The sequence below is a fragment of the Ascaphus truei genome, unplaced genomic scaffold (assembly GCF_040206685.1).
Source record: "Ascaphus truei isolate aAscTru1 unplaced genomic scaffold, aAscTru1.hap1 HAP1_SCAFFOLD_851, whole genome shotgun sequence".
Lineage (NCBI taxonomy): Eukaryota > Metazoa > Chordata > Amphibia > Anura > Ascaphidae > Ascaphus > Ascaphus truei.
Window position 1 is genome coordinate 57,501 of NW_027457189.1, and position 105,002 is coordinate 162,502.

Sequence of the window (105,002 nt, forward strand, 5' to 3'; positions counted from 1 at the left end):
GGAATGTGTCAGTGTGTGCAGCGCATTGCACTGCCTCTGTGTGTCACAGTGTGTGCAGCGCATTGCACTGCCTCTGTGTGCCAGTGTGTGTGCAGCGCATTGCACTGCCTCTGTGTGTCACTGTGTGTGCAGCGCATTGCACTGCCTCTGTGTGTCAGTGTGTGTGCAGCGCATTGCACTGCCTCTGTGTGTCAGTGTGTGCAGCGCATTGCACTGCCTCTGTGTGTCACTGTGTGTGCAGCGCATTGCACTGCCTCTGTGTGTCACTGTGTGTGCAGCGCATTGCACTGCCTGTGTGTGTCACTGTGTGTGCAGCGCATTGCACTGCCTCTGTGTGTCAGTGTGTGCAGCGCATTGCACTGCCTCTGTGTGTCACTCTGTGTGCAGCGCATTGCACTGCCTCTGTGTTTACAGGTGGGAGGGGAGTATATATATATATGCACACAGGGGGAGGGGAGTGTGTATATATATATATATATATATATATATATATATATATATATATATGCACACAGGGGGAGGGGAGTATATATATGCACACAGGGGGAGGGGAGTATATATATGCACACAGGGGGAGGGGAGTATATATATGCACACAGGGGGAGGGGAGTATATATATGCACACAGGGGAAGGGGAGTATATATATATATATATGCACACAGGGGAAGGGGAGTATATATATGCACACAGGGGGAGGGGAGTATATATATGCACACAGGGGGAGGGGAGTATATATATGCACACATGGGGAGGGGAGTATATATATGCACACAGGGGGAGGGGAGTGTATATATATATGCACACAGGGGGAGGGGAGTGTATATATATGCACACAGGGGGAGGGGAGTATATATATATATATATATATACACACGGGGAGGGGAGTGTATATATATATATATATGCACACAGGGGGAGGGGAGTGTATATATGCACACATAGGGAGGGGAGTATATATATGCACACAGGGGGAGGGGAGTGTATATATATGCACACATGGGGAGGGGAGTATATATATATATACACAGGGGGAGGGGAGTGTATATATATGCACACAGGGTTACTGCAGAACAGATTTAGGTCAAATAAAAAGTATTTATCACACAAATCTCCACACTTACACACAGCACAGCCGGCGCCTGCGTGTCAGGGAATCCCAGCTACCGCGTTACACACAGCACAGCCGGCGCTTGCGTGTCAGGGAATCCCAGCTACCGCGTTACACACAGCACAGCCGGCGCTTGCGTGTCAGGGAATCCCAGCTTCCGCGTTATACACGGCACAGCCGGCGCTTGCGTGTCAGGGAATCCCAGCTACCGCGTTACACACAGCACAGCCGGCGCTTGCGTGTCAGGGAATCCCAGCTTCCGCGTTACACACAGCACAGCCGGCGCTTGCGTGTCAGGGAACCCAGCTACCGCGTCGGCGTCAGAGCTGAAACGCAAATTGGATGGATATCTACGGAAGCCTCTTCGGGACAAACCAAAGAGCAACGCGTTTCCCCGTTATTCTGGCTCCGTCAGGGCGAGGAATGTGTCAGTGTGTGCAGCGCATTGCACTGCCTCTGTGTGTCAGTGTGTGCAGCGTATTGCACTGCCTCTGTGTGTCAGTGTGTGCAGCACATTGCACTGCCTCTGTGTGTCAGTGTGTGCAGCGCATTGCACTGCCTCTGTGTGTCAGTGTGTGCAGCGCATTGCACTGCCTCTGTATGTCAGTGTGTGCAGCGCATTGCACTGACTCTGTGTGTCAGTGTGTGCAGCACATTGCACTGCCTCTGTGTGTCAGTGTGTGCAGCACATTGCACTGCCTCTGTGTGTCACAGTGTGTGCAGCGCATTGCACTGCCTCTGTGTGTCAGTGTGTGCAGCGCATTGCACTGCCTCTGTGTGTCAGTGTGTGCAGCGCATTGCACTGCCTCTGTGTGTCACAGTGTGTGCAGTGCATTGCACTGCCTCTGTGTGTCAGTGTGTGTGCAGTGCATTGCACTGCCTCTGTGTTTCACTGTGTGTGCAGCGCATTGCACTGCCTCTGTGTGTCAGTGTGTGTGCAGCGCATTGCACTGCCTCTGTGTGTCACAGTGTGTGCAGCGCATTGCACTGCCTCTGTGTGTCACAGTGTGTGCAGCGCATTGCACTGCCTCTGTGTGCCAGTGTGTGTGCAGCGCATTGCACTGCCTCTGTGTGTCACAGTGTGTGCAGCGCATTGCACTGCCTCTGTGTGTCACAGTGTGTGCAGCGCATTGCACTGCCTCTGTGTGCAGCGCATTGCACTCCCTCTGTGTGTCACTGTGTGTGCAGCGCATTGCACTGCCTCTGTGTGTCACTGTGTGTGCAGCGCATTGCACTGCCTCTGTGTGTCACTGTGTGTGCAGCGCATTGCACTGCCTCTGTGTGTCACTGTGTGTGCAGCGCATTGCACTGCCTCTGTGTGTCAGTGTGTGCAGCGCATTGCACTGCCTCTGTGTGTCACTCTGTGTGCAGCGCATTGCACTGCCTCTGTGTGTCACTGTGTGTGCAGCGCATTGCACTGCCTCTTTGTGTCACTGTGTGTGCAGCGCATTGCACTGCCTCTGTGTGTCACTCTGTGTGCAGCGCATTGCACTGCCTCTGTGTGTCAGTGTGTGCAGCGCATTGCACTGCCTCTGTGTGTCAGTGTGTGCAGCGCATTGCACTGCCTCTGTGTGTCAGTGTGTGCAGCGCATTGCACTGCCTCTGTGTGTCAGTGTGTGCAGCGCATTGCACTGCCTCTGTGTGTCACTCTGTGTGCAGCGCATTGCACTGCCTCTGTGTTTACAGGTGGGAGGGGAGTATATATATATATATGCACACAGGGGGAGGGGAGTGTGTATATATATATATATATATATATATATATATATATATATATATATATGCACACAGGGGGAGGGGAGTATATATATGCACACAGGGGGAGGGGAGTATATATATGCACACAGGGGGAGGGGAGTATATATATGCACACAGGGGGAGGGGAGTATATATATATGCACACAGGGGAAGGGGAGTATATATATATATGCACACAGGGGAAGGGGAGTATATATATGCACACAGGGGGAGGGGAGTGTATATATATATATGCACACAGGGGGAGGGGAGTATATATATGCACACGGGGGGGGGAGTGTATATATATATATATATGCACACAGGGGGAGGGGAGTATATATATATATATATATATATATATATATATATATATATATATATATATATATATATGCACACAGGAGGAGGGGAGTATATATATGCACACAGGGGGAGGGGAGTGTATATATATGCACACAGGGGGAGGGGAGTATATATATATATATATATATATATATATATATATATATATATATATATATATATATGCACACAGGGGGAGGGGAGTATATATATATGCACACAGGGGGAGGGGAATATATATATATATATATATATATATATATATATATATATATATATATATATATATACACACACACACACGGGGAGGGGAGTGTATATATATATATGCACACAGGGGGAGGGGAGTGTATATATATGCACACAGGGGAAGGGGAGTGTATATATGCACACATGGGGAGGGGAGTATATATATGCACACAGGGGGAGGGGAGTGTATATATATATGCACACAGGGTTACTGCAGAACAGATTTAGGTGAAATAAAAAGTATTTATCACACAAATCTCCACACTTACACACAGCACAGCCGGCGCCTGCGTGTCAGGGAATCCCAGCTACCGCGTTACACACAGCACAGCCGGCGCCTGCGTGTCAGGGAATCCCAGCTACCGCGTTACACACAGCACAGCCGGCGCTTGCGTGTCAGGGAATCCCAGCTACCGCGTTACACACGGCACAGCCGGCGCTTGCGTGTCAGGGAATCCCAGCTTCCGCGTTACACACGGCACAGCCGGCGCTTGCGTGTCAGGGAATCCCAGCTTCCGCGTTACACACGGCACAGCCGGCGCTTGCGTGTCAGGGAATCCCAGCTACCGCGTTACACACGGCACAGCCGGCGCTTGCGTGTCAGGGAATCCCAGCTTCCGCGTTACACACGGCACAGCCGGCGCTTGCGTGTCAGGGAATCCCAGCTACCGCGTTACACACGGCACAGCCGGCGCTTGCGTGTCAGGGAATCCCAGCTACCGCGTTACACACGGCACAGCCGGCGCTTGCGTGTCAGGGAATCCCAGCTTCCGCGTTACACACGGCACAGCCGGCGCTTGCGTGTCAGGGAATCCCAGCTTCCGCGTTACACACGGCACAGCCGGCGCTTGCGTGTCAGGGAATCCCAGCTACCGCGTTACACACAGCACAGCCGGCGCTTGCGTGTCAGGGAATCCCAGCTACCGCGTTACACACGGCACAGCCGGCGCTTGCGTGTCAGGGAATCCCAGCTTCCGCGTTACACACAGCACAGCCGGCGCTTGCGTGTCAGGGAATCTCAGCTACCGCGTCGGCGTCAGAGCTGAAACGCAAGTTGGATGGATATCTACGGAAGCCTCTTCGGGACAAACCAAAGAGCAACGCGTTTCCCCGTTATTCTGGCTCCGTCAGGGCGAGGAATGTGTCAGTGTGTGCAGCGCATTGCACTGCCTCTGTGTGTCACAGTGTGTGCAGCGCATTGCACTGCCTCTGTGTGTCACAGTGTGTGCAGCGCATTGCACTGCCTCTGTGTGCCAGTGTGTGTGCAGCGCATTGCACTCCCTCTGTGTGTCACTGTGTGTGCAGCGCATTGCACTGCCTCTGTGTGTCACTGTGTGTGCAGCGCATTGCACTGCCTCTGTGTGTCACTGTGTGTGCAGCGCATTGCACTGCCTCTGTGTGTCACTGTGTGTGCAGCGCATTGCACTGCCTCTGTGTGTCAGTGTGTGCAGCGCATTGCACTGCCTCTGTGTGTCACTCTGTGTGCAGCGCATTGCACTGCCTCTGTGTGTCACTGTGTGTGCAGCGCATTGCACTGCCTCTTTGTGTCACTGTGTGTGCAGCGCATTGCACTGCCTCTGTGTGTCACTCTGTGTGCAGCGCATTGCACTGCCTCTGTGTGTCAGTGTGTGCAGCGCATTGCACTGCCTCTGTGTGTCAGTGTGTGCAGCGCATTGCACTGCCTCTGTGTGTCAGTGTGTGCAGCGCATTGCACTGCCTCTGTGTGTCACTCTGTGTGCAGCGCATTGCACTGCCTCTGTGTTTACAGGTGGGAGGGGAGTATATATATATATATGCACACAGGGGGAGGGGAGTGTGTATATATATATATATATATATATATATATATATATATATATATATATATATATATATATATATATATATATATATATGCACACAGGGGGAGGGGAGTATATATATGCACACAGGGGGAGGGGAGTATATATATGCACACAGGGGGAGGGGAGTATATATATGCACACAGGGGGAGGGGAGTATATATATATGCACACAGGGGAAGGGGAGTATATATATATATATGCACACAGGGGAAGGGGAGTATATATATGCACACAGGGGGAGGGGAGTGTATATATATATATGCACACAGGGGGAGGGGAGTATATATATGCACACGGGGGGGGGGAGTGTATATATATATATATGCACACAGGGGGAGGGGAGGGGAGTATATATATATATATATATATATATATATGCACACAGGGGGAGGGGAGTGTATATATATGCACACAGGGGGAGGGGAGTATATATATATATATATATATATATATATATATATATATATATATATATATATATATATATATATATGCACACAGGGGGAGGGGAGTATATATATATGCACACAGGGGGAGGGGAATATATATATATATATATATATATATATATATATATATATATATATATATATATATATATATATACACACACACACGGGGAGGGGAGTGTATATATATATATGCACACAGGGGGAGGGGAGTGTATATATATGCACACAGGGGGAGGGGAGTGTATATATGCACACATGGGGAGGGGAGTATATATATGCACACAGGGGGAGGGGAGTGTATATATATATGCACACAGGGTTACTGCAGAACAGATTTAGGTGAAATAAAAAGTATTTATCACACAAATCTCCACACTTACACACAGCACAGCCGGCGCCTGCGTGTCAGGGAATCCCAGCTACCGCGTTACACACAGCACAGCCGGCGCTTGCGTGTCAGGGAATCCCAGCTACCGCGTTACACACAGCACAGCCGGCGCTTGCGTGTCAGGGAATCCCAGCTACCGCGTTACACACAGCACAGCCGGCGCTTGCGTGTCAGGGAATCCCAGCTACCGCGTTACACACGGCACAGCCGGCGCTTGCGTGTCAGGGAATCCCAGCTTCCGCGTTACACACGGCACAGCCGGCGCTTGCGTGTCAGGGAATCCCAGCTACCGCGTTACACACGGCACAGCCGGCGCTTGCGTGTCAGGGAATCCCAGCTTCCGCGTTACACACGGCACAGCCGGCGCTTGCGTGTCAGGGAATCCCAGCTACCGCGTTACACACGGCACAGCCGGCGCTTGCGTGTCAGGGAATCCCAGCTTCCGCGTTATACACGGCACAGCCGGCGCTTGCGTGTCAGGGAATCCCAGCTTCCGCGTTACACACGGCACAGCCGGCGCTTGCGTGTCAGGGAATCCCAGCTACCGCGTTACACACAGCACAGCCGGCGCTTGCGTGTCAGGGAATCCCAGCTACCGCGTTACACACGGCACAGCCGGCGCTTGCGTGTCAGGGAATCCCAGCTTCCGCGTTACACACAGCACAGCCGGCGCTTGCGTGTCAGGGAATCTCAGCTACCGCGTCGGCGTCAGAGCTGAAACGCAAGTTGGATGGATATCTACGGAAGCCTCTTCGGGACAAACCAAAGAGCAACGCGTTTCCCCGTTATTCTGGCTCCGTCAGGGCGAGGAATGTGTCAGTGTGTGCAGCGCATTGCACTGCCTCTGTGTGTCACAGTGTGTGCAGCGCATTGCACTGCCTCTGTGTGCCAGTGTGTGTGCAGCGCATTGCACTGCCTCTGTGTGTCACTGTGTGTGCAGCGCATTGCACTGCCTCTGTGTGTCACTGTGTGTGCAGCGCATTGCACTGCCTCTGTGTGTCAGTGTGTGTGCAGCGCATTGCACTGCCTCTGTGTGTCAGTGTGTGCAGCGCATTGCACTGCCTCTGTGTGTCACTGTGTGTGCAGCGCATTGCACTGCCTCTGTGTGTCACTGTGTGTGCAGCGCATTGCACTGCCTCTGTGTGTCAGTGTGTGCAGCGCATTGCACTGCCTCTGTGTGTCACTCTGTGTGCAGCGCATTGCACTGCCTCTGTGTTTACAGGTGGGAGGGGAGTGTGTATATATATATATATATATATATATATATATATATATATATATATATATATATATATATATGCACACAGGGGGAGGGGAGTATATATATGCACACAGGGGGAGGGGAGTATATATATGCACACGGGGAGGGGAGTATATATATGCACACAGGGGGAGGGGAGTATATATATGCACACAGGGGAAGGGGAGTATATATATATATATATGCACACAGGGGAAGGGGAGTATATATATGCACACAGGGGGAGGGGAGTATATATATGCACACAGGGGGAGGGGAGTATATATATGCACACATGGGGAGGGGAGTATATATATGCACACAGGGGGAGGGGAGTATATATATATATGCACACAGGGGGAGGGGAGTGTATATATATGCACACAGGGGGAGGGGAGTATATATATGCACACAGGGGGGGGGAGTATATATATATATACACACGGGGAGGGGAGTGTATATATATATATGCACACAGGGGGAGGGGAGTGTATATATGCACACATAGGGAGGGGAGTATATATATGCACACAGGGGGAGGGGAGTGTATATATATGCACACATGGGGAGGGGAGTATATATATATATACACAGGGGGAGGGGAGTGTATATATATGCACACAGGGTTACTGCAGAACAGATTTAGGTCAAATAAAAAGTATTTATCACACAAATCTCCACACTTACACACAGCACAGCCGGCGCCTGCGTGTCAGGGAATCCCAGCTACCGCATTACACACAGCACAGCCGGCGCTTGCGTGTCAGGGAATCCCAGCTACCGCGTTACACACGGCACAGCCGGCGCCTGCGTGTCAGGGAATCCCAGCTACCGCGTTACACACAGCACAGCCGGCGCTTGCGTGTCAGGGAATCCCAGCTACCGCGTTACACACAGCACAGCCGGCGCTTGCGTGTCAGGGAATCCCAGCTTCCGCGTTATACACGGCACAGCCGGCGCTTGCGTGTCAGGGAATCCCAGCTACCGCGTTACACACAGCACAGCCGGCGCTTGCGTGTCAGGGAATCCCAGCTTCCGCGTTACACACAGCACAGCCGGCGCTTGCGTGTCAGGGAATCCCAGCTACCGCGTCGGCGTCAGAGCTGAAACGCAAATTGGATGGATATCTACGGAAGCCTCTTCGGGACAAACCAAAGAGCAACGCGTTTCCCCGTTATTCTGGCTCCGTCAGGGCGAGGAATGTGTCAGTGTGTGCAGCGCATTGCACTGCCTCTGTGTGTCAGTGTGTGCAGCGTATTGCACTGCCTCTGTGTGTCAGTGTGTGCAGCACATTGCACTGCCTCTGTGTGTCAGTGTGTGCAGCGCATTGCACTGCCTCTGTGTGTCAGTGTGTGCAGCGCATTGCACTGCCTCTGTATGTCAGTGTGTGCAGCGCATTGCACTGACTCTGTGTGTCAGTGTGTGCAGCACATTGCACTGCCTCTGTGTGTCAGTGTGTGCAGCACATTGCACTGCCTCTGTGTGTCACAGTGTGTGCAGCGCATTGCACTGCCTCTGTGTGTCAGTGTGTGCAGCGCATTGCACTGCCTCTGTGTGTCAGTGTGTGCAGCGCATTGCACTGCCTCTGTGTGTCAGTGTGTGCAGCGCATTGCACTGCCTCTGTGTGTCACAGTGTGTGCAGTGCATTGCACTGCCTCTGTGTGTCAGTGTGTGTGCAGTGCATTGCACTGCCTCTGTGTTTCACTGTGTGTGCAGCGCATTGCACTGCCTCTGTGTGTCAGTGTGTGTGCAGCGCATTGCACTGCCTCTGTGTGTCACAGTGTGTGCAGCGCATTGCACTGCCTCTGTGTGTCACAGTGTGTGCAGCGCATTGCACTGCCTCTGTGTGCCAGTGTGTGTGCAGCGCATTGCACTGCCTCTGTGTGTCACAGTGTGTGCAGCGCATTGCACTGCCTCTGTGTGTCACAGTGTGTGCAGCGCATTGCACTGCCTCTGTGTGCCAGTGTGTGTGCAGCGCATTGCACTCCCTCTGTGTGTCACTGTGTGTGCAGCGCATTGCACTGCCTCTGTGTGTCACTGTGTGTGCAGCGCATTGCACTGCCTCTGTGTGTCACTGTGTGTGCAGCGCATTGCACTGCCTCTGTGTGTCACTGTGTGTGCAGCGCATTGCACTGCCTCTGTGTGTCAGTGTGTGCAGCGCATTGCACTGCCTCTGTGTGTCACTCTGTGTGCAGCGCATTGCACTGCCTCTGTGTGTCACTGTGTGTGCAGCGCATTGCACTGCCTCTTTGTGTCACTGTGTGTGCAGCGCATTGCACTGCCTCTGTGTGTCACTCTGTGTGCAGCGCATTGCACTGCCTCTGTGTGTCAGTGTGTGCAGCGCATTGCACTGCCTCTGTGTGTCAGTGTGTGCTGCGCATTGCACTGCCTCTGTGTGTCAGTGTGTGCAGCGCATTGCACTGCCTCTGTGTGTCACTGTGTGTGCAGCGCATTGCACTACCTCTGTGTGTCAGTGTGTGCAGCGCATTACACTGCCTCTGTGTGTCAGTGTGTGTGCAGCGCATTGCACTGCCTTTGTGTGTCAGTGTGTGCAGCGCATTACACTGCCTCTGTGTGTCAGTGTGTGTGCAGCGCATTGCACTGCCTCTGTGTGTCACAGTGTGTGCAGCGCATTGCACTGCCTCTGTGTGTCACTGTGTGTGCAGCACATTGCACTGCCTCTGTGTGTCACTGTGTGTGCAGCACATTGCATTGCCTCTGTGTGTCACTGTGTGTGCAGCGCATTGCACTCCCTCTGTGTGTCACTGTGTGTGCAGCACATTGCACTGCCTCTGTGTGTCACTGTGTGTGTGCAGCGCATTGCACTGCCTCTGTGTGTCAGTGTGTGCAGAGCATTGCACTGCCTCTGTGTGTCACTGTGTAGTGCAGCGCATTGCACTGCCTCTGTGTGTCAGTGTGTGCAGCGCATTGCACTGCCTCTGTGTGTCACTGTGTGTGCAGCGCATTGCACTGCCTCTGTGTGTCACAGTGTGTGCAGCACATTGCACTGCCTCTGTGTGTCACTGTGTGTGCAGCGCATTGCACTGCCTCTGTGTGTCTGTGTGCAGCGCATTGCACTGCCTCTGTGTGTCACTGTGTGTGCAGCACATTGCACTGCCTCTGTGTGTCAGTGTGTGCAGCGCATTGCACTGCCTCTGTGTGTCACTGTGTGTGCAGCGCATTGCACTGCCTCTGTGTGTCAGTGTGTGTGCAGCGCATTGCACTGCCTCTGTGTGTCAGTGTGTGCAGCGCTTTGCACTGCCTCTGTGTGTCAGTGTGTGTGCAGTGCATTGCACTGCCTTTGTGTGTCAGTGTGTGCAGCGCATTGCACTGCCTCTGTGTGTCAGTGTGTGCAGCGCTTTGCACTGCCTCTGTGTGTTAGTGTGTGCAGCACATTGCACTGCCTCTGTGTGTCAGTGTGTGCAGCGCATTGCACTGCCTCTGTGTGTCAGTGTGTGCTGCGCATTGCACTGCCTCTGTGTGTCAGTGTGTGTGCAGCGCATTGCACTGCCTTTGTGTGTCAGTGTGTGCAGCGCATTGCACTGCCTCTGTGTGTCAGTGTGTGTGCAGCGCATTGCACTGCCTCTGTGTGTCACTGTGTGTGCAGCGCATTGCACTGCCTCTGTGTGTCACAGTGTGTGCAGCGCATTGCACTGCCTCTGTGTGTCACTGTGTGTGCAGCACATTGCACTGCCTCTGTGTGTCACTGTGTGTGCAGCACATTGCACTGCCTCTGTGTGTCACTGTGTGTGCAGCGCATTGCACTCCCTCTGTGTGTCACTGTGTGTGCAGCGCATTGCACTGCCTCTGTGTGTCAGTGTGTGCAGCGCATTGCACTGCCTCTGTGTGTCACTGTGTGTGCAGCGCATTGCACTGCCGCTGTGTGTCACTGTGTGTGCAGCGCATTGCACTGCCTCTGTGTGTCAGTGTGTGCAGCGCATTGCACTGCCTCTGTGTGTCAGTGTGTGCAGCGCATTGCACTGCCTCTGTGTGTCAGTGTGTGCAGCGCATTGCACTGCCTATGTGTGTCGCTGTGTGTGCAGCGCATTGCACTGCCTCTGTGTGTCTGTGTGTGCAGCGCATTGCACTGCCTCTGTGTGTCACTGTGTGTGTGCAGCGCATTGCACTGCCTCTGTGTGTCACTGTGTGTACAGCACTTTGCACTGCCTCTGTGTGTCACTGTGTGTGCAGCGCATTGCACTGCCTCTGTGTGTCAGTGTGTGCAGCACATTGCACTGTCTCTGTGTGTCAGTGTGTGCAGCGCATTGCACTGCCTCTATGTGTCACTGTGTGTGCAGCACATTGCACTCCCTCTGTGTGTCACTGTGTGTGCAGCACATTGCACTGCCTCTGTGTGTCAGTGTGTGCAGCGCATTGCACTGCCTCTGTGTGTCACTGTGTGTACAGCGCTTTGCACTGCCTCTGTGTGTCACTGTGTGTGCAGCGCATTGCACTGCCTCTGTGTGTCAGTGTGTGCAGCGCATTGCACTGCCTCTGTGTGTCAGTGTGTGCTGCGCATTGCACTGCCTCTGTGTGTCACAGTGTGTGCAGCACATTGCACTGCCTCTGTGTGTCACAGTGTATGCAGCACATTGCACTGCCTCTGTGTGTCACTGTGTGTGCAGCGCATTGCACTGCCTCTGTGTGTCTGTGTGCAGCGCATTGCACTGCCTCTGTGTGTCACTGTGTGTGCAGCACATTGCACTGCCTCTGTGTGTCAGTGTGTGCAGCGCATTGCACTGCCTCTGTGTGTCACTGTGTGTACAGCGCTTTGCACTGCCTCTGTGTGTCACTGTGTGTGCAGCGCATTGCACTGCCTCTGTGTGTCAGTGGGTGTGCAGCGCATTGCACTGCCTCTGTGTGTCAGTGTGTGCAGCGCTTTGCACTGCCTCTGTGTGTCAGTGTGTGTGCAGTGCATTGCACTGCCTTTGTGTGTCAGTGTGTGCAGCGCATTGCACTGCCTCTGTGGGTCAGTGTGTGCAGCGCTTTGCACTGCCTCTGTGTGTCAGTGTGTGTGCAGCATATTGCACTGCCTCTGTGTGTCAGTGTGTGTGCAGCGCATTGCACTGCCTCTGTGTGTCAGTGTGTGCAGCGCATTGCACTGCCTCTGTGTGCCAGTGTGTGTGCAGCGCATTGCACTGCCTCTGTGTGTCACTGTGTGTGCAGCGCATTGCACTGCCTCTGTGTGTCAGTGTGTGCAGCGCATTGCACTGCCTCTGTGTGTCACTGTGTGTGCAGCGCATTGCACTGCCTCTGTGTGTCAGTGTGTGTGCAGCGCATTGCACTGCCTCTGTGTGTCACTGTGTATGCAGTGCATTGCACTGCCTGTGTGTGTCACTGTGTGTGCAGCACATTGCACTGCCTCTGTGTGTCAGTGTGTGCAGAGCATTGCACTGCCTCTGTGTGTCACAGTGTGTGCACCGCATTGCACTGCCTCTGTGTGTCAGTGTGTGCTGCGCATTGCCCTGCCTCTGTGTGTCACTGTGTGTGCAGCGCATTGCACTGCCTCTGTGTGTCGCTGTGTGTGCAGCGCATTGCACTGCCTCTGTGTGTCACTGTGTGTGCAGCGCATTGCACTGCCTCTGTGTGTCGCTGTGTGTGCAGCGCATTGCACTGCCTCTGTGTGTCACTGTGTGTGCAGCGCATTGCACTGCCTCTGTGTGTCAGTGTGTGTGCAGCGCATTGCACTGCCTCTGTGTGTCAGTGTGTGCAGCGCATTGCCTCTGTGTGTCACTGTGTGTGCAGCGCATTGCACTGCCTCTGTGTGTCACTGTGTGTGCAGCGCATTGCACTGCCTCTGTGTGTCACTGTGTGCAGCGCATTGCACTGCCTCTGTGTGTCAGTGTGTGCAGCGCATTGCACTGCCTCTGTGTGTCACTCTGTGTGCAGCGCATTGCACTGCCTCTGTGTGTATAGGGGGAGGGGAGTATATATATATATATATATATGCACACAAGGGGAGGGGAGTATATACATGCACACAGGGGGAGGGGAGTATATATATATATATATATATATATATATATATATATATATATACACACACACACACACACACACACACACACACGGAGGGGAGTATATATATATATATATATATATATATATATATATATATATATATATATATATATATATATATATATATATATATGCGCACACAGGGGGAGGGGAGTATATATATATATATATATGCACACATGGGGAGGGGAGTATATATATGCACACAGGGGGAGGGGAGTGTATATATATGCAGCAGAGTGGGCACTAGGGATTTCCTGTTCACACAGCATGTGCGACAATGCAACCTTGGCTACTTAGCATAGGTGCACTCCCCTCTGTACCTGGCCCCTCTCAGGCTGGAAGGGGAAACTCAGGGTGTGAGCTAGCACAAATGGTCCACAGGATTTCCTATTTAGCATCCATCTGGCCAATTCACACCCCCTCACTCTGGGTCTTTTGATATGCAACTTCCAGAGAGACTTACAGGCGGGGGCCCAGCCTGCTACCTTTGAAGCTTGCATAGGCAAGTGACCCAGCTCATAGGTGTCAAAACGTTTGGTTCTTGTGTACATTTTAATGACAGGAGGGGGAAAAAACCTCATCCTGTTTAAAACCTGTAGCAAAAATACACTTTATTGATCATACCTGGTCCCCTTATCTCACACTTATATTTTCCACATGTGTGTGCTTGGGATGTACTATACTGCAAGCTCATACAATCCTGCAAAATGGGGACAACAAGGGACAGAGGGAACAATAAGACACGTACAGTGCATGAAAAATGAACCCCTTCATCCCCAATACGAAATAGGGGTAACCAGCTGAGCACACTGCCTTTATTAATGCGCTGATTACGCCCATTTTCGTCACAGGCGTCTTTACATAGAATCTCGAATTGAGTTAAGGGTGGTGGTGGGCTCACACGTTGGGCAAGACCTTTTTTCTGGAGGCATGTAAATATCACAATTTCCCATTTTAATATGCGCATCAATACAATCCACACAATAAGTAATTAGCTACTGTAAGTTGCCGATCGATCCGTTCTCCTGCAATCGAAACCCGAAGATTTGGCTCAGGGGTTCACTAAATGGCTGTCAAGTGCAGCAGAAGAGGACCAAAGATGCAATGTTCTGCGGGGAAGATCATGTGACCGGCAGGCACTAGATACAATTGGTGCACTGCTAGAGAGAGGGCAGGGCTCAAAAAGGGGTGTGCCAGAGCCTGTTTCAGAAGAGGAAGGGGATGTGACTTTGTAAACGGTTGCAATAGAAACAAAAAATGCTTATTACACTATAATACATTAAAAATGTTATTCAGAGTTGTTTAAAAAAAAACAAATGTTTCAAGTATTTTCTCATAGTACAGAACGGATTTATTAAAAATAGCAGATGTGCGATATCGCTTGGTCTGCCGCATTGCAGGGTGTGAAATGCATTCAGGGTGTGACACCTCGGGGCACAGGCACCGTGTGCAGACACACACGGTGCTAAGTCCTATTCCAGTCACTGTGATAATCCGTCCCAGCATCGCTCGGAAAGAATATACTAGTATGTACACTCACAAACGCTCCTTGTGATACCCGATACTGCTCACCCCGCTGCACAAAACTGCGCTCCAAACAGCTTCCGGTCCTCCTGTATCATCTGATGGGAGTGAATGTGGAAACAGCACCCACTCCCCCGGGATTCATACCGGTCCTGTGCACCCCTCTCCCCCGGGATTCATACCGGTCCTGTGCACCCCTCTCCCCCCCTCCCGGATTCATACCGGTCCTGTGCACCCCTCTCCCCCCCTCCCGGATTCATACCGGTCCTGTGCGCCCCTCTCCCCCCCTCCCGGATTCATACCGGTCCTGTGCTCCCCCACCCCCCCAGATTCATACCGGTCCTGTGCGCCCCCCCAGATTCATACTGGTCCTGTGCTCGACATTAAAGACCCAGCTCTCTGAAACTGTCCCTGTGAATGGTGTGGGGTTTGAACAAGTCTTTAATGCTGTCTGCAGGTGTTCCAGCCTCACCTGTGCAGATCGGGACTGTCCCGGGAGACAGGGGAGCTCGGTAACTTCAGGTGACGAATGACGGTTTGGGATAAAATTCTTATTAAAGTCTGTTTGTGTTTTTACTCATATTCCTGATATAGATGAAGCCCGTGGTCTGAATGACTCTGCTGCCCCCTTGTGGTATAAATACATGTTGCCCAGTGACCCAGGCTATATATTTCCTGGTCGGTAGTGTGACTGTCGTGCGCTCCGCTTGGGCGTCTGCTTGGGATAGTAAATAAATAAGTCCGCCTGGAGAAGGGGGGATAGTGCCTTGGAGGTGTATAGGAGTGCAGCGGGGTGTCCTGGAGTGACAACCGGTATAGTATACTCCTTGAGAAAGCGCAAACACTTGCGTGAAACGCGTGGGAGGACTATTTTCTCTACTTTTTGTCACTCTCCTATGCCTTAATAAAGCCTTTTTTATCTTTCCATACCTGGGTACCCAATTTTGCTTTACCCTTCCTGGCTAAGGATTGCCCGACTATTATCTGAGTGCTCTGAATACACTCTATTTTGCTGCTGCTATATATTTCCTGGTCCTGACACCAGGGACGCTAACAGAAATCATGGGGCCCAGGACAAATGAAACCCCTCGAACCCATAGCGCTACCCCCCCGCCCGAACCCATAGCGCACCCCCCCGCCCGAACCCATAGCGCACCCCCCCGCCCGAACCCATAGCGCACCTCCCCCCCCGAACCCATAGCGCACCCCCCCCCCCGAACCCATAGCGCACCTCCCCCCCGAACCCATAGCGCACCTCCCCCCCGAACCCATAGCGCACCCCCCCCGAACCCATAGCGCACCCCCCGAACCCATAGCGCACCCCTCCAAACCCATAGCGCACCCCCCCCGAACCCATAGCGCACCCCCCCGAACCCATAGCATACCCCCCAGCCCGAACCCATAGCGCACCTCCCCCCCGAACCCATAGCGCACCCCCCCGAACCCATAGCGCACCCCCCCGAACCCATAGCTCACCCCCAGAACCCATAGTGCACCCCCCTGAACCCATAGCGCACCCCCCCGAACCCATAGCGCACCCCCCCGAACCCATAGCATAACCCCCTGCCCGAACCCGTAGCGCACCCCCCCGCCCGAACCCATAGCGCACCACCCCGCCCGAACCCATAGCGCACCTCCCCCCGAACCTATAGCGCACCCCCCCGAACCCATAGCGCACCCCCCCCCGAACCCATAGCGCACCCCCCCTCCCGAACCCATAGCGCACCCCCCCGCCCAAACCCATAGCGCACCTACCATGAAAAAATATTTTTTAGCGCAACTTTTACTTAACTGATTTCTTATTGTGATACAGAAAAAAACATTACAATGTAACCTGGTAATTTTTATATTTTCAACAAAAGACAGGTGACTGACTGCCTGGGTGGGTGACTGATTCGGTGGAGGGGTGACTGACTGCCTGGGTGTTGGCATGACCGACTGGGTGGGTGGGTGACTGACTGCCTGGGTGGGTGACTGCCTGGGTGGGTGAGTGACTGACTGACTGCCTGGGTGGGTGACTGACTGCCTGGGTGGGTGACTGACTGCCTGGGTGGGTGACTGAGTAACTGGGTGGATGACTGACTGCCCGGGTGGGTGACTGACTGCCTGGGTGGCATGGTGACTGCCTGGGTGGTTGGGTGACTGCCTGGGTGGGTGACAGCATGGGTGGGTGACTGAGTGACTGGGTGGGTGGGTGACTGACTGCCTGGGTGGGTGACTGACTGCCTGGATGGGTGACTGCTTGGGTGGGTGACTGACTGCTTGGGTGGGTGACTGACTGCCTGGGTGGGTGACTGAGTGACTGGGTGGGTGAGTGACTGGGTGGGTGACTGCTTGGGTGGGCGACTGCCTGGGTGGGCGACTGCCTGGGTGGGCGACTGCCTGGGTGGGTGACTGCCTGGGTGGGTGACTGCCTGGGTGGGTGACTGCCTGGGTGGGTGACTGAGTAACTGGGTGGGTGACTGACTGCCTCGGTGAGTGGGTGACTGACTGACTGTCTGGGTGGGTGACTGCCTGGTTGGGTGACTGCCTGGGTGGTTGGGTGACTGCCTGGGTGGGTGACAGCATGGGTGGGTGATTGAGTGACTGGGTGGGTGGGTGACTGAGTAACTGGGTGGGTGAGTGACTGACTGCCTGGATGGGTGACTGCTTGGGTGGGTGACTGAGTGACTGGGTGGGTGACTGACTGCTTTGGTGGGTTACTGACTGCCTGGGTGGGTGACTGCCTGGGTGGGTGACTGCCTGGCTGGGTGACTGCCTGGGTGGGTGACTGAGTGACTGGGTGACTGCCTCGGTGAGTGGGTGACTGACTGCCTGGGTGGGTGACTGAGTGACTGGGTGGGTGGGTGACTGAGTAACTGGGTGGGTGACTGACTGCCTCGGTGAGTGGGTGACTGACTGCCTGGGTGGGTGACTGCCTGGGTGGGTGACTGCCTGGGTGGGTGACTGAGTGACTGGGTGGGTGGGTGACTGAGTAACTGGGTGGGTGACTGACTGCCTCGGTGAGTGGGTGACTGACTGACTGCCTGGGTGGGTGACTGTCTGGTTGGGTGACTGCCTGGTTGGGTGACAGCCTGGGTGGGTGAATGACTGCCTCGGTGGGTGGGTGGGTGGGTGACTGACTGCCGGGTGGGTGACTGACTGACTGCCTGGGTGGGTGACTGACTGCCTGGGTGGGGGGGTTGGGTGACTGACTGCCTGGGTGGGTGACTGACTGACTGCCGGGTGGGTGACTGACTGACTGCCTGGGTGGGTGACTGACTGCCTGGGTGGGGGGGTTGGGTGACTGACTGACTGCCTGGGTGGGTGACTGACTGCCTGTGTGGGTGACAGACTGGGTGGGTGACAGACTTGTTGGGTGACTGCCTGGGTTGTTGGGTGACTGCCTGGGTTGTTGGGTGACTGCCTGGGTGGGTGACTGCGGGTGACTGCTTGGGTGGGTGACAGCCTGTGTGGGTGACTGCCTGTGTGGGTGACAGACTTGTTGGGTGACTGACTGGGTGGGTGACTGCCTGGGTGGTTGGGTGACTGCCTGGGTGGGTGACTGCTTGGGTGGGTGACAGCCTGGGTGGGTGACTGAGTAACTGGGTGGGTGAATGACTGCCTTGGTGGGTGGGTGACTGCCTGGGTGGGTGACTTACTGACTGCCTTGGTGGGTGACTGACTGACTGCCTTGGTGGATGGGTGGGTGACTGATTGCCTTGGTGGATGGGTGGGTGACTGATTGCCTGACTGATTGCCTGGGCGGGGGGTGGGTGACTGACTGCCTGGGTGACTGACTGCCTGGGTGGGTGACTGCCTGGGTGGGTGACTGCCTGGGTGGGTGACTGCCTGGGTGGGTGACTGCCTGGGTGGGTGACTGCCTGGGTGGGTAACTGAGTAACTGGGTGGGTGAGTTACTGGGTGGGTGAATGACTGCCTGGGTGGGTGACTGCCTGGGTGGGTGACTGCCTGGTTGGGTGACTGCCTGGGTGGGTGACTGCCTGGGTGGGTGACTGCCTGGGTGGGTGACTGCCTGGTTGGGTGACTGCCTGGTATCAGCTTCGGAGACCCCCCGCATCAATCACAGACAGGAAAAAGGCCTGAATTTTTCTAAGTGTCGCCCTTGCCGATGCTTCTCCTCCACCAAGTTGCCAACTTTAGTTGGCGAGCTGGATTCCCGATAAACTCTCCAATCTGGAGTGCCGATCAGCAGCGAAAAGCTGATCGGGGCTACCTGAATTCCACCGAGTTCAAAAAGTGCCGATAAGTGGCTTATCGGCAGCCGGCTGCCGATAATTTTTAATCGGGAAGAAAAGTTGCCGATAATTCCCACTTATCGGCGCTTACTGAATCGGTAGGGCAAAAAATGCCGAAAAAAGCCTTATCGGCGCTTACTGCATAAGGCCCTTTGATATATAATGTTGTTGTGTCATTATATTGTATCTGTTTGTGTGTCTTTCTGACTATATTTTTCAGCCGTTTCTTGTCTATTATCCACCTCTGACTGCCTTAGTATATATATAACTTTATCTTTGAAACATCCATGCTTTGAAGAATATGGTTTGTTTTGGTAATCTGTGGAGAAATGACAGAAAATGAGTTATGTGTCCGCCTTATAGAGTTAGAGATTTATGTCTTTTGAAATTATGATTTATTTTCCTTGTGAAGTATGTGTCTATTGTCTTTAACCCATGCATTGTTTTGTCTTTAACCCATGCATTGTTTAGTTTTTGCTTTCTGTAGTTTTTTTTATATATTTTACATGTATTTTCATTTTGGTTGAGATTATACATTGGCTACAATTGTTGTTTATGTTTATTTTCTCCCAAGATATCTCTCTATTGATATAGACTTTTTAACATTGCACACTTTGTTATGGGTTCTGATCCGGATGTGTCACTGATCCATTTCACCACTGGTACTGTAGCTATTGCTTCCCTCTCTCGTGGGGGATACCAGGGTTGGGTGGTGGACTGACGTCACATCCGGTTTTGGTTTCCATATAAGTTAGCGGTGCAACAAGTGGCATTACTCTTTGATAAAGCCCGAGTGTGGGTGAAACGCGTTAGGTCACTTGTATTGTTATCCCCTTTTTTTAATCTATTTTGCCTATGGCCCATTAAAACTTTTATTCTTCATCACAATCCAGCCTTGATAACTGTTTCCACGCTGTGCACCGCCAAATTCTTTCCCCCACGGGACTTCCCTTCTGGTCTTCGATCTACGGCTGGAGGCTCGCTGATCCGGTGAAGCTCGAAGAGGCTGTAAGTGACTTATTACACATTTCTGCATTATTTACCTCAGGGGGATTAGCTCTTTGTGCGGTGTTCTATAGGGAAGGGGTCCGCAGCCTGTCTTTGGACTTCCGACAGTTATCCCCCCCCTTTGTTTATGCCTATTCCGCTATGCTATCCCCCATTGCATGGGGTCCAAGTAGCCTAACTTGGTTTTGCTACATTAATAAACAGCCCTGCCTCAACCGGAGACAAGAAAAGCGAATCGTACACACATGATATGTGACACTGTGTGTATACCATTAGCTCTGTAGCACTCGTCATTTGGGGTTCATTACCCTAGTTCTTCTAACTTATGAGGAGAGGCTAGCTAAATTAGATTTATTTACATTAAAAAGAGGCGTCTAAGAGGGGATATGATAACTATATACAAATATATTTGGGGACAATACAAGGAGCTTTCAAAAGAACTTTTCATCCCACGGGCAGCACAAAGGACTCGGGCCATCCCTTAAGGTTGGAGGAAAGGAGATTTCACCAGCAACAAAGGAAAGGGTTCTTTACAGTAAGGGCAGTTACAGTGTGGGATTCATCACCCATGGAGACTGTGATGGCAGATACAATAGATTTGTTCAAACAAAGGTTGGACATCTTTTTAGATGAGAAAGGTATACAGGGATATACCAAATAAGTATATATGGGAAGGATGTTGATCCAGGGATTAATCCGATTGCCAATTCTTGGAGTCAGGAAGGAATTAATTTTTCCCCTTATGAGATATCATTAGGTGATATGACACTGGGATTTTTTGTTTGCCTTCCTCTGGATCAATAAGTAAGTATAGATATAGGATAAAATATCTGTTGTCTAAATTTAGCCTGGATGAAATGGATGTACAGTGAAGGTAGAGTTTGTTGTGAGCGCAAGATGGAATACAGAGATATATAGAAGATATAGAAGATATATATATATATATAGAGAGAGAGAGACACACAATTAGTGATAGTATTTGTATTTAAATCCAATTATAAAACGATATGTTTAGAATGGGGAGAGAGAGTAGATATAGTGGCTTTACTCACACGGCCGTGTGTGAGACCCTCACATCAATATAGTTCTTTGTACACAGGTTGTACCCCTCTGGATCAGTCCCTCAGTTGACCGACATCTGAATGGTGGACGACCAGCGTCCCTCCCGCAGTCCCAATAAGGATGACAATCGTAGAGACAGATAAAATGTATGCAGTTTAATAATAAGCGTATACAGTAACTCCCAGACAAACAGCGCTCTCCAGCGCAGGTAGCCGCGTTGAGCCCCCCAGTGCAGTTTCCTCCTGTTTCCGCGTCTGGTCAGCAGGACCGCTATCAGAGCGCTCGTGGAGGCTACGGAGGCTTTCAGTGGACAACAGGCTACACGGACCAACTAGGACCTACGCGTTTCGCAACTTCCTTTGCTTCGTCAGGTTCTGTCGGGGGTGTGTAGCAGGCTAGATACTTGCACCTTGTGTTCATTGCGTACAGGTGTTCGATTCATTACAGCGCTTCTCAGACATCCTTACTCCCTTAAAACATCTCGGTACGGTTCACAGACCGTACACGTGTTTCTGGTACAAATTAAAAATATTATACATCCCTTAAACCATTGAATGCATTGTTTATACTTCAGCTATATATTAAACATGTAATCTAATAGGAGATAGAATCGAGTCCATTATATTAGTTAAGAGGACTCGATCCCAGAGCAGGCAGATATAAAGTGGGTGTGTCTAGATGTTTAATAGCTTATTTTTAGATCACTATACTGATAAAATATGCCAGATCGTAGAGTAGCATATACACTCCTCGAATGTGAGATACAAGCACTCCATCTAGTGGGTAAAGGCATGAATAGCACACTATGGGATGAACAGCTGTGTTAGAATATTACAATGTGTTACGAGGGTTTGGTTACCTCTGGCACATCCCCCAGTACTATGTACATGGCTCAATATTTGGTAACTGCTCTGTAGATCACTCTGCTAACAGAATGTGTCAAACCCCAAAATGACACATACACACCACTAGGTAGGAGTTACAAACACTAACTAGTGGATATAGGAATGAGTGACACACATTTATGAGATAAACAACTAAAAATAGGCCAATATTAGGGCCTGTCATCTAATCACCCCACACTCATTGTGTGATATCTTAATATATAAAATCGAATGGTTAGTGAGGTTAGTGCTATCTGCGGTGAATCTGATTGGTCCGTGACTCTCATTGGCCAAGAGGTACGCCCCACTGTGACATCACCTCCTTCACTCTCACACACTTGCAGTCACACCACACGCCCAGAACCACACACACACACACACACACACACACACACACACACACACACACACACACACACACACACACACACACACACACACACACACACACTCACACACACTCCACACACACTCACACTGACCTGTCATCCCACATCTCAGTCATGCTGTCACCCCTGTGTACACACTGTCATCCCATAGCTGACACTCATGCTTACTCCCCTGTAGCTGACACTCATGCTTACTCCCCTGTAGCTGACACTCATGCTTACTCCCCTGTAGCTGACACTCATGCTTACTCCCCTGTAGCTGACACTCATGCTTACTCCCCTGTAGCCAGAACTGTAGGCACAACGGACGAAGCGCACTCCCTATAGCCGCACACATTCAACCGCGACACTCCCTGTGCACATGGCCGGCCATATGGCCTCCTTCATATGCACATGCCCGGACTAACCGCCGGAACAACCGCACTCCATATAGCCGCGCAGATTCAACCGCCATTCTCCCTCCGCAGTCGCCGGCCGACAGTCCCTGTGCACATGGCCGCCCATATGGCCTCCGCACACACACGACGACACTCCCACGCACCATCAAGACTGCCTTACTAAAAACACATGTATTCAAATATAAATATATATCAAAACAATGGCGTGCATCACTACGCACTTTACATTTTTATTACAACAATGCCTGCCCGTACCTTCACCTACGCACTCTTTATTTACTTTCTAAAATGGCCGCCACACGAACTTACAACATGTACCTTACATTGACATTATACAATGTCCCGCTTTGCCAATGTTACATTATTTCCCTTAATAACATTATTTTATTACTTAACTTTATTAAATAGCCGCAATACTACATTTAATTTACATTATTAAATGTCCGCATTCACAATATGTGTGTTTAACATTAACAAATGACCGGCAGCCTTCACCTACGCACTCTTAATTTAATTTCAAAAATGGCCGCCACACACACTTACAACATCTACATTTCATTTACATTATTTTATTCCAGCCCCCCCCCCCCTCTTACCCGACCACCAAATCACACTTTCCCCCCGCTCCGCTCCTTCCCGCCCGCTCCGCTCCTTCCCGCCCGCTCCGCTCCTTCCCGCCCGCTCCGCTCCTTCCCGCTCCGCTCCTTCCCGCCCGCTACGCAATGGACGACTTCACGGCCACGACACCGCTCCAGCACCACCACTTACTTGCCCAACACTGCTCCGCTACTTACTGGCCGCTACTTACCGCCCTTCACCGCCGCTCCGTTACTTAACGGCAGCATTCACTGCCGACAGCTCCAGCCCCCACACGGCTCTGAGGGGGGTGGGCTCTTGGCCCCCCGCCAAAGCACGCTCCCCATCCCCGAGATCGCTCCTCCGGCTCTCTCCACCTCTCCCTGCAGCCACAGGGAGGGGAGATGCGTGCGCCTCCGCCGCGAGCCCGCTCCCCGGCGCTCTCCCACTTCCCCCCAACCCCCAGAGCACGCTCTCTCAGGATCACCCCCACACACACGCTGCTACCCCCCTTCACACACGCCGCTTACCCGCCTCACCATCCCCGACAACGGACACCGCCGAGGAGCACGAGGTGGAGGAGGAGAGCGTCAGGGAGGTGGTGCCGCGCACTACCTCCTCTATGCCACCGGGAGCCGGAGGAGGCCAGGAGTGGGGAGAGACAGACTGGTAGCCCGAGGAGGAGCGCGCCAGGCTGCCAGGTGAGGAAACGCAGGGGAAGGGATCCCTGCCTTTCATGCAACCTCCCCCCCTGCCTTTCATGCAACCTCCCCCCCCTGCCTTTCATGCAACCTCCCCCCCCTGCCTTTCATGCAACCTCCCCCCCCTGCCTTTCATGCAACCTCCCCCCCCCTGCCTTTCATGCAACCTCCCCCCCCCTGCCTTTCATGCAACCTCCCCCCCCTGCCTTTCATGCAACCTCCCCCCCCCCCTGCCTTTCATGCAACCTCCCCCCCCTGCCTTTCATGCAACCTCCCCCCCCTGCCTTTCATGCAACCTCCCCCCCCCTGCCTTTCATGCAACCTCCCCCCCCCCTGCCTTTCATGCAACCTCCCCCCCCTGCCTTTCATGCAACCTCCCCCCCCTGCCTTTCATGCAACCTCCCCCCCCCTGCCTTTCATGCAACCTCCCCCCCCTGCCTTTCATGCAACCTCCCCCCCTGCCTTTCATGCAACCTCCCCCCCCTGCCTTTCATGCAACCTCCCCCCCTGCCTTTCATGCAACCTCCCCCCCCTGCCTTTCATGCAACCTCCCCCCCCTGCCTTTCATGCAACCTCCCCCCCCTGCCTTTCATGCAACCTCCCCTCCCTGCCTTTCATGCAACCCCCCCCCTGCCTTTCATGCAACCTCCCCCCCCCTGCCTTTCATGCAACCTCCCCCCCCTGCCTTTCATGCAACCTCCCCCCCCTCCCTGCCTTTCATGCAACCTCCCCCCCTCCCTGCCTTTCATGCAACCTCCCCCCCTCCCTGCCTTTCACGCAACCCCCCCCCGCCTTTCACGCACCCCCCCCTGCCTTTCACGCACCCCCCCTGCCTTTCACGCAACCCCCCCTCCGTGCCTTTCACGCAACCCCCCCCCCTCCCTGCCCTTCACGCAACCCCCCTCCCCTCCCTGCCTTTCACGCAACCCCCCCTCCCTGCCTTTCACGCAACCCCCCCCCTCCCTGCCTTTCACGCAACCCCCCCCTCCCTGCCTTTCACGCAACCCCCCCTCCCTGCCTTTCACGCAACCCCCCCCTGCCTTTCACGCAACCCCCCTCCCCTCCCTGCCTTTCACGCAACCCCCCCCTCCCTGCCTTTCACGCAACCCCCCCCACTCCCTGCCTTTCACGCAACCCCCCCCCTCCCTGCCTTTCACGCAACCCCCCCCTCCCTGCCTTTCACGCAACCCCCCTCCCCTCCCTGCCTTTCACGCAACCCCCCCTCCCTGCCTTTCACGCAACCCCCCCCTCCCTGCCTTTCACGCAACCCCCCCTCCCTGACTTTCACGCAACCCCCCCTCCCTGACTTTCACGCAACCCCCCCTCCCTGACTTTCACGCAACCCCCCCCTCCCTGACTTTCACGCAACCCCCCCCTCCCTGACTTTCACGCAACCCCCCCTCCCTGACTTTCACGCAACCCCCCCTCCCTGACTTTCACGCAACACCCCCCCTCCCTGCCTTTCACGCAACACCCCCCCTCCCTGCCTTTCACGCAACACCCCCCCTCCCTGCCTTTCACGCAACACCCCCCCCTCCCAGCCTTTCACGCAACACCCCCTCCCTGCCTTCACGCAACCCCCCCTCCCTGCCTTTCACGCAACCCCCCCTCCCTGCCTTTCACGCAACCCCCCCTCCCTGCCTTTCACGCAACCCCCCCCCCTGCCTTTGACGCCCCCCCCCCTGCCTTTGACGCCCCCCCCCTGCCTTTGACGCCCCCCCCTGCCTTTGACGCCCCCCCCCTGCCTTTGACGCCCCCCCCCTGCCTTTGACGCCCCCCCCCTGCCTTTGACGCCCCCCCCTGCCTTTGATGCCCCCCCCTGCCTTTGACGCCCCCCCTGCCTTTGACGCCCCCCCCCTGCCTTTGACGCCCCCCCCCCCCTGCTTTGACGCCCCCCCCCCTGCCTTTGACGCACCCCCCCTGCCTTTGAGGCCCCCCCCTGCCTCCGGCCAACGCCGGGTATACACACACCACTCTTCTCTCTCCTCCTCCCCCCCCATCACACTCACCTCCCTTCACCGGCATGACCCCCTTCTCCCTCGCGCCATCCAATTGAGAAGATGGCGTCACCCGAAGTAGAGGTAGGTGTCGCGTGTGTGTCGCTCCCCCACCTCACCCCCCTCGCTTCACCCACTCACCCCCCCCCCCAGCACGCTCTCTAAGGCTCAACATCCCGAGGAGCAGGAGGAGGGCGGCAGGGAGTTAATACCTCCTTTGTGCCACTGGGAGTCGGCGGAGGCCACGAGGGGGGAGACAACCAGTGGCAGCCCGAGGAGCGTGGCATGCTGGCAGGTGAGGAAATGCAGGGGGAGGAATCCATGCCTTTGACGCACCCACCTTGCCTTTGACGGCGCCCCCCCCTTGCCTTTGACGCCCCCCCTCCCCCTGCCTTTGAGGCCCCCCCTGCCTCCGGCCAACGCCGGGGTATACACACACTCACCACACACCTCTCTTCACACCCCCCCATCACACTCACCTCCCTCCACACCCCCCCCATCACACTCACCTCCCTCCCCGGCGCTCATTCACCTCCCCTCCCCGGCGCTCACTCCCCCTGCCTTTCACTCCCCCCTCCCTGCCTCCGCGTCCCCCTCCTGTCCACTGTCGTCGTCCCCCCTCCTGTCCACTGTCGTCGTCCCCCTCCTGTCCACTGTCGTCGTCCCCCCTCCTGTCCACTGTCGTCGTCCCCCTCCTGTCCACTGTCGTCGTCCCCGTCCACTGTCGTCGTCCCCGTCCACTGTCGTCGTCCCCGTCCACTGTCGTCGTCCCCGTCCACTCTCCCCCCCCCTCCCGTCCACTCTCCCCCCCCCTCCCGTCCACTCTCCCCCCCCTCCCGTCCACTCTCCCCCCCCCCTCCCCGTCCACTCTCCCCCCCCCCCTCCCGTCCACTCTCCCCCCCCCTCCCGTCCACTCTCCCCCCCCCTCCCGTCCACTCTCCCCCCCCCCTCCCGTCCACTCTCCCCCCCCCTCCCGTCCACTCTCCCCCCCCCCTCCCGTCCACTCTCCCCCCCCCTCCCGTCCACTCTCCCCCCCCCCTCCCGTCCACTCTTCCCCCCCCCTCCCGTCCACTCTCCCCCCCCCTCCCTTCCACTCTCCCCCCCCCCTCCCGTCCACTCTCCCCCCCCCCTCCCGTCCACTCTCCCCCCCCCCTCCCGTCCACTCTCCCCCCCCCCCCCTCCCGTCCACTCTCCCCCCCCCCCCTCCCGTCCACTCTCCCCCCCCCTCCCGTCCACTCTCCCCCCCCCCTCCCGTCCACTCTCCCCCCCCCTCCCGTCCACTCTCCCCCCCCCTCCGTCCACTCTCCCCCCCCTCCCGTCCACTCTCCCCCCCCCTCCCGGTCCACTCTCCCCCCCCCTCCCGTCCACTCTCCCCCCCCCTCCCGTCCACTCTCCCCCCCCCCCTCCCGTCCACTCTCCCCCCCCCCCTCCCGTCCACTCTCCCCCCCCCTCCCCGTCCACTCTCCCCCCCCTCCCGTCCACTCTAGTCCACTCTCCCCCCCCCTCCCGTCCACTCTCCCCCCCCCTCCCGTCCACTCTCCCCCCCCCCCTCCCGTCCACTCTCCCCCCCTCCCGTCCACTCTCCCCCCCCTCCCGTCCACTCTTCCCCCCCCCCTCCCGTCCACTCTCCCCCCCCCTCCCGTCCACTCTCCCCCCCCCCCTCCCGTCCACTCTCCCCCCCCCTCCCGTCCACTCTCCCCCCCCCTCCCGTCCACTCTCCCCCCCCCCTCCCGTCACTTCTCCCCCCCCTCCCGTCCACTCTCCCCCCCCTCCCGTCCACTCTCCCCTCTCCCCCCCCCCCTCCCGTCCACTCTCCCCCCCCCTCCCGTCCACTCTCCCCCCCCCTCCCGTCCACTCTCCCCCCCCCCGTCCCGTCCACTCTCCCCCCCCCCCTCCCGTCCACTCTCCCCCCCCCCCTCCCGTCCACTCTCCCCCCCCCTCCCGTCCACTCTCCCCCCCCCTCCCGTCCACTCTAGTCCACTCTCCCCCCCCTCCCGTCCACTCTCCCCCCCCCCTCCCGTCCACTCTCCCCCCCCCCCTCCCGTCCACTCTCCCGTCCACTCTGTCCCCCCCCTCCTGTCCACTCTGTCCCCCCCCTCCTGTCCACTCTGTCCCCCCTCCTGTCCACTGTGTCCCCCCTCCTGTCCACTGTGTCCCCCCCTCCTGTCCACTGTGCCCCCCCCCTCCTATCCACTGTGTCCCCCCCCTCCTGTCCACTGTGCCCCCCCCCTCCTGTCCACTGTGTCCCCCCCTCCTGTCCACTGTGTCCCCCCCCCTCCTGTCCACTGTCCCCCCCCTCCTGTCCACTGTGTCCCCCCCCTCCTGTCCACTGTGTCCCCCCCTCCTGTCCACTGTGTCCCCCCTCCTGTCCACTGTGTCCCCCCTCCTGTCCACTGTGTCCCCCCTCCTGTCCACTGTGTCCCCCCCTCCTGTCCACTGTGTCCCCCCCTCCTGTCCACTGTCCCCCCCTCCTGTCCACTGTCCCCCGCCCCCCCACACATGTCCACTGTCACCCTCTCCTGTCCACTGTCCCCGTCCCCTCCTGTCCACTGTCCCCGTCCCTCCCCTCCTCCTGTCCACTGTCCCTCCCCCCACCCCATCTCCTGTCCATTGTCCCTCCCCCCACCTTTTCCTAGCGGGAAATTTCACTCACGGGCAACGCCGGGTCTCTCAGCTAGTTACATATAAATCTGGTCAAAAGCGATCGCAATCAGAGACACTGAGATGTGTAGAACTTTACTTAACAATTAAACATCTTACAAAATAGTTATAGGAAACACTTTGCTACCTAAAATATTAACTCCATACATGGGGTATTACAGCGCATAACGTAACACAATGGGTGAATAACTCTATACATGGGGTATTACAGCGCATAACGTAACCCAATGGGTGAATAACTCTATACATGGGGTATTACAATGCATAACGTAACCCAATGGGTGAATAACTCTATACATGGGGTATTACAGCGCATAACGTAACCCAATGGGTGAATAACACTATACATGGGGTATTACAATGCATAACGTAACCCAATGGGTGAATAACTCTATGCATGGGGTATTACAGCGCATAACGTAACCCAATGGGTGAATAACACTATACATGGGGTATTACAATGCATAACGTAACCCAATGGGTGAATAACTCTATGCATGGGGTATTACAGCGCATAACGTAACACAATGGGTGAATAACTCTATACATGGGGTATTACAATGCATAACGTAACCCAATGGGTGAATAACTCTATAATGGGTATTACAATGCATAACGTAACACAATGGGTGAATAACACTATACATGGGGTATTACAATGCATAACGTAACACAATGGGTGAATAACTCTATAATGGGGTATTACAATGCATAACGTAACACAATGGGTGAATAACTCTATACATGGGGTATTACAATGCATAACGTAACACAATGGGTGAATAACACTATACATGGGGTATTACAATGCATAACGTAACCCAATGGGTGAATAACTCTATAATGGGTATTACAATGCATAACGTAACACAATGGGTGAATAACACTATACATGGGGTATTACAATGCATAACGTAACCCAATGGGTGAATAACTCTATAATGGGGTATTACAATGCATAACGTAACACAATGGGTTGAATAACACTATACATGGGGTATTACATCGCATAACGTAACACAATGGGTGAATAACTCTATAATGGGGTATTACAATGCATAACGTAACACAATGGGTGAATAACACTATACATGGGGTATTACAATGCATAACGTAACCCAATGGGTGAATAACTCTATACATGGGGTATTACAGCGCATAACGTAACCCAATGGGTGAATAACTCTATACATGGGGTATTACAATGCATAACGTAACACAATGTGAATAACTCTATACATGGGTATTACAATGCATAACGGTAACCCAATGGGTGAATAACACTATACAGCGCATAACGTAACCCAATGGGTGAATAACTCTATACATGGGGTATTACAATGCATAACGTAACACAATGGGTGAATAACTCTATACATGGGGTATTACAATGCATAACGTAACCCAATGGGTGAATAACACTATACATGGGGTATTACAATGCATAACGTAACCCAATGGGTGAATAACACTATACATGGGGTATTACAATGCATAACGTAACACAATGGGTGAATAACACTATACATGGGGTATTACAATGCATAACGTAACCCAATGGGTGAATAACTATAATGGGGTATTACAATGCATAACGTAACACAATGGGTGAATAACACTATACATGGGGTATTACAATGCATAACGTAACCCAATGGGTGAATAACTCTATAATGGGGTATTACAATGCATAACGTAACCCAATGGGTGAATAACTCTATAATGGGGTATTACAATGCATAATGTAACCCAATGGGTGAATAACACTATACATGGGGTATTACAGCACATAAGGTAACCCAATGGGTAAATAACTATAAACATGGGGTATTACAATGCATAATGTAACCCAATGGGTGAATAACTCTATAATGGGGTATTACAATGCATAACGTAACCCAATGGGTGAATAACTCCATACATGGGGTATTACAATGCATAACGTAACACAATGGGTGAATAACTCTAAACATGGGGTATTACAATGCATAATGTAACCCAATGGGTGAATAACTCCATACATGGGGTATTACAATGCATAACGTAACCCAATGGGTGAATAACTCTATGCATGGGGTATTACAGCGCATAACGTAACCCAATGGGTGAATAACTCTAAACATGGGGTATTACAACGCATAAGGTAACCCAATGGGTAAATAACTCTAAACATGGGGTATTACAACGCATAACGTAACCCAATGGGTAAATAACACTATACATGGGGTATTACAACGCATAACGTAACCCAATGGGTGAATAACTCTATACATGGGGTATTACAGCACATAAGGTAACCCAATGGGTAAATAACACTATACATGGGGTATTACAACGCATAAGGTAACCCAATGGGTAAATAACACTATACATGGGGTATTACAACGCATAACGTAACCCAATGGGTAAATAACACTATACATGGGGTATTACAACGCATAACGTAACCCAATGGGTGAATGTATTAAATGTTGAATCTAAAAAGTAGAGAAAAATAGAGAAAAGGGCATTAGCAAAAGTACAGTGTATATACACAATATTATAAAAACAGTCTATTAATTACACATTGGACATGATCAAATAAAGCCCCTATATCTACAGTATGTCCACGTTCAAACCTAGTGGTGTTAGGGTTTTTAAGCTATAGATCCAGTAGGTCTCTTTTTGTGCTAACCGTGTCAGCCCCCACCGCGCGGGGACCAACTCAATCGCCGTGTTCAGACCTGTGCGGTTACTCTCATGTTTTACATGTGTTTGGGCACATTGTGTGTCATACGTTTCCTCCTTATATTGCCCATATGCTGCAGTATGCGGACCCTCGTGGTATACTGGCACGCCCAGGGCCGCCAACAGAAATCATGGGGCCCGGGACAAATGAAAGGAGCAGGGCCCCCCCGAACGCATAGCGCCCCCCCATAGTGCCCCCCTCCCCCGAACCGATAGCGACCCCACCCGAACCCATAGTGCACCTACCACGAAAAAATATTTTTTAGGGCGCAACTTTTACTTAACTGATTTCATATTGTGATACAAAAAAAACATTTCAATGTAACCTGTTTATTTTTATATTTTCAACAAAAGACAGGTGACTGCCTGTCTGGGTGGGTGACTGGGTGAGTGAGTGGGTGCGAGAGTGAGTGAGTGCGAGAGTGAGTGCGAGAGTGAGTGAGTGGATGAGAGTGAGCGAGTGGGTGGGTGAGAGTGAGTGGGTGGGTGAGAGAGAGAGTGGGTGGGTGAGAGAGTGAGTGGGTGGGTGAGAGAGTGAGTGGGTGAGAGAGAGTGAGTGGGTGAGAGAGAGTGAGTGGGTGAGAGAGAGAGTGAGTGGGTGAGAGAGAGAGTGAGTGGGTGAGAGAGAGTGAGTGGGTGGGAGAGAGAGTGAGTGGGTGAGAGAGAGAGTGAGTGGGTGGGTGAGAGAGTGAGTGGGTGGGTGAGAGAGAGAGTGAGTGGGTGGGTGAGAGAGAGAGTGAGTGGGTGGGTGAGAGAGTGAGTGGGTGAGAGAGAGAGTGAGTGGGTGAGAGAGTGAGTGGGTGAGAGAGAGAGTGAGTGGGTGAGAGAGTGAGTGAGTGGGTGAGAGTGAGTGAGTGAGTGGGTGAGAGAGAGAGTGAGTGGGTGAGAGAGAGTGAGTGGGTGAGAGAGAGAGTGAGTGGGTGGGTGAGAGAGTGAGTGGGTGGGTGAGAGAGAGTAAGTGGGTGGGTGAGAGAGTGAGTGAGTGGGTGGGTGAGAGAGTGAGTGGGTGAGAGAGTGAGTGGGTGAGAGAGAGTGAGTGGGTGAGAGAGTGAGTGACTGGGTGGGTGAGAGAGTGAGTGACTGGGTGGGCGACTGGGTGGGCGAGAGAATGAGTGAGTGGGTGGGTGAGAGAGTGAGTGGGTGGGTGAAAGAGTGAGTGGGTGGGTGAGAGTGAGTGGGTGGGTGGGTGAGAGAGTGAGTGGGTGGGTGAGAGAGTGGGTGGGTGAGAGAGTGAGTGGAGGGTGAGAGGGTGGGTGAGAGAGTGAGTGGGTGGGTGAGAGAGTGGGTGGGTGAGAGAGTGAGTGGGTGGGAGAGTGCGTGAGTGGGTGGGTGAGAGAGTGAGTGAGTGGGTGGGTGGGTGGGTGAGAGAGTGAGTGGGTGGGTGAGAGAGTGAGTGGGTGGGTGAGAAAGTGAGTGAGTGGGTGGGTGAGAGAGTGCGTGAGTGGGTGGGTGAGAGAGTGAGTGAGTGGGTGGGTGGGTGAGAGAGTGAGTGGGTGGGTGAGAGAGTGGGTGGGTGAGAGAGAGTGAGTGGGTGGGTGAGAGAGTGGGTGGGTGAGAGAGTGAGTGGGTGGGAGAGTGAGTGAGTGGGTGGGTGAGAGAGTGAGTGAGTGGGTGGGTGGGTGAGAGAGTGGGTGGGTGAGAGAGTGAGTGAGTGGGTGGGTGAGAGAGTGAGTGGGTGGGTGAGAGAGTGAGTGGGTGGGTGAGAGAGTGAGTGGGTGGGTGAGAGAGTGAGTGGGTGGGTGAGAGAGTGAGTGGGTGGGTGAGAGAGTGAGTGAGAGAGTGAGTGGGTGGGTGAGAGAGTGCGTGACTGGGTGGGTGAGAGAGTGAGTGACTGGGTGGGTGAGAGAGTGAGTGACTGGGTGGGTGAGAGAGTGAGTGACTGGGTGGGCGACTGGGTGGGCGACTGGGTGGGTGGGTGACTTGGGTGGGTGGGTGACTTGGGTGGGTGGGTGACTTGGGTGGGTGGGTGACTTGGGTGGGTGGGTGACTGGGTGGGTGGGAGAGTGCGTGCGTGAGAGGGAGAGTGCGTGCGTGGGTGGGAGAGTGCATGGGTGGGTGGGAGAGTGCATGCGTGCGTGGGAGAGTGAGTGGGTGGGAGAGTGTGTGGGTGGGAGCGTGGGTGGGTGGGAGAATGGGTGGGTGGGAGAGTGGGTGGGTGGGAGAGTGGGTGGGTGAGTCGGTGGGAGAGTGAATGAGTGGGTGGGAGAGTGAGTGGGTTAGTGACTGGGTGGTGGGTGACAGTGACTGGGTGGTGGGTGACAGTGACAGTTGAGTGGGTGACTTATTCTGACGGGGGGTGCTGCTTCCTTGCCGCTTCCCCCCCTGCCCCCGATGTCCCCTTGGCAGCTGCCCGGGGCGGGAGGAGAAGCTCGGGGACTGCACAGGAGGTGAAGCTCAGGGAGCGAGCGGGAGGTGAAGCTCGGGGAGCGCGCGGGAGGTGAAGCTCGGGGAGCGCGCGGGAGGTGAAGCTCGGGGAGCGCGCGGGAGGTGAAGCTCGGGGAGCGCACGGGAGGTGAAGCTCGGGGAGCGCACGGGAGGTGAAGCTCGGGGAGCGCACGGGAGGTGAAGCTCGGGGAGCGCACGGGAGGAGAAGCTCGGGGAGCGCACGGGAGGTGAAGCTCGGGGAGCGCACGGGAGGTGAAGCTCGGGGAGCGCACGGGAGGTGAGCTGGGGGAATGCACGGGAGGAGAAGCTCGGGGAGCGCACGGGAGGTGAAGCTCGGGGAGCGCACGGGAGGAGAACCTCGGGGAGCGCACGGGAGGAGAACCTCGGGGGGCGCACGGGAGGAGAAGCTCGGGGAATGCATGGGAGGAGAACCTCGGGGAGCGCACGGGAGGTGAGCTCGGGGAGCGCACGGGAGGAGAACCTCGGGGAGCGCACGGGAGGAGAAGCTCGGGGAGCGCACGGGAGGTGAGCTCGGGGAGCGCACGGGAGGAGAAGCTCGGGGAGCGCACGGGAGGTGAGCTCGGGGAGCGCACGGGAGAAGCTCGGGGAGCGCACGGGAGGTGAAGCTCGGGGAGCGCACGGGAGGTGAAGCTCGGGGAGCGCACGGGAGGAGAAGCTTGGGGAGCGCACGGGAGGTGAAGCTCGGGGAGCGCACGGGAGGTGAAGCTCGGGGAATGCACGGGAGGAGAAGCTCGGGGAGCGCACGGGAGGAGAAGCTCGGGGAGCGCACGGGAGGTGAAGCTCGGGGGGCGCACGGGAGGTGAAGCTCGGGGGCGCACGGGAGGTGAAGCTCGGGGAGCACACGGGAGGTGAAGCTCGGGGAGCGCACGGGAGGAGAAGCTTGGGGAGCGCACGGGAGGTGAAGCTCGGGGGGCGCACGGGAGGTGAAGCTCGGGGAGCGCGCGGGAGGTGAAGCTCGGGGAGCGCGCGGGAGGTGAAGGTTGGGGAATGCGCGGGAGGTGAAGCTCGGGGAGCGCACGGGAGGTGAGCTGGGGGAATGCGCGGGAGGTGAAGCTCGGGGAGTGCACGGGAGGTGAAGCTCGGGGAGCGCACGGGAGGAGAAGCTCGGGGAGCGCACGGGAGGTGAAGCTCGGGGGGCGCACGGGAGGTGAAGCTCAGGGAGTGCACGGGAGGAGAAGCTCGGGCAGCGCACGGAAGGTGAAGCTCGGGGAGCGCACGGGAGAAGCTCGGGGGGCGCACGGGAGGTGAAGCTCGGGGGGCGCACGGGAGGTGAAGCTCGGGGAGCTCACGGGAGGTGAAGCTCGGGGAGCGCACGGGAGGTGAAGCTCGGGGAGCGCACGGGAGGAGAAGCTCGGGGAGCGCACGGGAGGTTAAGCTCGGGGAGCGCACGGGAGGAGAAGCTCGGGGAGCGCACGGGAGGTGGGATCGGGGGGCGCACGGGAGGTGAAGCTCAGGGAGCGCGCGGGAGGTGAAGCTCGGGGAGCGCGCGGGAGGTACAGCTCGGGGAATGCGCGGGAGGTAAAGCTCGGGGAATGCGCGGGAGGTAAAGCTCGGGGAATGCGCGGGAGGTGAAGCTCGGGGAGCGCATGGGAGGTGAAGCTCGGGGAGCACGCGGGAGGAGAAGCTCGGGGAGCGCACGGGAGGTGAGCTCGGGGAGCGCACGGGAGGTGAAGCTCGGGGAGCGCACGGGAGGTGAAGCTCGGGGAGCGCACGGGAGGTGAAGCTCGGGGAGCGCACGGGAGGTGAAGCTCGGTGAGCGCACGGGAGGTGAAGCTCGGGGAGCGCACGGGAGGAGAAGCTCGGGGAGCGCACGGGAGGTGAAGCTCGGGGAGCGCACGGGAGGAGAAGCTCGGGGAGCGCACGGGAGGTGAAGCTCGGGGAGCGCACGGGAGGTGAAGCTCGGGGAGCGCGCGGGAGGTGAAGCTCGGGGAGCGCACGGGAGGAGAAGCTCGGGGAGCACGCGGGAGGAGAAGCTCGGGGAGCGCACGGGAGGTGAAGCTCGGGGAGCGCGCGAGAGGTGGGATCGGGGGGCGCACGGGAGGTGGGCTCGGGGGGTGCACGGGAGGTGAGCTCGGGGAGCGCACGGGAGGTGGGCTCGGGGGGTGCACGGGAGGTTGGCTCGGGGAGTGCACAGGAGGTGGGCTCGGGGGGTGCACGGGTGGTGGGCTCGGGGGGTGCACGGGAGTTTGGCTCGGGGAGTGCACAGGAGGTGGGCAGCTGGGGGAGTGAGATGTTCGCGGCTGTTGCTGCTGCGATGGCACACGGGAAGCTCTGGGGGTGGGGCGGGAGGCTAGCAGGCGGCTGCAGCATAGGGCAGGAGGCGCACGCGGGGGGTGTGGGGTTGGTGCTTCCCCGCCCTCCATCCCAAGTGGGGATCGAGAAAGCGAGAGGGGGGGGGGCGGGCCAGGCAGGGCCCACAGGCAGCAGACTGGACACCCTGCGGGACCTCGGCTCTGCGCATGCGCAATCGCCGCCATTTAAAATATAACGGCCAGGCGGCCGGGCCCCCCTGACTCACGGGCCCGGGAAGCCCGTACCCTTTGTCTCCCCCTGTTGGCGGCCCTGGGTACGCCCCACATACTGGAGTCCAGATGGGCACTGGAGTAGATACACAACATAGGAGGCACGACAACTGGATGTGCGCATGTCTTTCTTCAATGTAATCTGCTATGTAACAATGTAACTATGTAACGATGTAACTATGTGCAGTAACGCTGTAACAATATAACGATGTAACTATGTACAGTAACTATGTAACAATATAACGATGTAACTATGTGCAGTAACGCTGTAACAATATAACGATGAAACTATTTACAGTAACTAAGTAACAATATAACGATGTAACTATGTGCAGTAACGCTGTAACAATATAACGATGAAACTATTTACAGTAACTAAGTAACAATATAACGATGTAACTATTTACAGTAACTATGTAACAATATAACGATGTAACTATATACAGTAACTATGTAACAATATAACGATGTAACTATGTACAGTAACTATGTAACAATATAACGATGTAACTATATACAGTTACTATGTAACAATATAACGATGTAACTATGTACAGTAACTATGTAACAATATAACGATGTAACTATGTAACCTAGAGGAGTTGATAACTAACTAGTTATGTCTGTGACAGGAGCCAGTAACGGTAACTATAGCAGTTCTCTGTCTGCGCTGCTGACACTCTTACCTCTCCTATCCGGTCACAGGCATATGAGGGCTGTGACCAGCAGCGCCACCATGAGCCGCCCCGGTGATACCCCAACGGGGGCAAAAGCTGGCAAAGTTTCTGGCAAAGGTCCTGGAGATTAGAAGGAGAAATAATACTGAACATAGGACAAAATACAGGTCTGAACCTTTCATACTATATAACCAGCACCACGGACCCCCGATCACACTGCGTCTCTTCCGCTACTCGTCATCCTACAGACCCTCCCTCTGCGCCCCCGATCACACTGTGTCTCTTCCCCTACTCGTCATCCTACAGACCCACCCTCTGCGCCCCCGATCACACTGCGTCTCTTCCACTACTCGTCATCCTACAGACCCCTCCCTCTGCGCCCCCGATCACACAACGTCTCTTCCCCTACTCGTCATCCTACAGACCCCTCCCTCTGCGCCCCAATCACACTGCGTCTCTTCCCCTACTCGTCATCCTACAGACCCCTCCCTCTGTGCCCCCGATCACACAGCGTCTCTTCCCCTACTCGTCATCTTACAGACCCTCCCTCTGCGCCCCCAATCACACTGCGTCTCTTCCCCTACTCGTCATCCTACAGACCCTCCCTCTGCGCCCCCAATCACACTGCGTCTCTTCCGCTACTCGTCATCCTACAGACCCTCCCTCTGCGCCCCCGATCACACTGCGTCTCTTCCGCTACTCATCATCCTACAGACCCCTCCCTCTGCGCCCCGATCACACTGCGTCTCTTCCGCTACTCGTCATCCTACAGACCCCTCCCTCTGCGCCCCAATCACACTGCGTCTCTTCCCCTACTCGTCATCCTACAGACCCCTCCCTCTGTGCCCCCGATCACACTGCGTCTCTTCCCCTACTCGGCATCCTACAGACCCCTCCCTCTGCGCCCCCGATCACACTGCGTCTCTTCCCCTACTCGTCATCCTACAGACCCCTCCCTCTGCGCCCCAATCACACTGCGTCTCTTCCCCTACTCGTTATCCTACAGACCCTCCCTCTGCGCACCAATCACACTGCGTCTCTTCCCCTACTCATCACAGACCCCTCCCTCTGCGCCCCAATCACACTGCGTCTCTTCCCCTACTCATCACAGACCCCTCCCTCTGCGCCCCAATCACACTGCGTCTCTTCCCCTATTCGTCATCCTACAGACCCCTCCCTCTGTGCCCCCGATCACACTGCGTCTCTTCCGCTACTCGTCATCCTACAGACCCTTCCCTCTGCGCCCCAATCACAATGCGTCTCTTCCCCTACTCATCACCGACACCTCCCTCTGCGTTTCCCAATCATACTGCGTCTCTTCCCCAACTCATCACAGACCCCTCCCTCTGCTTTTCCCAATCATACTGCGTCTCTTCCACTACTTGACATCCTACAGACCCCTCCCTCTGCGCCCCCGATCATACTATGTCCCTTCTTAGCCACCATCCTACAGACCCCTCCCTCTGCGCTCCAATCATACTGTCTCCACCCCTACCCACCCTCCTACAGACCCCTCCCTCTGCGCTCCAATCATACTGTTTCCACCCCTACCCACCCTCCTACAGACCCCTCCCCCTGCATCGCCAATCTTACTGCGTCACCTCCCCTACCCGCCATCCTACAGAGTCCTTCCTGTGCCCTCCAATCATACTGTGTCTCCACCCCTCCCACTGTGTCCCCGATCATACTGTGTCTCCCCCTACCCACAATCCTACATACCCTTTCCCTGTGTCCCCGATCATACTGTGTCTCCTCCCTACCCACAATCCTACATACCCTTTCCCTGCGTCCCCCATCATACTGCGTCTCCTCCCCTACCCACAATCCTACATACCCTTTCCCTTCGTCCCCCATCATACTGCGTCTCCTCCCCTACCCACAATCCTACATACCCTTTCCCTGCGTCCCCCATCATACTGTGTCTCCTCCCTACCCACAATCCTACATACCCTTTCCCTGCGTCCCCCATCATACTGCGTCTCCTCCCTACCCACAATCCTACATTCCCTTCCCCTGCGCCCCCGATCATACTGCGTCTCCTCCCCTACCCACAATCCTACATACCCTTTCCCTGCGTCCCCATCATACTGTGTCTCCCCCCTACCCACAATCCTACATACCCTTTCCCTGCGTCCCCGATCATACTGTGTCTCCCCCCTACCCACAATCCTACATACCCTTTCCCTGCATCCCCGATCATACTGTGTATCCCCCCTACCCACAATCCTACATACCCTCCCCCTGTGCCCCCGATCATACGGTGTCTCCTCCCCTACCCACAATCCTACATACCTTTTCCCTGCGTCCCCGATCATACTGTGTCTCCCCCCTACCCACAATCCTACATACCCTTCCCCTGCGTCCCCGATCATACAGTGTCTCCTCCCCTACCCACAATCCTACATACCCTTTCCCTGCGTCCCCGATCATACTTTGTCTCCCCCCTACCCACAATCCTACATACCCTTTCCCTGCGTCCCCGATCATACTGTGTCTCCCCCCTACCCACAATCCTACATACCCTTTCCCTGCGTCCCCGATCATACTGTGTCTCCCCCCTACCCACAATCCTACATACCCTTTCCCTGCGTCCCCGATCATACTGTGTCTCCCCCCTACCCACAATCCTACATACCCAGCCCGTGCCCCCGATCATACTGTGTCTCCCCCCTACCCACAATCCTACATACCCTCCCCCTGTGCCCCCGATCATACTGTGTCTCCCCCTACCCACAATCCTACATACCCTTTCCCTGCATCCCCCATCATACTGCGTCTCCTCCCCTACCCACAATCCTACATACCCTTTCCCTGCATCCCCGATCATACTGTGTCTCCCCCCTACCCACAATCCTACATACCCTTTCCCTGCATCCCCGATCATACTGTGTCTCCCCCCTACCCACAATCCTACATACCCTTTCCTGTGCCCCCGATCTTACGGTCTCTCCCCCCCCCTACCCACAATCCTACATACCCTTTCCCTGCATCCCCCATCATACTGAGTCTCCCTCCTACCCACAATCCTACATACCCTTTCCCTGCGTCCCCATCATACTGTGTCTCCCCCCTACCCACAATCCTACATACCCTTTCCCTGCGTCCCCGATCAAACTGCGTCTCCTCCCTACCCACAATCCTACATACCCTTTCCCTGCGTCCCCATCATACTGCGTCTCCCCCCTACCCACAATCCTACATACCCTTTCCCTGCATCCCCGATCATACTGTGTCTCCCCCCTACCCACAATCCTACATACCCTTTCCCTGCGTCCCCGATCATACTGTGTCTCCCCCCTACCCACAATCCTACATACCCTTTCCCTGCATCCCCGATCATACTGTGTCTCCCCCCTACCCACAATCCTACATACCCTTTCCCTGCGTCCCCGATCATACAGTGTCTCCCCCCTACCCACAATCCTACATACCCTTTCCCTGCATCCCCCATCATACTGCGTCTCCCTCCTACCCACAATCCTACATACCCTCCCCCTGTGCCCCAATCATACTGTCTCCCCCCTACCCACAATCCTACATACCCTTTCCCTGCGTCCCCGATCATACTGCGTCTCCTCCCCTACCCACAATCCTACATACCCTTTCCCTGTGTCCCCGATCATACTGTGTCTCCCCCCCTACCCATAATCCTACATACCCTTTCCCTGTTCCCCCGATCTTACTGTGTCTCCCCCCTACCCACAATCCTACATACCCTTTCCCTGCGTCCCCATCATACTGTGTCTCCCCCCTACCCACAATCCTACATACCCTTTCCCTGCGTCCCGATCATACTGTGTCTCCCCCCTACCCACAATCCTACATACCCTTTCCCTGCGTCCCCGATCATACTGTGTCTCCCCCCTACCCACAATCCTACATACCCTTTCCCTGCGTCCCCATCATACTGTGTCTCCCCCCTACCCACAATCCTACATACCCTTTCCCTGCGTCCCCATCATACTGTGTCTCCCCCCTACCCACAATCCTACATACCCTTTCCCTGCGTCCCCATCATACTGTGTCTCCCCCCTACCCACAATCCTACATACCCTTTCCCTGCGTCCCCATCATACTGTGTCTCCCCCCTACCCACAATCCTACATACCCTTTCCCTGCGTCCCCCATCATACGGTGTCTCCTCCCCTACCCACAATCCTACATACCCTTTCCCTGCGTCCCCGATCATACTGTTTCTCCTCCCTACCCACAATCCTACATACCCTTTCCCTGCGTCCCCGATCATACTGTGTCTCCCCCCTACCCACAATCCTACATACCCTTTCCCTGCATCCCCGATCATACTGTGTCTCCCCCCCTACCCACAATCCTACATACCCTTTCCCTGTGTCCCCGATCATACTGTGTCTCCCCCCCTACCCACAATCCTACATACCCTTTCCCTGCGTCCCCATCATACGGTGTCTCCCCCCTACCCACAATCCTACATACCCTTTCCCTGCGTCCCCGATCATACTGTGTCTCCCCCCTACCCACAATCCTACATACCCTTTCCCTGCGTCCCCGATCATACTGTGTCTCCTCCCTACCCACAATCCTACATACCCTTTCCCTTCGTCCCCCATCATACTGCGTCTCCTCCCCTACCCACAATCCTACATACCCTTTCCCTGCGTCCCCATCATACTGTGTCTCCCCCCTACCCACAATCCTACATACCCTTTCCCTGCGTCCCCGATCATACTGTGTCTCCCCCCTACCCACAATCCTACATACCCTTTCCCTGCATCCCCGATCATACTGTGTCTCCCCCCCTACCCACAATCCTACATACCCTTTCCCTGCGTCCCCGATCATACTGTGTCTCCCCCCCTACCCACAATCCTACATACCCTTTCCCTGTGCCCCCGATCATACTGTGTCTCCTCCCCTACCCACAATCCTACATACCCTTTTCCTGCATCCCTCATCATACTGCGTCTCCTCCCCTACCCACAATCCTACATACCCTTTCCCTGCGTCCACGATCATACTGTGTCTCCCCCCTACCCACAATCCTACATACCCAGCCCGTGCCCCCGATCATACTGTGTCTCCCCCCTACCCACAATCCTACATACCCTACCCCTGTGCCCCCGATCATACTGTGTCTCCCCCTACCCACAATCCTACATACCCTTTCCCTGCATCCCCCATCATACTGCGTCTCCTCCCCTACCCACAATCCTACATACCCTTTCCCTGCATCCCCGATCATACTGTGTCTCCCCCCTACCCACAATCCTACATAGCCTTTCCCTGTGCCCCCGATCTTACGGTCTCTCCCCCCCCCTACCCACAATCCTACATACCCTTTCCCTGCATCCCCCATCATACTATGTCTCCCTCCTACCCACAATCCTACATACCCTTTCCCTGCGTCCCCGATCATACTGCGTCTCCTCCCTACCCACAATCCTACATACCCTTTCCCTGAGTCCCCGATCATACTGTGTCTCCCCCCTACCCACAATCCTACATACCCTTTCCCTGTGCCCCCGATCTTACGGTCTCTCCCCCCCCCTACCCACAATCCTACATACCCTTTCCCTGCATCCCCCATCATACTGTGTCTCCCTCCTACCCACAATCCTACATACCCTTTCCCTGCGTCCCCGATCATACTGTGTCTCCCCCCCTACCCACAATCCTACATACCCTTTCCCTGCGTCCCCGATCATACGGTGTCTCCTCCCTACCCACAATCCTACATACCCTTTCCCTGCGTCCCCCATCATACAGTGTCTCCTCCCCTACCCACAATCCTACATACCCTTTCCCTGCGTCCCCGATCATACGGTGTCTCCTCCCCTACCCACAATCCTACATACCCTTTCCCTGCGTCCCCGATCATACTGTGTCTCCTCCCCTACCCACAATCCTACATACCCTTTCCCTGCGTCCACGATCATACTGTGTCTCCCCCCTACCCACAATCCTACATACCCAGCCCGTGCCCCCGATCATACTGTGTCTCCCCCCTACCCACAATCCTACATACCCTTTCCCTGCATCCCCCATCATACTGTGTCTCCTCCCTACCCACAATCCTACATACCCTTTCCCTGCGTCCCCGATCATACTGTGTCTCCCTCCTACCCACAATCCTACATACCCTTTCCCTGCGTCCCCGATCATACTGTGTCTTCCCCCTACCCACAATCCTACATACCCTTTCCCTGCGTCCCCGATCATACTGTGTCTCCCCCTACCCACAATCCTACATACCCTTTCCCTGCGTCCCCGATCATACTGTGTCTCCCCCCTACCCACAATCCTACATACCCTTTCCCTGCGTCCCCGATCATACTGTGTCTCCCCCCTACCGACAATCCTACATACCCTTTCCCTGCATCCCCCATCATACTGCGTCTCCCTCCTACCCACAATCCTACATACCCTCCCCCTGTGCCCCAATCATACTGTGTCTCCCCCCCTACCCACAATCCTACATACCCTTTCCCTGCGTCCCCGATCATACTGCGTCTCCTCCCCTACCCACAATCCTACATACCCTTTCCCTGTGTCCCCGATCATACTGTGTCTCCCCCCCTACCCACAATCCTACATACCCTTTCCCTGTGCCCCCGATCATACGGTGTCTCCTCCCCTACCCACAATCCTACATACCCTTTCCCTGTGCCCCCGATCTTACTGTGTCTCCCCCCTACCCACAATCCTACATACCCTTTCCCTGCGTCCCCATCATACTGTGTCTCCCCCCTACCCACAATCCTACATACCCTTTCCCTGCGTCCCTGATCATACTGTGTCTCATCCCCTACCCACAATCCTACATACCCTTTCCCTGCGTCCCCCATCATACTGTGTCTCCTCCCTACCCACAATCCTACATACCCTTTCCCTGCGTCCCCGATCATACTGTGTCTCCTCCCCTACCCACAATCCTACATACCCTTTCCCTGTGCCCCCGATCTTACTGTGTCTCCCCCCTACCCACAATCCTACATACCCTTTCCCTGCGTCCCCATCATACTGTGTCTCCCCCCTACCCACAATCCTACATACCCTTTCCCTGCGTCCCCCATCATACTGCATCTCCTCCCCTACCCACAATCCTACATACCCTTTCCCTGCGTCCCTGATCATACTGTGTCTCCTCCCTACCCACAATCCTACATACCCTTTCCCTGCATCCCCGATCATACTGTGTCTCCCCCCTACCCACAATCCTACATACCCTTTCCCTGCGTCCCCCATCATACTGCATCTCCTCCCCTACCCACAATCCTACATACCCTTTCCCTGCGTCCCTGATCATACTGTGTCTCCCCCCTACCCACAATCCTACATACCCTTTCCCTGCGTCCCCCATCATACAGTGTCTCCTCCCCTACCCACAATCCTACATACCCTTTCCCTGCGTCCCCGATCATACGGTGTCTCCTCCCCTACCCACAATCCTACATACCCTTTCCCTGCGTCCCCCATCATACTGTGTCTCCCCCCTACCCACAATCCTACATACCCTCCCCCTGTGCCCCCGATCATACTGTGTCTCCTCCCCTACCCACAATCCTACATACCCTTTCCCTGCGTCCCCGATCATACTGTCTCCCCCCTACCCACAATCCTACATACCCTTTCCCTGCGTCCCCGATCATACTGTGTCTCCCCCCTACCCACAATCCTACATACCCTTTCCCTGCGTCCCCGATCATACTGTGTCTCCCCCGTACCCACAATCCTACATACCCTTTCCCTGCGTCCCTGATCATACTGTGTCTCCCCCCTACCCACAATCCTACATACCCTTTCCCTGCGTCCCCGATCATACTGTCTCTCCCCCCTACCCACAATCCTACATACCCTTTCCCTGCGTCCCCCATCATACGGTGTCTCCCCCCTACCCACAATCCTACATACCCTTTCCCTGTGTCCCCGATCATACTGTCTCTCCCCCCTACCCACAATCCTACATACCCTTTCCCTGCGTCCCCCATCATACTGTGTCTCCTCCCTACCCACAATCCTACATACCCTTTCCCTTCGTCCCCCATCATACTGTGTCTCCTCCCTACCCACAATCCTACATACCCTTTCCCTGCGTCCCCCATCATACTGTGTCTCCTCCCTACCCACAATCCTACATACCTTTTCCCTGCGTCCCCCATCATACTGTGTCTCCTCCCTACCCACAATCCTACATACCCTTTCCCTGCGTCCCCCATCATACGGTGTCTCCCCCCTACCCACAATCCTACATACCCTTTCCCTGCGTCCCCGATCATACTGTGTCTCCCCCCTACCCACAATCCTACATACCCTTTCCCTGCGTCCCCGATCATACTGTGTCTCCCCCCTACCCACAATCCTACATACCCTTTCCCTGCGTCCCCGATCATACTGTGTCTCCCCCCTACCCACAATCCTACATACCCTTTCCCTGCGTCCCCATCATACTGTGTCTCCTCCCTACCCACAATCCTACATACCCTTTCCCTGCGTCCCCGATCATACTGTGTCTCCTCCCTACCCACAATCCTACATACCCTTTCCCTGCGTCCCCGATCATACTGTGTCTCCTCCCTACCCACAATCCTACATATCCTTTCCCTGCGTCCCCGATCATACTGTGTCTCCCTCCTACCCACAATCCTACATACCCTTTCCCTGCGTCCCCGATCATACTGCGTCTCCTCCCCTACCCACAATCCTACATACCCTTTCCCTGCGTCCCCGATCATACTGTGTCTCCTCCCTACCCACAATCCTACATACCCTTTCCCTGCGTCCCCGATCATACTGTGTCTCCTCCCTACCCACAATCCTACATATCCTTTCCCTGCGTCCCCGATCATACTGTGTCTCCCTCCTACCCACAATCCTACATACCCTTTCCCTGCGTCCCCGATCATACTGCGTCTCCTCCCCTACCCACAATCCTACATACCCTTTCCCTGCGTCCCCGATCACACTGTGTCTCCCTCCTACCCACAATCCTACATACCCTTTCCCTGCGTTCCCGATCATACTGTGTCTCCCCCCTACCCACAATCCTACATACCCTTTCCCTGCGTCCCCGATCATACTGTGTCTCCTCCCTACCCACAATCCTACATACCCTTTCCCTGTGCCCCCGATCATACTGTGTCTCCTCCCTACCCACAATCCTACATACCCTTTCCCTGCGTCCCCGATCATACTGCGTCTCCTCCCCTACCCACAATCCTACATACCCTTTCCCTGCGTCCCCGATCACACTGTGTCTCCCTCCTACCCACAATCCTACATACCCTTTCCCTGCGTTCCCGATCATACTGTGTCTCCCCCCTACCCACAATCCTACATACCCTTTCCCTGCGTCCCCATCATACTGTGTCTCCTCCCTACCCACAATCCTACATACCCTTTCCCTGCGTCCCCCATCATACTGTGTCTCCCCCCTACCCACAATCCTACATACCCTTTCCCTGTGCCCCCCATCATACTGCGTCTCCTCCCCTACCCACAATCCTACATGCCCTTTCCCTGCGTCCCCGATCATACTGTGTCTCATCCCCTACCCACAATCCTACATACCCTTTCCCTGCGTCCCCCATCATACTGTGTCTCCCCCCTACCCACAATCCTACATACCCTTTCCCTGTGTCCCCGATCATACTGTGTCTCCCCCCTACCCACAATCCTACATACCCTTTCCCTGCGTCCCCCATCATACTGCGTCTCCTCCCCTACCCACAATCCTACATACCCTCCCCCTGTGCCCCCGATCATACTGTGTCTCCCCCCTACCCACAATCCTACATACCCTTTCCCTGCGTCCCCCATCATACTGTGTCTCCCCCCTACCCACAATCCTACATACCCTTTCCCTGCGTCCCCGATCATACTGTGTCTCCTCCCCTACCCACAATCCTACATACCCTTTCCCTGCGTCCCCCATCATACTGTGTCTCCCCCCTACCCACAATCCTACATACCCTTTCCCTGCGTCCCCGATCATACTGTGTCTCCTCCCCTACCCACAATCCTACATACCCTTTCCCTGCGTCCCCGATCATACTGTGTCTCCCCCCTACCCATAATTCTACATACCCTTTCCCTGCGTCCCCGATCATACTGTGTCTCCCCCCTACCCACAATCCTACATACCCTTTCCCTGCGTCCCCCATCATACGGTGTCTCCCCCCTACCCACAATTCTACATACCCTTTCCCTGCGTCCCCGATCATACTGTGTCTCCCCCCTACCCACAATTCTACATACCCTTTCCCTGCGTCCCCGATCATACTGTGTCTCCCCCCTACCCACAATCCTACATACCCTCCCCGTGGCCCCGATCATACTGTGTCTCCCCCCTACCCACAATCCTACATACCCTTTCCCTGCGTCCCCGATCTTACTGTGTCTCCCCCCTACCCACAATCCTACATACCCTTTCCCTGCGTCCCCCATCATACTGTGTCTCCCCCTACCCACAATCCTACATACCCTTTCCCTGTGCCCCCCATCATACTGCGTCTCCTCCCCTACCCACAATCCTACATGCCCTTTCCCTGCGTCCCTGATCATACTGTGTCTCATCCCCTACCCACAATCCTACATACCCTTTCCCTGCGTCCCCCATCATACTGTGTCTCCCCTCTACCCACAATCCTACATACCCTTTCCCTGTGTCCCCGATCATACTGTGTCTCCCCCCTACCCACAATCCTACATACCCTTTCCCTGCGTCCCCCATCATACTGCGTCTCCTCCCCTACCCACAATCCTACATACCCTCCCCCTGTGCCCCCGATCATACTGTCTCCCCCCTACCCACAATCCTACATACCCTTTCCCTGCGTCCCCCATCATACTGTGTCTCCCCCCTACCCACAATCCTACATACCCTTTCCCTGCCTCCCCGATCATACTGTGTCTCCTCCCCTACCCACAATCCTACATACCCTTTCCCTGCGTCCCCCATCATACTGTGTCTCCCCCCTACCCACAATCCTACATACCCTTTCCCTGCGTCCCCGATCATACTGTGTCTCCTCCCCTAACCACAATCCTACATACCCTTTCCCTGCGTCCCCGATCATACTGTGTCTCCCCCCTACCCATAATTCTACATACCCTTTCCCTGCGTCCCCGATCATACTGTGTCTCCCCCCTACCCACAATCCTACATACCCTTTCCCTGCGTCCCCCATCATACGGTGTCTCCCCCCTACCCACAATCCTACATACCCTTTCCCTGCGTCCCCGATCATACTGTGTCTCCCCCCCTACCCACAATTCTACATACCCTTTCCCTGCGTCCCCGATCATACTGTGTCTCCCCCCTACCCACAATCCTACATACCCTCCCCGTGGCCCCGATCATACTGTGTCTCCCCCCTACCCACAATCCTACATACCCTTTCCCTGCGTCCCCGATCATACTGTGTCTCCCCCCTACCCACAATCCTACATACCCTTTCCCCGCGTCCCCGATCATACTGTGTCTCCCCCCTACCCACAATCCTACATACCCTCCCCGTGGCCCCGATCATACTGTGTCTCCCCCCTACCCACAATCCTACATACCCTTTCCCTGCGTCCCCGATCATACTGTGTCTCCCCCCTACCCACAATCCTACATACCCTTTCCCTGCGTCCCCGATCATACTGTGTCTCCCCCCTACCCACAATCCTACATACCCTCCCCGTGGCCCCGATCATACTGTGTCTCCCCCCTACCCACAATCCTACATACCCTTTCCCTGCTCCCCGATCTTACTGCATCTCCTCCCCTATCCACAATCCTACATACCCTTTCCCTGCGTCGCCGATCATACGGTGTCTCCTCCCCTACCCACAATCCTACATACCCTTCCCCTGCTCCCCGATCTTACTGCGTCTCCTCCCCTACCCACAATCCTACATACCCTTCCCCTGCTCCCTGATCTTACTGCATCTCCTCTCTCACGGGAGACCAGGTATTTACACCGGGATCACTCACTGAGCAAAACAAGTTAGTAAAACACATTTTCATTTATTTCCTTAAAATAGAGAGAACACACAATGCATAAGAAAGACTGTGATGGCGAGGGGGTAACCAGGCCATTAAAAAAGGAATTATGACTTCCGGTATGGCGCCAGGGCTGTGAGGACGCACTGAGAAGAGCTCCGCTGGCCCGCCGGGGAAAACCGCTGTAACCGCGAGAAAATAGCCGGCAAAAATCAGTCAGAATTTAAAGGGACAGGCACCCCAACAAGCGGAGGCACCTGCATGGAGAAATATCTCTCCAAAACTGCACAGATGGCCCCAAAACAGCAGCAACAGCGCCAGGACAAGGGAGAGAGAAGGAGAGAGACACAGAAAATGGCCGACAGCCACGAGGCTCAGGCAGGAGAATCCAGCCAGAACGGGGAAGCAGACAAGCAGGCACAAACAAGGTCAGAGCATGAAAGTATTGCAAAGGCTGTAGCAAGAGAAATTCTCCCCCAATTTGATAAAAAAATTGACAAAATAAAAACATCCATAGAAGAGCTGAAAAATGAGCTGTCAGCACACACCTCAAGAGTGGAAGAGGCTGAAACAAGAATTAGCACTATGGAGGACGAAATGTCTGACGTGCATCAAGCACTAGAAACAATGCGGAAAAAAAACTGCATATTAGAGGAAAAAGTAGACGACCTTGAAAACCGGTCCCGACGAAACAATATAAGACTGATAGGAGTACCTGAATCAATAAAACAGCACCAGCTCATAGAGTTCTGCGAGAAATGGATCCCAGAACATCTTGGACTATCCGCAGACAATGCAATAAAGATAGAGAGAGCGCACAGAATGGGTGCTGCAAGACAAGACCAAGAAACTAAACCTAGAGCAATAATAGCAAAGATTCTCAACTTTGATGACAAAGTCAGAATTATCAAAGCTTTCAAGGAGATGGACCAACTGACATTTGAGAACAAGAGAATAATGATTTTTCAGGACTATTCGGCCACGGTCTCACAAAAAAGGAGAGAATTTAGCAGGGTATGCACCACTCTCTACAAGCAAAAACGGAAATTCGCATTGATTTACCCAGCAACTCTAAAAATATACACCGACACAGGGGTGAAAACCTTCACATCCCACGACCTGGCGGAAAAGTACGTGACAAAGACGACAATCCCCAGGAACGCAGAGGAGGACCGGAATGACACAAGAGACGATGACCGCTAAAGTGGACAGATGCAGAGCCCAAGATTACATTTTACTTGAAAGAGACTGAATTAAGACATTTGTCCCGTGTCCCATGATAAAAGATAAAAAAAAAAAAGTGAATGTATGGGGGTGTGCAAGAACATAAGCATAAGTGTGGCCCAAGAAGGGGTATGAACAAGCATAGAGTGAGTGACAGTACATAGGGATATATATAGATATCTGAATGTGTAACTGATATTAACCCGCAAAGGAATGCTTGCTGGAATGGATGCAAGGGAGTGACCAAACCGGGAGGGGGGGGGGAGATAGAAAGATACAACAGGGGAGGGAGAGACAAGAACGCCTCAGGCAAGAGAATGGAGGGGGGGGGGAAAGAGGGAAGGGGAGGAAAGGGACACGAGGGGGATGAGAGGGGGGGGAGAGAGGGGGAGTGGAGAGAAGGGGGGAGGAGAGAAGAGAGAGGGAGGAGGGAGGGGGGGGAGGATGATGAAGAAAGGGAGGGGCAAGCGAAAAAGAAAGAGAGGTCAAAACAAAAAAGCATAAAAACATAACAATGTGATTGTGATTGTCATGCAATAACCTGAAAGTTCTTTTTTTTATCCTATTGTGTTCTTATTGAGTTAAACCTACAGTAGACTCCTGGTATCGCAACGGGGAGAAAGCAGCATAGTCAGAACAAGAAGAGATAAAGACAGATAACGGACAGAAACAGACAACCTAACAGCAAGAAAATAACCGATCCCCAAGGGGGACAGAGACGGGCAACCACGACACTGATGTAAGGTATACAGCTACACAACCACATGAACATACAAACAATGAGACCAAGAGAATAGCGGGAAGGAGGGCGCACACACACACACATGCCACAACAATAGAAGCACTCATAACATCAGCAAGAAACGTAAGGAGACGAACAAGAGGGAAACATAGACATACAGACACCTTAATATACGGCCAAAGATAGGAAGAAACAAGGACAAAATAGCCAAGGGACAGGGACACAACAACAAAACCGAAACAAAAGAATAAAACAAAAAATGACACACAACAGAACAAAAAAAAAAAAAAAAAAAAAAAAAACTATACGAAAATAGCCTAAAGAGAAAAAAAAAAAAAAAAAAAAAAAAAATACAAAATAAAATAGTAAATATACCCCCCGGCGGGGACAAGGAGACTAAAGTGCATACACAAGGAGACACACAAGAGGGTAGAAAGTACACCTCTGGAAAAAAGTGAAGTCCAGAAAAGAAAGGAAAGTTAAAAGTTTAAACAGTTAAAAGGTTAAAAAAAGTTAGAAGTTCTAATACAGAAAAGCAGGCAGAGATCATGTTGACAAGCCAGGCTAACAAAAACATAAAAGAGTGTTGGGAACAAGTAGAAAAGAGAGAAAAAACCCAGAATATCATAATTAACAGGAAACAAGAGAAAGCAAACGATGACATACATAGAGGACACAGAACAGACTTAGACACAAAATGCATACTCGAATAATAACATGGAATGTGAAAGGGCTTAACAACCCAATAAAACGCAAAAAAGTATTAAGCTACCTAAAAAAACAAAAAGCAGACATAGCATTCCTGCAGGAGACGCATCTAAATTCAAAAGAAAGCAATAAACTACAAAGAGATTGGGTAGGACACAGCATTTTCTCCCCGGCAATAGGAAAAAAAGCAGGAGTGGCCATACTCATAAATAAAAATCTCCCCCTAGAAATAATCAACACAGAGAGAGACAGTGAGGGAAGATTCATAGTAGCAGAGGTCAGAAGTGGAGGAATAGACTACCTCCTAGGAAATGTCTATGGACCAAATGACCATAAGACGGAGTTTTTCCAAGAAACTATAAACAAGATACTAAAATACAAACATAGAAACCTAATACTGGGGGGGGGACTGGAACGCAATACAGGACAAGTTCCTAGACAGATCAAATCACAACGATAGCATGCCCAAAGACAGCGCCCAAACCAAAAATATGGAATTGATTAAAACAGCACTAGGGATAGTAGACGGATGGAGAACGCTCAACCCACTGGAGAGGGACTTCTCCTTCTACTCCAATGCACATAATTCATTTTCACGAATCGACGCAATATTACTAACACCGAACCTACTAAACAAAATAACACACATAGACATGGGAGAGATAATTATATCTGACCACGCAATGGTACGCCTAGATCTAGATATGGGACTGGGCAGAGCAAGCCCAAACACCTGGAGATTCCCAAATTACCTAAGCAATAACGAAGACTTTGTGAACTACTTAAGGAGAGCCTGGGAGAGATTTGACAACACAAACCAAGAACACAGAGCAAACCCCATACTCTACTGGGAAACATCAAAAGCGGTAATTAGAGGGGACATTATGGCATATGTATCCAGAAGAAAGAAACAGGCAACACAGGAATTCTGTAAGGCCAGTAAAGAACTAAGCGAGGCATTCAAAATATTCAAAACAGACCCAACACCCCAAAACAAAGAAAACTATAGCCAGAAAAAATCCACATGTGAGGTATGGCTAGAAAAAAAAGAACTAGGGAAAAAATCAGTAAAAGAAGCCAAATTTTTCCGACACGGTAATAAGACGGGTAGACTCCTGGGAAATCTTATGCGTAACTACAGGCCAACTGCGCCCATCACTAAAATATATGATAAGACAGAGATAATCACAGAAGCAAAAAAAATAAACGAGGTGTTCAAAGAATACTACAGCAAACTGTATAGGGACGGACAAATAAATACAGAAGCAAGAGATATATTTTTTAAAGATATTAAAATACCTAAAGTAAGTCAAGAAGAAATAGATAGTTTAAACTCCCCTATCACTCAAAAAGAGATAAAGGACACAATCCAAAACCTAAAAAACTGCAAGGCCCCAGGTCCAGATGGCATGTCAGGGGAATACTACAAACTCCTAAAAGAAAACTTGATAGAACCATTACAACATCTATATCACAAAGCCCTTAAAGACGCCACGTTTATGCAAACAAGTGAAACAGCCCACATAATGCTAATACACAAACAGGGCAAGGACCCCCTAAGACCAGAATCGTATAGACCAATATCACTGATCAATCAAGACGCAAAAATATTCACCAAAATTATGGCAGATAGGTTAGCGAACATTCTTCCATCCTTGATACACCCTGACCAGTCGGGATTTGTCAAAGGAAGATCCGCAGTGAAAAACATCAGAAAAGTACTAGCGGCAATAGAGTGGGTCAGACTACACAAGATAGAGAATACAGCCCTAGTAACAATCGATGCCGAGAAAGCATTCGATAACATAATGTGGGAACATGTGTTCTTTGTGATAGATAAATTTGGATTCAAGGGAAACTTTAATAACATGTTAAAGGCAATGTACAACACCCCAAAGGCTAGAATAATAGCAGCAGGACACCTATCAAGCCCATTCCAACTATACAGAGGGACACGCCAGGGGTGCCCGTTGTCACCCCTGCTGTTCAATCTAGCTATAGAGCCTCTGGCTATCTACCTGAGACAAATGAAAGACTTTAAGGGGATAAAGATAAACAAAACAGAATTGAAACTATCAATGTTCGCTGACGACATACTAATGTTCATGACTAACCCAGACGAATCAATCAAAAAGGTCCTACAACAAATAGAGACATTCGGGTCATTCGCAGGCTTTAAAATAAATATATCTAAAACAGAAATGATGTACATCAAAAAAAACCCAGATACTAGGACACCATATAATTTCCCTATAAAAGTAACAAAAAAACCCATCAGATACCTAGGGATAATGCTGGAGGCAGAAATTTCCAGACTATACGAGAATAATTTTAAACCTATCATAAAAAAAATAGTACAGGAACTAAAAAACTGGACGACACTACCCTTATCGCTATTTGGGAGAGCAAGTGCGATCAAAATGATATCGTTTGCCAGACTCCTCTATCCTATGCAGACTCTCCCCATGCTCCTCAAACATGAAGACAATACGGCAATAAATAGAGCGATGACAAAATTCCTATGGGGAAACAAGAGAAGCAGAATAGCTCTAAAAAAACTACAACTACCTAAGGAAATGGGGGGTATCAACCTGCCAAACATCAGGAACTATAACATAGCAAGCATAATGAGACATGTAGGAGACTGGATAAATGATACCAATCACTACTCCTCCCTAGAAATAGAAAAGGAGTTCTCTCCAGAGACCTCCCTGAAAGAGCTATTACATACTAAATGGGGAGATATCCCAGTGACACAAAGAAACAACATACTAATCAAAGATACTATAGTAACATGGAAAACGGTCAGAAAAAAGTTTAAATTGTCACATACAATCTCAAGATATCTACCAATTCAAGACAACCCCAAATTTATACCAGGGCATACCCAAACATCATTCCAGATTTGGAAACAAAAAGGGATTACTTGCCTAAAAGACGTGATTAACACAGACAAACAGGAATATATGACATTCCAGGAGCTCGCACAAAAATGGGACATCCCCCAAAACCTAATACATGCTTTCTCATATACACAGTTAATCAGTTTCTGCAAAAAGCTGACAAATCACAAAATCACAGTACTAAATAACAATAGAATAGACGACTATTTTAAAGCAAAAGAGCAGGACAAAAGTAAATTGTCAGAGCTATACAGCATTATCAGAGATCAAGACATAGAGAGCACACACGCCAACACACTCAAGGCATGGAAAAAAGATTTCCCAGAAATACAAAACATGGAACAGCTAATACAGGGCATACACAGGGTGCACAAGATCATACCGTCAGAGACATGGAGAGAAATGCAATACAAAATAACACATAGAGCATACATAGCATTTAAACGACAGATAAAGACCAGGACAGAGGACACCACGTTTTGCCCAAAATGCAAGACACCAAAGGCGGACCTTAAACACTGCCTCTGGACATGCATACATATATCTAGATATTGGGACCAAGTGCTAGACTATATGAAAACAAAATTAAAAGTCTCATGGACAAAGGACCCAATACCTATTATATTTGCAAATATAGAGAACTGGACGGAGGGCAAACAAATCAGCAGAGCAGTAACCAGACCCACAGAGATTATACTACTAGCGGCAAGAAAGACCATTATGATAAACTGGATACAAACACAACAGCCCTCAATGGAACAACTACAAGACACATTATACAAACTAATGACAATAGACAAACTGGAGACGTCCACAGACAGAAACAGAACAACGAAAGAGTTCCGCCAGAGATGGGACTGGTTCCTCGAGGAAAGAGACTCGCAGACAGGGGACAGTCTAGTTCAGGGTAAAGACTGGAGACAGAGGACGGAAAGGGGTGAACAAGACTAACACGACAAGTTAGGTTAGAATACAAGGTTAAAGTTTAAGGTTAATTAGATAGGAATCGAGCTGGAGTAAAACGTATACAAAAAGTGTAATACAAGTATGTAATGAGGGAAACAGACCCGGAGAAAACACAATCGCTCGCACTCAGAGCAAAAAAAATGAATCCAAGCTTGAATTCAGAGTTAAGAAAAATGTATGATCAATATATGAAAAATATGTAAACAATATATGTGAACAATGTGCGACACAATGTACATGTAACAGCACAAACTTTTTCAAGTTGTTCGCCTGTATACTGAAAATGTACCCAATAAAAAAATATTTGTGAAAAAAAAAAAAGGAATTATGCCTGGATGGTTACCTCTGAGCCATATTGGGGAGTTGAGTGTCAGCTCTTGAACCCAGTTATGGCATATTGTACACACATAAAGAATGTGTGTTATGCCTTCCCAGGAGTGCTACCCAGGGGAGATTCTCAGGGTGTGAGTTTCAGGGGGGATTTCACGGTAAAATAGCTGTCAGATTGTGTCTAGGTAGAAGGGTACCAGATTTGCTGGCCACCCCCACAAATGTATCAGGTCAGATTCCCAGGGACATGAAGACACAGACCCCCGGACAAAGCCCTCCCTAGGAAGCAGTTACGCGACTCACCACCAGGTCTCCCTGCTTCAGCACAGACCACAAAGTTAAAAGGGGCATGGGGATAAGCAACATCCCGGGTACCGACAAAGGGTCCCTAGTATAGTGAGGGTTCCCCCAGTATATGCCCCAACCCCCAGAACCAGGTATACGGGTTCGGAGAGAAAAAATACAAGGAGCCGGAGCTACCGGAGATATGGAGAAAATACAAGGAGCCGGAGCTACCGGAGATATGGAGAAAATACAAGGAGCCGGAGCTACCGGAGATATGGAGAAAATACAAGGAGCCGGAGCTACCGGAGATATGGAGAAAATACAAGGAGCCGGAGCTACCGGAGATATGGAGAAAATACAAGGAGCCGGAGCTACCGGAGATATGGAGAAAACACAAGGAGCCGGAGCTACCGGAGATATGGAGAAAACACAAGGAGCCGGAGCTACCGGAGATATGGAGAAAATACAAGGAGCCGGAGCTACCGGAGACATGGAGAAAACACAAGGAGCCGGAGATACCGGAGATATGGAGAAAATACAAGGAGCCGGAGCTACCGGAGATATGGAGAAAATACAAGGAGCCGGAGCTACCGGAGATATGGAGAAAATACAAGGAGCCGGAGATATGGAGAAAATACAAGGAGCCGGAGCTACCGGAGATATGGAGAAAATACAAGGAGCCAGAGCTACCGGAGATATGGAGACAATACAAGGAGCCGGAGCTACCGGAGACATGGAGAAAATACAAGGAGCCGGAGCTACCGGAGATATGGAGAAAACACAAGGAGCCGGAGCTACCGGAGATATGGAGAAAATACAAGGAGCCAGAGCTACCGGAGACATGGAGAAAATACAAGGAGCAGGAGCTACCGGAGATATGGAGAAAATACAAGGAGCCGGAGCTACCAGAGATATGGAGAAAACACAAGGAGCCGGAGCTACCGGAGATATGGAGAAAATACAAGGAGCCGGAGATATGGAGAAAATACAAGGAGCCGGAGCTACCGGACATATGGAGAAAATACAAGGAGCCGGAGATATGGAGAAAATACCAGGAGCCGGAGCTACCGGAGATATGGAGAAAACACAAGGAGCCGGAGCTACCGGAGATATGGAGAAAATACAAGGAGCAGGAGCTACCGGAGATATGGAGAAAATACAAGGAGCCGGAGCTACCGGAGATACGGAGAAAATACAAGGAGCCGGAGCTACCGGAGATATGGAGAAAATACAAGGAGCCGGAGCTACCGGAGAAAATACAAGGAGCCTGAGCTACCGGAGATATGGAGAAAATACAAGGAGCCAAAGCTACCGGAGATATGGAGAAAATACAAGGAGCCGGAGGTACCGGAGATATGGAGAAAATACAAGGAGCCGGAGCTACCGGAGTTATGGAGAAAATACAAGGAGCCGGAGCTACCGGAGATATGGAGAAAATACAATGAGCGGGAGCTACCGGAGATATGGAGAAAATACAAGGAGCCGGAGCTACCGGAGATATGGAGAAAATACAAGGAGCCTGAGCTACCGGAGATATGGAGAAAACACAAGGAGCCGGAGCTACCGGAGAAAATACAAGGAGCCTGAGCTACCGGAGATATGGAGAAAATACAAGGAGCCGGAGCTACCGGAGATATGGAGAAAATACAAGGAGCCTGAGCTACCGGAGATATGGAGAAAATACAAGGAGCCGGAGCTACCGGAGATATGGAGAAAATACAAGGAGCCGGAGCTACCGGAGATATGGAGAAAATACAAGGAGCCGGAGCTACCGGAGATATGGAGAAAATACAAGGAGCCGGAGATATGGAGAAAATACAAGGAGCCGGAGCTACCGGAGATATGGAGAAAACACAAGGAGCCGGAGCTACCGGAGATATGGAGAAAATACAAGGAGCTACCGGAGATATGGAGAAAACACAAGGAGCCGGAGCTACCGGAGATATAGAGAAAATACAAGGAGCCCGAGCTACCGGAGATATGGAGAAAATACAAGGAGCCGGAGCTACCGGAGATATGGAGAAAATACAAGGAGCCAGAGCTACCGGAGATATGGAGAAAATACAAGGAGCCGGAGCTACAAGAGATATGGAGAAAATACAAGGAGCCGGAGCTACCAGAGATATGGAGAACATACAAGGACCCGGAGCTACCGGAGACATGGAGAAAATAAAAGGAGCCGGAGATACCAGAGATATGGAGAAAATACAAGGAGCCGGAGCTACCGGAGATATGGAGAAAATACAAGGAGCCGGAGCTACCGGAGATATGGAGAAAATACAAGGAGCCGGAGCTACCAGAGATATGGAGAACATACAAGGACCCAGAGCTACCGGAGACATGGAGAAAATAAAAGGAGCCGGAGATACCAGAGATATGGAGAAAATACAAGGAGCCGGAGCTACCAGAGATATGGAGAAAATACAAGGAGCCGGAGCTACCGGAGATATGGAGAAAATACAAGGAGCCGGAGCTACCGGAGATATGGAGAAAATACAAGGAGCCGGAGCTACCGGAGATATAGAGAAAATACAAGGAGCCCGAGCTACCGGAGATATGGAGAAAATACAAGGAGCCGGAGCTACCGGAGATATGGAGAAAACACAAGGAGCCGGAGCTACCGGAGATATGGAGAAAATACAAGGAGCCGGAGCTACCGGAGATATGGAGAAAATACAAGGAGCCGGAGCTACCGGAGATATGGAGAAAATACAAGGAGCCGGAGCTACCGGAGATATGGAGAAAATACAAGGAGCCGGAGCTACCGGAGAAAATACAAGGAGCCAAGATACCGGAGATATGGAGAAAAAACAAGGAGCCGGAGCTACTGGAGATATGGAGAAAATACAAGGAGCCGGAGCTACCGGAGATATGGAGAAGATACAAGGACCCGGAGCTACCGGAGATATGGAGAAAATACAAGGAGCCGGAGCTACCGGAGATATGGAGAAAACACAAGGAGCCGGAGCTACCGGAGAAAATACAAGGAGCCGGAGCTACCGGAGATATGGAGAAAATACAAGGAGCCGGAGGAGATACCGGAGATATGGAGAAAATACAAGGAGCCGGAAATACCGGAGATATGGAGAAAATACAAGGACCCGGAGCTACCGGAGACATGGAGAAAATACAAGGAGCCGGAGCTACCGGAGATATGGAGAAAATACAAGGAGCCGGTGCTACCGGAGATATGGAGAAAATACAAGGAGCCGGAGCTACCGGAGATATGGAGAAAATACAAGGAGCCGGAGCTACCGGAGATATGGAGTAAATCCAAGGAGCCGTAGATACCAGAGATATGGAGAAAATACAAGGAGCCGGAGCTACCGGAGAAAATAAAAGGAGCCGGAGCTACCGGAGATATGGAGAAAATACAAAAATACAAGGAGCCGGAGATACCAGAGATATGGAGAAAATACAAGGAGCCGGAGCTACCGGAGATATGGAGAAAATACAAGGAGCCGGAGTTACCGGAGATATGGAGTAAATACAAGGAGCCCGAGCTACCGGAGATATGGAGAAAATACAAGGAGCCGGAGCTACCGGAGATATGGAGAAAATACAAGGAGCCGGAGCTACCGGAGATATGGAGAAAATACAAGGAGCCGGAGCTACCGGAGATATGGAGAAAATACAAGGAGCCGGAGCTACCGGAGATATGGAGAAAACACAAGGAGCCGGAGCTACCGGAGATATGGAGAAAATACAAGGAGCCCGAGCTACCGGAGATATGGAGAAAATACAAGGAGCCGGAGCTACCGGAGATATGGAGAAAACACAAGGAGCCGGAGCTACAGGAGATATGGAGAAAATACAAGGAGCCGGAGCTACCGGAGATATGGAGAAAACACAAGGAGCCGGAGTTACCGGAGATATGGAGAAAATACAAGGAGCCGGAGCTACAGGAGATATGGAGAAAATACAAGGAGCCGGAGATACCGGAGATATGGAGAAAATACAAGGAGCCGGAGCTACCGGAGATATGGAGAAAATACAAGGAGCCGGAGATACCGGAGATATGGAGAAAATACAAGGAGCCCGAGCTACCGGAGATATGGAGAAAATACAAGGAGCCGGAGCTACCGGAGATATGGAGAAAATACAAGGAGCCGGAGATACCGGAGATATGGAGAAAATACAAGGAGCCGGAGCTACCGGAGATATGGAGAAAATACAAGGAGCCGGAGATACGGGAGATATGGAGAAAATACAAGGAGCCGGAGCTACCGGAGATATGGAGAAAATACAAGGAGCCGGAGCTACCGGAGATATGGAGAAAATACAAGGAGCCGGAGCTACCGGAGATATGGAGAAAATACAAGGAACCGGAGATACCGGAGATATGGAGAAAATACAAGGAGCGTTTTTGCATTATTTGAGTCTAGGTTTTTACTAACTTCTCGTAGGAAGGTCGGAGCGCTGATATTGCACACACATCATTTCATATTTTTTCAGTGAATCTAAAAACATGAGGGACTTAGAAATATTTTGAGAGATTTTTATTAACATGTTGTACAAGGGTATATATGTGTGATACATTGTATATGAGCTGGGGAATTTCCAAGTCCCTGGTTCTGAGAGACCAGATGGCCACCAGGGTTGGTGCCATGGAGTCTGCTAGGGTCCTGGACTTGAAAGTCTCAGAGATGCCAAGCTGTTAGGGCAGGCGGAGTACCGGAGTAAAAGTAAAGTACCTACGTCCTGACATGTAAATGGCTAACAGGCGACCATTTGCCCAATCCCTGACTCTGAGGAGCCTGGCCCAGCGGTGGGTTCAATGCTAAGTGGCAGAGGTGCCAAGTTGGTGCATGCCCTTTGCAGAATTGAAATCCGTGCCGTCCGGCTTCAGGGGACGGGCAAATCTCTGATAGGCTGAGAGAAATATTCCCACGCTCGGATTGGTTGGGATATTTTATGAATGGGGCTAAAATCCTATAAGAAACCCGGCAGCCAATCAGGAGTTGAGATTCTAAGCGCCAAGATAGCAGCGGCAGATTTGAATTCACCAAAAGATGCTCTGCGAAGAATAGCGGCGAGCCGGCTTCAGACATTTCAAGGCAAGAAATTTTCTAATCCCACTTTTTGGGGCCAAATTCTCAAAAGAGAACGCTGCGGTCGTGGCTGGAACTACACGCCGAAAAGAGTACCGGTACTATCTCCCGGTCAGGGGAGTGTGGCAGCTCCGGAGCTTCATGCAGATTTCAGTTCCAGGACATTTCGGGACAAGTCCCGATCAATTGAAAAAGTTTGTTTTATGGACTGTAAAGGCTAGTTTTGTCCCCCAGATCCCCAGTAAGTGTGTTTTCTTCTGTATACTGTAATCCATTGTGTGTGTGTGTGTCTGTCTCTAAGGAATAAATCGCAATTTGTTTTACTCTTGGTTTTGCTCAGTAATATGATTCCGGTATAAAAGGTGTAAATGCCTGGTCTCCCGTGACAAAGACACTTACTGGGGGTCTGGGCTACAAAATTACACTTTCCTAGCCTCAATAGAACAGAAAAACAAAGTTTTTGGATGACCGGGACTTAGCCTGAAATGTCCTAGAACTGAAATCGGTATGAAGTTCCTGACGCCACCGTTGTCTCCGCTCATGAGGCTTGAAATAACTTGTAAACAAAAGAAAAAACAGCGCAAAACCTCATAGTGTAGTATTAAAAAAATATATATATTGTTTGACAGCAGGTGAGTATCTCACGTACACCACTTCAGATTTTAGAAATCATGGCATGTTATGGGCATGTTACCAATCTGCTACCCTAACAGCACACGACAATCCCATCGATCGAGGGAGTGATCCTTCTCTCTCACACGATATCCTCCCGGGAGGAGGAGATCAGTAGAACAAAGAAAAACCAGCCAAATATACAATTAAACCAACCAACAATCCCTTCCGGTTATACTTGCGACGGAACTCTGGTATCGTCATCAGTGGTCTGCTGCATACCGGATACACACATCCAACGAGGAAGAGAACGCTTCGAGATTGAAGCCAACACCTTACCTGCAAACCGCGACCCCCACACTGGCTGAGACGATATTGTGTGAGAGAGAAGGACCACTCCCCCTATCGATGGGATTGTCGTGTGCTGTTAGGGTAGCAGATTGGTAACATGTCCATAACATGCCATGCTTTCTAAAATCTGAAGTGGTGTACGTGAGATACTCACCTGCTGCCAAACAATATATATATATATTTTTTTAATACTACACTATGAGGTTTTGCGCTGTTTTTTCTTTTGTTTCCATTTAGCACGTGTGGTTTGTGGAGCCAGTCCACAGATTACAGCGGCATACCTCCATCCTATACCTAGGAACAGGTTTTAATTATTTTTGGTTAAACACAGCACTTTAATATATTGTTTTCATTTATATCACAGTATGATATTCACCTTAGTGCTATATGTATAACCTATCACGTTGTCACGGTCCTGAGCGCACTCCTTTTTTTTTTTGTCCTTGAAATAACTTGACCTAGAATTAGCTCCAAATGTCCTGGAACTAAAATCCCAGCAATCCCAGACGCAAACGCTACGTCCAATTCTCCAAACGTGGCCGCAAAAGTGGGACTTAGAAAATATTTCCACCTTAAATTTCTGAAGCCGGCTCGCAGCTGTTTCTCCGGGAGCCTCTTTCGGTACATTCCCATTTGCCGCTGCTGTTTCTCCGGGAGCATCTTTCGGTACATTCCCATTTGCCGCTGCTGTTTCTCCGGGAGCATCTTTCGGTACATTCCCATTTGCCGCTGCTGTTTCTCCGGGAGCCTCTTTCGGTACATTCCCATTTGCCGCTGCTGTTTCTCCGGGAGCCTCTTTCGGTACATTCCCATTTGCCGCTGCTGTTTCTCCGGGAGCCTCTTTCGGTACATTCCCATTTGCCGCTGCTGTTTCTCCGGGAGCCTCTTTCGGTACATTCCCATTTGCCGCTGCTGTTTCTCCGGGAGCCTCTTTCGGTACATTCCCATTTGCCGCTGCTGTTTCTCCGGGAGCATCTTTCGGTACATTCACATTTGCCGCTGCTGTTTCTCCGGGAGCATCTTTCGGTACATTGCCATTTGCCGCTGCTGTTTCTCCGGGAGCATCTTTCGGTACATTGCCATTTGCCGCTGCTGTTTCTCCGGGAGCCTCTTTCGGTACATTGCCATTTGCCGCTGCTGTTTCTCCGGGAGCCTCTTTCGGTACATTCCCATTTGCCGCTGCTGTTTCTCCGGGAGCATCTTTCGGTACATTCCCATTTGCCGCTGCTGTTTCTCCGGGAGCATCTTTCGGTACATTCACATTTGCCGCTGCTGTTTCTCCGGGAGCCTCTTTCGGTACATTCACATTTGCCGCGGCTGTTTCTCCGGGAGCCTCTTTCGGTACATTCCCATTTGCCGCTGCTGTTTCTCCGGGAGCCTCTTTCGGTACATTCCCATTTGCCGCTGCTGTTTCTCCGGTAGCCTCTTTTGGTACATTCCCATTTGCCGCTGCTGTTTCTCCGGGAGCCTCTTTCGGTACATTCCCATTTGCCGCTGCTGTTTCTCCGGGAGCATCTTTCGGTACATTCACATTTGCCGCTGCTGTATCTCCGGGGGCATCTTTCGGTACATTCCCATTTGCCGCTGCTGTTTCTCCGGGAGCATCTTTCGGTACATTGCCATTTGCCGCTGCTGTTTCTCCGGGAGCCTCTTTCGGTACATTGCCATTTGCCGCTGCTGTTTCTCCGGGAGCCTCTTTCGGTACATTCCCATTTGCCGCTGCTGTTTCTCCGGGAGCATCTTTCGGTACATTCCCATTTGCCGCTGCTGTTTCTCCGGGAGCATCTTTCGGTACATTCACATTTGCCGCTGCTGTTTCTCCGGGAGCCTCTTTCGGTACATTCACATTTGCCGCGGCTGTTTCTCCGGGAGCCTCTTTCGGTACATTCCCATTTGCCGCTGCTGTTTCTCCGGGAGCCTCTTTCGGTACATTCCCATTTGCCGCTGCTGTTTCTCCGGGAGCCTCTTTCGGTACATTCCCATTTGCCGCTGCTGTTTCTCCGGGAGCCTCTTTCGGTACATTCCCATTTGCCGCTGCTGTTTCTCCGGGAGCCTCTTTCGGTACATTCACATTTGCCGCTGCTGTTTCTCCGGGAGCCTCTTTCGGTACATTCCCATTTGCCGCTGCTATTTCTCCGGGAGCCTCTTTCGGTACATTCCCATTTGCCGCTGCTGTTTCTCCGGGAGCATCTTTCGGTACATTGCCATTTGCCGCTGCTGTTTCTCCGGGAGCATCTTTCGGTACATTCCCATTTGCCGCTGCTGTTTCTCCGGGAGCATCTTTCGGTACATTCCCATTTGCCGCTGCTGTTTCTCCGGGAGCCTCTTTCGGTACATTGCCATTTGCCGCTGCTGTTTCTCCGGGAGCCTCTTTCGGTACATTCCCATTTGCCGCTGCTGATCTGGCGCTTAGAATCTGCTCACCGGATTGGCTGAGAGATTCTTATAGTATTTCAGAGTTCAATCAGCCAATCAGAGCGTTGCCGGTCTCCTGAAGCGGGGATTTGGATTCTGACAAGCACATGCGTCAGTTTGGCGCCTCCGCCACTTGTCATGCAGAAGCCCCCGCTCCCATGTCCGGGACCCGAGCAGACTCACTGGCACCAGCTTGGTAGCCAAATGGTCTCTCGGAACCTCGGACCTGGAAGTCCCAGCTCATATTACTGTGCACAAGCATTATACACTTTTAAACACACTGTTTAATAAATATACCTTATACATTATACTCTCCTAAGTCTTTTGGTTATGGAGGATAGAATAAGAATCTGTACTTTTATTCCTAATAGCCATATTCCCCACACACTGCAAACCTGACTTAGCTTTTAAAACACCTCACAACCTTAGGTATGGTTGGAGTACCCCCAGAACCCCAATACCAGGTTCTGGGTGACTTGGGCATTTACTAGGGATCCCCTCTTAACTTAGGGACACCAGGACCATTCTAGGGATACCTTACACCCCAATGCCCCATTGACCTTTCTGGTCTGTGCTGAAAGTGATAAAAGAAAATTAAGCGCAAATAACACCACTTTAACAGAAGAAACAAAAACAAACAAATATACTGTCCTTAAAAAGTGCAGCTCCCGAAACAGGACTCAGACCAAATCCAACCAGCAACCGATGAAGAACAGCCGGTGCGCAAATCTCATCAGGACATAGAAGAGATAAAAGAAGACACCAGAATAGTGCAATATTGTCAAATACAACAGTGTGGTCAATGTTGAAGATTCTATAAATTGCACTCACGTGTGTAAGTGTAATACTTTGTGTTTTTAATATTAAAAGCAATATTACACTATTTTGCTTTTTCCTTCTGTATGTGGATTTCCCTTCCTTCCCATGGAATAACATTGGTGTTGATCCGGAGTATCTGTCTGGAGATTAATAACGTTGGTTACTTCTAACAACCACTACGCCTGGATATCACGTTTGACACGTGAGTGCAAATTTTATAGAATCTTTAACATTGATCACACTGTTGTATTTGACAATATTGCACTTTTCTGGTGTCTTCATTTATCTCTTCTATGTCCTGATGAAATTTGCGCACCTGCTATTCTTCATCGGTTGGTCTGTGCTGAAGCTGAGAGTCCTAGCGGTGAGTCGCTCAAGCGTTTTCAAGGAGGGACTTTGACAGGTGCAATGTACCTATATGTATCTGGGATTCCGACCGGATTCCCGGGTTCATGTTTGGGGTGGCCAGGAACTCTGGACTCTGACTATCTAGGCACAATCTGACAAGACTTTCTCCGCAAGACCTACCCTGAAACTCATAGCCTAGCAACCTCTGCGTGCTGGCACTCCCCCCCTCCAACCCCCCCAGAAATCTCTGCGTGCTGGCACTCCCCCCCACCCAACCCCCCCCCCAGCAACCTCTGCGTGCTGGCACTCCCCCCCTCCAACCCCCCCAGCAATCTCTGCGTGCTGGCACTCCCCTCCACCCAACCCCCCCCCAGCAATCTCTGCGTGCTGGCACTCCCCCTCCCCCAACCCCCCCAGCAATCTCTGCGTGCTGGCACTCCCCCCCTCCAACCTCTGCGTGCTGGCACTCCCCCCCACCCAACCCCCCCCCCCCCAGCAATCTCTGCGTGCTGGCACTCCCCCCTCCAACCCCCAAACAGCAATCTCTGCGTGCTGGCACTCCCCCCCAAACAACTCCCCCCCAGCAATCTCTGCGTGCTGGCACTCCCCCCCTCCAACCCCCAAACAGCAATCTCTGCGTGCTGGCACTCCCCCCCTCCAACCCCCAAACAGCAATCTCTGCGTGCTGGCACTCCCCCCCACCCAACCCCCCCCCCCCCCAGCAATCTCTGCGTGCTGGCACTCCCCCCCACCCAACCCCCCCCCCCCAGCAATCTCTGCGTGCTGGCACTCCCCGCCCACGAACCCCCCCCCCCCCCCAGCAATCTCTGCTTGCTAGCACTCCCGCCATCAGCAATCTCTGCTTGCTGGCACTCCCCCCCACCCAACCCCCCCCCCCCCAGCAATCTCTGCTTGCTGGCACTCCCCCCCCACCCACCCACCCCCCAGCAATCTCTGCGTGCTGGCACTCCCCCCCTCCAACCCCCAAACAGCAATCTCTGCTTGCTGGCACTCCCCCCCACCCAACCCCCCCCCCCCACCCAACCCCCCCCCAGCAATCTCTGCGTGCTGGCACTCCCCCCCTCCAACCCCCCCCCAGCAATCTCTGCGTACTGGCACTCCCCCCCACCCAACCCCCCCCCCAGCAATCTCTGCTTGCTAGCACTCCCCCTCCAACCCCCCACAGCAATCTCTGCTTGCTAGCACTCCCCCCATCAGCAATCTCTGCTTGCTAGCACTCCCCCCATCAGCAATCTCTGCTTGCTAGCACTCCCCCCATCAGCAATCTCTGCTTGCTAGCACACACCCCCCCCCAGCAATGTCTGCTTGCTAGCACTCCCCCCCCCAGCAATCTCTGCTTGCTAGCCCCCCCCCCAGTAATCTCTGCTTGCTGGCACTCCCCCCCCCAGCAATCTCTGCTCGCTATCCCCCCCCCCCAGCAATGTCTGCTTGCTAGCACTCCCCCCCCAGCAATCTCTGCTTGCTAGCCCCCCCCCCCCCCAGCAATCTCTGCTTGCTGGCACTCCCCCCCCCCAGCAATCTTGCCCCCCCCAGCAATCTCTGCTTGCTAGCACTCCCCCCATCAGCAATCTCTGCTTGCTAGCACACACACCCCCCCCCCAGCAATGTCTGCTTGCTAGCACTCCCCCCCCAGCAATCTCTGCTTGCTGGCACTCCCCCCCCCCCAGCAATCTCTGCTCGCTAGCCCCCCCCAGCAATCTCTGCGTGCTGGCACCCCCCCCCCCCAGCAATCTCTGCTTGCTAGCCCCCCCCCCCAGCAATCTCTGCTCGCTAGCACACCCCCAGCAATCTCTGCGTGCTGGCACTCCTCCCCCCCCCAGCAATCTCTGCTCGCTAGCACACCTGGAAAGGTAAAACACAGAACACTCTTTATTGTCATATTTTCACAGAATGCAGTAACAATAACTGGGCCCAAGAGCTGACACTCTCGCACTCCAATACATGGATCAGAGGTAACCAAACCGGCTTAACCTTTATTGTGAGCCTGGTTACCCCCTCACCGTGACACCTCCCCCCTCAAGATGAAGGCTCTGTGCCGGTCACCACGTCCGATGGCTTCACAAGCCTGGCACTTCTTGAGCACTTGGGCTCACAAGGAATGTCCTGGCGGGGGAGTCCATCCGCAGTGCCGTGGCCGCTGCCTTTCTGGTGCTGAATTGTAAAGTCACATTCCTGCAAGGCTTTATAGCCAACTTAGTGACTTGTATCGTGTAGGGCCCAGACCAGGCAGCCATCAATTTGTCCTGCCGAGTGGGCTTCAGAACAAGCACTTACTGCCATGGGATGAATTCTGATCGTACCAAGACTGCTGCTTGTTCTGAGCCTCCCTGAGGTTAGCCTGTGCCAACCCCATAAGCATTTCCACAGGTCCCTGAGATCTACCACATACTTCAGCACAGAAGCATCTGCATTGGTAGTCTCCCCTTCCCACCCCTCACGGAATAAGTCAAGAGGTCCCCGGACCCAGCGACCGTATAGGAGCTCAAAGGGAGAGAACCCGGTAGATTCTTGCGGTACCTCTCGGTATGCATCCCGCAAGGCTCTGTTCTGGGGCCCCTACTCTTCTCAGTGTTCATCAATGATCTTCCCACAGCTTGTAAGGAAGCCTCAATACACATGTATGCAGATGACACAATCCTGTATGCACACAGCCATAGCCTCTCCGACCTTCAACACATACTTCAGTCTGACTGTTTGAGACTCGAAAACTGGATTTCCCAAAACAAACTGTTTTTAAACACTGACAAGACTGTAACAATGGTATTTGGGACCAAGACTAATTCTTAAAGCTTCCAGTGACTGAGCTCCTGATCAGAATCATCGCTAACACCACCCTAAACCCTGTCACTAGTTTTAAATACCTGGAGTGGTAGAACCCTGCTCTCCATACAACAGCCCGTGGTGCCTAAGAACCGATCTGACCCACTGTCCGAGGTAGACTCGGACGCCCAGAGTCTCATGCCCTCCAAGCTGGGATCAGACCTCACCGCTTCCCTAAACTGTGTCCCTAATTCTGGCCACCCACCCTTAGTCTCTAGGTCAGGTGTAATGGGAACAGGTAAAGGGCGAGATAAGTCAGAAACTTATCGCGACTGTCTTGCTTACCTGCCTGGTCTCCTCGGAGACCCCTAGAACTGTTGGTCCCAAATGCAGGGGGATGCCGAAATCCTCATGGACATGTGCCCTGCTCTGGCTCCTGGTAATCACTGCAACCAGTGCCAATTCCACCGTAAAAACATAAGTAACATGCTCCAGGTCGGTGCCGAGTAGAACCTCAGTATCCAACCCAGACAAAACCCCCACCTCCCTCATGCCATGTCCGGCCCCTCAATCAAGAAAGACCCGGGCAACCTGGATGGACCGCGGTCCTCTGTCTGGCATGGTCACCTGCATCCCGGTGCCCAGGAGCAGATCCTCTGGTCTCACCATATCAGGTTGTACCAGAGTAACAGTGGCCCCGGAGTCAAGCAAGCTGGCTGCTTGGTGATCTCCTATGGTCACTTGGCACAAATGCTTTTGCCGGACATCGTTAGACTGCAAGCTGACAGGTGCAATCTGATGTCCCCCCCTGTCTCCAAGACTGTGTCACTGGCTGCAGGTGTAGGGTCTTCCGTCGTCGTCCCTTCCTGGACTGGCTGGACGGCTGCACTCTGCTCCTCTGTGTGTGCCCCCCACACACTAGTGACTGGCTTTGCAACTGGAGAGCATTGCCCCTGATGGGGACTCCCGGACTTTGGCCGGTCCGGTCAGTCTGGCTTTATGTGGCCAGTCTTGTTACATTGATAGCACCTCCTCTCGTGTTTAAACTCTGCAGACTTGGGTGCACCTCCTTCTGCAGCGGTTTTATTTTTGCACTGTGGAGTGGCCGTCGCTGGTGACGAACTCATCAGCCATATTAGCAGCATCCAGGCAAGTTTTTGGTATGCGGTCAAAGACCCAGTCACTTAAGTCCGTTGGGCACTGAAGCAAAAATTGTTCCTTGAACACTATGTCCAGCAGACTGATACTTCGTGGCATCACATCCCTCCACCCACTGAGTCCCACGCACTATCATGCAACGTGAGGCAAACCGCATGTAGGATTCCCGGTGGCGCTTCTCCTCCACCCTAAACATGTCCCGGTTTGCCTCAGGTGTGAGGGAATACTGGGTTAAAAACAGGGCTTTCATGTGTCAGTAGTCATAGCTGTCCGCGCCCGGAATGGCCTGGATGGTCTCCAGGGCAGCTTCAGACAATACCAGCGACAACCTCAACACCCAGTCCCGTTCTGGCACCCGGTAATCAAAGATTTGCAGGTACCCATCGGTTTTGTCCGTGCCATCCACTAATTTACTGAAGCTGTGATGATCCACCCAGGGAACGGGCTGCTCCCCGGTATCAGATTGGGGTCGTGGTGGCTGCACGCCCTGTGCAGCTGCAAGTAGCTGGAGGTTTACCACAATGTTAGCCCCTTCCCTCCAAGGGGCGAGAAGCATGGGGGTTTCCGGGCGTAGAGAGTGCGCTAGACACTGGGGCTACCACGGCTGCACTCCCTGAAGCTTGCCCACCAACAATGTCCATGTTGCTTCCGCCCACTCCCTCCCCTTGTCCTTCCATGACCACCAGGGCTGGAATGACTTCCGGCACCCTGGCTGGGCTAGTGGACCCTGCAACTGCAAGTGAGGGTATATCCCCCTCCGGTGAAGCATTACTGGCTTCATGGGTCTCGAGATCCTCCTCCTGCACTGTTTTTGACCGACCATCAGTAGGCAGTCGATAGCTCTCACACCGGGCGACAATCCTAGGACGTTTCCATGACCGGTACCGTCCTGACCTTCTGTCCATGTTCGCCTGGTGTCACTAAAGTAAGTGACAAAGAGAACCTGTGCTTTCTTTAGCTTTGTGAAATGTGTGTACGTTACCACTTGTTTTGAGAGCTCGTAATCTACGAGTTTCTCTCTATGTTAGAAAACCCTGCAGCATTTTAAAACATAAAGGCTCAATTATCCCACCTCTGCCACCAGTAAATAAGCCTGTCATGGGAGACCAGGTAGTTACACCTTCTTACCGGGATCATTCACTGAGCAAAACAAGTTAGTAAAACACATTTTCATGTATTTCCTTAAAATATACGTATACACAATGGATTACAAAATACATAAGAAAGACGCACTTACTGGGGGTCTGGGCCACAACATTACACTTTCCTAGCTTCAATATAACGTAAAACAAAGTTTTTGGTTGACTGGGACTTAGCCCGAATTGTCCTGGAACTCAAAATCGGCATGAAGTTCCTGACGCCACCGCTGCATCCGCTCCAGAGGCTTGAAATCACTTGACCGCGACTTCGCTCCAAACGTCCTGGAACTAAAATCGGCAGCAATCCCAAACCGCGACCGCTACGTCCAATTCTCAGAATTTGGCCTCAAAAGTGGGACTTAGAAAATATTTTGACCTGCAATTTCTGAAGCCGGCTCACTGCTATTTCCCCAAGAGCATCTTTCAGCTTAGAATCTGCTCACCGGATTGGCTGAGGGATTCTTATAGTAACCTTATAGTAACCTTATGTATGGTTGGAGTACCCCAAAATCCCTATACAGGTTCTGGGTGACCTCAGCATTAACTGGGTATCCCCCTTAACAAGTTCAGGGACACCTCACGTCCCTATGCCCCATTTACCTTTCTGGTCTGAGCTGAAGCGGTGAGTCGCACAAGCGTTTTCAAGGTGAGATATTGCCGGGACAATGTTGCTATATGTATCCGGGAATCAGACCTGATTCCTGGGTACATTTATGGGGTCTCCAGCACCTCTGGACCCCGACTAGCTAGGCATATTCTGACAATGCTTTCTCCACAAAACCCCCCCTGAAACTGATAGCCCCAATCTCTGCTCGCTGGCACTCCCCCTCCCCCCCAGTAATCTCTGCTCGCTGGCACTCCCTCCTCCCCCCCAGTAATCCCTGCTCGCTGGCACTCCCCCCCAGTAATCTCTGCTCGCTGGCACTCCCTCCTCCCCCCCAGTAATCCCTGCTCGCTGGCACTCCCCCCCAGTAATCTCTGCTCGCTGGCACTCCTGGAAAGGTAAAAACACAAATTCTTTATTGTCGCATAATTTTACAATATGGCTATACAACAGTTAGGCTCAAGAGCTGACACTCCCGAACCCCAAAACATGGATCAGAGGTAACCAAAGGGGCTGAAACCTTTTATTGTGAACCTGGCTACCCCCTCACCGTCACACCCAAGCACTTTGCTTCCTGCTCACCAGTGCTCATCGCGGCTCACAGACAGGTGCGGGAGAAGCTGGAACCGTGATGTGGAATAAAGACTTATTATAAACTACAAAACTCCTGGCACACATCTGCACCTGCGCTGCACCGTCTCTCCGCGCTCGTAGGCGTCAGTGACATCACAAGTCCTGGCGGAAGGATCATCTATGGTCAGTCCGGCTGCCAGCACTTCGGTACGGGGTCCTCAGAGGCACAGTTCTACGCGTTTCGCCGTAGCTTTCTCAAGAACTGTGCCCATACTCACTAACCCAGCGTATATACAGCAAAACTACGAGACTTAATTAATTGCTCAATAGATCTCCCTCTTATCAAATATTCGCACAAACCTCGGTAGGTTCATATAAACATTTCAAATCAAATGATCAAATCGGATCCATACACTGTGCATAACCAAATGCTACTCTCAGTGCTTATAAATCTCCAATGTCCATTGAATAATATGAGACAAAGGGGCTTATGCAGAGAGGAATGTTATTTAATGTGAAAATGGCAGGAAAATAGCCACAGAATTGGAGTAAGTTATGGGCGTATGCTGAAAGCTGCGTTACCTCATTTTTCTGATGAGATTCAAAATTGCCAAGTTTTTCTGGCTAGATTGAACTCGCTATAATATAGGGCAGAATGGCGAGTTGCAGTGCATCTATGCTACCTGCATACCACCCTATTTTAACATGGCGAATTTACCAATCTCGCCACGTGTTTGGCAATTTTTAAAGTAAAGAAACCTGCTGTGGCGAATTTTATGAATCTCTCCATGTTCTCTGCAGGACAAGCTTCTCTGGTGCGTATTTTCGCCAAAATATGGCGCTATTTCCCTTCTCTATCCTCTCTGCATAAGCCCTAAAGTGTTCATTACAGGCATACCGCGGTTTAAGAACATTCACTTTAAGTACACTCGCGAGTAAGGACATATCGCCCAATAGGCAAACGGCAGCTCATGTATGCGCCAGTCAGCACGTCCTGATCAGCAACACCGGCTCCCTACCTGTACCGAAGCTGTGCGCAAGCGGGGAGACTATAGAGCCTGTTACACATGCGTTATTTACATCAGTTATGCACGTATATGACAATTGCAGCACAGTACATGCATCAATAAGTGGGAATACATTTTCACTTTACATACATGCTCCGGTCCCATTGCGTACGTTAATGCGGGGTATGTCTGTATATTATTCAGACTTCCCATTCACGATATGCTGATCCAAAAGAGCATAGATAATCTGAATATCAGCCTTAATGGGTCACACAGCATTACAGTGGTGCGGAATAAATTACAATAGCAGCTTTAATTAGCTCTAAAAGAATTATTTTTATACGCCCATAAAATGCAATATAAATATACAAAAGTGACACAATAATACCTATATTTTAATTACAATAATATCCCTAATTTAATCATAAAGTGTTCCTGCTTGTACCTGCTCCTGTGTTACTTTGGATTTCCCTGGCTTTGACCCCTGCTCGTCCTGGACTACCCTGCTCTCTGTACCTCTTGAACCTTGCTACGAACTCTACCTTGTTGACCTCTGGAACCCTTGGACTTGGCTTACGAACTTTGACTACTCTGCTCTCTGTACCCCTGGACTTTGACGCATGGACACGACTATTCTTACGTTAACCCTTCAAGGATGTTGCAAGTATAACAACTCTCTTTCTACAGGCCCAGCAACGCCATACCACGCTCCGGGCTTGCCCCCACTGCTGTGGGTGTGTGGTAATACCGTTCCCACCTCAGTATTGGCGTCTTGCCAGGTGACAGGAACAAAACAACCCACGAAGCCAACTTACCCACAGTTCATAAGACCGGTCAAAAGGGCTGTCCGGTGGGCATGGCACATGGGTCAGGTCAACGCCCATGCAACTTAGCATACTGGGCTACACCCATAACTTGGTGCCGCTCCGTCTGATTTTTGACCAATAAATGTCAATAGCCTGGCATCTGTGATACCTCAGAATGCCGGCTGTGTATAACTTATGGGTATCTGGGTCTTTTCATAACTGACACCCTTTTAGACAGGGAGACTCTATATCTGTGAGACCCCTTTTGAGGCTCGGTCATAAAAATACCTACAGCCCATTGAGAGCCCTTTGAGGCTCGGTCATAAATATACCGAAGCTCATTCACCTATATCACAGCTGGATGTTCACGGAATTCCTGCTTGGACTTACAAGAAATAGCTCCTGCCTTACATTTAAGATCTGGAGTTTTTACCCATTTTATTAAACAACATGTTACGTTTGTGTTATAACTGAACCACTACATGCGCATAAATATTTTTAAACTGTATTTGCATCTCAAAAATAAGGTTTCTGAGTGCTTTCGTTCTAGAATTAGTATTTCTCATTGAATGCCGGCTTCTAGACTGCCATCATGTGTCGGTTAGAGGGCATGGCAAGCAATGCATCTTGTCTTTTACCCTTGCAGGTAGGGCATGGCCTGCAAATGGGGAATAAAAATGGCTGGGACAAACAAGGTACTGTATAGTTATTGAAGTACAGTTTGTTGTGTCCCGGGTGCTCGGGTTCGGCACATTGCGGATCGGGTAGACAGATTGTTGGGGGGGGGCTGGTATTGACCCAGCGGTCTTGGTACACGTTGGCACCAATGACAAAGTTAGAGAAAGATGGAGGGTCCTAAAAAATGATTACAGGGATCTAGGCCAAAAGCTTAAGGCAAGGACCTCCAAGGTAGTATTTTCTGAAATACTACCAGTGCCATGCGCTACCGCAGGGAGACAGTCAGAGATCAGGGAGGTTAATGCATGGCTAAGAAAGTGGTGCAGGAAGGAGGGGTTTGGGTTTTTAGAGCCCTGGGACTCCTTTTCTGAGAGGTGCCATCTATATTCTAGGGACGGATTGCACCTCAATGAAGAGGGATCTTCTGTGCTAGGGGGGAGAATGATAAAAAGGTTGGAGATTTTAAACTAGGATGGAGGGGGGAGGGGAATGAAACAGATAATGAACTAAATAAGGTAACCCTAACCCTAGATAAGGTTACAAGGTAGTATGGAGGTAGAATGGGGGCAAGTGCAAGTTTGACAAGCAGTGAGACACCCATAGTAAATACAGATAATACTAGAAAACTTCTAAAGACTAAACCAAGTGGGAGCAGAAAGGAAGGAGCAGATAAGATAATAGTACAGGCTGAAAAAAACCTGAAATGCATGCTTGCTAATGCAAGAAGCCTGACAGATAAAATGGGGGAGCTTGAATTAATAGCTGCAAGGGAGCAGTATGATATCAAAGGCATTACTGAAACATGGTGGGATGAAACTCATGACTGGACAGTTAATTTAGAGGGTTATTCTCTTTTTCGGAAGGATCGAACAAATAGAAAGGGAGGTGGAGTATTGTGGACGGACGTTCACAGAGGTACACACTTAGGAGGCTTTATAATGTGAAATTATAATAAGGCTTTATTGTGCCTGCTCCTTTCCATCAGGAAATTATCCAAACACAGGGGGGGGGGGAACATAGCTTCCATTCACTTGGGAGTATTTCTAGTGAAATCCTATGCAATTAGTTCACATCTCCTATTAGTTAAGCAGTTCTCGCAGCCCCAAAACATATAGCATGAAAATAAGCAGATATAAGCAGTCTCTTAAGAATAAAAGTCTTATCTGTTTCTTGGAGGGAAAATCTTCTCACTGTCCCTGCTTCAGCTCCCTTGTCTCCAGGGTTGGTCAGCATACAGGTTTAGAAGTTTTCCCTGTGTCTTGAAAGCCGCTCTTCTATCTCTTTTGCAGAGCTCAAGACCAGTGTGTCTCTAAGTTCAGCTCAGGTGTCAGCTAAAGAGTTCTTACTTCCTGTTTGAACAGACAGGCTTTTGTAAGCCATCTCAATCAGGCAGGTGGTGTTTAGTAATTAACTACCAGAAGTTAACCACCACACTGCTAGATTAAAGGTACATTACTGAACAGGGATAAGTCCCCTGTTACAAGTATGTTTATATGTTAAACCGGATCTAAAACCTATTATAAGGGATAATGTCTATGAAGGGAATGATGAAAATGTAGAGACCTTGTGGATAGAAATTAGCAGTGGAGGTAAAAGTATAAAGAAAATGTTTGTGGGAATATGCTATAAACCACCAAATATCTGTGAGATTGAGGAAGCTAAAATACTTTTGCAAATGGAGAAGGCATCAAAACTGGGTCATGTTTGCATAATGGGGGATTTTAATTATCCAGACATAGACTGGGGCAATGAGATTAGCGTTACAACAAAAGGGAACCGTTTTAAAGACAAGTATATGACCCAAATTATTGAGGAACCAACCAGGAGAGGGGCAGTTCTGGATTTGGTCATATCAAACAATGTAGAAGTAATAACAAATATTGAAGTCCTGGAACATTTGGGTAACAGTGATCATAACATGGTCTCATTTGAAATAAATGATCAAAAAACAGATTACTTGGGTTCAACAAAGACCTTCAATTTTGGAAAAGCAGATTTTAATAAACTGAGGTCTAATCTAGTAGTAATACAATGGGATGAGGTTTTTGCAGGGAAAAATGAAGAAGATAAATGGGCAGTCTTTAAAACATTGTTAGAAAAGCACACTTATCCGTGTATACCCTTGGGTAATAAGTATAAAAGAAATAAGTCAAAACCAAAGTGGCTAAGTAAACAGGTAGGGGAGGAAATGGACAAGAAGAGGAAGGCGTTTAGATTCTTTAAGTCAGAAGGGACAGAGACATCGTATCAGAATTATAAGGAATGTAACAAAAATTGCAAAAGGGCAATCAAATTAGCAAAAATGGATAATGAAAAAAGGATTGCAGTAGAAAGTAAGGTCAACCCTAAAAAGTTCTTTAAGTACCTTAATAACAAAAAAATGAGAAAAGAAAATATAGGACCCTTTCAGTGAGATGGGTAGGCAGATTATTGGAGATAAGGAAAAAGCTGAGGTATTAAACAAATTATTTGCCTCTGTGTTTACCAGGGAAGAATCAAGTTCAATAGTAGCGCCACAGGAGGAAGCCACAACCTCCATATTAATGATCAATTGGTTAACTGAGGAAGAAGTTCATAAGCGACTTGAAAAAATTTAAGTAAATAAGGCACCTGGCCCCGATGGCATACATCCAAGAGTTCTCAAGGAGTTAAGCTCAGTAATAGCAAAACCATTATATTTAATATTAAAGGACTCAATTTCCACAGGCTCAGTACCACAAGATTGGCGTAAAGCAGATGTGGTGCCTATATTTAAGAAGGGAGCTAGATCACAACCGGGAAGTTACAGACCTGTAAGCCTGACTTCAATAGTAGGGAAACTACTTGAAGGTTTAATATGGGATAATATTCAGGAATACCTAATGGAAAACAAAATTATTAGTAATAGTCAGCATGGATTTATGAAGGATAGATCTTGCCAAACTAACCTTATTTGTTTCTTTGAGGAGGTAAGTAGGAATCTAGACCAGGGTAATGCAGTTGATGTGGTCTACTTAGATTTTGCAAAGGCTTTTCATACGGTTTCACACAAGAGGTTGGTGTACAAAATAAAGAAAGTTGGACTCAGTAATAATATATGCACCTGGATTGAAAACTGGTTAAAGGACAGACAACAGAGGGTTGTCATAAATGGAACTTTTTCAGGTTGGGCTAAAGTCGTGAGTGGAGTACCTCAGGGATCGGTACTGGGACCCCTGCTTTTTAACCTGTTTATTAATGACCTTGAGGTTGGGATCGAGAGCAAAGTCTCCATCTTTGCTGATGATACTAAATTGTGTAAGGTAATAGAATCAGAGCAGGATGTAATTTCTCTTCAGAAGGACTTGGAGAGACTCGAAACGTGGGCAGGTAAATGGCAGATGAGGTTTAATACAGATAAATGTAAGGTTATGCATTTGGGATACAAGAATAAAAAGGCGACTTACAAATTAAATGGAGATATATTGGGGGAATCCTTGATGGAGAAGGATTTAGAAGTGCTTGTAGACAGCAGGCTTAGCAATAGTGCCCAATGTCATGCAGTAGCTGCAAAGGCAAACAAGATCTTATCTTGCATCAAACGGGCAATGGATGGAAGGGAAGTAGATATAATTATGCCCCTTTACAAAGCATTAGTAAGACCACACCTTGAATATGGAGTACAATTTTGGGAACCAATCCTAAGAAAAGACATTATGGAACTAGAGAGAGTGCAGAGAAGAACCACCAAATTAATAAAGGGGATGGGCATTCTAACTTATGAGGAGAGGCTAGCTAAATTAGATTTATTTACATTAGAAAAGAGGCGTCTAAGAGGGGATATGATAACTATATACAAATATATTCAGGGACAATACAAGGAGCTTTCAAAAGAACTATTCATCCCACGGGCAGCACAAAGGACTCGGGCCATCCCTTAAGGTTGGAGGAAAGGAAATTTCACCAGCAACAAAGGAAAGGGTTCTTTACAGTAAGGGCAGTTACAGTGTGGGATTCATTACCCATGGAGACTGTGATGGCAAATACAATAGATTTGTTTAAAAAAAGGTTGAACATCTTTTTAGATGGGAAAGGTATACAGGGATATACCAAATAAGTATACATGGGAAGGATGTTGATCCAGGGATTAATCCGATTGACAATTATTGGAGTCAGGAATGAATTAATTTTTCCCCTTAATGGGGTTATTTGTTTACCTTCCTCTGGATCAATAAGTAAGTATAGATATAGGATAAAGTATCTGTGTTTAAATTTAGCATAGGTTGAACTTGATGGACCTACGTCTTTTTTCAACCTCATCTACTATGTAACTATGTAACTATGTAACATTGCAACCACAGTAATGCATAGCAAATCAGGTATTAACCCCTTCCTCCCCGTCACACCTCCCCCACTCAAGACGCAGGGACTGCCCTGACCACCCCGTCCGGTGGCTGGGCTGACCTGCCAGCTCTTGAAGTTAGTAAGTCCTGAGGGCTGTCCTGGCGGGAAAGGCCATCAGCATTACCATGCTCACTTCCCTTCTTGTGCTGGATGGTGAAGTTCCACTCCTGTAAGGCAAGACCCCAGCGCAAAAGTTTAGCATTTTCCCCCGACACGCTCTGTAACCAACTCAAAGGATTGTGGTCAGTTATTACCGTGAAATGTATGCCATACAAATAAGGCTGTAACTTCTTTAGAGCCCACACTATGGCCAGACACTCTTTCTCAATGGTGGAATAGGCCACCTCTCTGGGCAGCAGTTTGCGGCTTAGATATACTAACGGGTGCTCATCGCCCTCCTCCCCCACTTGGCTGAGTACAGCCCCAATGCCGTAGTCCGAGGCATCAGTCTGCACCAGGAACTTTTTTGCATAGTCTGGAGCAGCAAGTATAGGAGCGCTGGCTAGTGCAGTCTTTAATGCCTGAAACGAGACCTCACAGGCAGGAGACCAGACAACCAGCACAGACTGTCGCTTCTGGGTCAAGTCAGTCAGGGGTTTGGCAATGGCGCTATACTGAGGGACAAACTTTCTGTAGTAGCCTGCGGTGCCTAGGAAAACCATGACTTCCTTCATGGTTTTGGGAACGGGCCACTGCACTATAGCTTCCACCTTAGCTGGTTGTGGCATAAGATGCCCGCCACCCACTCTGTGCTCTAGGTACAATACCTCTGCCATCCCTACTAAGCACTTGGTGGGTTTCAACGTGAGTCCCGCTTCCCTAATCCTGGCTAGCACTGCAGCTACATGCACTAACTGTGAGTCCCACGAATTACTAAAGACAGCAATGTCGTCCAGGTATGCCCTTGCAAACCCTTGCAAACCCTCCAGAAAGCAATTGACTAGGTGTTGAAAGGTAGCCGGTGCATTTTTCATCCCGAATGGCATCACTAGAAATTCATAGAGGCCACTTGGGGTAAATGCAGACTTCTCCCTAGCCTCCTGGGTCAAAGGGATCTGCCAGTACCCTTTACTGAGATCCATAGTCGTCAGATACCTTGCCCCCGCGAGTTCATCTAACTCCTCATCCATGCGGGGCATGGGGTAGGCATCTGACACCGTGCTCGCATTGAGCTGCCGGTAGTCCACACAGAACCGGGTGGTTCCGTCCTTCTTATGCACTAGGACTACCAGACAAGCCCAAGGGCTCTGGGATGGTACAATTACCCCTAGGGCCAGCATCTCTTCTACCTCCCTCTCTATACTGCCCTTCACCTCTGCTGACACTCTATAAGCGTGCTTATGCAGAGATCTCAGATCCCCTGTAAGCACTGGGTGCTCAGTGATGTGTGTCCTCCCTGGCTTGTCGGTGAACAGAGTCCTATACTGCTCTAGCATAGCCCTGGCATCTGCTCTCTGCTTGACACTCAGCTGAGCCCCTATCTCCACCTGCTCTATGGTACCGTCCTGTCTAGCCTCCCCCAGGAGATCTGGCAGAGCATTGCTCGCCGGATCCCCCATCGGTGGTCTGCAAATGGCCAGCATCGACGCCACACTCGGTGCTATGTACTCCTTCAGCATGTTGATGTGATAAGTCTTATTTCTCCCTGTCTCAGCATCTACCTGTATAACATAGTTGCACTCGTTCATCTTTCGCAGTACCGGATACGGTCCCGACCAGGCAGCCATTAATTTGTTCTCCCGAATGGGCTTGAGAACAAGTACCTGCTGTCCTGGGATGAACTCTCTGCTATGGGCATTCTGATCATACCAAGTCTTCTGCTTGGTCTGAGCAGACCTAAGGTTGTCCTGTGCCAACCCCATGAGCATCTCTAACCGGTCTCTGAGATCTACCACATACTGGATCACAGACGCATCAGTAGTGGTAGTCTCCCCTTCCCATCCCTCACGGAATAGGTCCAGAGGTCCCCGTACCCTGCGACCATATAGCAGCTCAAAGGGAGAGAAGCCTGTGGATTCTTGCGGCGCCTCTCGGTACGCAAACAGCAAATGCTGCAGGTGAATCTCCCAGTCTTTCCCCTCCGCCTCTATAAATGTTCGCAGCATCTGCGACCTCTCAGCATTGAACCTCTCACATAGTCCGTTGGTTTGGGGGGTGGTAAGGGGTCGTGCGCTGGTGCTACCCACAACAACTGCAGCCTATACTCCCGGGGTACCACTAGCTGTCTCTTCCCCGCCCATACCTCATCTAACCCGGTGGTCCCTTGCTCTCTGTATAGGAGCCCGCGGGGCCACAAGAAGTAATCAGACCCCTTGCTTGGCTTAGACTCGGACGCCCGCAGTCTCATGCCCTCCAAGCTGGGATCAGATCGCACCGCATCCCTAAACTGGGCACCTAACTCTGGCCACCCTCGGTCACATCTGAGTCAGGGGGACAGGGAACAGGTACAGGGAACAGTAAGTCAGTGTCAGAAAGCGACTGAGTCTGGCTTACCTGTCTGGTCTCTGCAGAGACTACTGGAACTGTAGGTCCCAAATGCAGGGGGACAGGGGCTGGTTCTGCTGCGATCCTTGCTGACTGGCTCCTGGTGATCGCTGCAACAGGCGCCACCTCAGTGGTAAAAACACAGGTAACGTGTCCTAGGTCGTTACCCAGCAAGACCTCTGCATCTAACCCAGGCAAAAACCCAACCTCCCTCATGCCACGTCCGGCACCCCAGTCCAAAAAGACCCGGGCAACCTGGAGTGACCGCGGACCTCCGTCTGGCATGGTCACTTGCATCCCGGTGCCCGGGAGCAAATCCTCTGGCCGCACTATATCAGGGTGAACCAGAGTCACGGTGGCACCGGAGTCTAGCAAGCCGTTCGCCCGCTGGTCTCCGATGGTCACCTTCCGCAGATGCTTCTGCCGGACATCGTTGGGCTGCATCCCGACTGGAGCAACCTGATGTCCCCCGCTCTCCGCTGCTGGTCCCGAGGTGGCAAGTGCAGTCTCTCCACTGGGCATCCCTCTGTGGGCTGGTTTCACGGCTGTACTTGGCTCCTCTGTGTGTGCCAGTCCCACACGGGCGACTGGCCTCACAGCTGGTGAGCGTTGCCCCTGATGGGGTCCCTTGGACCGGTCCGGACAATCTGGCCTGAGATGTCCAACTTTTATGCAGGAATAACACCGCCTCTCATGCTTGAACTCTGCAGCCTTGGGTGCGCTGTTTGCTGCCGCAGGCTGGTGTCCACGGAGGGGTAGTCTTAGCGCCCATGGCCGCACGGCCCGCTCCATTGGGTGCTACAGGGTCCTTCATTGCGACTCGGCTGGCCACATACTCATCTGCCATTCTCGCTGCATCCTCATAGGTCTGAGGTTTATGGTCATAGACCCATCCCCTCACATCTGTGGGAAGCTGCTGCAGCAGCTGCTCTTGAAAGAATAAGTCCAGCAGGGTATGGAATGTTGTAACCCCATTCCCCTCCACCCACTGAGTCCCGTGCAAAGCCATCCTACCGGAATAGGTGCTGTATGACTATCCGGGGAGTACTACCCCTGTCCGGAACTTGCCCCTGTAAGATTCTGGGGTCAGGGCATTCTGGGTTAGCAGCTTGCTTTTCACATGACCGTATTCATCTTTATCCACGCGTGGAATACCCATCACAGTCCGTTTCAATTTGCCAGATAACAGTGGTCGCAGTCTGACCACCCAGTCCCTCCTTGGAATTCGGAACCGGGAACACTGCGTCTCGAAGTCATTCAGGAACGCATCGAGGTCATCTGTGCCATCCATGAACTTGCTGAAGCTGTGATGATCCGCCCGGGAAAGACCTTGTTCCCCGTTTGCAAGGTAGGAGTTGTGGGTTCTTCCGAGCACTGCTGTCAGGAGCTGTACCCGCTCCGCAGTGCTAACACCCGTTCCCCATGTAGCCAGAAGTGCAGTGAGCCCTGGGACGGCATGCTAGGCAGCCGCAGCTGCTACCTCGTCCGCAACCCCTGGCGCCAAGCCACCCACGACCGGGGGGTCACTAGCACTCTCCTCATGTCCTCCTGCACTCCGGGCTGAATAGCTTCTGCCAACACAGCAGCTACGGGGACTTGCCCCTCTGGTAGGACCCTGCGGTCCTCATGATGCTCAAAATCCTCTTCCAGTTGTGCCTTCGACCGCCCATCTGTCGGTAAGCCATACCCCGCACATCTCTCCACGACTTTCTCTCTGGTCCACGACCTGAACCTTCCTGAGCGATCGCTCATGGTGCCTTCGGAGTATGGGTGAAGGGAACAGGGAAGTCTCTCGTGCTCTTTAGAAGTGTGTGTCAGTTGCTACTTGTCTGAGGAGCTTGCAAGCTACAAGGTCCTCACTATATTACAGAGCCTGCAGGAAACTGCAATATAGGTTCAATCAGTATCCCACCGCTGCCACCAGTTTTTTAAAAGCCTGTCACGATGACACCAACTTTTATCAACACATTTATATTTCTGGGTCCTTGATTGAACAGAACAAGTTGCAAAATAAATTGTGATTTATTTCCTTAATAGACAAACACACGACATCTGCAGAATACACTTGAAAACAACACTTACTGGAATAAGGGAATGAAAGAAATTGTCCTTTGCTTGCAAGTGCCAGAAATACAACCTTGGTTTTAAAAGGCCTGTGGTTATGTTGTTATTAACCCCTTCACTCCTGGACTGGTTGCTGCTGTGCTGGAACAAAGTCTGGCATCTTTACATCATGGATCAAAATTCAGGAATCACCCTGGGGATACCTGGGGAGCCACAGTTATAGACTGGCCAAAGCTATCTTTAACATGTGGATCTAATCCCCCTCGTGGGAACAAAACAACCCACGAATAGCCAACTTACCCACAGTTAATAAGACCGGTCAAAAGGGTCAGGTCGACGCCCATGCCTCACACACACACCATCCAGCGCGCGAGCACACACATACCCCACACACACACACACACCATCCAGCGCGCGAGCACACACATACCCCACACACACACACACACCATCCAGCGCGCGAGCACACACATACCCCACACACACACACACACCATCCAGCGCGCGAGCACACACATACCCCACACACACCATCCAGCGCGCGAGCACACACATACCCCACACACACACACCATCCAGCGCGCGAGCACACACACACCCCACACACACACACCATCCAGCGCGCGAGCACACACATACCCCACACACACCATCCAGCGCGCGAGCACACACATACCCCACACACACCATCCAGCGCGCGAGCACACACGTACCCCACACACACACACACACACCATCCAGCGCGCGAGCACACACATACCCCACACACACACCATCCAGCGCGCGAGCACACACACACCCCACACACACACACCATCCAGCGCGCGAGCACACACATACCCCACACACACACACACACCATCCAGCGCGCGAGCACACACATACCCCACACACACACACACACCATCCAGCGCGCGAGCACACACATACCCCACACACACACACACACCATCCAGCGCGCGAGCACACACATACCCCACACACACCATCCAGCGCGCGAGCACACACATACCCCACACACACACACCATCCAGCGCGCGAGCACACACATACCCCACACACACACACCATCCAGCGCGCGAGCACACACATACCCCACACACACCATCCAACGCGCGAGCACACACATACCCCACACACACACACCATCCAGCGCGCGAGCACACACACACCCCACACACACACACCATCCAGCGCGCGAGCACACACATACCCCACACACACCATCCAACGCGCGAGCACACACATACCCCACACACACCATCCAGCGCGCGAGCACACACGTACCCCACACACACACACACACACCATCCAGCGCGCGAGCACACACATACCCCACACACACACCATCCAGCGCGCGAGCACACACATACCCCACACACACACCATCCAGCGCGCGAGCACACACATACCCCACACACACACACCATCCAGCGCGCGAGCACACACACACCCCACACACACACACCATCCAGCGCGCGAGCACACACATACCCCACACACACCATCCAGCGCGCGAGCACACACATACCCCACACACACACACCATCCAGCGCGCGAGCACACACACACCCCACACACACACACCATCCAGCGCGCGAGCACACACATACCCCACACACACCATCCAACGCGCGAGCACACACATACCCCACACACACCATCCAGCGCGCGAGCACACACGTACCCCACACACACACACACACACCATCCAGCGCGCGAGCACACACATACCCCACACACACACACACACCATCCAGCGCGCGAGCACACACATACCCCCCACACACCATCCAGCGCGCGAGCACACACATACCCCACACACACACACACCATCCAGCGCGCGAGCACACACATACCCCACACACACCATCCAGCGCGCGAGCACACACATACCCCACACACACACACCATCCAGCGCGCGAGCACACACACACCCCACACACACACACCATCCAGCGCGCGAGCACACACATACCCCACACACACCATCCAGCGCGCGAGCACACACGTACCCCACACACACACACACACACCATCCAGCGCGCGAGCACACACATACCCCACACACACACCATCCAGCGCGCGAGCACACACATACCCCACACACACACCATCCAGCGCGCGAGCACACACATACCCCACACACACACACCATCCAGCGCGCGAGCACACACATACCATCCAGCGCGCGAGCACACACACACCCCACACACACATACCATCCAGCGCGCGAGCACACACATACCCCACACACACCATCCAGCGCGCGAGCACACACATACCCCACACACACCATCCAGCGCGCGAGCACACACACACCCCACACACACACACACACCATCCAGCGCGCGAGCACACACATACCCCACACACACACCATCCAGCGCGCGAGCACACACATACCCCACACACACACCATCCAGCGCGCGAGCACACACATACCCCACACACACACACCATCCAGCGCGCGAGCACACACATACCCCACACACACACACCATCCAGCGCGCGAGCACACACATACCCCACACACACACACCATCCAGCGCGCGAGCACACACATACCCCACACACACACACCATCCAGCGCGCGAGCACACACATACCCCCCACACACACACACCATTCAGCGCGCGAGCACACACATACCCCACACACACACACACCATCCAGCGCGCGAGCACACACATACCCCACACACACACCATCCAGCGCGCGAGCACACACATACCCCACACACACACACCATCCAGCGCGCGAGCACACACATACCCCACACACACACACCATCCAGCGCGCGAGCACACACATACCCCACACACACACACCATCCAGCGCGCGAGCACACACATACCCCACACACACACACCATCCAGCGCGCGAGCACACACATACCCCCCACACACACACACCATTCAGCGCGCGAGCACACACATACCCCACACACACACACACCATCCAGCGCGCGAGCGCACACATACCCCACACACACACACACACCATCCAGCGCGCGAGCACACACATACCCCACACACACACACCATTCAGCGCGCGAGCACACACATACCCCCCACACACACACACCATTCAGCGCGCGAGCACACACATACCCCACACACACCCGTTGTAAACTCCCTTACAGCCGGGTAGGGAAGGTTACTCACGTAACACGGTTACTCAATACTCACCAGGCAGAGGCAGGGACACTGTGTATTGTAGCTGAGTATCCGTCTGTATCTGCACGGTGTAATTACCCCGGTCTGAGGTAACGAGGTCAGAGATCTGTAACGACCCGTCTGGGAGCGGTGACGCCCGGGAGAAGTACTGTGGCCCCGGTACCTGTGTATTAGTACTCGGGCTGTAGAAGAGGATTTGGTTCCGAGAGTCCGTGCCGGACCCTTTATACCAGGAAAAGCCTTGTATTGTCCCAGTGACCCCGGTGACCTTCAGGGTGACATTCTGTCCGACCGCCGGACTCTCAGGGATCCGCTGAATAACGAATCCACTGGTCACCTCCATCCACAGACTGAGGAGAACTGCAAGAGAGACAGGAGTGTGAGGAGCGCGGGCACCGCTCTAATACAGAGAGTGCAGGCACCGCTCTAATACAGGGAGCGCAGGCACCTCTCTAATACAGGGAGCGCAGGCACCTCTCTAATACAGAGAGCGCAGGCACCTCTCTAATACAGAGAGCGCAGGCACCGCTCTAATACAGGGAGCGCAGGCACCTCTCTAATACAGGGAGCGCAGGCACTGCTCTAATACAGGGAGCGCAGGCACCTCTCTAATACAGGGAGCGCTGGCATCTCTCTAATACAGGGAGCGCGGGCACCGCTCTAATACAGAGAGCGCAGGCACCGCTCTAATACAGGGAGCGCAGGCACCGCTCTAATACAGGGAGCGCAGGCACCTCTCTAATACAGAGAGCGCAGGCACCTCTCTAATACAGAGAGCGCAGGCACCGCTCTAATACAGGGAGCGCAGGCACCTCTCTAATACAGAGAGCGCAGGCACCTCTCTAATACAGGGAGCGCAGGCATCGCTCTAATACAGAGAGCGCAGGCACCTCTCTAATACAAGGAGCGCAGGCATCGCTCTAATACAGGGAGCGCAGGCACCTCTCTAATACAGAGAGCGCAGGCACGTCTCTAATACAGGGAGCGCAGGCACCTCTCTAATACAGAGAGCGCAGGCACCTCTCTAACACAGGGAGCGCAGGCATCTCTCTAATACAGGGAGCGCAGGCACCTCTCTAATACAGGGAGCGCAGGCACCGCTCTAATACAGAGAGCGCAGGCACCTCTCTAATACAGGGAGCGCAGGCACCGCTCTAATACAGGGAACGCAGGCATCTCTCTAATACAGGGAGCGCAGCCATCTCTCTAATACAGGGAGCGCAGGCATCTCTCTAATACAGAGAGTGCAGGCATCTCTCTAATACAGGGAGCGCAGGCATCTCTCTAATACAGGGAGCGCAGGCACCGCTCTAATACAGAGAGCGCAGGCACCTCTCTAACACAGAGAGCGCAGGCACCGCTCTAATACAGGGAGCGCAGGCACCTCTCTAATACAGGGAGCGCAGGCACCTCTCTAATACAGAGAGCGCAGGCACCTCTCTAATACAGGGAGCGCAGGCACCTCCATCCACAGACTGAGGAGAACTGCAAGAGAGACAGGAGCGTGAGGAGCGCGGGCACCGCTCTAATACAGGGAGCGCAGGCACCGCTCTAATACAGGGAGCGCAGGCACCTCTCTAATACAGAGAGCGCAGGCACCTCTCTAATACAGGGAGCGCAGGCATCTCTCTAATACAGAGAGCGCAGGCACCGCTCTAATACAGAGAGCGCAGGCACCTCTCTAATACAGGGAGCGCAGGCACCGCTCTAATACAGGGAGCGCAGGCACCTCTCTAATACAGGGAGCGCAGGCACCTCTCTAATACAGAGAGCGGAGGCACGTCTCTAATACAGGGAGCGCAGGCACCGCTCTAATACAGAGAGCGCAGGCACCTCTCTAATACAGAGAGCGCAGGCACCGCTCTAATACAGGGAGCGCAGGCACCTCTCTAATACAGGGAGCGCAGGCACCTCTCTAATACAGAGAGCGGAGGCACGTCTCTAATACAGGGAGCGCAGGCACCGCTCTAATACAGGGAGCGCAGGCATCTCTCTAATACAGGGAGCGCAGGCACCTCTCTAATACAGGGAGCGCAGGCACCGCTCTAATACAGGGAGCGCAGGCACCGCTCTAATACAGGGAGCGCAGGCACCTCTCTAATACAGGGAGCGCAGGCACCTCTCTAATACAGGGAGCGCAGGCATCTCTCTAATACAGGGAGCGCAGGCACCTCTCTAATACAGGGAGCGCAGGCATCTCTCTAATACAGAGAGCGCAGGCACCTCTCTAATACAGAGAGCGCAGGCACCGCTCTAATACAGGGAGCGCAGGCATCTCTCTAATACAGGGAGCGCAGGCACCGCTCTAATACAGGGAGCGCAGGCATCTCTCTAATACAGAGAGCGCAGGCACCTCTCTAATACAGGGAGCGCAGGCACCTCTCTAATACAGGGAGCGCAGGCACCGCTCTAATACAGGGAGCGCAGGCACCTCTCTAATACAGGGAGCGCAGGCATCTCTCTAAAACAGGGAGCGCAGGCATCTCTCTAAAACAGGGAGCGCAGGCACCGCTCTAATACAGGGAGCGCAGGCATCTCTCTAATACAGGGAGCGCAGGCATCTCTCTAATACAGGGAGCGCAGGCACCTCTCTAATACAGGGAGCGCAGGCACCTCTCTAATACAGGGAGCGCAGGCACCTCTCTAATACAGGGAGCGCAGGCACCTCTCTAATACAGAGAGCGCAGGCACCTCTCTAATACAGGGAGCGCAGGCACCTCTCTAATACAGGGAGCGCAGGCATCTCTCTAATACAGGGAGCGCAGGCACCGCTCTAATACAGGGAGCGCAGGCATCTCTCTAATACAGGGAGCGCAGGCATCTCTCTAATACAGGGAGCGCAGGCATCTCTCTAATACAGGGAGCGCAGGCACCTCTCTAATACAGGGAGCGCAGGCACCTCTCTAATACAGGGAGCGCAGGCACCTCTCTAATACAGGGAGCGCAGGCACCTCTCTAATACAGGGAGCGCAGGCACCGCTCTAATACAGGGAGCGCAGGCATCTCTCTAATATAGGGAGCGCAGGCACCTCTCTAATACAGGGAGCGCAGCCACCTCTCTAATACAGGGAGCGCAGGCACCGCTCTAATACAGAGAGTGCAGGCACCTCTCTAATACAGGGAGCGCAGGCACCGCTCTAATACAGGGAGCGCAGGCATCTCTCTAATATAGGGAGCGCAGGCACCTCTCTAATACAGGGAGCGCAGCCACCTCTCTAATACAGGGAGCGCAGGCACCTCTCTAATACAGGGAGCGCAGCCACCTCTCTAATACAGGGAGCGCGGGCACCGCTCTAATACAGGGAGCGCAGGCACCTCTCTAATACAGGGAGCGCAGGCATCTCTCTAATACAGGGAGCGCAGGCATCTCTCTAAAACAGGGAGCGCAGGCATCTCTCTAATACAGAGAGTGCAGGCATCTCTCTAATACAGGGAGCGCAGGCACCGCTCTAATACAGAGAGTGCAGGCATCTCTCTAATACAGGGAGCGCAGGCACCTCTCTAATACAGGGAGCGCAGGCACCTCTCTAATACAGGGAGCGCAGGCACCGCTCTAATACAGGGAGCGCAGGCACCTCTCTAATACAGGGAGCGCAGGCATCTCTCTAATATAGGGAGCGCAGGCACCTCTCTAATACAGGGAGCGCAGCCACCTCTCTAATACAGGGAGCGCAGGCACCGCTCTAATACAGGGAGCGCAGGCACCGCTCTAATACAGGGAGCGCAGGCACCTCTCTAATACAGGGAGCGCAGCCACCTCTCTAATACAGGGAGCGCAGGCACCGCTCTAATACAGAGAGCGCAGGCACCTCTCTAATACAGGGAGCGCAGGCACCGCTCTAATACAGAGAGCGCAGGCACCGCTCTAATACAGAGAGCGCAGGCACCTCTCTAATACAGAGAGCGCAGGCATCGCTCTAATACAGAGAGCGCAGGCACCGCTCTAATACAGGGAGCGCAGGCACCGCTCTAATACAGAGAGCGCAGGCACCGCTCTAATACAGAGAGCGCAGGCACCTCTCTAATACAGGGAGCGCAGGCACCTCTCTAATACAGGGAGCGCAGGCACCGCTCTAATACAGGGAGCGCAGGCATCTCTCTAATACAGGGAGCGCAGGCACCTCTCTAATACAGGGAGCGCAGGCACCTCTCTAATACAGGGAGCGCAGGCACCTCTCTAATACAGGGAGCGCAGGCACCTCTCTTATACAGGGAGCGCAGGCACCTCCCTAATACAGGGAGCACAGGCACCTCCCTAATACAGGGAGCGCAGGCACCTCTCTAATACAGGGAGCGCAGGCACCTAACTAATACAGGGAGCGCAGGCACCTCTCTAATACAGGGAGCACAGGCACCTCTCTAATACAGGGAGCGCAGGCACCTCTCTAATACAGGGAGCGCAGGCATCTCTCTGATACAGTGAGCGCAGGCACCTCTCTAATACAGGGAGCGCAGGCACCTCTCTAATACAGAGAGCGCAGGCACCTCTCTAATACAGGGAGCGCAGGCACCTCTCTAATACAGGGAGCGCAGGCATCTCTCTAATACAGAGAGCGCAAGCATCTCTCTAATACAGGGAGCGCAGGCACCTCTCTAATACAGGGAGCGCAGGCACCTCTCTGATACAGGGAGCGCAGGCATCTCTCTAATACAGAGAGCGCAAGCATCTCTCTAATACAGGGAGCGCAGGCACCTCTCTAATACAGGGAGCGCAGGCACCTCTCTAATACAGGGAGCGCAGGCACCTCTCTAATACAGGGAGCGCAGGCACCTCTCTGATACAGTGAGCGCAGGCATCTCTCTAATACAGAGAGCGCAGGCCCCTCTCTAATACAGGGAGCGCAGGCACCTCTCTAATACAGAGAGCGCAGGCATCTCTCTAATACAGGGAGCGCAGGCATCTCTCTAATACAGGGAGCGCAGGCACCGCTCTAATACAGAGAGCGCAGGCACCTCTCTAATACAGGGAGCGCAGGCACCTCTCTGATACAGGGAGCGCAGGCACCTCTCTTATACAGGGAGAGCAGGCACCTCTCTGATACAGGGAGCGCAGGCACCTCTCTAATACAGAGAGCGCAGGCACCTCTCTAATACAGGGAGCGCAGGCACCTCTCTAATACAGAGAGCGCAGACACCTCTCTAATACAGGGAGCTCAGGCATCTCTCTAATACAGGGAGCGCAGGCGTCTCTCTAATACAGGGAGCGCAGGCACCTCTCTAATACAGGGAGCTCAGGCATCTCGCTAATACTGGGAGCGCAGGCGTCTCTCTAATACAGAGAGCGCAGGCATTGCTCTAATACAGGGAGCGCAGGCATCTCTCTAATACAGGGAGCGCAGGCATCTCTCTAATACAGGGAGCGCAGGCATCTCTCTTAGGCTGCGTCCATAGAAGGTGGAGCAGCGCTGAGCCGCGCAGACGCTGATGCTCACCTGATCAAGCATGAGCGATTTCATGCACATGCAGGCGAGCCAGCGCCCGCGATCGGGAGGCGGAGCAGTGACGTCAATAGCCCGCGACGCACCGACGTCAACGTCACGGCGCCTTGACGTTGACGCTGCTTCGCGCTGATTGGATGTTTTCAACAGACTGCGCGATGAAAAACAGCTTTGACTGTCGGCTGAAAAATCCAACTCCTGAGCACGCCTGCGGACGCTCGCCTGCGGACGCTCGCCTGCGGACGCTCGCCTGCGGACGCTCGCCTGCGGAAGCTCGCGTGAGGACGCTCACCTGCGGACGCTCGCCTGCGGAAGCTCGCGTGAGGACGCTCGCCTGCGGACGCTCGCCTGCGGACGCTCGCCTGCGGACGCTCGCGTGAGGACGCTTGCCTGCGGACGCTCGCGTGAGGACGCTCGCCTGCGGAAGCTCGCGTGAGAACGCTTGCCTGCGGACGCTCGCCTGCGGACGCTCGCCTGCGGACGCTCGCCTGCGGACGCTCGCCTGCGGACGCTCGCCTGCAGACGCTCTCAAGACATCCTCACTGAGGAACAGGTAAGCAGAAGAAAAACACGAGGACACAGCAATGAAAAAACAAGAACTGGAGGCCAAGTGAAAAAATAACAAAAATTAATGGGGCATTAACTATTTAAAAGAGAAACCTCGAACGCGTTTCTCGCGTGGTGCGCTGTATCAAAGAGTCGTTTCACTGGTCTTAATCACACTCTTATATGGTCTACACCCTCAGAAGCACCGCCTACCTGCCCAGGTAACACAACCCCCCAGGACACAAGTCCCCTGTGAAAACGAAACACAGGAAAGGGGCGTAATGCTCAGAGGGAAGAGATCCACAAAGAGGTAATGAACAGGTAAAAATGCAATAAAAAAGACCAGCAACATACAAAAAATTCAATAACACATAAATATCATCTGCGGGAGCATAAAAATACACAAATCTATAGTGAACAGTCAATATAAATAGAACTCATTAACCTGTTAACGTGATACAATATAGCAGCATGTAAACAATACATCATATCAAACTCCAAGACATAGTTACATAGTTACATAGTTACATAGTTACATAGTTACATAGTTACATAGTAGATGAGGTTGAAAAAAGACGTACGTCCATCAACTTCAACCTATGCTAAATTTAGACAACAGATACTTTATTCTATATCTATACTTACTTATTGATCCAGAGGAAGGCAAACAAAAAACCCCATTAAGGGGAAAAATTAATTCCTTCCTGACTCCAAGAATTGGCAATCGGATTAATCCCTGGATCAACATCCTTCCCATGTATACTTATTTGGTATATCCCTGTATACCTTTCCCATCTAAAAAGATGTCCAACCTTTTTTTGAACAAATCTATTGTATCTGCCATCACAGTCTCTATGGGTAATGAATTCCACATTGTAACTGCCCTCACTGTAAAGAACCCTTTCCTTTGTTGCTGGTGAAATTTCCTTTCCTCCAACCTTAAGGGATGGCCCCGAGTCCTTTGTACTGCCCATGGGAGGAATAGTTCTTTTGAAAGCTCCTTGTATTGTCCCTGAATATATTTGTATATAGTTATCATATCCCCTCTTAGACGCCTCTTTTCTAATGTAAATAAATCTAATTTAGCTAGCCTCTCCTCATAAGTTAGAATGTCCATCCCCTTTATTAATTTGGTGGCTCTTCTCTGCACTCTCTCTAGTTCCATAATGTCTTTTCTTAGGATTGGTGCCCAAAATTGTACTCCATATTCAAGGTGTGGTCTTACTAATGCTTTGTAAAGGGGCATAATTATGTTTACTTCCCTTCCATCCATTGCCCGTTTGATGCAAGATAAAATCTTGTTTGCCTTTGCAGCTACTGCATGACATTGGGCACTATTGCTAAGCCTGCTGTCTACAAGCACTCCTAAATCCTTCTCCATCAAGGATTCCCCCAATATATCTCCATTTAATTTGTAAGTCGCCTTTTTATTCTTGCATCCCAAATGCATAACCTTACATTTATCTGTATTAAACCTCATCTGCCATTTACCTGCCCACGTTTCCAGTCTCTATCTCTCCTTCTGAAGAGAAATTACATCCTGCTCTGATTCTATTACCTTACACAATTTAGTATCATCAGCAAAGATGGAGACTTTGCTCTCGATCCCAACCTCAAGGTCATTAATAAACAAGTTAAAAAGCAGGGGTCCCAGTACCGATCCCTGAGGTACTCCACTCACGACTTTAGCCCAACCTGAAAAAGTTCCATTTATGACAGCCCTCTGTTGTCTGTCCTTTAACCAGTTTTCAATCCAGGTGCATATATTATTACTGAGTCCAATTTTCTTTATTTTGTACACCAACCTCTTGTGTGAAACCGTATCAAAAGCCTTTGTAAAATCTAAGTAGACCACATCAACTGCATTACCCTGGTCTAAATTCCTACTTACCTCCTCAAAGAAACAAATAAGGTTAGTTTGGCAAGATCTATCCTTCATAAATCCATGCTGACTATTACTACTAATTTTATTTTCCATTAGGTATTCCGGAATATTATCCCGTATTAAACCTTCAAGTAGTTTCCCTACTATTGAAGTCAGGCTTACAGGTCTGTAATTCCCTGGGTGTGATCTAGCTCCCTTTTTAAATATAGGCACCACATCTGCTTTACGCCAATCTTGTGGTACTGAGCCTGTGGAAATTGAGTCCTTTAATATTAAATATAATGGTTTTGCTATTACTGAGCTTAACTCCTTGAGAACTCTGGGATGTATGCCATTGGGGCCTGGTTCCTTATTTACTTAAATTTTTTCAAGTCGCTTATGAACTTCTTCCTCAGTTAACCAATTGATCATTAATATGGAGGTTGTGGCTTCCTCCTGCGGCACTACTATTGAACTTGATTCTTCCCTGGTAAACACAGAGGCAAAGAATTTGTTTAATACCTCAGCTTTTCAGAGAAGATAATATCAGAGAAGATAATATCAGAGAAGATACTATCGGACAGAACAGGCCTGGGAGCAATGAGATGCACGTGGAAAATTTGGACAAAAACAAGAAAAAAATATAAACTGACGTCTTCACCCTCCATACTCACTCCCATTTTTGGTAACCCAGAATTCCCTCCGGGTTGTGTCCCAGGGAACCTTAAAGCATTTAGTTTGGCTAATATGAAATCAGCAAGAGATCTAATAGACAAAGGGACTATTATTCTGTTACTTGATTTACAGGAGAAATGCCTCCCCTTGAAACTCCCACTTTATGGTTATCTTCAGATCAGACACTTTCTCCTAACAATTTCCCAAACATCCAAATTTGAAGGTCCAACGTCTTTTGAAAAGATGTGTATGGTGGGCACATACCGGAAGGGTCTGATCTCAGAGATTTACGCGGGGCTAGCACGGTCCAGGAGTCCCGTCAACCACAATTATATGATGAAATGGGCTGAAGACCTCAATCTTGATATAGACAGAGATGAATGGGAGGATATTTGGGAAGCAGCAGCCAAAACTTCTATTTGCACTACTACTAAGGAAAATATATATAAAATTCTATTTCAATGGTACTTAATCCCGAGTAGGCTGAGCCGGATCTTCCCTGGCCTGTCTGACCTCTGTTGGAGGGGGTGCGGCCAGAGAGGAGATATGGTGCATATATGGTGGACATGCCCAAAGATCCAGACTTTCTGGAATATGATATGCTCATTGGTTGAGGAGACGGTAGGAGTTGAGATCCGGATGGACCCGCTAATATGCCTACTCGCGAAACCCATTGAAGATATCTCTGTCCCTCTTAAAAAATTGGCTTCGTTCATCCTGACTGCGGCTCGCTGCTCAATAGCAGCTAATTGGAAAAAGATTAAACCCCCTTCGAAGCAAATGGTCCTTCGCAAGGTAAGCGAGGTCAAGCTTATGGAATACCTATCGGCGCTCCTGAAACAGAATATAGTACAATATGAGAAAGTTTGGGCACAGTGGCCTTATAATTAAAGAGATTAAAAATGAGATATGGTTTCCCCGTTCCTATCCCCTCTCTCCCCTCTTCTTCTGTTCTTCTCTCTTCTCCCCCTCTCTCTCTCTGCCTATCCTTTACAGTACTAATATAAGGGGTTGGATCTAAGATCCTCCTATAACTGTTACTTCTCCCGGACGGGATCTACATAATAGAATCTAAATGCATAGGAGGTTTCAAAATACTAGGGGCAGATCGACTCTTCTTGATCAATCAACTTTGAGATGCTTCGGGTTGTTCACTTTTAAATGTATATGTTAACTAAGTTTAATGTCTATAAACAACCATGTGATGTGAATGTACCCCTGTCAGAAAACAATAAAAATGTTTGAGACATCTTCCCTTATAATAGGTTTTAGATCCGGTTTAACATATAAACATACTCCACCTCCCTTTCTATTTGTTCGGTCCTTCCGAAAAAGAGAATAACCCTCTAAATTAACTGTCCAGTCATGAGTTTCATCCCACCATGTGTCAGTAATGCCTATGATATCATACTGCTCCCTTGCAGCTATTAATTCAAGCTCCCCCATTTTATCTGTCAGGCTTCTTGCATTAGCAAGCATGCATTTCAGGTTTTTTTTCAGCCTGTACTATTATCTTATCTGCTCCTTCCTTTCTGCGCCCACTTGGTTTAGTCTTACACACACACACACACACACACACACACACACACACACACACACACACACACACACACACACACACACACACACACACACACACACACACACACCACACACACACAGGCAGTGAGCACTAACCTAGCTGTATAACACAGCGTACAGAGACACACACACACACACACACACACACACACACACACAGAGGCAGTGAGCACTAACCTACCTGTATAACACAGCGTACAGACACACACACACACACACACACAGAGGCAGTGAGCACTAACCTACCTGTATAACACAGCGTACAGAGACACACACACACACACACACAGAGGCAGTGAGCACTAACCTACCTGTATAACACAGCGTACAGAGACACACACACACACAGAGGCAGTGAGCACTAACCTACCTGTATAACACAGCGTACAGAGACACACACACACACACACACACACACACACACACAGAGGCAGTGAGCACTAACCTACCCGTATAACACAGCGTACAGAGACACACACACACACACACACACACAGAGGCAGTGAGCACTAACCTACCTGTATAACACAGCATACAGAGACACACACACACACACACACACACACAGACGCAGTGAGCACTAACCTACCTGTATAACACAGCGTACAGACACACACACACACACACACACACACACACACACACAGAGGCAGTGAGCACTAACCTACCTGTATAACACAGCGTACAGACTCACACACACACACACACACACACACACACACACACACAGAGGCAGTGAGCACTAACCTACCTGTATAACACAGCGTACAGAGACACACACACACACACACACACACACACAGAGGCAGTGAGCACTAACCTACCTGTATAACACAGCGTACAGACACACACACACACACACACACACACACACACACACACACACAGAGGCAGTGAGCACTAACCTACCTGTGTAACACAGCGTACAGACACACACACACACACACACACACACCTTCCCCCAGTGTCCCCTGCCCCTTCTTACCTGTCAGGAGAAGAACCCTGCGGAGGGGACAGCAGTGTCCCGGGCACCGGAACATCTCTGTGTTAGGGGGGCTCCTCCTAAATTCAGCCTAGGAATCACTGGAGGAAGCACAGCAAGAGGAGTCACGTCAAGTAAAAGGGGAAGCCAGACAAAAGTCTCTGCCCACACCCCTCTCTGGCCGTGCCCCCAAACCCCCCCCTCCGTGCCCCCAAACCCCCCCCGCCGCCCCTCTGTGCCCCCAAACCCCCCCCCCCCGCCGCCCCTCCGTGCCCCCAAACCCCCCCCCCCCCGCCGCCCCTCCAAACCCCCCCGCCGCCCCTCCGTGCCCCCAAACCCCCCCGCCGCCGCCCCTCTGTGCCCCCAACCCCCCCCCGCCGCCGCCCCTCCGTGCCCCCAAACCCCCCCCGCCGCCCCTCCGTGCCCCCAAACCCCCCCGCCGCCCCTCCGTGCCCCCCAAACCCCCCCGCCGCCGCCCCTCCGTGCCCCCAAACCCCCCCCGCCGCCCCTCCGTGCCCCCAAACCCCCCCCGCCGCCCCTCTGTGCCCCCAAACCCCCCCCCCCGCCGCCCCTCTGTGCCCCCAAACCCCCCCGCCGCCCCTCTGTGCCCCCAAACCCCCCGCCGCCGCCCCTCTGTGCCCCCAAACGCCCCCCCCGCCGCCCCTCTGTGCCCCCAAACCCCCCCCCCGCCGCCCCTCCGTGCCCCAAACCCCCCCCGTCGCCCCTCCGTGCCCCCAAACCCCCCCCGCCGCTCCTCCGTGCCCCCAAACCCCCCCCGCCGCCCCTCCGTGCCCTCAAACCCCCCCCGCCGCCCCCTCCGTGCCCCCAAACCCCCCCCGCCGCCCCTCCGTGCCCCTCAAACCCCCCCGCCGCCCCTCCGTGCCCCCAACCCCCCCCCCGCCGCCCCTCCGTGCCCCCAACCCCCCCCGCCGCCCCTCCGTGCCCTCAAACCCCCCCGCCGCCCCTCCGTGCCCCCAAACGCCCCCCGCCGCCCCTCCGTGCCCTCAAACCCCCCCCCGCCACCCCTCCGTGCCCCCCAAACCCCCCCCCCGCCGCCCCTCCGTGCCCCCAAACCCCCCCCGCCGCCCCCTCCGTGCCCTCAAACCCCCCCCCGCCGCCCTTCCGTGCCCCCAAACCCCCCCCCCCGCCGCCCTTCCGTGCCCCCAAACCCCCCCCCCGCCGCCCCTCCGTGCCCTAAAACCCCCCCCCGCCGCCCCTCCGTGCCCCCAAACCCCCCCGCCGCCCCTCCGTGCCCTCAACCCCCCCGCCGCCCCTCTTGTGTAATTCCTACAAGGCATCCAAGAATTGAAATAGCATTCGTAAGCGATTCTCCTGTGTTAGACATGCCTGCTGATCTTAGGCTTTATTATCTAACAGTTACAGTGTATACCGGGCTGGACAGAGTAACTCCCTTATGTCACAAGGTTAAGAGGCCCACATTATGGTAAATTATCGATAAGAATATAGCATATGCAGCATATTTAGGTATCAATCAATATGTATTTTTTGCATGTCATCATATTATCATTTATCTGTAAGCCAGCCCCCTTAAGAGGTGTATTACTCATTTTGAAATGTATAAAAATGTGATCCAAGCGATATGTTTTCAGAGGCCTGAGTTCCTTGTTGGAATTCTTTTCTCTCACTTGTACCTGGGTGCTGATAAACTCATCTGTTACTTTGAACCCTTGACTCATTGATTTTATTTCTACGCTTTCACAGGGGTATACACGCACACGGGGGGAGAGGGGGGTATATACGCACACGGGGGAGAGAGGGGGGTATATACGCACACGGGGGGGAGAGGAGGGTATATACGCACACGGGGGGGAGAGGGGGGTATATACGCACACGGGGGAGAGGAGGGTATATACGCACACGGGGGAGAGGGGGGTATATACGCACACGGGGGGAGAGGGGGTATATATGCACACGGGGGAGAGGGGGGTATATACGCACACGGGGGAGAGGGGGATATATACGCACACGGGGGAGAGGGGGATATATACACACACGGGGGAGAGGGGGATATATACACACACGAGGGAGAGGGGGGTAAATACACACACGGGGGGGAGAGGGGGATATATACGCACACGGGGGAGAGGGGGGTATATACGCACACGGGGGGAGAGGGGGATATACACGCACACAGGGGAGAGGGGGGTATATACGCACACGGGGGAGAGAGGGGCGTATATACGCGCACCGGGGGGGGAGAGGGACGTATATACGCGCACGGGGGGAGAGGGGCGTATATACGCGCACGGGGGGAGAGGGGGGTATATACGCATACGTGGGGAGAGAGGTATATACGCACACAGGGGGAGAGGGGGTATATACGCACACGGGGAGAGGGGGGTATATACGCACACGGGGGGAGAGGGGTATACACGCACACGGGGGAGAGGGGAGTATATACGCACACAGGGGGAGAGGGGTATACACGCACACGGGGGGAGAGGGGTATACACGCACACGGGGAGAGAGGGGGGGTATACACGCACACGGGGGAGAGGGGGGTATAAACGCACACGGGGGAGAGGGGTATATATACGCACACGGGGGAGAGGGGGGGTATATACGCACACGGGGGGAGAGGGGGGTATACACGCACACGGGGGGGAGAGGGGCGTATATACGCACACGGGGGAGAGGCGGGTATATACGCACACGGGGGGAGAAGGGGGTAAATACGAAACGGGGGAGAGGGGGGTATATACGCACACGGGGGGAGAGAGGTATATACGCACACGGGGGGGAGAGGGGTATATACGCACACGGGGGGGAGAGGGGTATATACGCACACGGGGAGGGGGGTATATACACACGTGGGGAGTGGGGTATATACACACGGGGAGAGGGGTATATACGCACACGGAGAGAGGGGGTATACACGCACACGGGGGGAGGGGGGTATATACGCACACGGGGGGAGAAGGGGTATATACGCACATGGGGGAGAGGAGAGTATATACGCACACGGGGAGAGGGGGGTATATACGCACACGGGGAGAGGGTGGTATATACGCACACGGGGAGAGGGGGGTATATACGCACACGGGGAGAGGGGGGTATATACGCACACGGGGAGAGGGGGTATATACGCACACGGGGGAGAGGGGGGTATATACGCACACGGGGAGAGGGGGGTATATACGCACACGGGGGGGAGAGAGTGGTATATACGCACACGGGAGAGAGGGGGTATACACGCACACGGGGGAGGGGGGTATATACGCACACGAGGGAGAGGGGGTATATACGCACACGGGGGGAGGGGGTATATATATATGCACACGGGGGAGATGGGGGTATATACGCACACGGGGGAGAGGGGGTATATACGCACACGGGGGGGAGAGGGGGGTATATACGCACACGGGGGGAGAGGGGGGTATAAACGCACACGGGGGGAGAGGGGGGTATAAACGCACACGGGGGAGAGGGGGGTATATACGCACACGGGGAGAGGGGGTATATACGCACACAGGGGGAGCGGGGGTTTATACGCACACGGGGGAGAGGGGGTATACACGCACACGGGGGGAGAGGGGGGTATACACGCACACGGGGGAGAGGGGGGTATACACGCACACGGGGGGGAGAGGGGGGTATACACGCTCACGGGGGGAGAGGGGGGTATACACGCACACCGGGGGGAGAGGGGGGTATACACGCACACGGGGGGGAGAGGGGGCGTATACACGCACACGGGGGGAGAGGGGGGTACACGCACACGGGGGGAGAGGGGGTATACACGCACACGGGGGGAGAGGGGGGGTATATACGCACACGGGGGAGAGGGGGGTATATACGCACACGGGGAGAGGGGGGTATATACGCACACGGGGAGAGGGGGGTATAAACGCACACGGGGGGAGGGGGGTATATACACACGTGGGGAGGGGGGTATATACACACGGGGAGAGGGGTATATACGCACACGGAGAGAGGGGGTATACACGCACACGGGGGAGGGGGGTATATACGCACACGAGGGAGAGGGGGTATATACGCACACGGGTCGGGGAGGGGGGTATATATATATGCACACGGGGGAGATGGGGGTATATACGCACACGGGGGGAGAGGGGGGTATATACGCACACGGGGGAGAGGGGGGTATATACGCACACGGGGGGAGAGGGGTATAAACGCACACGGGGGGAGAGGGGGGGTATAAACGCACACGGGGGGAGAGGGGGTATATACGCACACGGGGAGAGGGGGTATATACGCACACAGGGGGAGCGGGGGTTTATACGCACACGGGGGAGAGGGGGGTATACACGCACACGGGGGGGAGAGGGGGGTATACACGCACACGGGGGGAGAGGGGGGTATACACGCTCACGGGGGAGAGGGGGGGTATACACGCACACGGGGGAGAGGGGGGTATACACGCACACGGGGGGAGAGGGGCGTATACACGCACACGGGGGGAGAGGGGGGGTATACACGCACACGGGGGGAGAGGGGGGTATACACGCACACGGGGGGAGAGGGGGGTATATACGCACACGGGGAGAGGGGGGTATATACGCACACGGGGAGAGGGGGGTATATACGCACACGGGGAGAGGGGGGTATAAACGCACACGGGGGAGGGGGTATATACGCACACAAGGGAGAGGGTGGTATATACGCACACGGGGGAGAGGGGGGTATATACGCACACGGGGGAGAGGGGGGTATATACGCACACGGGGAGAGGGGGGTATATACGCACACGGAGGGAGAGGGGGGTATATACGCACACGGGGAGAGGGGGGGTATATACGCACACGAGGGGGAGAGGGGGGGTATATACGCACACGGGGGGAGAGGGGGGGTATATACGCACATGGGGGGAGAGGGGGGTATATACGCACACGAGGGGGGAGAGGGGGGTATATACGCACACGAGGGGAGAGGGGGGTATATACGCACACGAGGGGGAGAGGGGGGTATAAACGCACACGAGGGGGAGGGGGGTATATACGCACACGGGGGGAGGGGGGGTATATACGCACACGGGGGAGAGGGGGTATATACGCACACGGGGGAGAGGGGGGGTATATATGCACACGGGGGGAGAGGGCGTATACACGCACACGGGGGAGAGGGGGGTAAATATGCACACGGGGGGAGAGGGGGGTTTACACGCACACGGGGAGGGGGGTATACATGCACATGAGGAAGAGGGGGATATATACGCAAACGGGGGAGAGGGGGGGTATATACGCACACGGGGGAGGGGGTATATACGCACACGGGGGAGAGGGGGGTATATACGCACACGGGGGGAGGGGGGTATATACGCACACGGGGGGAGGGGGTATATACGCACACGGGGGAGGGGGGTATATACGCACATGGGGGAGAGGGGGATATATATGCACACGGGGAGAGGGGAGTATATAATCACACGGGGAGATGGGGATATACACACACACGGGGGGAAAGGGGGGTATACACGCACACCGGGGAGAGGGGCGTATATACGCACACGGGGGGTGAGAGGTATATACGCACACGGTGGGGAGAGGGGTATATACGCACACGGGGGGAGAGGGGGTATATACGCACAAGGGGGGAGAGGGGTATATACGCACACGGGGGGAGAGGGGTATATACGCACACCGGGGGAGAGGGGGGTATATACACACATGGGGGGAGAGGGGGGTATATACGAACACGGGGGGAGAGGGGGGTATATACGCACACGGGAGGAGAGGGGGGTATATACGCACACGGGGGGAGAGGGGGATATATACGCACACGGGGGGAGAGGGGGGTATATATGCACACAGGGGGGAGAGGGGGTATATACGCACACGGGGAGAGGGGGGTATATACGCACACGGGGGAGAGGGGGGGTATATACGCACACGGGGGAGAGGGGGGTATATACGCACACGGGGGAGGGGGGTATATACGCACACGGGGGAGAAGGGGGTATATACGCACACGGGGGAGAGGGGGGGTATATACACACACGGGGGAGAGGGGGGTATATACACACACGGGGGAGAGGGGGGGTATATACGCACACGGGAGAGAGGGGGGTATATACGCACACGGGGGGAGAGGGGGATATATACGCCGGAGGGGGGAGAGGGGTGAGAGTAGCTATCCGAGTCAGGAAAGCTAAGAACGAGAGGAAGGACGAGAGGGACTGAGAGAGATAGGTACGGACGACGGGGGGAGAGGTGGATATATACGCACACGGGGGAGAGGGGGATATATACGCACACGGGGGGAGAGGTGGATATATACGCACACGGGGGAGAGGGGGATATATACGCACACGGGGGGAGAAGGGGGTATATACGCACACGGGGAGAGGAGGGTATATACGCACACGGGGGAGAGGGGGGTATACACGCACACGGGGGGAGAGGGGGGTATACACGCACACGGAGGAGAGGGGGGTAAATACGCACAGGGGGGGAGAGGGGGGTATTTACGCACACGGGGAGAGGGGGTATAAACGCACACGGGAGAGAGGTGGGTATATACGCACACGGGGAGAGGAGGGTATATGCGCACACGGGGAGAGGGGGGTATATACGCACATGGGGAGAGGAGGGTATATACGCACACGGGGAGAGGGGGGTATATTCGCACACGGGGGAGAGGGGGGTATATTCGCACACGGGGGAGAGGGCGGTATATACGCACACGGGGAGCAGGGTAAATACGCACACGGGGAGAGGGCGGTATATACGCACACGGGGAGAGAGGGGTATATACGCACACGGGGGAGAGAGGGGTATATATGCACACGGGGGAAGAGAGGGGTATATATGCACACGGTGGAGAGGGGGGTATGCACGCACACGGGGGGAGAGGGGGGTATACACGCACACGGGGGGAGAGGGGGGTATACACGCACGCGGGGGGAGAGGGGGGTATACACGCACACGGAGGAGAGGGGGGTATATACGCACAGGGGGGAGAGAGGGGTATATACACGCACACGGGGGAGAGGGGGGTATATACGCACACGGGGGAGAGGAGGGTATATACGCAAACGGGGAGAGGGGGGTATATTCGCACGCAGGGGATAGGGGGGTATATACGCACATGGGGAGGGGGGTATATACGCACACGGGGGAGGGGGGGTATATACGCACACGGGGGAGGGGGTATATACGCACACGGGGGGAAAAGGGGGTATATACGCACACGGGAGGGCGGTATATACGCACACGGGGAGGGG

At 52.7% G+C, this 105,002-nt stretch overlaps 1 protein-coding gene across 1 annotated transcript; it reads right to left on the bottom strand.

The window, feature by feature from the left end:
* Positions 1-30,118: 30,118 nt before the first annotated feature.
* LOC142486416 (cell adhesion molecule CEACAM4-like) lies at positions 30,119-97,882 on the bottom strand. Its single transcript, XM_075585005.1, has 4 exons — positions 97,799-97,882; positions 86,722-87,069; positions 37,168-37,278; positions 30,119-31,303 (listed from the first exon to the last, which is right to left on the bottom strand). The coding sequence occupies exons 1-3, from the start codon at positions 97,851-97,853 to the stop codon at positions 37,181-37,183; spliced, it is 501 nt and encodes a 166-aa protein (XP_075441120.1). The 5' UTR covers positions 97,854-97,882; the 3' UTR covers positions 30,119-31,303; positions 37,168-37,180.
* Positions 97,883-105,002: the final 7,120 nt, after the last annotated feature.

What these genes read in the sequence shown, in the direction of transcription:
- LOC142486416 (XM_075585005.1), bottom strand. Translation starts at nt 97,853, where the DNA reads ATGTTCCGGTGCCCGGGACACTGCTGTCCCCTCCGCAGGGTTCTTCTC. An exon ending in CAGGGTTCTTCTCCTGACAG is followed by an intron (nt 87,070 to 97,798) that starts GTAAGAAGGGGC and finishes TCTCTCTTGCAG; the next exon opens with TTCTCCTCAGTCTGTGGATG. An exon ending in AGTGTCCCTGCCTCTGCCTG is followed by an intron (nt 37,279 to 86,721) that starts GTGAGTATTGAG and finishes TCTAATCTCCAG; the next exon opens with GACCTTTGCCAGAAACTTTG.